Source organism: Orbicella franksi, chromosome 10 (assembly GCF_964199315.1).
Source record: "Orbicella franksi chromosome 10, jaOrbFran1.1, whole genome shotgun sequence".
NCBI classification, from domain to species: domain Eukaryota; kingdom Metazoa; phylum Cnidaria; class Anthozoa; order Scleractinia; family Merulinidae; genus Orbicella; species Orbicella franksi.
Window position 1 is genome coordinate 2003552 of NC_138154.1, and position 144179 is coordinate 2147730.

Sequence of the window (144179 nt, forward strand, 5' to 3'; positions counted from 1 at the left end):
ACAAAAATGTTGCTTTCATCGTCACTTTCAGCAATTTCCCTTGTTTTTTTATTTCTGAATCACTTGCGTCTGAAGACTCTGCCATTATGAAGATGCAGATGGCACTCTTTGGATTTTGGTGCAATAACAACGGAGTGCTGTGTGGCATGCTTATGCGGTTAAGGGTAAATCAGGTTTTTTGAAAGACCTCAAAGTGTCGTCTTTATGTAAAAAATGAACTGTACTTTCGGGTATAACATCTTTGCAAGCCACCAGTAGTGTTCTGAGGTGGTAAATAGCTATTGATTATCCTTTTACTGCATTAGATGCAGGAAATGTTCATAAATTGGTCTATGAGCTGCAGTTGTTGTGTTTGTTTTTTTTCTATTACCTCTAGCACTCCTTTAAGTTTGTCCTTGGCCCAGAAAGGTTTCCATGCTGTCATGGAAAAGGGCCAAGTTCCTTCTGTGGCACGTTGACACTTTAGGCGCACTTTCCTGCATCCATTCATTGACTTGTCCGTTCTCTGTTTCTGTTCAAATATATCCAAATGCTCAAACTGTTTATTTAGATTACCTTCATCTTTGTCCTTTTCTTTGTTGCTTTTTGATGAGTCTGATGAATGCCAGGAACTGCTTGGCCTGGGTTCTTCAATATGACTGAATGTTACAAAATCTCAGCAGCCCAAAACAGAATATATTTCTTTGAAGAATGAGGAATTCACCAATAGCATGGTGAGATAAACAGATTCAGATTATCCATGTTTATACTGTTTTGCTTGTTGATGCGAAACTACCTTATTTACACATGTATAATGCACACGTTTTTCTGTAAAATAAACCTTCAAATTTTCAGTACATTTTATACATGGATCCCATTGTTTAGTCACATCGTTACTAGCATGAGATAAAAGGGAAACAAAAACAAAAGCTTTGAAGTAATTGGTTTTTATTTAATATAGTAAAATAAACTACCAATTAAAAGTTTTAATCAGTGAATATTTTAAACTGAGTATTAAATTTTAAGAAAAAGATGATAAATTAAACAACCTATGAGTTTGTCAATCTGAAGTAATCAGAACTTTGATATGGCAATGAAACTTTCCTTTACAAAATGTCTAAGCTACACTGTGTCTGATGAGTTAAGAATTATCCAGTTCACATAGCAGAATGAGAATCGTGCTGCTGAATGTGAGTTCAGTGTTAATGAAATGTCAGGCTCTGGTGAAAAAGTAAAGAAAACCTCAAGAAGATGACACGACTGAGGCGTGTAAACCTCAGAAAGAAACCTGAATGGCCAGAGTTGGAAATCAATCTGCTGGTATTGATCACCAAGATGAGAAACAATGGTTTTGCCATTCTGCCATCGTTAGCATGGCTGAAAGCCCTTGAACTTGTGAAGGATGAGAAGTACAACATTCCCAACAGACAGTAGTGGCTTCCTCATGATTTCATTTTTCCCATCAATCCCTGGAGACTTACTGAAGAGGGAAATTCTCTTGGCATGATGTACTCAAGCTCCACAAGATAAAATTTGCCTGAGATAATTTACCTGGAGCAGAATCCAATTTCCCCTCAGAAGCTGTCAAGAAGTCAAGTTTCCCAATGGCAAAAGTATTTGTTGTAACCACAGCTAATGTAAGTTTTGTCAAGAGCCAACTTGCATAAACATTTTTGAGACTTTATTTAAATAGTACTTAGAATAATCACAATGACATAGTATTTTACATAACTTAATATGAAACCCGTTAGGAAACAGGTTTTAGTGTGGAAAACAAATATCACTTGCCCTCTTTCTCCATATCAATTTTGCATCCCTTGTAGATGGGATGATGGGAAGTACACATTGTGATGGAGGAAGATGGTAGAAAGAGGCAATAGTGGAAGTCATGTCAACTGGTATGTCTAGAATTGCAGCCACTAACAGGTAAACTTTAAGACCATTTGGAAGATTCACTTAAATAAAAAAAACTTTATTGGGCAAAAACTATAAATATATATAGAGACTAAATAAGAATATAAATAAATAGATAAATAAATAAATAAATAAATAGATAGATAGATAGATAGATAGATAGATAGATAGATAGCTAGATAGATAGATAGCTAGATAGCTAGATAGATAAAGCCTAGAAGGAGAGGGTGTGAATCGGGCACTCAGACCCATGCGCCCACCCATCAAAAAAAAATTTATAATGATAAAATAAAGTTATTTTGTAAAATTATTTTTTCTGGATTGTTGGACGTAACTTAACATACATTTCTTGACTGGAAGATAGTTCTTATATGTCAGAGTTGTGAGAACTCCTCTGACTGACCATGGTGATTCATGCAGAAAATGTTTTTACTTATCCAGTCTAGTGATCAGCATCAACATCAACATGGAGGGGAAGTTTTTGGTCCACAATGCCAAGTTGAACCTGCTAATGCAATGATATAAAAACACTATGCAGAATTTCATGCTGGTAGAGATTGCTTTCATATATTGTATTTCTTGGAAAACAAAGGCCCTCTAACATTTCTGCTGCAATGGGATGTTAGTGTTCCAGAGGCTTCATTCCATGCAATTTGCAAGAATTTGAAGCAACTGACCAAACTTACTGTAATAGTGGCAGTGGCATTCTACACATTCTGGGACTCAGATATGATCAATGTCGATTTCAATCAGCAGTTAGCCATGATGATCCCGGTCATTCCAAGTGCTTTATCTATGAATCAAGAAATTCAAGTCTGATTGAAAGAAATCTTTCATTAATGATGCTTGGAAAGGAAGCAACAGCTAGATCCTTTATCCTGAGCAGCTCAGTGGTTTGGTCAATGTCATTATTTCGTTGGTTGCTTTCTTTCTCTGAATACTCATCCACCTGTAGGAGCTATCATGGACTGAAGAATTGCTTAGTGAAAATTATGTTTCTGAGGGAGCATAGCTATTGCCTAGTTGCTCCTGTGATTGTGAATATCCAGTGAGAATGGTGTTGATATGCTGAACTTTGAGGACAGCAATTGGTGATGTTTTGTACTAAGAAATTAGTTCTTAGCCCACTTTTTTTTTTTGGGGGGGGGGGCATTCTAGGTTGTGCTTTATTTCAAACAGAGTGTCCTCATCTGTTTGTGAGTAATTATTTGATTTACATCTTATTGGTTGGCTGTAGCTCCTTGAAAATGAAGTATGAATTGGTAATCTGATTGTGTGACCTGCATGGGAGGTGGAAAATTAAAAACTCAATTCTTCATGTGAAAAATTATGGAAAGAAGGCAGTGCTTTGCAGTTACTAAATTGATGCTCTGGAAGAGTAAACATCAATTCTACTAATCTAAATTGTTCATATTGATTACAAATACCTTCAGAAAAGGAATGGAAAATTATCGTGTTCAAAAAGGTTCATTAATTGCATTAGGAGAACGCAAGCCTAATTTCCAGAGTTTGTTTTCCTGTACATGGTTATGTGTAGAAAAACTCAACATTCCTGTAAGGACACCAAAACAGCCACCCTGCTTGACTTTTGCAGGGGCCCGTAAACTGGTACTGTTTAAGTCTATGCTGTAGGCTTTGCTATTTGTGTTCTCAGCATCGGATTTAAGTGAGTTTAAATGCTTTGACGATACTAGCATTTATCAAAATCTGAGGGAATTGTCCTTGTTTATTTTACTGGTATATGTTAATAAACACAACTTTGAATCACCTTGGCTACGGGATGTTAACCATGGGAACAGCTATATTTTTTATTGCACTTGCTGATTAGTGCCAGTCACGACAGATACATGTAGCTCAGTCTCAATCCAGTCCAATGTTGTTTGGTATCAGTGGAAAAGTACTCTGAAGGCAAGATCGATAAGAGTGAGCCTGAACCAAGGAATTGCAAATTATGTAAATACTGTCTAGTTGCATTCGACGAAGTGGAACGCAAACCTAATTGTGACCTGTGGCTTTTCAGAGTTGGTCTCCCTGTGCATGGTTATAGGCCAAAAAACCCACATTCCTGTAAGGACACCAAAATGGCCACCCTGCTTGATTTTTGTAGGGGCTTGTCACGGCCAGTAAACTGGTACCGTTTAATGCTAAGATGTGATAAGACATGTGGCGAACATGTGAGTATGTGAGCAGGCCATGTGAGCTCGTCTTTCTGATGGATCTTTCTTTGACTTCTTTCCATTCAGTCGCCGTATGCTTCGCTATCATGTGCTCTAAGCGTTAGATTTTAAATGCTTCGACGGTAGCATTTATCGAAATCTGAGGGAATTGTCCTTGTTTATTAACACGACTTGGCTTTGGGATGATAACCGTGGGAACAGCTACATTTTGATTCCATTTGTTGATTAGTGCCAGTCGTGACAGATAGCTCAGTTGTTATCCGGTCGAAATTTTGTTTGGAATCGGTGGAAAAGTACTCTTAAGGCAAGATCCATAAGACTACTTTATTCATCAGGGGAAATACTCGAATTAGTCGCAAGGAGTTTTTTAACAATAAATGACCACGCGAAACGACCACGTGATTGCAAATGCTAGCTTAGAATAATGTACATAATTTAAATATTCTATTAGCCGGCGAACAGGCTCCTGGTGAACCTGAACGAAGCGAGGGAGCCTGTAGACATTCTATTGATGCCGCCATTCTATTATACCAGCTCCTGGTATCATGATATGATTGGTTAAATCGCTGATTGTTGACATCTTTGAGATGAACATTTGACATATCTTTGTAAAATTGTACGACTCCAATGGTTCGTTACAATAGTGCATTTGCTGTTCTCTTTTAAGTCTTGGTCTCTTGACCTCTCGTTATTTCACAAGTGATTCTGAAGGGTACTTTATGCTCTGTTATGAGCAGGAATGCTAAATAGAAGCTAGTGGAGTGGAGCTGTTTGCTGGTGCTACAGCAATTTTTTGTAGAGGTCAGAGGCATGGTTTCTGGACTTTCCGCTGTTATCTGCTTGTTGCCTTTGCAGAGTTTGACACCTTATAATTTCTTTTGGCTCATTTCAGTATTGCAAAATATGTTTTAAGCTCTCTGAGTATTGGCTCTGGTGGGACAAAGTTAGGTTTGAAATATTCCATGAACATGTTGCCTACTTGCACTCTATATTATGACGCCCGGCCCAGCTATTTGATTAGCTCGATTAGAACTGTTTGCAAGTACCGAAAATGTAGCTTCTTGACAGGTCTAATTACCTCATTGACTGATTTGTTACTGGCTTATCACCAAGGGTGGATAGGCACATCAAAAACAAAGTCTACAGGCTCCCCTGTCCCCACCCCGATCACTTTGCTCTCATAATTCTTCTGTTTCGCACTTGCCGAAATTTTTTTTCTGTCCTCGTCAGGAGCCTGTTCGCAGGCCAAAATTCTATGAAACTTGAGAGTCTATAGAAACTGGCAGCATCACGCAACGTATCAACAAATTGTGACCTCTTCATTAACGTGGACTTTGACACTATGCATATCTGACTGTAAAACCTCGGTTGAAAAAATGTTGATTTTAGCAATAGACAAAGGTTGAAAGTCAGCTAGTGAAATCATTTATTTATGGTATATACATATATTAAAGTGAGAGCGTTGAACGCACTCACATAATCTCTGATTACTACTAGTTTATTCATCAGGGGAAATACTCAAATCAGTCCCACAGAGTTTGTTTTAATGTGTACCTTATTCATCACAGGAAATTCTTGTATCAGTCGCACAAAGTTTGTTTTCGCGCATTAAACGAGCACGTGATAGCAAAATAATCTTCAGCTTAGAATAATGTATGTACAATGTACTTTTACAAATTAGCTTTTTCGCTTGAACATTACCAGTTAATGTGGGAATATTTAGCATGAAATTTGAAGGCTGTAAAGGTGAATATTTTAGTTCTGTTAAACTTGTGAATCTATGGAAACTGATGCTGATACGTAACGTATGAACAAATCATAGTTTGTAGATCTTTGTACAGGAGACCTCTTAACCCTTTCATGTGCAGAAATATTGGTAAAATTCACAGATTTTGACACTTACACATTTTTCATCATATCTCACCAACTATAATGCCCAGAGACTTCATATTTTCAGACATAGTTGACAAGTCAATGCATTTTATTTTGATTGACAGATGTCATAATTTATGCGTAAATTACTGACTAATGACAAATTATGACAAAAATTACAAAATATTAGATAATCATGCTGATAAAATGTCCATAATATCATTTTGAACCATCTTTAAACATGAACAGTTGGTAAATACAGCATAAAGTATTTGTATTGAAATGTTCTAAAGAACAACATTTAAAAAGTTCATTGAAATTCCATGCAATAATCAAAGTTCTTTTCACTCTTTCTTTGTCACTGTCGCTCGCTTATGCAATCAAAGGAGCAGTTTCCTTACGGCAAGATAGACTAGTGACATGTCTAACAAAGTTTAATAGCTACAATTACTACAATTACAGCTACAATTGTTGATAACATAATTACATTGCATTAAATCATGAGATAAAACATTGAAACTTTGGTTTCTTAGGTTTCTGAGGTTGTCTTCATACAAAAAAAAAACAATGATACTCATCATGACATTGAGAATTACACAGGTGCTTGTTACATTGTCTACAGTCAAAGCAAGTTTCCTTTCTTTTAGCTCCATAAACCCCAATACAGCATTGTTCACACCTCCCCCTTTTCTTGATACCTAAGCTCACAATATTTACAGACTCATGACCAGGCACTCTTACAACTGGTAAAGCATACTGGGGGTTTGGAGGACCTGGTCTCATCTTGCATGAAAAAGTCCCCACTAACCCTTTGACAACCTGGGAACGAAACTGAACCTGGCTTAGAGGCTTCTGGTTTACATTTGGTGGATTTTGCAGCAATTTGAATGTTTGACAATAAATAATGTAAGCATTGACCATTGTCAAGTCAAGTAGAAAGTGAAAAAGGCACCTTCACCTTCTTGACTTTCTGTCAATAGCATAACTCTGCCGCAGCTGGTTAGACTTATCGACTGCACCCATGTTGGCATTGTAATCCTGAACACGTGGTGGAGAATTGGTTTGAACCACAGTGTAGCGGCGTCAGCTCCGATAGCGGAGAGATCTGTGAAACTAAAAGACTAAAGACTCACAGGTTCCACAAGGGTCAGGTTTATTGTGCCAACTGTTACAGCGATCCTGTATGGTAGGACGTGTTGGGGCGAACGCCCTAGTAGGTTCTGAGTTGTACAGCAATAACTGGTGGTTCCTGTCGAATTTCTGTGAGCCTATCGTATCTTTTTACATGTGCTCGCGATATTAAGCTATAGTCACGTGGTAGCTAGCAGAAAATCATTGTGACATAAATGGGGTAAAAAGGGAAATACATAAAATTCTACGAAATAAAAACGAGGCACGCAGGTGCTGTTGCACACAGTACCATCCTTTTTCTTTCTTTCAACAGGTACCATGTGAATCGTGAACATTAGACACACAAGATACCACTTTTGTGTCATGCCAAACAGTAGCCACCATTGACCCAGATGAAGCAGTATGATATTCACCCCTCTTCATTGACTTTAGCATTGTTTTGTCTTTTAGACAGGCAGAGTGGAGAAACCTGTTATTTCAAATTGTCCCAACACTGTAAATACCAGCATTGTCTCATTAGAGGAATACCAGTGAAAAAATTATCCATGTGGATAACATGGTTGTTGGGTCCAAGTTTGAGTAAACAAAGGTCTGTGACAACTCCGTGAGCTAAGCCATGCTCAGTGTTTCCTTCAAGTCAAAGACATATGCACAGTCAGAACATGCTAATGCCAATATCTTGCTGCTTCGTTTGATAGGCTTCATGGGCAAATATTGCTCTAAGGGATTTTTCCCCCTTTCCCTTGATCATAATTTCGTCCACAGAAACATTTTGTCCAATGTGAAAATGATCTTGAAAGGATGGCACAAGCTCAACAAACATTGGCTGTATTTTCCAAATTTTTTCATAACCTTGCTCACCTTTTTTGGGCCTGGCAAGATCATCATTGTCTGCAAGATGCAAGTAGTTCCATAGTTGATGCCATCTTTTTGAAGTAAATACTTGAGCAAAGGCTGGAACACCAAAAACCCAATCAGCACAGAAATAATGTTTCATTTCTGGCACTTTGTGGAGTCCCATACCAAACAAGAGGCCAACAAATGCTCGAATTTCCTCAATGTTTGTGTCATTATCCCACTGAAACTCCTTGGTGAAATCAATATTTGTTTGTTTCCTGGGCGATCAAAGACCAGAGTTCCTCTGGGAAGAGAAGATCAAAGAAGTCCACGGGTTCAGCATCAATACCAAGGAGCTGTGTTGGTCCATGGCAGCCAGTAAATTCAGGCTACTCACGAACAGTTTCCTCATCTCTTCGACCCCAAAAACCATTTCCATGTCTAACTGATGGGTTGTCTTCCGTGACATTGTTGGCTTCCTCCTCTCTCATCGGAGAATTCATCCATTTCATCCTGATTGTTTAATAAAGGTTTTTGTTGTTGTTGTTATGTACGATCACCTTCGTCCCCTTCCGAACCTGCGAAGTCACTGAGCTCACTTTCATCACCATCAAAAGGTAAATTGATAACGATTTCAGTGACTTCCTCGACCGTATATTGTCGTGCTACCATTTTTAAAGCCCCAGTATTTTCTCATGTAACACACGTGTGAAGAAACTCGTGAAAACACCACAAAATTTGCTCTAAAACTCACCAAGATGGCCGAAAACATCAAAAGACATGTGAGTTTACTTTTGAGAGGGGTCTGGTACTTGATACATCATGTTCAACCAAATATTGTGTCCAAATATTGTCCACTTTTGGAAGCACGCGTATATATGCGCTTGCACATGAAAGGGTTAATAAAGAGGTACAATGATCAAATTTTTACCCCTTGAGCTTTTAGCTGTATCACAAAGAAGTCTATGAAAGATTGAAAATGCTGTTTACGGTTTGCAAATATCTGCGTTAGTTCCAGAGATGTTCAAGTCTGAAATGTGTGTAAAATATGCAAATGAGATGACCGATGATGTCATACACTCAATCCAATAAATATTAAATCAAGTATGTAAATAGATCTATCTACCTAGAGTAAAGTTACAATTTATGAAGTTCACGTGATCTTCCCTATTTGGTTCAATTAACGCGTGCAAAGTACATCAGCTGATAAACTGCGGACTGAGTTCAATTTACTGTGAAATGTTGCACACTATAACGTAATCATTTGACTAATTCCTTGTACATTTAATATTCAACTTATTATTAATAGATAACTAACTTATTTTCCCCGACAGTGTATGAAGTCATCACTTGGCCAATTTGCATATTGTAACAACTTGAATATTTCTAGAACGAAAAGAGATATTTGAAAATCACAAACAACATTTTTCTTCTCATACAGACTACTTGTTTATGTTTTAAAATGGCTTGGATAGGACAAATGCAATTTTTGTCATAGCACCACTTTAAACTGGCATGGACTTTGACACTGATATCTCTGTAAAACCTTGGTTGTAGATGAAAAACATTGATTTTAGCAATAGACAGAGGTTGAAAGTCAGCTAGTGAAATCATTTATTTAAGGTATATATTAAAGTGACTGCGTCAAACACACTCATAATCTTTGATTACAACTAGTCACTAAATAACTACCTCAACAAACTAACCTCAACATAACTACCTCAACATTATCAGTAACAAAAGAAACATGAACATCAAATTCAATTATATCTGTACATAAAATGACTGTGTCATGAAACGTCCCTGTCAATAGAAATATGGGCATTGTTTGATGGGGCAAATCACCACATAATGTAAAAGTAGTTAACATACCATTTATCTGAAGAAATTTTAAAACTGTAGGCTCAATTATTACTGTAGAAAACCTTTGCTGCATGGCTTCACTGATTTTAATCGCTCAACACTTGCAAATTTTGTTTGGATGTTGTGTAGTAGCAACAGTCTGTAGTGGTATTTTCTGGTGATGTACATATTTTAAATGGGGTTGAAAGATTTTATGGACACACTTGGGAGGCAATACAACAAAGGACAAAATTAAGGGCTGAGAAACCAACATAGCCACTGTAATCTGTTACAATGGTTTCTACAGTACCTTCTCAGGGCTCAAAATAATTTTCGGACTGTGGCCGGTCATGTTGACTGGCCAAAGTAATTTTAGCTCGGTCATGTCTCGTCTCTGACCGGTCAAGATATTTAAAAGAAAATTTAAGTAAAGTTCACCTAATTAAACGTACAAAAATACTCAAGGTATTCCTGGAGGCTAACTTGCATATTTTTTGTCCTTATCATATATGCATCATCATGCTCTTGATGTAATAGTGTGCTGACTTGTCACTTGGGTTTGGACCCCATAAACATATATGATTGATTCAGTAGAAATAGTGGTAACAAGAAATGAAGGTTCTTCAGACACATGGCCAAACTTGTCTTCATTCCACTAAAACTGACATTGCACAGGAAATTGTAGGTTGCAAGTGGTGTGATGTCCAGATAACTGGTGTTTGTGACAACCATGTCAAATGTTGTGGAAAGGAAATATCTTCCAGATAACTGGTGACAACCGTGCCAAATGTTGTGAAAAGGAAATATCTTCCACCAAGGTGAACAAAGGACTGGGTATGATCTCAATTCGGGATTCCAGGCAAAACCCAACCATTGCAAGTTCGTCACAGTATTTAATCCACTTTTAGGGCAAAAGAAACCTACTTAATTACTAAAACGTTTATCTAATACTTCAAGTGAGATATTCTGTTTGGAAGATGGGATTAGGGCAAAGTTTTTTCCTGGTGTGCAGGACCAATAAAACAGTTTTCAGATAAATTATACCTAATATCAGCAGAGATTTTACAAAGTTTTTATTCAAATACTTGTCCAAATTGTTTTCTTCTGGTTCCCATGTGGGCTAGCCTCTCAGGTAACTGAGCCATTTGACTAAAGATTGATTCTTTCCTTTTTGTTTTTGACATTTGAGAATTTTTTGGCCTTAAAAATTGTTGGGTTATCAACTGTGGCTTGTTTTGGGATGCAACGGTGACAGTACAACTGCGGTTCATAAGATGACCCTTGATTGCATTCACTACTGATTTTGGGCTGTTCCTCTTCAAGAGTTAGTTCAGAATACCTGTTTTGTAAAGGTATGGGTCACTTTGGTGGTGAAATAATGGTGGATCAGCCTTATTTCTTCATTTCTGCTTTTCTATTAAATTTAAAACTTGAATGAACAAGGAGGAGAAACAGAAATTGTAAAAGCTCTTATTCTTTGGATTTCAACTTCAATGGTGATAATGAACAGACCTATCTTCAAGTTGACTGGAAAATAGTTTGAAATATGTGACCCTATTTGGGAAAACCAGGCTTAAAGAAAATTACCTGGAATTGCATTTGAATGAATTGTGAATACACTGTCAATGCATTTTAATGCTTGGCGAATGATCCTCAATGCATTTTCAATGTTTCTTGACAAATTCTCTAAACGCAAGCAACATTCGATAATGTCCCAGAATGCTTTAATAATGTTTTCAATGCTTTGGCAACTTTTCACAACACTTGGCAGAACGGTAATGAAAAATGCTTTTATAATTATTAGCTCAACACAATGATGCGTAATTTGGATTACAAATCATTGATCAACTGTTGTGTTTACTTTGTTGTGGCATGTACAAAATAATGTAACATTATGCATGGCCATCTACACGATTTTTACTTTGAAAATAATTATTACATTTTTCTTTTCTGTAGTGTTGCAGGTGATTATGTGATGTTTAGTAGAATTGTGGGGCCTAAGAAGCCTGGAAGAAGTTAAAGTTTTAGAGTATTTTTTTACAGAATGTTTCACTTGAATGCGCATGATGTCTACTGTGCATTTACGTCCAGCTATTGATGACCAGTGTTTTCATGAATTGAGCAAGTTATTTTTTGAACAGCAGAAGCATAGAAAGCACTATTCAGTAGCTGGTGTTGGCCATGAATTATCATTGGTTTTTTAACATTTGATTTATGAGTAACGATCCTCTAGCCAGACACAGCTTGCCATGGCAGTTTAATACAAATGTAAACAGATGTTATACAGTATTCAATTCCAAAACAATGTAGGACAAACCCTAAACATAATACATCACGATCTTTTAGTTCTGTTAATAGTCTCCTTTCCCTTTGGCTTATAACTTATCACTACGTTTTTATGCATTTCTAACTGACATATTTATTGCAGTGGCTGCAGCTTAGACTATGACAAAAGAGGACTACAAAGTATAAAAAAATGATTGATTGACCTTTGTGATGAAAGGTATTTTGTTGACCATTTGATTTCATGGACATGTACGCGACTATTTTATTCGTAGCATCTTTGCGTGTATCTCTAGACAAACATTACATTTGCCGGATTTGCATACAAGCAAAAGTTTGTCAAATATGGGCATAATTTCTGCATTATGAAATGTAAACATAATGTCCGTTTCAAACTAAAACAACTACTGGTTGGTGGTCACTGAGACCCTGGTTCTCGTTATGTTTGTATTTATTTATCAAGAGCATACATGAGCCACAACGACTGACACCACTATCGTGAATAAAACATCGCAAATTTCGTTTTGAATTTATTCTTACTCTGAAATGTCTATCGAAAAAAATGAATCATATACACAAAATCATGAGATAAATGTCAATCAAATGGTGAAATGTACACTGTCCCAGATGTGCGATCCAACAGAAACAAATTAAAAACAAAACAGAAAATTTTCACGACACACTCCCCCGGTTTGGTCACTTCTGTGAGCAAACTTCTTAACAACGTTCTACAAAATCTATGAGTTCAGTTTCCGGTGCAGTTCTCCTGATGGCTGTGATTCGTCGTGGTCTTAAATGAGATTCATTGTCATTTACTGCTGAGGGAATGCACACTTCCTGTTCACTCTCTACTGGTACCTTGGTTTGACTATTTGCATTTAATTCTAGTGGAACTAAGTGTTTAACACTTCTTGTGAAAATCCTGGGATTTCGTTCTGCATTCGCTACTTTCACTCAAGCGGCTCTTACAATTCCATCTCTGCCTGGCAATAGTTCTTCGTCTAACACTAGTTTCCAAAACATTCTTGGAGTGGAATCGTTCCTAAGGATGACAACATCACCCACTGCAATTTCTGCTCCCTTGTGATTTCTGGTAATTTGGGTGTGCCTTTCTTGTAGGCTCAGCAGGTAGGTCTTCTTCCGTCGATTAGTAAACTGTTGAAGGTGTCGATGATGTTTGGCTCGTTTAGTCAAAGATGAATTGGTGCTGATTACTTCAAAGTGGCCACCATTTGGTGAATCGATGATTCTTTGGCCATTGATCAGGTGGGAAGGAGAAAGTGTGTAGCTCACTCCATCTTGGTCATCCTCTTCGTGCGTCAAAGGTCTTGAGTTGATGACAGACTCTACTTCGGTCAGTGAGGTGGCCAGTTCATCATAGTTCAGCATTGTCCTCCCGATGGTTTTTCTGATACACCGCTTGACACTTTGGATCAACCGTTCCTAAAAACCACCCCACCATGCTGTTGTTTGCTAAATATCGGAGGACTTCTTTCGATCGCACTATCTTCTTGATTTCTCTTGATGCTCCTCTAAAGGTTTTCGCATTATCTGAGATTAGGGTTGCTGCTAGACCTCTGCGGCTAGTGAATCTTCGAAAGGCTAGTAGAAAACATTCTACAGTTAGATTCCTTGTTAATTCCAAATGTACCGCACGTGTTGTCACACAGGTAAACAAACAGATATAGCATTTTTCGCTGTCGCTTCCGGAGGCTGAATTCTCTCGAATGTTAACAGGGCCTGCAAAATCCACTCCTACATGGGTAAACGGCAGGCCATCTGAGACTTGGATGCTTGGTAAATCTGGAGAATAGCTTGTTGGATATGACAGTCCTTCAAGTTTCTTGCAGATCACACAACGCCTTAGTACACACTTAACAGCTTGTCTCCCTCTGAGTATCAAAAATCCTTTTCGGATAGTGGTGAGTGTGTTATTGACAGCACTGTGTTTAACCTTCTCATGGTTTTGACGGATCAGCAACTCAACAAAGGGATGATTTGAAGGTAATAAAATTGGATGTTTACTTTCAGGTTGCAGGCTAGAGTTGTTAATTATTCCACGACACCTCATTATGTGGTTTTCATCAAAGTACCAGGCAAATTGATCAACTCGGTGGGGTTTCACTTCAAGTCCTTTCTGTACATTGCTGATCTCACTGGAAAAGGCTTTTGCTTGTACTGTACGTATCCAAAGGGATTCGGCTTGTTCTAAAGTACTTGCTTTCAGTTCATCGTTTTCTTCGTTATCTTCTACATGCCTCAGCAGACGTCTCTTAATCTTGTTGACAAATCTTAACATGTAGGCAGTCACGCGTAACATGCTGTTCAGGTTACTGAAACGATCACAGTTGATAATGTTCAGTAGATTGATTTCGACTGTGTATTCAGAAGATGTTAACGTGTGTGTCTCTTCAGGTGGATTCTTGATGAGTTCTGCAAGTGCGGTTTCATTTGCTTCAATGGTAGGTTGATCTTGTGGCCAATCTTCTGAAGTACAAAGGAAAGGTGGTCCATTCCACCACATGGAACTTTCCACCATCTCGTTTCCGGTCATACCGCGTGAAGGTAAATCAGCGGGATTTACGTTTCCAGGGCAATGTTGCCAATCTCGTTTGCTTGTCAGTTGTCGAATCTCGTCTACTCTGTTTCGGACGTACTGTTTCCACAGCTTCTCGTTTCTAATCCAGCAAAGTATGGTTCTTGAATCTACCCAATAAACCACTTAGTCAATTTTCTTTGTAAGCGAGTTAGTGACTGCGGACCCAAGTTGTGCCAAAATTGTCGCTCCAAGTAGTTCCAGGCGAGGAATCATCTGTTTCTTGATTGGTGCTACTCTTGTCTTGCTTGTGACCAGACTTGTTTGAACTCAACCATTGCTGTAAGTCGTTCGCATGTACAGTACAGCTATGTAAGCTTTCTCGGAAGCATCACTAAACGCATGAAGTTGTACTTCAACTATCAAAGAATCATGGGAAAAATAGCATCTTGGTATCTGAATTGTTTTCATTGATTTCAACTCTTCAAGTAGAAAATTCCATGTTTTGTTCAGCTCTCCTTGAAGTGGTTCGTCCCACTCTAACTTTTCTGTGCAGAGAACTTGAAAAAACATCTTCAGTCTGATCACGAAAAGGCTCGTAACTCCTAGAGGGTCGAATATCTTTGCAGTAATCTTGAGCACTGATCTCTTGTTGACAGGTAGTGAATTTCTGTAATTGTACAGATCTTCGAAGTGAAAGAGAAACTCGTCAGTTAAAGTGTTCCATTTCCAAGAATCTTCACGATGCGATCATCATTTGTTGTACAATCAGTGATTCCAGTGCTTGACTTTGCATAGGGTTCATCATCTTCAGCAGTGATCTCTGCAGGCGTTTTGTCAACACTCTTGGTATTCTCGTAATTCTTTGTCAATTCTGAGCTTCCAATTTTCTGAAACAATGTTCTCGAGTTCAAATTCCACTTTCACAGATTGAAACCTCCCTTCGACATCGTTTCCTTTGATTTCTGATAGATGACAAATGCTCTTTGATCATCGTCTGCTCCTGTAATTAGGTCGTCAACATAGAACAAATTTTCCAGCAACTGTGCAATTTCCAGTTCGTCTTGTGTGAGAAGTTGTAAATGATGCTTGATTGTAGCACCCAAACCCGACGGTGAAGGACGTAATCCAAAGACAAGACGGTTGAATCTGAATGGAACGATCTTCAATTCATCAGCGAATGGATCTTGGAACCACAGAAATCTAAGCATGTCTCGATGTTGTTCTTTGATTCCCATGTTTAGGAAAGCCTTTTCTATGTCAGCTGACAGGCCTATTGTGCTACTTTGGAATTTTGTCAATAGGTCAAAGATGTGTGGGATGTAGTTCGGACCAACTTCCAAAGAGTCATTGAGTGAAAGTTCATTCTTCAATGTCTTCCCTGAGCCATCATAGACAACACAAACTTTCGTTTTCTCATGATCCTTTTGAACTACGGCATGATGTGGCGAGTAATGGATGCCTTTGTTATTGCTGTCATTGCTAGGGGCTTTATCGACCTTTTTGATTATTCCGTTTCTTTCTTGTTCTGTAATGATGTTAGGATATTTGTTCAATAAGGCAGACTCCACTTTTAACTTGCGGTGTAGGAACTTAAGACGTGTGTCACACATTCGCCAATTGTCTGAGGATGGCTGACAGTCATCCTTCCAAGGAAGCCCAACCTCATAAAGGTTACCATTGAATGAAATGTCTGAAAATTGGTCTTCGAGTTTGATTGCTTGTTGACATTTGGGGGTGTCTTTGATTCCAATGCTTTCGGTTTCCCAAAAGCCTTGCATGATTTGTGTAACTTCATCTGTCTCGCTTACAGGCAATTCTCCAGAAATAATCAGATTTGAAACAATGTAATTGTCACATTTTGCTCCTTTAATGGGACCTGAGAGCAACCATCCTAACTTGCTGCTAAGTGCTGTTGGCCCATCTCTAGACACGATATCTCCAATCACAATGTCCCAGTAAAAGTCAGAGCCCACTAGAACATCAATTGTATCGTGCGATCCGTTGAATTGATCAGCTAATTCCAGGCCTTCCAAATGAACAAAGTTAGTTTGTACTCTTGATGGCATCGGGGAACAGATTATGGGAAGGGTTAATGCTGAAATATCGATTACTTCATCATTAGATGAACCAGGTCGTTTGAGTCATAAGTGAACTAAGTCGCAATTCTGAGATTTGTAACGGGCTTCTCCAAAGGTGTTGAGATTTAGCCTTTTGTGTTGAACGGATTTCAATTTTAGCTTCGATCGAAGATTTTCGGTGACATAAGATCTTTGACTTCCTCTATCAAACAGAATCCTGACTGGAGGCGAAAGTTTGCCTGTTTCATCGAGTGCCACAGCTCGTGCTGTTTGTAAAAGCACAGTTTTTGGTTGTTGTACGTTCGCATTGATCATAGTTGTCGTTGCACTCATTGTCGTACTGCTTGTTTCGCTGCTCGCAGATTCATCAGCCATTGATAGGTTTACCTTTGTGTGAACTTGATCACATATGGATTGATGATGGCATTTCTTGCAGTGCCTACAATTCTTCTCGCTCATACACTGAGTGTTGTTGTGGTCCTTTAGTAGACAATTGAAGCATCGGTTGCTGTTTGCAAGAATCTTCTTTCGGCTTTCACAATCGAGCACCTTGTCACAAGAAGCAGAATAGTGTAGGCTTCCACAGTAAGCGCAACGAATTTTAAACTCTTTGGGGCTCTTTGCGACCAACGCATTTGGATTAATAGGAGGCTTGCGATTCTCAACAGCGCTCGATTTCGCTCCTTCGCTTGCTTCCCGGGCATCAATTTCAGACTTTATGGTGTCAAGAAGCTCATCAATTTTCCAAACTTCATTTGTGGACATGCGTGAAATTTGTATTCGAACATCGCTGGGAAGTTGGGACATAATTGTCAGGAATCTTCCGATTGCTTCTAACACAAGAGATTTTCCTGATAATCTTCACGTTTGAACAACCAACAGACTTGAATCACTTCACTGTTTTTAGTGTCCCAACTCATAGGAAATTAGGAAGATTACAATCGCTAGATCTCACACGACTCGCACACGGCTTTTTGAAATCCTAAACTTACATCACGTGACTACAGCTTATCACTAAGCAACGAAAACAATGAGGACCAAAGTTCACTTCCACCGCGTGACAGTCACGCAGTCCCTTTTCTAACACTCTCCCCCCCATTTGTCTCGAGAGAGCAAATGTCTTAGAGGCTATCTTAATCTGATCACTAAACAATGCTAAAATGAAAAATCACAATAAACAAAATTAAAGCAGTCTCTCTAGTTTTCATCATCCATTTGTGCAAGTCCTGGATATGAGCTCTGGCAGCAACTGAGCGTTTCTTCGTGGTCTAAAGGCCGGCACAGTAGGGTTCAGAGCTGCTGGTGCTGCTGTCATGTCACAGGTAAGTTCAAGTGGATATAAATGCTGCACTGGGCACTCAATGACTGACTTGGGAGTGCGTAGTTTTGCTCCTCAGACCGCACCATCTCAGCCAGTTATCAAGTCAATCACCACTCCCAACTTCCACTGAGCACGGTTTTTCTCTTCGGACTTGATAATTACCATATCTCCTTCCGCTGGATGGGTACTGTCACCCTTGTGCTTTAAACGGTGTCTCTCCCGGAGCCCCCTCAGGTATTCTTTGGTCCAATGGGACCACACTGCATCTTTACAGTTGCCCAAGTACTTTGCACGCTTTTGTAAGTCATAGTCTTGGATGTGGTTTGGCTCCAACTCTGGCAGTGCGTTCGGTTGCATGTGCAATAGAGAACTTGGGGTAAAGGATAAGCAGCTCGATGTCATCCTCCACATAATCTAGTGGCCTGTTGTTAAGGGCAACTTCCACATCTAGCAGCACTTCTTGGAGTTCTTTCCATGACAGCAGACCATTTCCTATAGACTTGTACAGGGATCCTTTAACCAGCCCGATCAATCTTTCAAACTGGCCGCCCCACCAGGGCGCACGACTGAGATTGAATTTCCACTTGAACCCTTGCGGAGCGAGGAACCCATAGATCCTCTCATCTTTCATTACTTGCTGAATCCATTTGGATGCACTGACAAGTGTTTTGCCATTGTCAGAGTAGATCCCCTGCGGCCTCCTGTGTCGGGCAATGAAACACTTCAAGCTTCTGATGAACTCAGTGGTCTCAAGGTTTGGCACAAGGTCTACATACATGGCATGTGTAAGGCTGCAAGCATACAGTAGGATGTATGCCTTTCCTTCAGTTTTTGGTTTCTTTCGGTACCTCAATGGTCCCACAAAGTCCACACCAATGACTTGGAAGGGTGTTCGGCCCTCTGTGCGATCCCTTGGAAGGTTCCCTGGTGGAGGAGAGGTATAAGCCTGTGGCCTGAACCGCTGATATCCATGGCAAGACTTCACAATCTTTTTAGTTACCGTAAACACCCGCAGATAAGCCACACCCGTAGATAAGCCACACCCTGAGTTTAACAACTCAAATTTTGGAAAAAAAGTTTTTTGAGAGAAATCCAAAGTCGAGCCTTTAAGAGTCTTGTTCATCGAACGTAAACTCACTTTTAACATTGAAACGAAAAATACTTCAAAGTCTTACCCACAATTTTAGCGCTTTAATATAATGAACATCGTTTCCACCATCTTTGACATGTTTGATCTTTTTCTGGAATTTGTTGACAGGTAATTCTTCATTCAACACTGTTTTTCCATAGACTTTTTGCTGGAGTGTTTGTTGAACGTGTGTAGCTTAGTAACCAGGCATTCGATCGGATTGGAAGGTGGAAAACTGGACACTGGAAGCAGCCCGATGTTTTTAAGAGTTTTGCAGGTATTACACAAAGCACCATTTCTGTAACTTGTCTCGCAATGGCTAAACAAAATTGAGAGATAAGCTGCACGAAACATTGCCCAGTGTAACGGTGTCTTTATTTGTTAATACGTAGTTGACACAAATAAGGCATTTCATCGCATAGCAACAAGATGCATTTTGGCACAATTGGTTTATACCAAGCCGCGTGGGACTTGGGTGAGAACGATAAGTTTGCCTTGTTTGTGTATTCTCAAGCAAAACAAGATGGAGTCGTTCGAGTTTGCATTTGCTGTTCGTGGCTATCACATCTACAAAGAGATTTGGGAGCCAAATGTCAGACAAATTTGTTGCTCTAAGAGAGTTACATAATCAGTTCGACAAATATGCCATCAAAGTGCTAAACGGTGAGGAAAAAGTGGGCCATCTACCACGTGAATACTCGAGAATAGCGTGGTATTTTCTCGCTCGTGGGGGATTGATATCTTGAAGTTACTGGCCGTCGTCGACGCTGCAAACAGCTTTGCGGGAGAATGGAAATTCCCTGCTGCGTGACGTTTTCATGTTGGAGAAAAGCAAACATATACCGCTTGAAGGATCTCCTAATGAAGAAGGTTTAACGCTATAAGCGGCGACAAATGTAAGCTCTACAATAAGCTTACACTTACATCAACAACAGCTCTTTTAGGAGCCACCAAACTTGCAAAAGCAATGACCAGTACTCCCTTGTAGTTTTATGTAATGTTTATTGACATACTTATCCATAAAGTGTCAATTCAGAGATTTACGGCACCTTTTCCAAATATTCCCACAGATAAGCCGCACCCCCAATTTTGAGCGACGATTTTTGGAAAAAAGACGCGGCTTATCTGTGGGTCTTTAAAGTACTCTTCTCAGCCATGGCACCCAGTACAGCTCTCAAACCTTTGCCATGGTACTGACGACTCCCCGTGGAGTGTTCCGAGATGAAATTGTGTCACAAGCTTCTCTGTGAACTGCTGACTATCGGGCAAATACACCGGAAAATGCCCTTGGATTCTGCCTCGACATTCCAATACGCCGTCTTGGTTTGGTTGTAGATTCAGCTGCAACCGATCTTCTTAATAATGTTTATCTGCTGCGGCTCTGGTCTGGACTCTTTTCACCCAAAAGAGTCTCACTTTGTCAGTTTCTTCAGTTGTCAGCGGCCCCTTGAGTCTTCCTATCTTCCTTGAACGAATGTTGTGGATGAACCGCATTATCCATGCACAGATTCTCATCGTCTTCCAGTTGGTAGACTTTCCAAGAAGGGCGTCTAGCTCATCTGTAGTTGCTATCGCCACAGCAAAGACATCTCGCATTGCTTTCTCTTCTGCCATTGATTCATCTGATGCCTTGGTCGCAATAACTGGAGGCCAGCATGCTTTGTTCTGCAACTACTTCGGTCCGTTGCACCAAGAGGGATGATTTGTCACCTCTCCACCACGGCTTCCAAGGTCAGCAGGGTTCTCCGAGGTCCCTACGTGCCGCCAGGTCACTTCCGAATGTGCTTGTATTTTCTCAATTCTGTTACTCACAAACTGCTTATATGTACCTGGGGATCTGATCCAGTGCAGGGCAACGGTACTATCTAGCGAGAAGTACCTTTCTATTAGGGGAAATCCACCCAGGGCTGAGACCATGTTTGCTAAGAGATTCACCGCCATATGCCCAGACACCAACTCTCACTCTCTCACTCTCGCTGCCACAAGCCCCTGATTGACGCCCGACTCTTGAACAACTACAGCATAGACAGCCGTGGCCACGCCCTTGCTACTGGCATAACCAAACGCATGCAATTCAATTGACTGAATGTCCTCTTGATAGGCTGCTAAAGACCTTGGGACTGTAAGCTGCTTGGGAAGTTGCTCCTCCCATCATATCCAACTCTGCATCAACTTGCTTGGTAGCCTTACATCCCAGTTTAGCTTGGCGTCACACCCATTGCAGTAGAGGAGTTTACCACCCAATGAGATAGGAGAGGCCAATCCCAGTGGGTCGTAGATCCTTGCCACTTTGCTTAAAATTCCCCGCTTGCTGGGGTCAGCCTTCTCTTGTGGAAAACTCACGCTGATAATATTGTTTTCCTTGTCCCGTGGCAAACCAAGCAGGGTGGTTCCTTCTCTTCTGGGGACGTTTAACTGCTCCTTTGTGTACGTTTCTTCCTCGATCGAGACTGTTTCGGAAGTAGCTGATTCCAACTCTTTCACATTTGAATGCCATTTATGCAACTCAAAGGTGCCCTTGGCGAATACGATCTGAGAAGCTGATTTGATTTCTTTTGCCTTTTCAGTTGTAGGACCACCACTGATCAGGTTGTCTACGTATAAGCTTTGTTTGATCTTGCTGACAATACGCAGGTAGTTTTGTCTGCAACTTTCCAACAGGTGATGAATTACGCTTCCCAGGAGGAATGGCGATGACGTGAGGCCGAAAAGGGCTCTAGTAAACTGCAGCGTCTCCACTGTTTGACTGCTTGGGTCCTTCAACCAATCAAATCTTAACGCATTGCGGTCTAGCTCTTTGATTCGGACTTGGAGGAAAGCTTGCTTGATGTCTCCTGTGACTGCCACTGGATGAAACGGAGAACGAACTAGGACACTCCAGAGCTTGTTCTGAAGAGGTGGGCCAGGATACAAACACTCATTTAGCGAGGGTGCATCAGAGTAGGCCCGTGCTGACGTGTCATAGACTACTCAAAGCTTGGTGGTTTCTGCTGTGTCGCGTACCACTGCCTTGTGAGGAATGTAGAACTCGTGCTCCCCAGGGGCAGGTCTGCTAACTCTCTTGACTATTCCGGCCTTGATTTGGTCTTGGATCACTTGATTGTAACGGACTATAATTCCTTGGCTGCGCAGTTTCTTTACGAGGCCGGTTAACCTGCAAAGACTTCCTGCTTCGTTGCTTGGTAGAGGTGGGTGGTTCCCTTTCCATGGAAGGCTAGTTTCGTACCAACCCTCTTCGTCTCGTCTAAGTTGCTCTTTGAACTCTGAATGCACCTTGTCTTGGTCACCAGTTGCACAATCCACGAGTCTAAGTACGTCCAGTCTGCACAAGTTTTCGTAATCTACCGTCGATTTTTGTGTCAGGAACATTGGAGACAGATCCACTTCCTTGCCTGGTGAAATAATGGTCCATCCAAACCTGGTTTTCTCGGCAATAGGCTCGTTAGCGGCTCCAATAAGAGGTGCGGTTTCAGTCTTGATCTTGGTATAGTCAGACACTCCCAAGATAAGGTGCACTGGAAGGAAATCCCGTGTGTCCATATTGTCCATCTTCACTCCCTTTAAGTGGCCATACCTTTCCAGGACCTGCTGGTAGCAAGGGTTTTCCAGGGATAACAGCTGTTTTTTGTTTACCATGGTCACGTCCTTTTCAAGGAGGAAATTGCCCTTCACTGAACTTATCTGTACCTTGAAGATCTCCACAGGCTTAGTAACCACTCACATCATTTTGATCTGTCATACCTCTCGTTCATGAGGACGGATCTTTAAGCAATCAAGTAACGCTGCTGAAGCATACGAACTTCCAGCACCGGTTTCTAACAACCCACGACACGACTCCCAGCACTTCCACTACGACGACCAGATAGATCACTGTTGGTCTTCCCATTGCAGTCACTGTCATTAACTGGTTACCAAGGCTGCTGCATATGGAGGTGTGATATCTCTGACAAATCTGGCACGAGGAACGGCTCTTGCAATTGTCAGCTCTGTGTTTGTTTCCGGTGCAATTGAAACAGGCATTTGCTGCTAAGCACTCTCTTGCGATTGTCCACAGTGGCAACCGTTTTGCAGTCAACCGATTTGTGATCTTGTTTTTCACAATAAACACATCCCCGATTTCTGCCATCTCTCTGCTGTAGGGCTTGAAAATTCTTGTCACGCCAGGGCTTGTCACTTTGCTTAGGTTGGATTGGGTTTCTTTCCGTCCATTTCCGGAGCTCATCCACCAACTTTGGGAAATTCCATTCTCGCGAAGAATTGTCTTCGCACAAGATCCCCTCTTATCCCTGGCAGCTTGTCAATAGTCATCTGCACTTATCGATTCACCTCTCGCAGTTTCCCCATTGTTTCTAACGATTGTACATTGAAAAGAAGCTTCTTGTAGAAATCGTGGTTTCTGGCTGGCTGTGTTCCACCAATTGTAGGCAAAGACATAATGTTCTCCATGAACACGTTCACGACCTCGCTTGTTTGGCCATACTTCCTTGTCAGGATGTTCTTCACGTGCTTGTATCCATCTGATGAAAAGGGCAAACTGTCGATTTCCCTTCGTATCTTCAGGTCTACGAGTTCCTTTAAGTAAGAGTACTTCGTCACGCCAGCTATTTCTGCCTTGTCAATCTCGGTTTCAAACTGACTCCAGAACCGGGGCCAATCTGTTAGTTCACCGCTAAACTTTGTAATGACAAGCTTAGGAAGTTTGGTGGTCTTCACGGCTTGAGTCGAGGTCGGTTCCGTGGTCTTCACGTGGTTTCCTTTTGTCTCCTCTATTTTCTTCTCATAGGTTAACCTCATCTCCAGTTGTGTACGTTCAAACTCAAGCTGATCTTTCCTTGATTGTGCTAGAAAGGCTTGTTGTTCCTCCTTTTCCGAAAGGCTTTCCCTTCGCTTGTATTCTGTAAACCACTTTCGCAAGTACATGATGTTCTTGTTCTCAGATGTTTGCCCGGCTTCAACTGTGAGGCTTCATTGTGACACGTTGTCAAGTTTCTCTCCCTTCACGATTTTTGCTTTTTCGATTTGAAGCTTAAATTCCTCCACTCGTTACGATAGACCTCAAGGACTGAAGTTGGCATTCCACACCTTCCACGTTTTCCTTTGCGATGATTCCTTCACTCTTATCCTTGGTAAAGTTAAGCAATGGTAGTTGTATGTTTAAATCCGCGGGCAGCTTCTCCATTGTGAAATCCTGGCGTCAGATCTGATTGTTGTCCTTTTTGTTCACAGTCTTCTAACACAAGAGATTTTCCCGATAATCTTCACATTTGAATGACCAACAGACTTGAATCACTTCACTATTTTTAATGTCCCAACTCATAGGAAATTAGGAAGATTACAATTGCTACATCTCACACGACTCGCACACGGCTTTTTGAAATCCTAAACTTACATCACGCGATTACAGCTTATCACTAAGCAACGAGAACAGTAAGGAACAAAGTTCACTTCCACCGCGTGACAGTCACACAGTCCCTTTTCTAACACAATGATCAGAATTCAGAATGAGAAGACTTCCATACTCCTTTGAGTAAACACCCATCGAAGCCAAACCTCTAACGTGCTGACTTTATCGTAAACATATTGTAATGGACCAAGATGTCCTCCTTCAATACATGGCTGAATCTTTAAAATCTCATCCATGTGCGCTGATATGATAATCTGTAGCATTTCCAGGGCAGCATTGTAATTTGAACTTGTGAGTGTAAGACCTTGCACGGTCCTTGTGGCATTTCCTTCTAGTAGAGAATTTAGATAATTGAACTTGTCGATAGTTGAGATATCGCTGTTTTCGTAAATGGCGGATTTGAAGGAATCCCAGAAAGAGTGCCATTTTGTAACGTTGCCTCTGAATTTCGGAAGTGATAACTTTGGAAGTCGTGGTTTCACAGAATTGATTGCTGTTGTATTGTGTTGATTGGGTTGAACGTAGACCGCGGATGACGTCATGAATACAGGCGGTACTTGTTGTGGGTCAACGCTTTTCCTTGATTCTTCAATTTGCTTTTGACAGTCGATAATCTGTGCTACTATCTCTTCTGATTCTTCGATCTCTTTAGTAATGTCCTCCAGAGGACATAATGAATTTATTTCGTCATCAAGTCCATCCAGTGTTTTCAACTTGTTTTCCAGCAAGCTACTGATCATATCGAGATGATTTTGCTTTGAGGCGTTCTCGTCTCATTCTCGTCGCATTGAATTTCCAAAGCAAAAGGCCGTGCTTTTGTCTGTCTATATTATTAAAATGGAGAACAATTGCCGAATGGTCGGAATTGATCCATGAAATAATGTCGGGCTTTTCGATATCCTCTTGACAGACATCGCTTATTAACCAGTAATCTAATCTTCTCTGAATTAATGGATTTTTTGCCTCCAAGTGAAATGTTTAGTTTCAGGATTCCTTATTCTCCATAAGTCTACCAAATCATAGTCTAGGCGTAAATCTTGGATATTTTTAACTGAAATCTTTTTGAGAAGGGTTACCACCAGAGCAGTTGAGATCAGAATCAAATGCAGTGTTAAAATCTCCTCCCATAACTATCTTTTGTTCTTTGTCAACAATGAAATTCTCAATGATATTATTTAGATTATCAAAAAAGTGGCATTGTTCTTGCACCTTATTGGCCGTGGAAATATTTACGAGTAAAAAATTTCAACCCTGCACATCAGCTTCCATTACAACATAGCAACCTTGAACATCTACTTCAACAGATTTTAAATTAAAATCTAAGTCACTTCTCCTCCACAGCTATGATTAGTACTATGTGAAGAAAAAAAAGCTTACCTTGCCATTGTGTCCTCCAGGTATCTTCAACTTCCATGGTGTAATATGTTTCTTGAAGAAAAATGATGTCATATTTCTGCTCATTTAGCAGAACGAATCCCTCGAACATTTAGTGGCAAGTGGAGTTGATATAGAGTTCAGTCCTGTTAGATCTGGACGGGCAAAATGGTCATGCTGTTTGAAGATGCCATCGTCTAGGTTTACGTGAAGCTTAACAATTGAAATAGTGAGCAAACCAAGCAAAAACAGCGAAAAACGGACAAGAAAACCCGGTGAACGACAGCCATGCATACAGAACCAATTGCGGAGATGAACATACCAAGCGAAATGCCCCCAACGGAGCTTATGGCGAACATGAGGTTGAAATCAGCCAAGGCCTGGGCCTAGCTTCACTAAACATTAACTTCTGCCAACAAACTTGACATCAATTTTCTTGCCAGCAATGTGCATGAACATTCTGACTTCTGTTCAAGATTTCTTTTTTCAAACAGCCAATCAAAAAAATTTGAATTAATTCAAAAGTCCTATGTCCCCAGAGCCCTTTGATTCTCGTGCCAAGGCCCCACCGGCCTACAGAAGCGAAGAGGGCTATGGGGACGAGAATGGGCTTACCATTGCCAAAGATATCCTTCAAAGAAATTCTATTCCAGAGGCTGATTTCACAGAAGCCGTCAGAAATCTCGTCAAAAGTCATGGAAAATATTGCAACATCTTGCTTAAAGGGCCTGCAAATTGTGGGAAGACATTCATCCTTAATCCACTAAATTCAATTTTGCACACCTTCAGCAACCCTGCAACAACAAGTTTTGCTTGGTAGAAGCTCAAGATTGTGAAGTAATCTTTCTCAATGACTTTCGCTGGTCGGAGAAAATAATCCCTTGGCATGACCTCTTATTGCCTCTGCAGGGACAAACTTCACTTGCCCACCCCTAAATCTCACTGTGCAGAGGACATTGTGTACGGAAGGGATGTTCCTATTTTTTGCACTAGTGAGGATGAGCTTGTCAATTTTCGTGGAGGGGTAGCTGATTTTTGTGAAACTGAGATGATGCAAGTTCAATTGAAGGTTGTCAGTTTCAATGCACAAATTCCATCTACCGAGCAGGTAGATATTTTGCTATGCCCTTGCTGCTTTGCAGAGTTTATCTGTGGATGTGAAGGAAGTGTTGCTGCTAACTAAGCAGGACCATATTGGAATGTTTTTCTTCCTTTTCCTTCTAGTGTCAGAACGTATATAAAACGAGATGCATTCTCCACTTAATCAGACTTACTGGTTATCTGCAACCATTAACCGCCACGATTAACCACCGTGATGAACCATTTTTGTAAATTTGCTCCAAATCGCCTTGGGACATTTCATTTATAACTGTTTCTTCTTTTTAAGAATTATTAACTATTAATGTAACTGTTCCTTTCAAAATAATCTAATCGTGACTTGTTGTTTGGTTATCACGCAAATTACTAATTAAAACAAACAATGCCCCAAGTTGGCGTTAATGGGGGAGCACTGCCTTGCGTTAGGTAAGCCTGTGCGACTTCCGGAGATTGCGTGAAACAAGAACCTCACTTATCTCCCCAGCACTACGAGCTGACTGCAAGACAGCACGTGCTGGATCGGACAAGAGTATTGGTAGCGGGCGATATTCATAGGCAACGTAGCCAAGACGCTTGGGGGAAGTCACTGCGCAGACTTAACCGCACCACACAGGAGTGACCCAAGTTTATTAGAATAAGAAATAGCAAACCAACCTCTTCTCCAAAGGGAGGGAGGGAGGGAAAATTTTTAACAATAGTATAGCAAGTGCTAACTGCGCTGTACAACAGAACACCAAAGTGAACTCTGAACAGTTTGTTTGAGCTTTTATAGCTAGACGCTTGTCTGCTGGGAAGGCCAGTAGAAAGAGCTGTACTACCGGACAGCTTAGCATTACACGTGTCTACTCTTAGCCATGAATAGTGCTTTAATATTTTTGGCCAATGCTATCGATCGTTATAATATGCTAGAGGTAACAAAGCCATAATGTTTGAGCTAGAATACAATGTATCTCAGAGTCTGCTTGGCCTTGGGAGCTTGCCTACACAATAGCTTAATTGAAAACAACGCCGCCATGAAAGGCTTACTGATTATGAGCGTCACGTTCCATTAACTATATTTTACTGACGTGACAGTAAAATTGCATTTTAACATTGATTTGGGTCAAGAAAAAGTAAAAAAGAACTTTACAAGAAGGTTTATTCGCTTAACCGTTCAATTGAAATAGAAGGGTAGTCAATAGTTAATCTATTGTCTCCGATAGGTGGTTAACCATATTGTAAGGGCTAAACTCTGATATTTTACCACCAAATTGCTCCTATACCGCATTTAAAATGGTATCTGAAGTAAGAAACTTTGTAACTTTTGACAATTGGGAAGAAGACCGAATTTTAAGATGCAAAACAGGACTTCAAACGGTTAACTGCTGTGGTAAGTTGTGTGTGTTCTAAACTACATGTGAACTGGAAGTTGCTGTGTCCTGTATAATTGCAATAAACTGATTACTGTAAACAATTTAAAGGGTTTCAGTTAATTAATTTATGTTGAATTTTAACCGAAGTACATGTTTTCTTTATAGTGCCAATAGCATTTAACAGTCAGTTTTTTGCAGCGGGTATGTTACCCTTTATTATCTTAAGTACATTGACAAAATAGAGTATTCACCGCTGGTAACAAATGAAATCAATTTATGTTAATTACACATACATGGCTGGTAGTCTTGCTACGAAAACATACAGTACAAGTCAATATCTAGTACGATTTCCTTTAATTCTTATTGTGTCATTTAACAGTGCATGCATTGATCCAGTTAAATTGTTGATAGTTTCAATCTGTATTGAGTACATTTACATTGTATTCACCGCTCTTTGTTTGGATTGTGCAAAAGAATCTTTTGTTATGTTCTGTGATACAGCCTGCTCTTTCAGTTTATTGGAGGCCAAAGGGAGCAGAGTTCCCATAGGATGTAAGTCTGGGCTTTGTGGCGATAATTTCGACTGAGTCCAATCAGCCTGCGACATTGCACTTTTTGCAAGCGCTGAGTTTTGCGATGGGTCACCGTCTTGTACCCATATGCGACTATCTCCTTTGTCTGCTGTCTGAAACATGGTATTGAAGTTTCTCATGGCCACCATGAGTTTTAACACTTTGCTGCCAGTTCCCTCTTTTCTTCCCCCTGATGTGCAAGGTAAGTCCCTCTGATATCTTTCTCCATGTCCTTCCCTTTGTTGCCTTTGTCACAGGGATTTGATTTGGGGGCAAACCCAGTTCCGTCCAAAAAGAATGATAAATGCTCAGTCCAAAAATTTTCAGGGAAATCTTTCTTGCACCATTTAGCAAAAGATAACCTTGTTTTCAGATCATCTCTTTTTAGAAGCCCATTCTTTTGTGCTTGAAAATAGTAATAGCCTTTTTCATTTAAGAGTCTGGTGACTGTCCTTACCAAGACTTCAGAACTGTCAATTCCTGCTTGTTCCATGATGCGCACAGCAGAAAAGTTCCCTACCTTGGTTCTTAGCATTACAATGCTCCTGGTAATTGAATGCTTCTGTCTCTGTAAGCTTTCTTGGATGCCCTTTTCTTGATGCTGGCCTTAGGGAAAGCTTGTTCACACCACCTTCGTAGGTAATTTTGAAAACACTACTATGTGAAACGCCACAAAGGTCTGCCACTTTACACACTGAAGGTGCTCAAACATTACTTAAATAATAGATAGGAGCTCTAGCATCACAATCGATTCTTCTGTTAAAGAACATATTGTTTAAAGCAAATGTTGTTTTACTATAGCCACAAGTTACGATGTATTTATAATCCTGTACCCTATCACCAGGTATTGTTCTAGATTAACGTAGAGGAGTTGTTTTCAATTTCCAGACAGAAAGAGTGCGTAATTAACCCGAAATCTAATCTTAAAATACGGTGACGTTCACCCTTATCTCTATCACTGGCGTCACATCTTCTGTTGAAAATTCCTCAAATAACTCTTTCAGACAATCCTGGCCTAAAGTAGTCGGGACACTTGAGCTAGATCACGTATCCCCCATTTCCCCTAAATAATATTGGAAAATGTTGCGTTTTTTCCAACAAAAAGGGAAAAAATCACCCAATTATTAACGTTGTGACTGGGGGAGGGGAGAACTTGCTTGCTGTACCAACTTTTTTGTCCAGGATTGCAGATGCTGCTCCAACAATTTTTGACCATTGACCAAGAAGGAAGCCTCAATTATCAACTGAACAGTGTCTTAGAGAAAAAGAAAAAAAAATAAGGAAGAATAAAAATTTTAGCTACATGGAACTCCATACTTTTACTGAGGAAGGAAAACTTATGCAAGTGCTGAACACTAACTGGTCATGGAAATGTTTGGTTTGGTTTGCAGTATATTGCGTCTGTCACTACAACCTACCATGTTTCTCTTGTGGATGTTGTGGGACCCAGCACCGAATGTAACTCAGCAGTTGCTTCTACACTTGTAGAACCTACTACTTCTAGTGAACATGACCCTGCAAATGGCTGCCTAAATTCCCAGGGCATAGATCACAATGAAGTTACATTTGATCTGCCTTTGGAGGAACTTCAAATGCAAGAAAAAGAAGCGAGCATATCTTAACATACCAGTGATTTTTGGCTGTCAAGTAAACACTTGAGAAGTACATCTTATATGGTGAAATCAACCAAGACCCAAACATATAAGTTGATTTGAAATGATTCTCTGTGAGCAGAGCACTCAAACCAATGAAAACTTTCATGAAGAGGTTGTGATTTCTAGATCTCCCAAAGAAGACCCTTCGCAGGAAGAAATCAGGAAAGAAATTGCTTTGCTCAGTAAAGATCCCTCTTACGTACCATCAAAACATGATGAACAGTCAGATGACTCGAACAACCAAGAGTCTGAAGAAGATTCAAAACCTGTAAACCCACAAAATGATGTAAAGTTCCTTGTGTTCAAAGAGCAATTGGATAAGCTTTTGAAGAGATGCTATAAGAAAAAAACATACATCCACCCAGGGATAAATTGCTTGTTACAGGGAAGTGTATCAATGGCCATGCCTACACATGGAATAGACAGCCCATGATAAAAGGGATGGTGCTGGAAATCTTTTGCTGCAATTCTACTGAGTGGGACTACCTACACTAAAATAGCTACATTTGACTGAAATCTTAGGATTATGTTTTTTCAGTGAGAAAGCATTTTGTATCATACAAGACTCATGTTATTTTCAGCAATTAATGACATTTGGGAACAAGAACAAAACACTATTCAATGATCTGAAGGGCATGGATTTGTGGCTTTCTGGGGATGGTTGTTGTGATAGCCTAGGGCGCAGTGCAAAATATGGCACCTACACCATGATTGATCAAATCATTGACAAGAAAGTTGATTTTCAAGTTGTTTAGGTTAGTGAGGTGACCAGCAGCAATGCTATGGAAAGAGAAGGATTTGCAAGGTGCATGGAAAATATTAAGGGTAAGGGGCAAATGCAAAGGTTGTCACAACTGATCGCCATGTAACCATGAAGTCTGAGATGAGACGACAAACTACCCTGATGTAGATCACTAATTTGAAGTCTGAAAAGGCAAGGAAGATGAACTGTGGTGATCTTTCCTCTGGATCAAGTCAGTGTCCAACCATCTCTGGTGGTGTGCAGACACATGTAATGGGAACAAAGAACTCTTACAGGAGAAGTAGGTATCAACTGTCCACCACAGTGCCAATATCCATCAATGGGACAGTGCAGATCTTTACCATGAATGTCCTCACTGACCCATCCCAAGAGATGTGGCTTGACCCAAGAGATGACTGAGGCCTCACTCGCCTGCACATGAGGCACTCGAGGAAGTGGTGTTCAACAAGAACCTACTGAAAGACATTCAGCAGTTGACACTCGACTGACCACACTGGATCCTTGGAGGTTTATCATGGTGTCCAAATATCTTCCTAAATATCAGCACTTTCTGTATAAGGGTATGGTCACTTGATCTCAGCTAGCAGCGCTTGACCATAATGCAAACACCAGCCGAAACCATGTCACTGTCTCAACCAGAGAAAACAAAGGAGAGCTTTACTACAAGGTGGTCTTCACCAAACAAAGTAAAGAATGGGTAGCAAAACCAGTTATGGAGAAGACAACAAGGGGTCATCTGCAACCAGTATTGGATGCAATAGTAGAAAGAAAGAATCGAGATGCTGCTGACAGAAACACTACTCTCACAGCACCTCATATCACACAACATTGCCAGGGCCCCTCGACCGGATAAAGCAGAAGTCATCGCGATGCATACACCTAGATTTTCTGCTTCTTGACACAGTAATAATTAGTTGCAGGGTTTTGAGCAATGTTTTTCTGTGGGAGTATTTTCTGTACAAAGATAAATCAAACTTTCATTGGCAGTTTTCTCTGTGCAATTATTTAGCAAAATTCTTGAAAACGTCAAATGTATTAGTTGCGGTTGATTAATAATGGCAAAGAATTCAGGTTAGAGAAACTTGTTTATAAGTAAATATTTCCTTGCATCTTGCTCAGTAAACTCTTCACCAATTGTTACTGTGCCTGCTTTGGTGGAAATGTTTTGTTTTATTTAGAAGGTGCAATATCAGAGTGGAAAATGCACTTTTCATATGGAAATTGAGAACGCTTTTTACCTCTTAGAATTGATGTCCCGCTCAACCAATAAAATGGCTCCCGTCCACATCATGTTTTTAACTAGAAACAGTACTCAGTTTCCACCAATTAGAATGATTAGATTATTGAGTCAAAACAACTTCTCTGGTAAGGATCAATCAGCAATTGCAAATTTGCATATACATTGGAATTCTTGGCTGTAATCACCTGTTAACTACACTTAACGCGTTTTGTAAATTTTCCTTTGTAGTTATAAGATTTTCTAATTTTCATTGAGATGGGTTGCGAGCTAGTTTTGACAATTACATGAACTGTTCACAGGCTTTCCACACTACAGCGAATTGGCCTAAGTGATGAATAAAATGCCTAAATCTATTTAAGTCACGATACAGTGATCACAGAAATAATCCTGATTTTTCGTGAGCCTATTGATCAGGAGTATTTACACTCATAATTTTATAACCATAATAGATTTTGTGCATATAATGAGCACAGAAAACTTACCAGTATGGTTAACTCATCCAACATCATTTTGGTGTCTGCTCACAATTACCAAAAGTTTGGCACCAAATGATGGACAAATATCGGGTATCGAGTCCGTTTAGTCCCTGTTTCAACCATTCAAGAACTCTTGGGACATCGTTTAAGATTGTCGTGGCTCAGTCGTTTTCCATTTACTTGAATGTGTTGATTTTATCCCATTAGTCTGGATCTCCCCAGTGAAATTGTGATGCAGTGATCTAGAACTCGGCCAACATGTATGTGCAACACACCAGCCAAAACATTCACTATCACTCCTGTGCAATCTAGCCCTATCAATATCTATATGTCATGATGAAGCACGAAATGTGATCTTTTAGATGCTTGTCCTTGAGAATTGTTCCTGTTTTAAACCAATCAATCATTTTCAGTTGTACCCACGATGGTGGCCTTCTAGTATTGTTGACATATCAGTGAGTCTTGTGCTGCCTTTGAATGACTTCTGTTTCTCATGCTGCTAGCTTGTTCTTTCTTCTGACTTAGTAAGTTGGAAAGGTTTCTGTTTTAATTTTATTATGAAAAATAAAATTTCCTGCAATTTGTTGAGTCTGTAGCTTTCCAAATTCAGCGAATCAATGAAATGTGTTAGTACATACATCTAAATGTAAAACCTCAGAACCTGTGAGTCGATGTAGGCGAAGTTTGTTGGCTTCTTCATTTAGAATTGTTTCTACCAATATATTTTACAGTTTCCATGGTTGCCTACTGGTGAACTGCACTGCATTACATCCCATCTGCTATAAATTCTATATATCTCTTATAGAACTGTTCTCGTATTCAGTTGGTTAGCGCTATGTACTACAGAAGACATAGATTAGTTGGACAGCATTACGTCACATGACCTCCGACCACTTAAGTCTTGTTGACAGAAAGCCAAACTGTTTTTCATTTACGTTGAAGTTATGCATAGTGACTAGGAGCATCCTACAATATTGTGCAAAAGTAATGCAAACAAATTGCGACAAAATTCCTGGCTTTTGTTGCCTTTTTGATGAAATATCGCTTGAAACAATATTTCCAGGAAATTTGTCTGCGTTTTTGTGACGCCTATTATTCTGGTCCGAACGAATTTTCGAGTGATAATTTGCAGTACGTGATAATTCGTTAAGGAATAATTCACTCCTTCTGAAAATTCTTCGCGATTTTTCAAACAATAACTCGTTCCCGAAAATGCGCTGCAAGTTTTCTTAGATCTTCCATTCATCAATAGGCTAAAAGCTATGAGTGAAATACGTGAATGATCTCTCTGAAGATCGAGCATGGAAGAAGCCATTAGTCTTCTGAAATAACATCACAACTCCACAAACTGTTAGCTATGAAACTCACCTGTGTTATTTTTTACACTCAATTGCTGACTTAATCCAAAACCCCAAAACACCACAGTTCTGATAAATACAAGACTTGAAATGAATCACTGAATACACTTGCCAAAATGCCATTTTTAGTGTGTAGAACCACACAATTTTTTGTCCCAACCCCAGTCTCTGCACGGCCTTGCATTGTTTGCTGCCATAGTGACCATTTGTGACCAGGAATCATCTGCTACGAATGAAAGACTAATGAGGAATTTAAGCTACGAATGAGTGGTTCTGTGGCAGATATGGTGGCAGATATACCAAGCTGGAGAAGACCAGTAAAGCTGTTAACAGATGCAAAAGCATTGATAGATCAGATGTGCAAAGCCGGCGAGATAAAAAGCAAATTTTATAAACAAATCATAATTGCACTACTGTGAAGGAGGTCTTCCAGAATTTTTTTTGAGTTATTTTTTTGGAAAAAAATACCTCTTAGTCGGCGCGTTGGGTATGTTATGGACGGGTCAATAGATGAGTGAGTGAGTGAGTGAGTGAGTGAGTGGGAGAGAGATGTATGTATGTCACACCAATCAGATTGGATCTACTATAAACAGCCAATCAAATTTCTTGTTGTGAAGGTAAATGGTATGCGAGAAGATTTGATCCCGGTAGAGTTCAGAACGGCCATATTTATTCCTCTATAAAAGAGGAGGAAGTATTCTTATATTGGGTTTGCTTCGACATTTTCTGTGGGTTAGGCTGAGGATTTTAGTTAAATGAACAAGATGAGCCTTGAGGTTTGAAACAGTTCGTGAGTTAGTAGTATGCAAATGCAACGAGATATTTTTATTTTTAGTTACAAAGGTAACTTGAAACTTTCATTTTTCACAAGGAGTAAATTCAATTAGAGGTCACGAATCGTTGCTTCTAGTTCTTAGGACATGTTTTAGAGGGGACAAGACTTTAGATTTGAAACAGTTACAATAGTAAGTGCGGGTAACGATTGTTTTGTTCTTGTTACATGCAAATATGATGAGATATTTTTGTTTTTCAGTTACAAAGTGTAATTTGACACTCTTGTTTTTCACAAGGGAGTAAATTCAATTAGAGCGGACGAATCGCCACCACTCTTTCCCACGAGATGTTTGCTATCTTTAGTAACAAATGGTAACTTAACACTTTCGTTTTTTTTATATGGGAGTAAATTCAATTAGATCTGAGAAGTTATCGGCTATTGTTTCCAGGATATTAAACAAAAAAGAAGCTTTCATTTCTGGACGGTTTGTACATCTCTGCAGTAGCAGTTAAATCGTTTTATTTGATGACATTCATTTCAGTCTGATATTTTTAAAGGTGAAAAGTATGAAAACTGGTCAAATGTTCTTTGAAGACTGCGTGGCACCAAGTTAAAGTGCAATTTAATTAGATCAGACTTTCAACATGTCAGAGGCTTTTTTCTCTTTCTATTTTCGGTGAAGTTGTGTTGTGTTGGGTAAAACTTAGGTAAACCTTACGACTTGTATAAAATGCGAAAAAGTCTCCAAATTAACTTGAGTATTTTTGAGCAAAAACTCCTCATGGGGGTTGGAAGGGTTATGTGATCGGTGAGTGAGGGAGTTATGCATGTGCCCATGTCACACCAATCACAGTGCGGGTTGTATCAAAGAACGAATCAAATTGACTGTTAGAAATCAAGAAGGTATCTACATTAATCTGGAGACGTGTCAGATTACTTTAGTTTGTTCAGTCAAACATTTTATGGCTTACTATTTAGCTATCTTATCATGACCGATGTAACATCACAACTAAAAAAAATTGTCAAATTAACCAATCATTACTGTACTATGAATGCTCCTATCTCCGACACTTCACACAAAAAAATAACTCTTTCACACCTTACGCGCCTTTGTTTTAGGATGTCATCCCAAATGAAAGGCTGCGAAGGCTAACTTTAGAAGTGTAGAGTCAAATTTCACTTTTCTCAAAAGACGCGGTTTCTAAAATCTTTGTTTTAACTATAAGAACGTTGCATGTTTTTAATGACTGTTTAAAATGTAACAATTGCAATGTTGGAAAACACAATGGGGTTGGTGTCACTTGCTGGCTTTGGTTCTTCCTAATTTTCACGAACAGACTTCTAGCAGTACACGTGGGTATAAGTCACCTTCTTAGATGTGTGTTTTGAGGTGGTGGTGTCCCTTCAAACGCAACATTTATTTTACTGTGCTGCAACAGAGAGTTATTAGATAAATTAAAAAACAGTCATCACTATGTGCATCTACTGCACAGTTGTGAAATGTTTATAAAACATATCATAACAACACTAACACTAATACTAATACTATTAATGATGCCGATACTGATACTGATATTAATACTCATAAGAATACTAATACTATACTTACAATGAAACAAACGTATATTTACAACTTTTGAGCACGGAGAGGACACTCAGTCCTCTCTGTGCTCAGTGGGGGCCCTGGCTTGTTGATGTGGAGGGGCCCTATGAAAAAATGAACTAAAATTAAATCATATCAACTCGACCATAAATTTAAGTTCAAGTCAACAGAAATAAGTAACCGTAATAATAATAAATACGCATTTTTATGTAATGAACGGAAAAGAAGTCTTTAAAGAAAGAAATAATTAGTACTAAATACCAATTCTACTTACCCTACTTCTTCCACTGAAAATGGTACTAAATCCTCTTCTGCGAGCCCTAAGGCCCGCAGAAGAGCGGCCACCACCACAGTAACTATAAAGAATGGCATCTGCAAGTTAGAGAGTAGACAAATGAATTATATTTGGTTTGAATATTTTGCTTATCAATTAGACAACAACTTCATTTGGATTTACTTAAACTTCACGATTTCAATTCCGTTATGTGGGTGTTTCACCTGCATACTAGTCTCCTCATGCTCAGCTGCCGTTTTTGAGTTATTTTTTTGTTTAAAAAAATACCTCTTAGTTGGCACGTCAGGTATGTTATGGACGTGTCATTGGATGAGTGAGTCAGTGAGTCAGTGAGTGAGTGAGAGATGTATGTATGTCACACCAATCAGATTGGATCTACTATGAACAGCCAATCAAATTTCTTGTTGTAAAGGTAAATGGTATGTAAGAAGATTTGATCCCGATAAAGTTCGGAACGGCCATATTTATTCTTCTATAGAAGAGGAGGAAGTATTCATCTATTGGGTTTACTTCGACATTTTCTATGGGTTAGGCTGAGGATTTTAGTTAAATGAACGAGATGACTTTTGAGGTTTGAAACAGTTCGTGAGTTAGTAGTATGCAAATGCAACAAGATATTTTTTATTTTCAGTTACAAAGGTAACTTGATACTTTTGTTTTTTACAAGGAGTAAATTCAGTTAGGGGTCATGAATCGTTTCTAGTTAGGACATGTTTTAGAGGGGACGAGACTTAAGATTAGAAACAGTTCTAATATTTACCATAGAAAGTGCAGGTAACGATTTGTTTTGTTCTTGTTGCATGCAAATATAACAAGATATTTTTGTTTTTTAGTTACAAAGTGTAATTTGACTCTCTTGTTTTTCACAAGGAAGTAAATTCAATTAGAGCGGACGAATTGCCACCACTCTTTCCCATGAGATGTTTGCTATCTTTAGTAACAAATGGTAACTTAACACTTTCGTTTTTTTTGTATGGGAGTAAATTCAATTAGATCTGACAAGTTATCGGCTATTGTTTCCAGGATATTAAACAAAAAAGAAGCTTTCATTTCTGGACGGTTTTTACGTCTCTGCAGTAGCAGTTTAATAGTTTTATTTGATGGCATTCATTTCAGTCTGATATTTTTAAAGGTGAAAAGTATGAAAACTGTTTGAATGTTCTTTGAAGACTGCGCAATTTAATTAAATCAGATTCAATGTGTCAGAGGTTTTTTTCTCTTTCTTTCTATTTTCGGTGAAGTTGTGTTGTGTTGTGTAAAAAGGTAAACTTACGACTCGTATAAAATGCGAAAAAGTCTCTAAATTAACTTGAGTATTTTTGAGCAAAAATTCCTCTTGGGGGTTGGAAGCAGGGCTCGAAATTAACTTTTTCGTTTGGGAGCCAGCTGGCGACTAACGGAAAAATTTTGGTCGCCAACTTATTTTATATAATTATAACTTACACAAGAACACAATATACGTTACTTTGCATGCAAGAAAAGTCACAATTGAAGAGCAAAAGCAATTAAAAACAACATGAGTAAAAAAGTTATAAAGCTACTGTTGTTCTCAGGTGATATGTCTCTGGTCCGAAGGTGATGGTTGTCTCCATAGTCATTTTAAATGAAGTGAAGCATAAAACGTTTTAAGTCCGTGGTTTTCATTGTGAGACAAACACGGGTCCTTGCGTATTTTCCCTTTGCTACTTCTTCGAAATGCCGTTCTTTATTTTCGACTTGCTTTCCTCGCTGCCTTTCGCTGCCGACAAACAATGCCATGCTTGAATCTTCTTTCCCCGCATGTAAAAACTCACGTATATTCCTTCAACTGATTGGTATCTGGTATCTGCCATCTGCCGCCATTTTCACGGCAAATGAAAAGCATGTGGCATTGAAGTGCGCCTGTGATCCCAATTTCGGAAGAAGCCGCTGAAACAATATGGCGTGCCGTGAACGCAGTATCAATGAAATACATTTTTTCGATTATCTTGTAATATTCAGACATTATTTTACTGGGGATGGAAAGGTGAGTTGTATACTAGCTACCATATCAGATTGATTTCCTAAGTTGTGTCGTGGTTTCCTTTAGTTATCGGACAAAACGCGAGTCGCCAGCTGGTGACCAGTTCTGAAAATTTAGTTGCCAGTGCTCAATTTTTGGTCGCATTGGCAACCAGTGAGTCGCAATTTCGAGCCCTGGGAAGGGTTATGTGAACGGTGAGTGAGGGAGTTATACATGTGCACGTGTCACACCAATCACAGTGCGGGTTGTATCAAAGAATGAATCAAATTTCCTGCTAGAAAATAAGATGGTATCTACATTAATCTGGAGACATGTCAGATTACTGTAGTTTGTTCAGTCAAGCATTTTATGGCTTACTATTTAGTTATCTTACCATGAGTGTAACATCGCAACCATAAAAACTTGTCAAATTAACCAAATCATCACTATACCATGAATGGTTCTATCTCCGACACTTCACACAAAAAAATAACTCTTGCACGCCTTGCGTGCCTACGTTTCCTGTAAGTTTTAGAGTCCCAAAGAATACTACATAAGCAACGAAAATGGAGCAAAGTACTCCCAGTAAACACCCAGTATTTTCAGAACAAATAACCACGAGGGGGCTGGGATTGAATAAACAGCAGCTGAATGGTTTCACAAGCGTTCAATTTGACATTCTAGTTTTCGATAAAAGTAAGGAACCTAAAAACTTTTATGTTCAAAGGAGGCTTTGATAACCCTTGGTTATGAAGTTTAGGCTGTATTGGTGAATGGTATGTATTGCTACCACTTTGCAAAACACGGGAATCGTCGATTGAAATGCGTCTATCCAGCTAAAGAAAGGTGTGTCTTGATTGAAAGTTCCTCACAAGTTGTTTGTTGCTGTTTGCCTTGGTAGCTTAATACCCAGAACTGGAGATGTTTTTGTTTATGCCCCTGCTCCATCACTACGGATTGCATTTCACAATGTGTATTGCTAAGGCTAAGCTTGGTTTGCTGGGAAGAGAACTAAACTGACACAAATCTTTGCTGTAATTTGGCCACTCAGTTAATTGGCCATTTATTGTAAGTTCATCTCAAATTACAACAGAACTGGAAATGAGCACCTTTTCCCAGCAAACGTGAGGGCAATCACGCCAAGGCCCTGAACGTGTTAACGTTACAGGGCCACCCCACCCAAAGCCAAAGCAATGCACAGTGCCCAAAGTGCCGTAACAATAACTAACCAATAACAACTGAAACATGATTATTGCATCTAACCAGGTGGCCCCTGCACACATGGTTTGATCTGCAACTGCTAACTTGTTAACCATGGCAAAAATATATGTTACGCTCAAAGTTTGTTGCAACTTTTAGGAAAACAATTGGCCTCTGCATAAATATTTCCAATGTGGCAACTATATAACAGGGCAAGAGCTCTGCAGGAGCTATCTCCTAGTAACTGAAACTGTCTTAAGGTATTAAATCAAGTGGACTCTGCATACATGGTCTGATGCACAAATTGGTAACCTGCTTTCCAACATTCAACATAACTATGTTGGTCTCAAGGTTTGTTGTACCTTTCAGAAACGATTGGCCCCTGCACAAAAGTTCCCAATCAGGCAGCAAGATAACTGAACACCAAATAAATGCATTGTTGGCCCGTGTGTAACAGCTCTGAATGAACTAAGTGGCCCCTGCACACATGATTTGATCAAGACATTGTAAAATAAGATCATTTTAAGATAAGTTGCACCTTTCAGGAAGTAGTTGGCCCCTGTGCAAATGTTCCCAATCAGTCAACTCTATACGAAACAGAACAAATATATCTAGTACTGTTGGCTACCAGTAAGATACACACAATGCAGATACACTTGGCCCCTGTGCAAAAGATCTGCACTCTGCTTGAGGAATAATACTATTTAGATAAATGCTTTGAGCTGCAAGCAGAGCATGTGGTACTGGGTTAAGTTGGGACTGCTGAGATAATCCCAGTTGTAAAAGTGCGTATATGCTGTAGAAAGGCATTAGGTTTCCAGCATCCAAGGGCCCTAATCTGTGTGTCGGACATGCCCTTAGCTGCGGCCCAAGAAGTGGCTCCAATTCTAAAACTGTGCGTCTTATACTGAGCAACATTCAAATTGCAAAACTGAGGGTCTTCTGTTAAAGCATCCACAAAGCAAGATCAAGATATTGGAGAGGCATTCGGCCAGCAGAAAAGAGGTCCTGGAGACTGTCCCCGCAAACTAAGTTACTTTTCCTTTCTCTGATAAGTCCGACTCCAGGCTTGTAATACACAATGAATCCTCTTCCTCGTTAGATTCCTCACCACTCTCTGATCTGGTGTCCCGGTCCCAAGGTGAGTCATAAGCCTCTTCATCATCGGCATTATCTTGTGCTTCAAAGTACAACTCGCCAACAGATTTTGATAGCCATTACCGAAGCCTTAATCAGACCCACTAGCAAAAGTATAGCTCAGTGTTTTTCCTTTCCCCGTCATCTTATTTTGAAACAGTGTGAAAACACGACTCACTGAATCTTCCAGTAATGGGTTTGATGTCCAGCTTGAGTTTTGTAGCCCTTTGCGTCTAATCCAGACTTCACTCTGAACAAAAAACATAAACAAAAACTATATATCACCATTCATCATCAAAACCAGAATTCTCTGACACTAGTGAAAATACGTCACTCAATCAATTCTTTGGCAAAGTTTCAAAAAATAATCTAATAAACAGTGCAATTTCTATGTTCAAGACCTTGCACTTGGCCTCCATGTTTTCCGAAAACAATATGCCGCAAATGTTGTCTCAGCTAAGTAAAGTTAATGTCCTTACTCCATGTAATCAGTGATGTCCTGATTTTTCTACCGAATGCAAATTCCAAATCTGAAATGGACTGTTTTAAATGAGAATGGAGCAGTTGTTTTCACTCAACTCACTGGATTTTCGAGCTGCGTTCTTGTTGAACTACTGGAGGTTTGTTTTCGTCCAATCCCCGCTTTTCTTTGATCTTTTACTCTCAGAAAATCCTATTTGAACCTTATTTTATTGACTGAAGATTTCAGTTTCCTAGATTGACAAAAAAATCTCACTCAGTGACTCTTTTAAACAAATTGTGCAATAATCGCACGAGAAGTAATTAACTTTCAGTTAGTTACTGGAGCTGCCATTACTAATCGATTACAACTCGAACATTTAAGGTTTCTTCAAACCTTCGCGGGTGTCCTTCAGAAAAAAATTCGTACGTGTGCTGTTTTGAAGTAACCCCCACAAACTATATATCAATAGAAACGTTATAAGATGTAGAAATCAATCAAATTATATTATTTGTTGCTGACTGCTTTCCTAAGGCGGCAGATGTTGTTAATGTCGAAACGAATTAATCAGGTATCAAATGTGATCGTTGATGCAAAATAACTGTGCAGTGTTAATCACAAAGCATCAATCTCAAAGCATGTCGTCATTTTCTTTCATTTCTATTGGTTGTCTTTTTATAGATCTGTCAAGTTCCACTATCAAAAAATTCGCATAACACGTTGCGTTAGAGACTGCCACGAGAAAAGTATTTGAAATAAAAGAAATCGCCAACACTTTCTTGTTCCGTATCTATCAGTGAATGTTCTGGCCAAATTTCAAGGAAAACCGTCGAGGCTACATGCCCTATTAATTCATTTAAAGTGGTACTATGATCAAATTTTTCTTCCTTGATTTTTAGTTGTATCACATAGAATTCCATGAAAGAATAAAAATGCCGTTTACCATTTGCAAATATGTGCATTAGTTCCGGAGATATTTAAGTTTGAAAAATGTGTAAAATAAGCAAATGAGATGACTGATGACGTCATACACTCAACCCAATTTTATATCAGGTATATAAATAGAGCCATCTTGGTCAATTTGCAGTGCAGACCATTGAAACTTGGTAGGCTAATAGTTCTACAGTAAACACACCTACCGCTATAAAAAATTCTGTTCCCATGGCAACTCACTCTCTTCCAGTCCTCACCCACTTGATTTCAATATGTTAGTGTTTTTAAGCTCGCAAAACATTACACGAGGCCACAAACTTGAGCTAACATATTTATATGCTTGCTGGATCAAGCTATGAGGTACCATTTGCAAATATCAAAATGGAACACCAAAGGTGGCCAGAAATGCCTTTAATATTGGGGAGGTCTGGAACCCAGTATGTTGCCATGGTAACCAAACTGTTAAGCTCATATTGTGGAGCACATTTAGTAGAATCTTACTGCAAAGAATCAAACATTTTTAATACAAATTGGCTGAGATATCTTTTTTCATCATGTGATGAAAATTTGGTTGAGTGTATGACATCATCACTGGCCTAATTTGCATATTTTAAAAACTTGAATATCTCTGGAATGAAAAGAGATATTTGAATATAGTAAACAGCATTTTTCTTCTCACACAGGCTACTTATGTTTTAAAATAGCTGCAATAGGAAAGATGTGATTTTCGTCATAATACCACTTTAAAGAGAAGGGATTCTCTTGAAAAACGACTGCAAGTTTTCGCCTTCTAAATATTTGAAATCTGACTTTCTTGGACTATTTCCAAGCCAAAATGTTAGCCAGGCAACGACTGCATTCCTGTGCATTTACTAAATGACCAGTTAAGTATTTAACCAGTTAAGTGTTTAACTAGCGCTTTCGTAATCGATTCGCACCTGCTCATCAATGAAATTTAGTAAAAGTTATCATGCGTACTTAATTAACTGTGACGGATTTTTGAGATGAACGAGTAACACCTGGTTTAAACTGAAATGAGTCATGTAATTTGAATCTTACCGGCTCCCTTCCATCCCTTGTAGTCGATGCAGGAATTTGTAATCTGATTGCACGGAATGCTCCAGAGGTCTAAAACAACAGAATCGCAATTAAGATTTTCAGATAGTACAATTAAATGAGTCAACATTGTTAGCTACTTTGCAACACAAGGAAGCGTCCAAGTTTAGTCTGTAAGCTTACTAATCTTATCTCTACATTTACCCACCGAGTGCAAAGAATTCATTTCTCCAGTTGTTTTTGCTACGCTGTTTCCATCTGAAAAATGGGCCTAGCAGGAACAAAGGTAAAAAAAAATTATTATTTACCGGGGTTCGACCAAAATGACCGCTCAATCATCTGATTATGGTACTCAATTTTAATGGCTTATTTCAGTAGTCTATTTTCCCATATTTTTTAGCACAGAACAATTTCGGTACCAGAGCTCTTAAGCGACTAGTGTTTGATTAATAAAGAAGCTGTAGAATTTTGCCTGTGTTAAAATGATTTCATCCAAATTAGCAATGATAGCAGACAGAACTTTGCATTTTCTTCGATGAGTATTCAAGTATTTAACCACTGAAATGTTGTTATAACTGGTGCTTTTGTAATCCGTGTGCAATTGTTTAAAGTGCTAAGAACTGAAATGAAACAAATATGATATGTGATTTTAATCTTACCTGCCTCAGGCAAAGTACCAGACTTTGTAATCTGATTGCGTGAAGTGCACGAGGTCTAAAAAACAAACAGAGAAATCGAAATTTAGAGTTTCAAATAATACAATTAAAACAGCCAACATTTAAGGCTCAAGTCTGGCTTTGTGAGACAACAAAGCGTCCTAGATTATTAGTCTGTAGCGTATTTTAACACTACATTTACCTAGCAAGTGCCGCCGCAATTCTTTTCTCCAAATGTTGTATCTACTTTACGCTGTTTGCATCCTGAAAATAGGTGTAGCAGAAAAAAAAGATAACAAAAACACTAATTACTAACTGGAATTTGATAAAAGTTATGCACAGCTCAACTAAGTGTTAAACTACTCTACTAAACTCCTCCTTAATTATGGAAATACATTTCAATAGTTCATTGTCAGGCAGATTTCCCATTTTAAATTTGAAATCTTAGCAGTAAAAAAATAGATTTCGAATGCTTGTATTATGGCCTTACTCTAGTTTATTGTATATTATTTCTATCTTGTTAATCCCTCTTTGTGCTGTTTAATGTTTGATGGCCTTGTTAGTAAGCACTCCAGGAGTCGAGAAATACCATTTGTAACAGTCTTCCATCATCACTGAATCGCGACAGCTCTTTTACAGTTTGTGTTAGCTGCTGAAGGAGGTTCTAAGGAAACCAAATTGCGTATCAGGAAGTGTTCCAACTAAATTTTAGTTTATACACAATTTCACATTGCAAAAAATTGCCAAATAAACGAAGTTAAAGGAAATAGCTCACAGGGAGGGGCCAGGTTTGAGTTTTCGGATAGTGAGTGCTTTTTGTGGAGGAAAAATATGGTTTTTCTTTGTCAGCAAGGAAGCAACACAAGCAACTGGTGACGAATTGAACCGTTGTTTTAGTTGGTAAAATATGTTGTTTACCTATTCTATCATTCAAAATCAACTCACCTTTTCTCGACCACGATGGTAAAACCAAGCTCCTTGTCCATTTGAGGCTCGGAAGGTGAGTACAAAAGTGCTTTTCGCCGAAACAAATCAGCCATGTGTTATCTATGGCATCCATCACTGAAGCGGCCACAATGTGCTCTGTGTCTTAAAACCTGAAGCTAGGAAATAGAAGAAATGAAACCATGAAACTTCAGTATTCAAACTGCACCATCCATTTGTCTTGTGGATACAAATTAGGAACAGATCAGAGCATACATCAAACAGCCATTGTTACTTTTTGAAAACAATGGGGTGTTTACTGAAGGACACATCCAACTCCCTTCAACAAGGCCATTTAAAGATGGGACGGATTGAACAGAAGAACCTTGGAGCACCTTGGGTAGAAGTGATAAACCGTAGTTTAAAAACTTTCCCAAAGTCTATTGTATGGTGTTACTTTATTGAATCTTTCTGAAAGGTATAGCATTCACTACCAGACAACAAATTATCAGTGCATGCTCTTAAAGAGATCTGAGAGCCATGCTTTTAAAGAGTCACGTTGATTCTCAAAGGACTCACTCATAAGGATCAACATTGACAGCTGTATTTACCGTGTACTGATAAGGTCGGTAACAGCGTGAAACTCAATATATTGCATTAAATTAATTGAAGATACCAAGGGATTTTATCACGTCACTGGTAACTAATCTCCATGATCTCGAAAAGTCATTAAAAACAGATTGTTTTCTTAATAGATCCAGTTCACAGTCAGTCAGTCAATACATCATCAAATTATGCATCAAGCAAGCAATAAACAGCAAACGAGTACTTACTTTTACTCGAACAAAGAAAGTTGTGGGTGTCTTGTCTTGCAATCATTCACGTGCAAACTTGGACATGAACATAGAGGGAAAATGCCACAGGAAGGTTATACGCTGGCTGTCAGACCGTTGTAAGAGAAAATATGGAGCGTCCTAGCACCCAGAGAGAGAACAAGAAATAAATGATTAAATATCCTAGCTAATAAAAAATAGACAGTCACTCCAGCCTGCCTTAAAAATGTCTCAAACCGGCTGACTATATGTACCTGTCGAGATAAGGGTCCGTTTCATGATAAATGCACCCCTTAAATTCTCTTCACCCCCAAGCTCAAGCAAAAAAAGATTTATTTCTCAAAGCCCACTGGCAGCTTTCTATTAACAGTCAAATCTAGGTATTATATTATAAGAATAATTTTCTGGTTGATCAGCTCTGTCTGCATTATGGATAAAATGAAGTCTGATTAACTAAGAAATTCTCAGGATATCTGGCATGGTCGTTCTCATTCTTAGAATTTATTGAGGTAATCAATTTTTGAGTGAGTTGAAAATTAATCGTTCAGCCTCTGACACTAGGTACAATCGAAGGCCAGTCTTGGCATGGTAAGATTCACACCAGTTACGTACGCCGATCAAAGATTCATTTCTTAACTTTCTGTTAACCGTCAAATCTAGGAATTATATTGTGGGAATAAATTCATTGGTTAATCAGCTCTGTGACTGCATTATGCATGAAATCAAGTCTGATTAACTAAGAAATTCTCATGAGATGTTGCATGGTCATTCTTATGCTCAGTTTGGAAATGTGAGAAAAACTGTTTTTTGTGTGTTACAGAATGGTTTTTCAACTTTGATTTTAATTTTTGGCATTTTGCGTTTGAACAACCAGGTCTGTTATATTTATCTGGTACCTTGTAATCTTGTTGTAAATTCCAAACTGGGGTTCTTTCTTGGGTAAATGCTGAGCTAGGTGGTCGTGATCTTGTGCTCGGGTAGTTTGGTTAGAACAAGTCTGGTTTGTAGTTTTTCTCTCATGCCAAAGTAGGCATGCACTGGACTTGTTATAAGGATATCCTTTCTGCTCCAAATTCATAGTTGTCTCAAGGTTGAAATGCTGCAAGATGTAGTCAGCACTGTTATCTAAATTGCACCCATAAATGAAATTTCTAGAGGCACCACACCAGATTGGACCCATTTTTTCTCTTTTGCCACTTCCTGTAGACCAAGTAGTAGCTTGTCTTGAAAGTATCTTGTGAAAACATGACGAAAACCAGTTACAACAAGGAGTGCATTGAGTGATAACAAGAAAGGACTCGTTGCAGTTGCATTGTATACTGGAAATGGTGACATTAGCCTCTTGCATAGCTCTGATTGAGTACTGACTAGCTGTTCAACAAACTCAAGGAATCTTGTCTCCATCTCATCAGAAGGTGGTGTCGTATACTTGAACCAAAATTCCTTTAACGGGCGGCCATAGTAATTGTGGGGGGATCCATTCCCTCCACTGGAATTTCTTCATACAGATCAGTTCTTCCACGTGGAACAAACATGCGCAGGAAAAGATGAACTGCACAGAGCCTTATGTGACCCATTCTTTTTGAATAAGCATGTTTTAAATCGTCTCTTTTCACAAAATGGATTGCTGCTAACTCCAGTGCATCTCTTCAAAAAAGACGGGTGAAAACTGCATTCTCTAGGGGTTTGTCAGAATCAATATTAATGTTCGTAACCTAACCATCACCATCACAGGGAATAACAGTGGGATACCGTATTTTGTCGGAAAGTTCTGGACTTGCATTATCACACACCACATTTCTGTATGGACTTGTGTTGCTGTAAGCTTCATAGATGTTGCTGGGCACATCACACGTATGGTGTATTCTTGCTGGTAAATTAACTATGGCTGAGCATACTGCAGCGCTAACAAAATGGCTCATTGGTTCAGTTACATAATTTAGCAATGGGAACTTGGGAACTGAATTAAAAACTGCAATCTGGTCAGGGAGACTAGATGATGATGCTCCAAGTTCATCTATTCCATCAAGGATATCTAAAGTAAAATTGTAGTTTGGCCTTCCACGAGAACACTGCTGAGCAACATCTGGCATGCTTTCACTATGGTGTTGGGCAATGCATTCTGTAAGAAATCTGCCTATGGCATAAGCCTGCTGTGTGGCAAGTTGATACCTCTGCTGCAAGGCTTGATGTAATTTTCCAATAACCTTACAGGTAACAGTCATAATATTTAATTCACTGCTTGTGTTTTGTGTAGTTTGAGGTTATTCAAAGTCAAAACAGGAGGCCAAACTATATAAATAGAAAACCTCACTGGAAAGTTACAAAAATCAAATCAAATCTCTGACTTATCCTGGGTTAGCTTAATCAGGTTTTGAACAACACAGCCCAGGAGCACCCCTTTTAGGCTTGGCTAAATCTATATATTATTTAATAAGGAACAATCAATATGTAGCAGACAAACTTTGCTATTATCTGCATGTGAGCCGAGTGGCTCATCAGGTTGGTGCTTATCTATGGTTTCAGTGACAGTTTCAGTTCTGAATTTGTAAAATTATTGTAAGGCACATTGGGTGTGAGCTAATGAGCCCTGCAATAATTTTAATTGTATGTTAAATATACTATTGTTTTTAATTATCATACATAAATTAAGTCCTCAGATCCAGCCATTTCAAGAAGGTAGTTCAAAGCGTATGGAACAATGGCAAAAGGTATTCTAGGTTATAACATGTAAATATTCATAAATCCCTAGAATCTGTGAAGAGGGCTGATGACCGGCAATTTCAATGTAAATGTTTTGGGATGTAATACTGATGAGCTGCTGTAGACTTTGATCAATCTGTGGTGAAGTGGAACTGCCCATAATACTTTTGTCATTGTTGTATATGCCTTTATGGGAAAATTACCAATTAGGGTTCCGTGAGAATAAGTAGCTATTTACAAAAGAGCCAGCCAATGTCTTAACAGGATGATGCAAATGTTATTTTAACACACTGTGATTGTGAAAAGTTTTTTACCTGCATTGCCATGTCAGGATTGTCCTCAGTAGAGAGAAGTTCTGCCACATCATTGTCAAACTGAATAATTGAATTGGGTGCCATGGTGGTATTAAAATCACAATTTGCCAGATATGTCATGTAAATGGCTGCTTTAACTGATGGATCTTTATTAGGTGCCAAATGCTCCTTCAGATATTTGAATTCTTTGTTTTCTGCAAAGTTCACCTGAGGGACTGATTCACTTTCCAAGGTAGCTGGTGGTGTATGTGTAGATTCCTTTGAGATTGAAAGTTTATAAACATCTCAGAGGTTTCATTTTATCTCGCTAGCCAACATGTAATAATTAATAAATCATGACCGCTTACATACCCAGACTCCGGTATTCTGTACATGGCTTGAGTTTGAATTGTAATAACCTATTAGTAGTTGTTTTACTCCATTATGTCAAAGAATTAAGAACACCAGAAGTTTGAGTAACATGTGGAGAAAAACTTTGTACCAAGATTATTTGCATCATACTACAAACTTGTGTGTGACTTTTTTGAATATGTTCTCAAAAGAAATCATTTCTTACAACACCAAATGTCAAAAACAAAGTTTGACGTTCATAAGAAACACTTGAAAGTACTGGTAATATAAAACTAACAATGAAATTTTACCTGTGGTTGCACTATTTCTCTGAACTTTAAAATTCATTTTCTCGAGTTCCCTTGGAAAATTGTTTTGGTGTTATTTCAGGCAATTATTTATGTATTTAGCTTTTAGGATTTTGTTGTAAACGTTTTAAAAAATTTAACATTGTACATCAAGTCAGTCGATTAATATGCAAGGTTACCTTACAACATTTGATCTTTTTCTGAACCCTCCGTTTCCTCCTTTTCACTCTGCTAGTGCTTGCTCTGTCTGCAGTCCAAGCAAGTTGGCAAGACCATAATCAATATTTAAGGCCTTTGAAGTTATTATGTGTTAAGAAAATATCAGTTCCATAGCCTTCCCAGAGTATTTTTTGCTTGAGCCCTTTAACCCCTTCCCAGAGTATTTTTTGCTTAAGCCCTGTAAATTACAGTTTCCCCTCACGCTTACTATGACAAATTTTTAGGTTTGAAACCCCCCTCCAGTGCATAGATATTTTCTGAAGCTGCAGGATGTGAGTGATCTGTACAAGTGCCACTTATTATTTTGTAACGGCTCATAGGCTCATTGTGTTCACCGGGATATAACTCATTAAATTCATTGAAAAGTCATTAGAAAATGTATTGTTTTCTTAACATACCTGGTGTCGTATCCATTGCGATTGGAGACATTTCTTGAGGTGTAGTCATACTTTGTAAAAGAGAAATCATTTGGAAACAGTTGGACTCAACTGGTAATTAGCATACCTGCTTTTTACCTCATGGTATGTACTTCATACCATGAGGTATAGTGATGGTTGGATTTGTCACTCCATTCCCGTTAGACAATTAATTTATGCATTAAATCCGCATTAAACATGAATTAAACACGTTTCCCCCTGTCCCCCATACTAGGTTTGGTTTTGTCACAAAGTCGTGTCATTGTTTTATGTTCATATACGTGGGGGGAGCGGGTGGGACAGGTGGCAGTACATGTTTACAAAATGACGTCTGTTGTGTTGAGCCCGGCGCAAAAATTGTCAAGGCCAGTTTTCTTTCCTTTCGCTCCATCTTTGATCAAAGTACACTTTTGAAGACCTCACAAACGAACAGGAAATGTGCTCAAGAAAGCTCAAGTGGAAAGAAATGGGTTTTAAAGTCTTAAAAGTTACGATGTCTCCAAGATACATTTGGATGACGAGGAGTAGAATGCACAAACGAAATATTTGAAATGAATGCTTTATGGTCTGGGGAAAAAGGTAAGCTGCCCTCCTTCTACTGTATTGCATTTTGAATTTTCTAAAAATACTTGGCGGACGTATGATTTAAAATTAAATGCGCTTTTAATATTTTGCAATTCGCTGGGAAGCTGTTCGGAAAATGTCACATGACAAAGGAGATCGATGAAGCTTTCGTCAAGTTCCCCTCTCGCTGGGACTTAAATGCCGCAACTGTGACAAGCTGTAGAGATTGAACACAACTGCCAAACAAATGCTAAATACAATATACGCCAAATAACAAATACCATAACAAATACAAAATATCAAACAACAAATAAATGCCAAACAGATGATCTGTTACCTGCTGAATACCACCTGAAATACACCAAGGTCAGGAGCAATTGATTATCAAAGGCAATCCTACAATACCCGAGCAGTTTGAAAATCACAATAAAATACCAGTTCAGTTGTCAAGTAATTGTCTCTACAGAAATGCAGATAAAAATGTGAATGTATGGAATTCTGAGCTACCATTGTCTCCCATCCTCAGTTTAGAATGACACGTGAAAGAGAACCCTCCATAATTTCTTACAAAATGGTTACCAGACTTTCTAATGGCAAGGGAAAAAAAAAATTGTCGGTGAAATTATACATTAGAAATTAATGTCACGAAATCCTCCAAGCTGAAGGCTATGTTGTGTGGATACCATGGTTGTCATTTCTTAGAGTGATATAGAGGTTTAAAATTCATGATTTTCTCAAAAAAGTATTTAGTCAAAGTTTAATTTTGTGTATTTTTTGAACAACGACTCCAAAGCACAAAGACTTGCCTCTGTTTTGTATGATAGCTGAAGGTAATATTTTCAGAAAATTAAGGCAGCTCCAAATGAAAGCGTATCATTTTTTGAGCAGAATCATATCATTGAGTGGAGATATGGAGTCAAATCGTGGTCCTGCAAATGAGTACCGGTGTTGCATATCAGTACCTTTTATATCACCCACAAATTCTGTCTGTTTATTAGAATTCAGATTGTCTCAGTTAGGCAGAACTGCACTTGATGTTGAAGGAGGTGGTGATTGCTTTTTTAGGGCTGTATCACATCAACTCTATGGAAATCCTAATAGTCATTTCTATGTGCACAGTGTGGGCATTCAGTATTTAGTGAATCACCCTGAACAATTTTATAGAGAGTAAAACTGAGCATTCTTGGCAAGGTTATTTGGAAAGAAAGTCATGCCAAGGAACATGGGCTGATGCTATCATAATTCAAGCTGTTGCCAATTGTCTTAATTTATCAATTCATATTGCTGAATCAAATCCAACTTTTTCTCCAGTTACTGTTGTTAAACCAGTGAATGTTACAAATGCCCTAAACATTTACATTGGACACCTAGATGAATTTCATTATGTTTCCATAGTAGAAAACAGAACAATGGAGATAAGTGACAACAGCAAACAAACAAAGAATTGCAAATGAAAACAAACCAGTTAATAACAGTGAAAAACGTAAAGCTTACAGAAGAAAATACATGAGAGAATACATGAAAGACAGAAGAGCTGATGACAACTTTAGAATAAATGAGAATCAAAGACGAGTACAAGGCTGCAACATTAATAGCAAAACATCTGGGAACAAGAAACACCAGGCTGCTAAAAGAACAAAATTGAACCCAGAGAAATTGAGCAGTGCTCCTTCAGAAAACGAAAATCAGATAATCCATAGCACATAAGGCAAATAACCAAACAGTTGGTAAGAAAAAGACAAGAGGCTGAGGTTCTGGAAGGTGTATCACTACTAACATGTAGCAGTCATGAGTTGCAGCCACAAGAAAACAAGTACGATGCAATTTCTATGATAAATTTGTTTTACAAAAAAACAGTGCATGTGGCCTAGAATATGTATGCACTTGTTGTGACCAATTGTGGTTCAAGTGCTCTGTAGTGAAATGTGATCCAAACAAATATAGGGCATGTTCACTAGACATTGTTGAGTCCTGTCTTACTGGTTTTAAAAGTGTCAATGACACTGAATGGATCTGCAGAACTTGCAATAAAAAAGAGTCTAAAAAAAGTCTGAAAAAGCAATTGTCTAACTTGCAATACAAAAGGTCTAAAACAAGGCAGGTTACCCATCTGTTCTAAAGCCAATAAGATGGGTTTTCCTTGTAAGCCTAATGTATTGAATTTCACATCACTAGAAGAGTGACTAATATCACCTCTTATACCTTTTATGCAACTCCGTGAACTATCTAGGGTTGGTCAATTGTCTATTCATGGAAACATTGTCAATGTGCCAAGTGATGTAAATTCGACTGTTCATTGTCTCCCAAGGTCAAGAAGCAAATCACAGACCATTCCAATGAAACTCAAAAGGCGACTTGGTTACAAGCATCACTATCAGTTTCAGATTGTCAGACCTGAGAAAGTATTAGATGCAGCCAAATATTTTGTAGACACTAGTGAATTATTTAAAACTGAAGGCATAAAAGTGCAAAATGCATGGCTAGATGGCATAACTTCACAACCCATGAAGAGTGGGGTGAGTTTGTTCAAAACTCTAACACATCCAGTGCTGATGTGCAAACTAATGAAATTTTTACAAATTGTCAAAACAATATTTGCACTGCTGATGTTCATAATCCAGACAGAGAAAAAGACACTAAAAGGATTACCAGTGTTTCCTGTCAAAATGTTATATATATTAGATGAAGACCTTATTTCTATGAACATGCTCAACTAATGGCTGCTTATTAACATGATGCACTTTTCAACTTAACACCTTACAAATGCAACACTTCTTAGTTTCAAAAGAGGCAAAGGACAGTACTTCATAGATTAATTACCACATACCATGAGGTAGCTCGAAGGAGCCTTTGATTGAATTAAGTAAGCAGTGTGCATAGCTTAATGAAACATTCCTCGGAAAGCAGAATTGAGTTACATGGTATTCTAAGAGCTCAGAGTATCTGAATTAACTGAAGTGAATGAAGAAAAAATGTTTTACCCCCAGGCCCCCTTTTGCTTGTTCTCACACAGAGCTGTCTTGGGAACTATGTGTCAAAAAGTGACATGAATTTAACTTATCACAATGGGCAAGCATTAGCATACATTTGTTTTTGAGAAAACTCAGAGCTGCATCTAAACTTACCTGTTGGGTTGTTGGGCTGGTCATTGGTTTGGGTTCCTGGGAAGAGGAATGGAAAATTTTTAAATTGAGGATAAATTCAGGGGCAGATCCCGGATTTTTCGTAGGAGGGGTGCACCACTAAGGAATGGCATAACTGACTGGTGAGGTAATCAAATTTTAAAAGCAAATACAGAGAAGGCTTCATCACAGGGGATGCACACTCCCTGCACCCTTTCCCTAGATCTGCCCCTGACATTATTCAACTGTGACAGTATGAGCTAAATTCCCTTTTCATACCAACCTGTTGTGTCGGTCTCTTGTGTCTTGTTAATTACAGATGACACTGGTACCTCCCTAGAGGGTACTTGCCTAGCTGGTAGCATATCTGTATCTAAATATGACATGAATAAAAAAATTTTTAATCTGTATGGACAATCATTAGTATACATAACCTAGAGACTGCATTAATGAAACTTACCTGGTGGGCTGGATGGTTGGTCAGTGATTGGAGAATCTGGAAAAAGGAATTAGTAAAACTTTTCAACTGGGGATAAATTAGACATCTGGTCCCTAATTAAAAAGGTACTCTGGAGGGAAGTCAAGCAGAACATTCAATGGCTATTTAAACATACCTGGAATCTCACATTCTGATGAGCACACTTGAGTTTTAATTTTGCAAATTGTGCCACAAACTTTTCCAGTAAGCTCCTGGGAATCGTCCAAAAACATAGGCGCTGTGGACTCAACCTGTCTCAAAAGAACAATAAATTCTGGGAACAAAGTCTTCGGCAATCAAACGTACTCGTCCATTGTTAAAGGAAGCTTTTTAAAGTCAGTCTTTTCAGTGCAACCGTTGGCTTTCTACCCACGTCTCAGCCAATTGGATCACAACAAATTGCAGGGCTTCAAGCGTCCCTATATTTCCTATATTTGCTATATTTTCTCAGTCCTCCTATATTTCCCTATATAGTTTACAAATGCCCTATAATCCCTATAATTCTATTATTTTTAAAATTTAAAATTATTTAGAATAAACCCCCCAAAAATGTTGCTAAGGTTGTGATCAACTTTGTGCTGGTGGATGTAACAGGGACAGTAATTTCCTGGGTCAAGTAAATAACAAACTGGTAAGTACAATTAGTGTAACTGGTGAATAATGGCTCGTCATTTGTCATTTGTTCATTTAGTTGTTTCAAAATTACAGACATGAATTTTTAACAACCTCTATTGGCACTATAAGCACTTTTGGATTGTCATCACTATTCAGAGTTCAAAGTCTTGTCCCAATGAAGAATAACTGAGGGACCAGTTCATGTTGGTGCTCTTTTGTACTTTTGTGTGCACAATAGTAGGGCTTTTAAATAGGAAAAATCTACAATTAAGTTTATTTCATACATGTCACCAACCTTGAAAAATGTTATCTTACCAATGCATAATTTTAATTGAACCAGTCTACCTCTTATTATTAGTGCTTTACAGCATTGCATAAAAAAGTGTGACAAAATATTATGTGTTTTCCTGTCTGCAGGTAAAATATTTATGCAGTATAGAAGTGTGACATCAGAGCATAATGCCACATGGTTCAACTAAGTTTCAAGCTAGCTGGCTGGATCAGACAGATGTAGATGGTCACAATAGATGACTGGTGTACTTCGTGCAAGACTTCGAAACACAAGGCCTTCTGTACCTTATGCATTAAAGATTTTGCGATTGATAATTCTGGATTGACCCAAATACAGCAACATGCCAAAAGTGAAAAGCACAGGAAATAGTCTGCTGCCAAGTTTTCTCAAGCTCAAAGACATTTTGTTCTTTCCACAACCAGTAGTGAGAATAAAGGAAAAGACCAGGGACCTCTCAGTATACCCATTCAAGATTTGTCACAGCAAAAGAAGGTAGCTAGAGCTGAAGTTCTGTGGGCTATGAAAACTGCTGCAAGTGACTATGCATTTGCATCATCAGATGGTATACCACAGTTGTTCCAAAAGATGTTCCCAGGAGATGTGTCTAATAACTTTACAATGAGTGGAACAAAAGTGTCTTACATGATATCAGATTGATTAGGCCCATACTTAAGAAAAACTGTGCCAAGATATTTCACAATCAGGTTTTAGATACACCATTCAGTATGATGAAACAGGGAATGCCCAAGGCCACAAGCAGTGTGACATACTAGTGCGCTACTGGTCAGAAGAAAAAAACGAGGTCAGTGTTAGGTTCTTGCAGACACTTCTTTGGGCATGCCAAAGGACATGATGTTGCAACAAAAATTGTGGAGATCCTTCAGGAAACAGGCTGCCAGTTGCCTCTCTGAGGCTCAATAAGTTTGTCATCAAATGGACCAAATGTCAACAAAACAATTTGGAGTACAGTTAATAAGGCACTGTTAGATGAAGGACTCCCTGGTCTTTTGCCATTTATCCCTTGCAACATTCATGTTGTGAACAATGCTTCCGTGCAGGTGTTAATGCTTATGGAGATGCCTCTGAGGAACTGGCAATAGATCTTTTCTATTGGTTAAAGAGCTCACCCTCTCGAAGAGAAGATTACATCCATGTATTGAGTGATCTTGGCCTTGATGAAGCGTTATTTATCCAGCATGTACAATGTTGGTGGCTCACACTTATTCCTGCATTAGACAGAATTGTCAAGAAATGGTAAGCAATCAAGAAATACTTCCTGGAAGAATTGCCCAAGCCACGGAAGCCTTCAAAGACCTTGGCGAAGAATGACCGGTACAATCGCATAAGTAGAAAACTAAAGGACAAGTCCTTCCTAGTGCAGTAAGCTTTTCTTGTGTCTGTGGAGCCAATCTTTAAGAAGTTTCTATGCTTCTTCCAGAGTGAACGGCCACTGATTCACCTACTGCGTCATACAATGTGTGAACTACTGAAGTCCCTAATGGGTCGCTTTCTCAAGACCTAAGTCCTGGCAGACAAAGAGGGGAAGCACCTGCTGGCAATAGACTATTCCAAGCCAGATAACCAACTTTCCATGTCACAGATGGAAGTAGGAGAGAAAACTCGATCAGCTCTGTCCAAGCTGTCTGATGACCAACAGAAGAAAGCTCTTCTAGGAATAAAACAGTTCTATGTGGACACCACAAAGTATCTGATTGGCCATCTAACATTAGACAACAAGCTTTTGAGAGATGTCTCTTTCCTACATCCAGTTCTTAGGGATAGCAAGCATGGAGCACAAGCTATACCAACACTATCAGAAGAAGAAGTTGCTTTGGTTACAGATGAGTGGAAAGTGTACCAGGCTGGGCAAGTCGACGAGGAGAGTGCCACAAGAAGAGTTGACCATTACTGGGCAGATGTGTTCCAGGAGAAATCTCTGCAGGGAGAATGCAAGTATTCCGTTCTTCAGAAGCTTGTGAAAGGCCTTCTCTGTTTAGCTCATGGCAATGCGGATGTAGAACGAAGTTGTTCTGCAAACAAGAAGACAGTTACTCCTGACAGAACTTCTCTTGGTGAGTTGACAATAAATGGTTTACGTACTGTCAAAGATCATGTCAAGGTGTCTGAAGAGCCACAAAATGTTAAGATCACAAAAGGGTTGCTTGAAACATCAAAGATGCACACAAGGCACATGCAAAGAGGCTTGCTGATGAGAGGGAAGGGCTGGCAAAAAATGGAGAATGGAAGAATCAGAGCAAGAGATGCAGAGGGAAATTGAGAAACAGAAAGAAAAAGAAGTAGAGAAGTTGGAAAAAGGAAGACTAAATTTGTCTGACAGAGAGAAAGAATTGATGAAGGCTGAAAAACAGAAAGACAGTGAGCTACACATTGCTAAAACACTCTATAAAGAAGCAAATGAACGACTTTCACAGGCAATTAAGGACAAAAACTTCAACAAGGCTGCAATAGCTCAAGGGCTACTTAAAGTTGCCAAGCAAAAGTTGGAATATGCAGTGGAGCAAACCAAAGAGTGTTCAAACAAGAGAGTTGAGCTTGACAAAAACAAAGAGACTCCTTGAAGACTACTCCAAGCATCTATCTACCAAAAAGAGGAAAGACTAAGTGTGGAGGACATTTATATGATGTACATTTAAAGTGTAGTAATGTTGTACCCATGAATACTTTGAGAGCATGGTGGTAATGCATGAGTTCAGTAGCATTGTTGAGATTACAAGAAATGATTGATGTGATCAAGAACGTTTGCTTGGATGAATTTAAGACTGAATGTGTTAAGAATGTAAAGTTTGAGATTATTTCCAACAGCATGCTCTCTGGTGTTGGAACAGAGGAGGCCATTGCATTCTGAATAACACTATCCTTTAGTGTATCAGCTGTTTAATATTCTGTTTTGTTGAGTGTAGAAAATGCAGACAGATAGGGCAAGTGTTGAAAATACTTTTTAAAAATCTCTATATTCCCCCTATATTTTCTAAAATTCCCCTATATTATCCCTGTATTTTTGTAAAAAAGCCCCTATATTAAGCCCTATATTTTCGAAGGAGGCAACTTGAAGCCCTGAAATTGTTCTTCCAAATTTTTCAGCCAATCACAGAATTTGGAAACGGAAGTCTGCGTGAAGTCCTAATTGTGATTAAAAGAATTAAATAGGACAAATCTAGATCACAAATAAATATCGACACTCATTTCCTATATAGAAATATGGATAAAAAGCCTGTTTCATATTTCAGACAGCCGTGAAGGCGTGAACACTTTGATTTGATTCTGACAAGTCAATTATGTACTGATCAATCACAATAAAATTCATGACATGCGAGGAAACCTCAGAAACCACAAACTTAGTTACCATTTCTGCTTGCAGTGTTCTCGCACCTAATTGGCTTTTTCCAACATTTCTGGTGTTGACAGTTTTCTGAATTTCACAGTAATATTTAGTTATGTTACTTTCACAAAGAAATGTTAGCATAATTATGATATTATAAGTAAGTGAGATATAGCAAGAAAGTGAGTAATTTCATTGGCCACGAAAACGGAGCTTTTCACAAACATTCTTCCAACCAGAGGAATTTGAAAATGCCAGCTTTTTTCTCTAGTCTGGACAGAAAAAATTTTGAAAACGAAGCTTTTCAAAAACTATGACATCACCATAATGCGAGTTTCTTGCCGGAGTCTTACTCTAACACAAATCCAGACTTTTTGGTTGTTGCATTTTCAAAATTCTCTGGGATAGTCTGGACAAAAGCCAAATTTGAGATCTACCTATGCGTGCAGTTTATTGCAGCAGGAGCGCTACATATGAGGAACTATTTGTAAATGACCAAACTATCTACCCAACACAACCGTTGACTTAAGGAAATCGCCATAATTATGCATAAAGTCAAAAACATTGTCTCTCCTTCCTACATAGCTAAACAAAAATATAAGCCGCTATGCTCTGAGAAACACTGACTTTACCTTTTTCAACACGGTAACTCATGGCAAACACAGCCTAAACTATCTAGGGCCTAAACCGTGGGCAAAGCTGAGTGAAGACCTTAGAAAGTTGGAAGCCTTAACAAATTTAAAATTTGGCTATTAAAGAACACTGAACCTGACCTAGCCTGCGAACGCAGACGTATTTCCGGCTGTCACTTGGTTCTGCCGAATAATAACGTCTGCGAACCTGAGCCAGGAAACGATATTCTGTGATGTAATGCCTTTTGTTTCTCCTTGGCCAATCAGATTCCATGATAGAATGAAACTCGAGTGCTCCTCGCAGCGAATACCTTGCACAGTAGTTCTGGGGTTATTTGAGCTAAACTGTGATTAGCTTAGAATTCCTACGTCACAGAAATTGTTTTCTTGCTTGGGTTCACAGACGTTATTTTTTGGCGGAACCAAGTACGTTTGCAGGCTAAACTTGACCGAGCTGAAGCAGTTGTTTTTTCATGTTCTAAATAACCTTGCCTTGTAGGTTAGAAACAATTTTAAATGATTGGAATTTTAATCATTTTTATTAGTACAGGTTAACTTATAAGCGAAAATTGCAAATAGTTGTCTTTTATGTTGTAATTAACTTGTCTTTTGGCGACTGGAATTCTGTAATTCTTACTAATATGTGTCCCCAATTAGTTTACTGTTTTAAAGTGAGCTAGAATTTTGACATGCTAATTAAGTTATTTATTTATTTAGAACTTAAATGCATTTTCAGAGTGAAAGCTCAGTTTTGTGCCAATGACAGCATTTTTTTTCTCTTGCTAAGAATTAAGTCTTTAGGTAACCCTTTACATAAGCCTTATTGGCTTCTCTGGGCTTCCTTGCCTATAATTACAGTGATGGGAAATTTTTATATTTATAAATGGTAAAAACTAAACAATAAATAAAATTTTGAAATTCCTTTAGCGTGGTGTGGACAGGGCCTAATTCCCTTACCACACTGATACAGTTTAGTATGAAAACGCATAAGTTTTTGATGCAGTTTCGCCTATCATCCTTAGTAAAATGCCCCAAAATGCCGATGAAAACAGAGGCTTTCAGAAATGGTTTCGAAAGTGGAGCATTTTGAAAATGTTTCGTTTGTAGTGTGGACATCTGAAAACAAAGGCTTTTGAAAACGGCGACGAAAAGAAGCATCATATTCTAAAGAATTGGTTCATGCTTAGCTCGCGTATATTGAGTTTTAAATGCACATGGGAAGCTTCGAGAACATAAAAGAAGCTTAAGAGTCTACAAACTTGCCAAGTGCATCCATAACTCGATATACGCACAGCTAAAAGCATAAACCAATTCTTTTATAACATGGTGACAAAAACTTGGGCGCTAAAACATGCTTTATCTGTGATTAACTACAAGGTTCTTACAATACACGGTGAAGGAAAACAAAGGCCATTAGGATGCTAACACACCACAATCAGTTGAGCAACAGTTGAACAAAAAGGCTTATGTTCAATGAAAATTTCGATTTTTTGAATTGATTGTAATAAAATACAGCCAAACAAAGTTAAAAATACTCAATAAGTTGTAGACAAAGAAAGTCAAAATACTCAAGTTTAAGTAAACATTTTAGCTTGGCAAAAGTCAAAGGCTCGAAGTAGGGATGGAATGTTCAGAATAATCGTGACATTTCTGAAACTTAAATAAAAGGAACTTGCACCAAACTCAACGGAAATTTTGCAGTTAATTTGAACTGCACACGTCATGTTTTATACACATGGCTGTACGTATATAGAGATTTCGTTCATGATGGCTCAATAGGAATTAAGTAGGACAAGCGCATGCTATGTTGCAATGTAACATTTTAGAAAACGGCCCTGAGAAAATATGCGTGCTGATTGGTTAATAATCGTGTTTTTATTATGCAATTAGATTACGAGCTCGAGATTTCTATCGCATGATAGTCGATGAGGGCACAGCCTGAGTCGGCTATCATGCATAGAAATCGAGAGCTAATCTAATTGTTTTAGAATAGATCTACCAGTCATTCACAGAAACCTCCAAAACGCCAAGAAGCGAACCTCATTTTGTTAACAAGGGCACACTGCTACGCTACTCACTATCTATCGCAATAGATAGTGAGTAGTGTAGCCAATCGAGAACAAGATTCATGGTAGAACGCTAGTAGATTTCTACTAAAATTCGATAGAAACACGGTACATGTTTTCTATTTCTTAAATATTGGTATCATAAGTAATAATGGTATTGTAAGTAATTTTGGTATTGTTATTGTATTGCATTTGTGTTCTTTACTTTTCAGTACCTTGACAATGGCGTCATGATCATGGAGACACTGAAACGTTGGTTTTTACGGTAGTTTCTGCTTGTCTGTGTAAGTGATGTTAGTCTGTGTTGTAAATTGAGAGAGATCCATGCCCACAGGGTTTCTTGTTTAAGGTTATTGTATACCTTTAGAGGTGTCTCACATCCAAGCGATGTTGCGCGTCCAGTTTAAACTGAATATACAAATTAAAGCTTATAAAGCTGGTGGCTATCACCCTGTACCGAGTTTTCAAATACAGTCCAACCTCCGCCAATGACCTCCTCCCTACAACGGCCACCTTTCTACAGTGGCCATTTTTTTCATCTCGGCAGACGACCCATAAATTTACTCCTCACCTCTCTACAATGGCCACCTCTTCATAACAGCAATGGCCACTAATTGCCAAAATAACCTCTCCACAAGGGCCAGTTAATCAACGACTGACGAATGGTGTATACAAAAACCCATTTTATATTGTAAACTATCAGGAACCTTGATTTGCACTGTGCATCGTTGGTCTCTGTTTCTGTTTGGCTTCTGTTTTATTGATATATTTTGACTGTTTTAGGTATTTTGATGCTAATATAAGCATTGTGTTAAATATACAAATGTTGTATCCCCTGTAAAAACAGGTGCCATCACACCCCTACCTCCCCATAACGGCCCCTTTTTTTCCCTAAGGTAGCCGTTGTAGAGAGGTTTGACTGTTAAATGGATTGTCTAATTTTTCACGACCTCTTTCAAACATTTTTATCTGAGAACGATTTTTGTACCATCACTCCTTATTTGAAAATGTTCTGTAAATTTTCGCTAGAATTAACTGTGGCAAAACACAAACATGTTTTTATAGCGCTTTGTGTCCTGAAACCGAGGGAAAAAAGTAAATTGGTAGAAAACAAATTCGCTAGGGTGTTTTTAGAGGTCGTGAAAAATTTGGCGTTTTGAAATGGCATGAAGTTCACAAGTTTCCTTGAGCTTTGGAGGTTCATAATTTTGCTTTAAAATATGTAAATATATATAAGTGTGTTCTCTCTGATTGGCTTAAAAGCTTTGCTTCACCTGAACATAGAACATAAACTGAAAGGCATGTTTTATGTCTAAGTCAAACAGTGTGATCATGTATGGACTAAGTAGTCATGTTTGAACCCACGCAGAGATAAACAAGATGATACTACAAAAGTATCGAGCAAAACATAAGCACGAAAGAGTCTTCACGTCAAATTGGTAATATGCGAGAAAAAAGAACCAAGGAATTTCGTTGTTAGATCAAGGGGGAAAAAACTGGTCACGGAAAGTTGAATGCTCAAATCTCGAATGGGATGTCACAATGATGTCCACTTGATGACATAGATAAACCAGTGAAATCTTAGCATGGCAATATGCTGTACAAGGCAAGTTGTGTTTTTAGGAGTTGAATCATAAGAGAAACCCGAGTACACGCAGTTATGCGTCTAGTTTAATTTACAGAAAACAGGGAAAAGCCATTTTGGAACTTTGTTACTGTCTACTTAACCAGAAAAAGGGATAGGAATCTTTAAAGGTGTTGTGACTGAAATCCACGCTAATCCTGGTGATTGAACTGTCAAAAAAAAACGTGCGCTGGGATCAACCACACAAAAAACTTCAATCAAGACTAGCGCAACTGAATGCAACCAAAACTATTTAGTTGCAATCGACAATCTAACAATCTAATCAGTCTTCACTGGTCATGTTTTGTCTTATAAATGTCACACATTTGACTTGCTAAATTCGCAATAAAACTCTTGACAAAAGACAGAAATGTATCTTCTGGTAATTGATAAATCTTTTATTTATCTGCTCTGTTCTGTCTTATATGACCAAAAAAAAGAACATTAACCTGACTGGCTTCATAGAACTTCAAAGACACTGAAATCACAAAAATTTTAAATCTCTGCACTTAACAAACACTCTGTAGTATTTGCCAATCTAAATGCAACATTGACCATATAAAACTATATATACAAGGCTGAATTGTATATGTAAATGTATATGTAATTGGCCACTCCCCATTGGGGCTTTTCAGGACCAATGTTAACAAACAATGATAAATAAATATTCAAATAAACATAACTAGGTTAAGAATCCCAACTGGCAGGAGGCAGACCAGTTGGCTATTTACAAGTGTAGTCGAGAAGTTGAACTCGTGGCTACCAAGAACAAGATCAGCTAGCGGTCAGAACGGGATTTGAGCCCGTGACCTATGGATTGCAAATTAGTTGCTCTAACCACTCAGCCACGCTGCCTCCTGACAATTGGACAACTCTTACTCTTACTGGGAGATTGAAATCGCGAAAATTTTAACTTACTGCACTTAACAAACACTCTGTTATATTTGCCAATCCAAACGCAACAGGAACCAAATAAAACTATATACAAGGACAACTTGGACAACGCCTACTCTTACTGGGAGATTGGTACCCATTTCTTAGTCTTAAAAGTTAGTCCTTGACCAACACAATCAAAACAATATAGTGATTCCAAATTCCTGAAGCAATTCCCCATTAAATCGAACATTAAGCAAAGTACACCTTTGACCCAAACACCACTATGGATGCGATCGGTTTTCAGAAAGCAAGCACCATCTAAAGGAGTTTATGTTGGTCAAGGGTTCACTAGCTATGTTATTTGCTGCACAAATTGCCCTTAAACTCCTAAACATGACAATGAGCCTTACCGCTGGGGAAAAACATACTGTTTTGGAAATACTTTGCCCGAATCAAAGGCAACGTTTTCTCCCATTGTCCAAATCGTTGTTGAGTGTAAAACGTATAATATATTGTATCTCGGTCAAATGCAACAGAGTTGTCCCTTTTTTTGTTTGCCTAACACAACTGTCCTTGGGCCTTGAAAGACAGCTGATGATATTTTGACGTGGACGCATGTATACCGGAAAATATTAGACTTCCAATAACTGCAGTGAGGTTTTCCTTATACCTGTCGTCTTTGTGTTTTATGCTGAACAGAACAACCACTGAGCATCCTAGCAATACTTCAATCTTTCTATGATCTGGGGACATTTTCAAAATCTGAAAGGCTGACAATTCTGTTGTACTTGAGCTTGAAAGATTGCGAGGCCATCTATTGTTATTAAAGAGATGTTACCAAAGAGCTGGATCTAAGTGAGGCATTTCAGTATCGTGAGGCGTTTCAGTATTGATGTTTGAGCTATTTACTTTTTATCATAGAGCACAGTCGTTTCTTTGGTTTTCAAAGCTCGTAAGTTCCGTCAAGTTGATGGAAAACGACATGTATGGGGTAGATCAGAGAACTGGTCTTTTCCTCCCACACGTCTGTCCCTGCTTGGAATTCGTAGTAGGTTGGGCATGTTTCGACTTCTGTCAACCAAGCTAGTCAAGCGGACCTCCTGTCCACTGAGTATTTAAGAACCTTGGCTAAGAACAGGGTGGGATTTTCCTGAGTTGCATCGAAAGGCACAAGCGCACATTTCCCCCAGGGAGGGCAAATCCTCTGTTTCCCGATCACTGTCATCTGTCGGGGAACATGGAGCTAGAGCTTCGTCTAGGATAAAATTGACAGCAGATCTATTAAGGTAGCTTAATGCTTGTGATCTGCATTCAGACTCCATCCGTCGATCGTAAATGCTTATCTGCATTCTCAAACTGTGCTTGCAAACACTTCCTAGGGACTCGGCTAGCCTTACATCAGAACTTTCTGGAGAAGAACAGAAGTGTTCCATCAGGGCGTGTCTTCGTTGATGGCACAAGGAAAACCTAGGTGTTCTTGAAAAACTAGTGACAGGTAGTGTGAAAAGAAACCAGCTGTCTTGAATTGAGTGCCGCGCTTGTTGAAAAAGAAGTAGTCATGTTTTCTTCAGATAGGAGGCGCGGTCTTGAGATGCCCTTGTACTCTTTGAGGTGGAAGGTGACAAATTGATACTCGGCAGTGTCAAATGGAACAACATTAGGACCGTATTTTGATGTGGTTTTTATAGCCATGCTCTATTAGCCAGACAGGTCCCTCGCTCGAAAAGATTATTGCATTGTCTCCCTCTGGAAAACTCTTGGCCAATTTGTGAATTTCTTGCTCTGCTAGTTCTTTTGTTGACAGACGTAGGGTCCTCAGCTCTTTGGCTTGGCCAGGGTTCACAGCGAAAAGAAGGAGCATCGTGAAATTCGCGTGTAACCTTGCTCTGACCACTCTAGGTCTCCTCGTACCTACAGTGGAGGCTTTGAATGACTTCCTGAAATTGTGGCCATAGCAGTGTCACAGATGGCACGCTCTTCGTAAGACGCTGTGCCTTTTCCGGTTGATTCTACAGTGAGCGAAGATCAGAGATGCTTTCCACTTGCTCGTAGTCTCTTCGACCTTGGTCTGCATGAATAAACTTTGCCGTGATTATCAGACTGTGAAGATACCTAGAGGCCGTAGAGTTCTTAACACGTTGGTCTTCCTTGAGGTAATTCACGAATCTCTCCACTAAGGTGAATTCATCAATGAGAGACAAGGCGGGATTCAGTTCTAAGTTGGTCTCACAGTGAGCCAGGAATTTTACTAGCCTCTCCACGTGTCTGCCATATACTTTCTGCCATTCTCGGTGACTGCCTTCTGTGATTGAACTCGGCAAGATAGAGCACTTGCATCTCGTGAACTGAAGAAGCTATGACATCTTAGAATGCAGAAATATTGAGTTTTTGTTTCTTTAACATCAGAGTGATTACACTATCATCTTGCTGAAGGCAGTCTTTGCAATTCGATTTGTTGGAACTGTCCAAGGTTAATGAGTCTTCCTCCATTGATTGGAAGTCAGTGCTGTTGCATTCATCTTCACGTGAGCTTTCCTCCCTGGGTGTGGCCTCGTGAATCAAGGAGCTCTTGGTGGCGGTCCCACCAGTTTGTAAGATATGGTCAATGGAAAAATTGGAAGTTGTTGCTACTGGACTTCTTCAATTAATGCCACTGTCATAGGATAGAGCTGATGATTTGAAACTGGTCTCTCGACTGAAACACCTCTCGACTTTGGAGAAAGCACTATCGCTGACGCCAGTGCGCTTTCTACTTAGCTGCCTTTCATTTTGCATGGGCGATTTGTGATAAGCTTGGAGAATGTTCACGTCTCTTTTAGATATAAGGGAAATTACCCTAAAACTAGCTAACTGGGGCCTTGCTCTTTTAACAATGTCCTGAATGTCCCCACGGCACTGGACAAGAGTCAATCCCAAGCTTCGCATGCGGGATTTAATCATTTTTCTTGGAACGCAGTAAACATTTTGTCGCATACTTCAATGAAAGCGTGATATGTCCATCCTTGGTCATCGGAAACTGGGAAAAGGGAGTCATCATCTTGTTTATCACCACCAGTAAGAGGGGAACTTTTGTCTATCTAATAATAACCAAGAAAAACAAATTCACAATAGCACTTAATAGTAAGAGCTGCCCTAATGCTTAGGCTAAAGAGTGAAGAACATCGTATTTCTCTTCACATCATTTTATCAAGCAAGTGAAAAATAATCTACAACTAGTAACACGGATGTAGACAGATTTATATATTGAACACTGAAGCCTTTCAAATCAGACCCACTAGCGAAAGTTCAGATCAGTTGTCCTTTTGATATCATCTAATTCCGAAACAGTAAATGATCTTTCATATGCCATCTTTCATTTCCTGAAACATATATGATCTTTCATATTTTCACTTGAATTCAGAATTAGTGTGAACACACAACTCACCGAGTCTTCCAGCAAAGAGTTCAATGTCCGTCTTGAGGTTTAAGTATCTTCCTGCCCAATCTGCGCTTTAGGCCTGGGTCGCACTAGAGTCAATCTGAGCCAATTTTGTTTGCATAAGTAATAAATCTGTCTTCAAGTAGCAGAAAATAAGTGTGACCCCCAGTTTCAAAAACTCGCCAATTTTTTGCGGATTGCCTAAATTTTGCCAATCTTCAAAGAAGCCAAAGTGCTGCCTCGGAGGCTTCCAAATTTTGGCAAAGCAAACAATCTTGTTTTTTTAGCCGTTAAGCTGTCATATTTCTTCAAATGTGTCTGGTAAAACTGTTATTTTTCTTAAAACATGCCTGGATAAAGTTACAGTGGGAAAAATAACTTTGTTCGGTCAGCACGTACGATGGTGGGACAAAATTATTTTTTACCCGGTCCATCTGGCCCTTTCTTTCTACAGTTTCTATAATGGCAACAATGAATATGAGCAGCATTTTTTTTCCAAATGCCTATGACTCCTACCCTGGATCCAGCTACCAGCACCAATTCAATGGTGAAGAGATGGCGGCAAGGCAATCTCCGTCCCTTGCAAGCATGGAAGCAAGACAATCTCCGTCCCTTGCAAGCATGGAAGCAAGACAGTCTCCTTCGCTCGGTTCGATTCCAAGTGTGGAAAGCAGTCAAAGTAGTGGAAGCAACAACACAAATGACAACAAAGGAAAAAAGAAAGTAAAGTACAAGACGTGATCACAAGCAGAGCAAAAACTGCTGGTCCAATTATGGGCCAAAAACCACGAATTGGTAGAAAGCAGAGAGGCAAGAACCGCATGGAGGAAAATCGCGGAAGAGTTAAACTCTTGTCTAGAGTCCAACAAGAGCATAGAAAAGTGTATGAAGAAAATTAAATACCTAATTGAGAAATATAAAGAGCCGAAGGAGTGGAACCGGAAACAGACTGGGGGCACAAGAAGGCAAAGCATATTTTACAACGAGATTGACGCTATCTTGGGGTGTCGAGATATCGTTACATTACAAAACATGTCCGAAGCAGGCACCAGTGGAAGTTCAAGTCTACTGAAGACATCACACAGCAGCAGTGTTGACTCCCCAGCTGGTTTGGACGATTTAGATGCCCAGTCCGACAAGAATAAGCAAAGTCAAGGGGACTCAAAGAAACAAGATGCGTGTGATGCAAGGACCGATAGGAAGAAGCAATCTAAACAGTCGAGGAAAAGGAATCGTGCAGCCGTCGAAGAAGGAGAAGAGGAGGAAAGAAGAGAATTGTGTGAAAGTATGGATGCCATCAAAAAATGCGGAGAAAATTTAAGTAACTTTATGGAAACCTCAGAAACCCAAAAACAACAGATGGCCATGATGGGTCAATTTATTGGGGCTATGACCCAGTTTATGAGCAAGAACACTGAATCGTCTTCTCCCAAATGAACGGTTAAATGCATTTGACATTAACACATTTTTCTAGTCAGAAATTGACTGCGTTTGAAATGTTCCTGTTCGATATTATAACATCATATTTTAAGCAATTTAGATCATGAATTTTACGATGTATGTGCAATATTGCGTGACCTAATACATGTAACGCAATTTCGAAGTTATGTGTATATTGTACTGAGCACAATATGATAAAAGTTCAATTGACTGTGTTTGAAGTGTTCCTGTTCGATAACATAACACTTATTCTATGCAATTTTAGAGAATTTTGCGATGTATATACAATATTGCGTGACCCAGTGCATGTAACGCAATTCCAAGTTATGTTGTACACATTACAATAAAAGTTCAGCAAGCAAATTTAAATCATGATTACGATTTAACATTTGAAATCAAGAGATGTTAATGGTAAATGAAAAACTGAAACGATATAAGCACGGTAACGCGAAAGATATAATGTACTCAAAATAAAGTTAGAGAAATTCCTTAAGGATGTCTCTTATCTCTTGTCCATCCCTAACAACATCTCCATTGTTGTCATCACGGCAGTGGTGATCTGGATTGCCGTCGTCATCACAATCGTCCTCTATTTTTATACAGACATTGTGTAGGACAGCACATGCAACAGCGATAGGAACAGAGAATTTAATGTCACTATCAAGGCGCTTTTGTAAAATTCTCCACCGTGACTTAAGGCCTCGAAAAGTGCACTCTATTTTGACCCTTGCACTTGATAGTTCAGGGTTAAATTGTATTTCGCTCTTGTCTCTCGTAGCCTTTGGGAATGGCCTTTGAAGCCATGGTGATATCGGGTAAGCACTGTCACCTACTAAATATGGGCCAATCTCGTGGTGGTTAACATTTACGATGGGGCCAGTGAGAATGTCTCCTTGCTCAGCTTTGTGATATAAACTACTGTTCCTTAATATGCGAGCGTCATGCATACTTCCTGGATATCCAGCGGAAAAATCTAAAAAGAGCAAGTCCCCATCAGCTACTGCCTGAATGCCAAAGTTGTGATGTCGATAGTGACTAAAGTAATCGACTGCTTTCTCGTGTGGTGCATTTATCGGTATATGGGTGCCATCAATCGCTCCAACAATGTTTGGCAGTCGAGATAAGTCTTTAAATGTTCCTATAGAGGCTGGTTTCTGCCACTGTTTCTGGGAAATGTATATATTCATCTTTCAGTTTAAACAAAGCTGCCACAACATCTTGGACGGCCTCGATTACAGTGGATTTGCCAACATTAAATACAGGTCAGATGCTCATGTATGAATTGTCGTGTGCAAGCCTATATATTCCTAGGGCTAAAACTTTTTCCGGTGGAATGCAGTCCCTCAATCGCTTATTCTCTCTGGTTAACCACGGCGTCAGGATGCCAACCAGGGCTTGAAAGGTCCCTCCCTTCATTCTCAGCTGGCGTCGAAAGTAATCTTCTGGAATGTTTCTATTGTAGAAATGTATTTCAAACCATGACTCTGCCGGATGCGGTAAAATCCACGACCAAGGACGGTTTCGTAAACGACGTCTTTTCAAGCGAACCCTACGTCTTCTAATAGCAGACACTAACCGTTGAAAAGCCTCCTAATAGTGCACCAACAATACTAAAAATGCTACGTTTTGTTGAGACTAAAACAAAATTCAACAAAGGTCTGAAAGCTGCAAAAATAATCATATGTTTGTGACGATCCATTCTTGCACAATTAACGTGCGAGATGTTTTGTTGTCTGTAGATCTTGTGACGTATATGTGAATCAGCAAAGTTTTGGTTAAAACATGTTGGTCCAATGCGACCACCGCAAAAATTTGGAACATGCAAAATTTTTGCCAATTTTTGTCCTCCCCAAAAATTGGAAATATTTTAAACAAACAAAATTGGCTTTAGTGCTACCCGGCCCTTACTCTGACAAAAGATAGACAATGGAAATAAAAATCCTCATTCACCATCGAAACAAGAATTCTCAGATGCTGGTTAAATTGCTTCACTCGATCAATTCTTTTACAACATTTAAAAAATAACAGCTTGCCGCCAAACAGTGAGATTTCCACGTTCAAGAACCAACCCCCTTTCTGTAGCAGACCCATATTGAAAAAACATATTTTTTGGAAACAATTTCTTGGGATAAGTAAACAATGCACTAAATGTTGCAACCAGAAAATAACTTGTTAGACTGCCTATATAATTGGCCGTTGAAACTTCCATAACAAAAATTCTGGATTCATCTTCAAAGTATGCCAGAAAATAGTACTGCTTGACAATCTCTATGACTCTAATGAGATGGCTGATGAAAACCAGACAGGTCTGATGCAAAAAATTGTTCAACTTTGCATCAAGAACAACTTGAGCTCTATCGCAATAAGTGAAAATAGCGAAAAACTCTTCTCTTCGATCTTTCTCAACTTCTTACTAAGCATGTTCAATTCAGTGGGAAAGCTGTTAACTGACCTTTCTAAATCAGAAAAACGCTCAAATATACGTTCAAGTCTGTAGTCTGTTCTCAGTGCTTGCAACTATTTGGCAGATCATTTTGAGTTGTGAGGCAATCCTTTCTGTCATGTTCAGCACTTTCAGCAATTGATCGTTGTTGCCTCCGTCACTTACTGAGTTTATATTTGGGTCTGAATGTGGGATCTCGCAGATCTTTTTCCCTTCTGGAGAGGAAATATCGCTATCAAAACTCAATCTCGTTTTGTGTGTATAGCATTGGGCCATAGATTAAGCACATGGACATGGAATTTTAAAATTTGGACCAAAACAGTACGGGAGTGAAACGCGTACGTCTTCACTCACACATGGTCGCTCCAGTCTCATTTTACAGCTCAGCTTACAGCTATCATCTCGAGCCCTCGAGCCGAAAAAAAAAAAACCAGTTTGGACAGGAAGATCTTTTTTAATACCCATGCTCAGCATGGTGCCGAGAAACATTCATTGTGTTTTTGTCACTTGTGTCCAACCATTGCCATCGCTATCTCATGGATCACTTTCACAAAGCTTACATCCCCAAGCAAAACAACCTTGAGGCCTCCACTCTCCATGGCAGAAATGATCATTATGGAGCCATCAATCCGTTCACACTACACTCGAGCTCTATCGCAATAAGTGAAAATAGCGAAAAACACTTAACTTTCTCTACTTTCCACATTAAACAAAACACTAGAAAAGCGTAAGCAGTCCGTCAGTTAAAATGAATTGATATAAACTGAAAATTAAACTTTTACCCTTCTTGTAGAAAAGATACAAAAAAATCTGGTTCCCTCAATGTGATAAACAATCCCCATCACAGAATTGCTATTAAGATACTCATTAGGAAGTCATAAATTACCTATTGAAACAGGTAGACACAACACCGAAGATTCCTATAAATTTGAGTCTGCTCTTCGTGCCATTTAAGAGTGAATGCCTATAAAAATCGACTTAAATCGCTTATCAGTGGCACAAGTCGAAAAATTGATTTCGCGTGTATTTTGACCATAGATAGGTCCTAGTAAGAATAGAAACGGACCATAGTTAGTTTCTGCTAATACAGCTTTCTTTGGTAGAAATATGCCAAAAACGATTTCGCCCCGATTGGGCTCAAAATCTACTTCCGGTTTTGCTGAATTTTCCGAATATTTGATTGCTTCGCGCTCCGCAGAACAGCTACTTGAGAATCTTTCAATGGATTTTGTATTCAGTTCAGGTCTTCGTGGTATGACTGAGAGAAAAATAAAATAAATCAAAGTTAGTTTTGAGCCCGAAAAGAGATCAAACTGACACGCAAAATTTTACAATGTGTTGCAATAGAATTATTGCATAAAAAATTTGTCATATTTTTCTATGGGCTATACCTTTTAATACCATAAAAACACTTTCTATGGGTTAAATATACACCCACCTGTTAGGATATCAAAAAATATCTCTGGGCAAATGGTTTTAAGTCGCCCGCCTTGGCCTGTGTTTCTCATAGATTTTGCCCAAAATCCGCCGTTGGAATGTAAACAATTGCGTGACACGGATAGCCACTCTCGAGTAAATATTCATTTGCAACAATCCGATGAAAGCAATTTTTGAAACGCTGTGTGGATAAAATAATGGAAAATGTTTTTTTTTTGTTCAAGTTAGTATAAATATATATTTTTTCATTTGCATTGCAACACCCACGACATCCCCGATAAAGAACGTGACTACAGTGCTCCGGGAAATGATTTTAACACTTGTTTATTTTATTAATTTCACTGATAATTTACAATACAGTGGCAGTTTTAGAGATACACTTAACCAATCCTCTATGGCTTATGACAATTGAATCATTTACTGACCAATAAAGTCAAGTAGAAATATCATAAATTCTATAAACTACTAACTGCGTGATGGCGTCTCAGCTCTTCTAGCTGCGTAGAAAATTTGTACCTACCCAATATGTTCAAACTCAGCTAGAAAACTCGGAATTTCTTGAATTGAATTAGCCGAGGAAGAAATTGCGTTTAAGTTTCAATCATACTGGGAAAAAAATCCATCTTTTCTACTTTGGTTGTCTGATCAATTAACTGAAATTTGCAGATCATAACACTGGTAGACAAATACACATTACAGTGGTCGATCTAGGACTAGGTTTACACAAAAGGAGTTTTTCCAGATTCGTAAAAGTTTTCGGATTCATCAATTTTAAAGAATTCGGATTAGTAGGGGTTTACAGTGAAAGGATATTCGGATTCTTAACCGTTTACACATGACGATAACTCCGGGAACATTCATGATGGAATGGTTAACAAGCAGTTTGTTGCCTCGACAACGAGAAACAAAATGCCTCCGAAAATAAGGCTAGGGGTAGGTTGAGACAGTCTGAAGTTTTCTTTGAACTCGCTGACCACGGTACTGGTGTCCATCATGTCAGGTTCCTCCAGGCATTTATTCTGGTCTCTACTTAATATCTAGAACCGTCGAGGTTTTCGGTCGTGCCATCGTCGTCATCTGCGCAGTAATGTATGGAGGACGTCAATATTGTTTGCGTCGATAAATTGGGTTTCTGAGGAATATGGCATCACCCATTATAAAAGTGATTACCTACACCTGAAACGGCGCGAAGTAATCAGCCCGCGACTGCCATCAAATGGCCATCAATGTGTCTATGACTCGACTATGACTGGATCATGTAATCCGCCATTTTCGTTCCACCGCAAACTCAAAAGATCACAGGCGAAAAAATATCTGGGTCGAGAGAAAATCGTTTACACGACAAAACTCTCCGGATTCAAAAGTTTTCGGATTCAAAGTTCACACTTTAAATTCCGGATTCAACATCTCCGGAGACACGACCAAACTGGGGAGTTTTTATTTCGGATTCGTCCACTTTTGTGTAAACGGCAAAATCAATCCAGCACTAAAACGTTCCGGATTCATCACGAATCCGGAACAATTTCCTCTAGTGTAAACCTACAATCCATGCCATAAGTTGTTGGGACACCTCCCCGTTTTGGGCGCTAGAATCCACGAGTATAATTGCAAGTATAATTGACCTCCTCCCCCTAGCAAAGTTGCAAGAAAATGAAGCTATTCTGGAGACTAGATCGGACGTGGGAAAAAAGGAAAAAGGGACAATAGAAAGTGGTTAGACAGTTGTGTTGGAACCGAGCGTGATTGCTAAAAAATCGTTATTATGGGAATAAGACGTGAATATCTATCTTATCGTCTCTTTATTTGGAGAATACTGTTCTAGGAGGCGAACAATTCTTGAAACATGGCTATTCAGAAGCTATCGTCAAGGTTTTTTTTTTCTTCAAGATTTTTATCAACATTGACAGGGGGGGGGAGAGGGGTAGGCGGGCTTGCGTGATTTTGGTCTTAAGAGAGGCCGCCTGTGAAGTCATCTGCCGTGAACTGTCCCAACACTTTTGACCAGGACTCTAGTCTTAAATGAACAGCGAACATTCATCTCCTTTGTTCGCGGAAGTCGGCCACGGAAGAGCGAATTTCAATGAAATATATAATTTCATTAAGCAATTAGCCAAAAATAGGTTGGCCGCCAAAACAGTTTAGGGTTTAGCCCAACTCTAACCTTAAGTTTTAAGACTGAAGAAAAAAATAATCTGTCAAGATAATATTATGGAGCATTTCAGTTGTTTGAAAAGAAACATTCGCGCACAATGAGCTATATGTACGTGGGTAACCTGTAAAGCAATCCGTCCAGCACAGTAATTGTTCAAATTAACAGCTTACCGAGACACTCGCACTGTTGATGCCTCTTATTTATGATTTAAACTTTTAGGATTTGTTTAGTTTGCTTTTTCCGACTTTTTAGAAGGAGAAAAGGCACTACATGTACTGGTACAAATAAAAAGGTTTAACCGAAAATCGATCCGTCGAAATCAACAAATGCAAATTTAATCACTGTAGCGTTCCTTTAGATCACGTAAGGCTACAAACCAACAATATCAACTTGTCATTATGCTTAACAAATGAACTTAGAACGATTTTCGCTCTAGAACTCATTCTTGTAATTAAAATGATCAAAGAAAGAACGACAGCTTAAAACGACATAGCAGTAACACCCGAACTCCAAGTAAATTGCTTTTAATTGGCGTTTTTAATTAACGGAATTTCAAAGTGATGCCTTTCAAATATTTAAGTTAAAAGGGGTCCATTATGTTTTTCTTTCTTCACCCAAATGTTCTGAGATAGCCATCTGCGGTTTCTTGGAAACGAATTATGTATTCAGGGTGACCGCCTGCATCACGCAATTCTTTACATTCCCACGGCGGTTCAGGGAAAAATTTATGAGAAGCACAGCCAAGGCGGGCGACTTAAAACCATTTGCCCAGAGATGTTTTTTGATTTTCAAACAGGTGGGTGTATAGTTAACCCCTAGAAAGTGTTTTTACGGCATTTAAAGGTATAGCCCATAGAAAAATATGGCGATATTTTAGTGCTATAATTCGTTTGCAACACATTGTAATATTTTGCGTTTCTGTTCGATCTCATTTTGGGCTCAAACGAAACCTCGATTTATTTTATTTTTCGCTCAGTCATACCATGAAGACCTGAGCTGAATATAAAGATCATTGAAAGATTCTCAAGTAGCTGTTGTGCGACGCGCAAAGCAATCAAATTTTCAGAAAATTTAACATAACAGGAAGTAGATTTTAAGCTCAATTGGGGAGAAATCGTTTTTTGCAAATTTCTCCCAAAAAAGGTTGCATTAGCACAAACTAACTATGGTCCGTTTGTTTACTAGCTAGGGCCAATCTATGGGCAAAAAATGAGCAAAATCGATTTTTCGACTTGTGCCGTTGTTTGGTCCATAGTTATGGGCACTGGCTCTTAAATGAGGTTGAAAATAAATATGCTTTCTTTTCTGTTATGCTGGTTATATGATAGGTTATGTTTAAAGTCTTTGATGAAATAACAGACAAATATAGTCTTTTTAATGAGTTAGATATTAATGCAGAAGTATTGTTCCTCTTAAAACGGCACATTGATTGTACTGTATATCAATCAACTTCTGCTTGTATTTTCCAAGCAATGTCCCTTTGACAAGAAATTTCGTTTGTAAAATTAGTTTCGTTTTTATATTTTCGTTAGTTTAAATAGGTAATGCCATGTGTTGTTATGGGAATACTTCAATAAATTGTTGTTGTTTTTGTCCAATCCAAGGTGCTTTTCTTAGATATTAGGGTAGATTCATGCATACTTTATTGAACCACCTCATTGGCACTTTTCAGGAACAATAACTTTGAAATTTACAATAAAAAAGTTTAAAAATATCAACCTACAGTAAACTGGTAAAAAATAGGTGCAATCAAGTCTGATAAATCTCTTAGACAGCCCTGTTCTATACGTCAACTCGAATGTATAGTAGGGGAGAAATTTGCCTATATTTTCTGAAAATGATCTGCTATTGATTTCTCGGCCAAGTAAAGTTAACGTTCTTACTCCATGTAATCAGGTACAAGAAAACGATTTTTGAGGGAGATCAACGCTTTTTTGCCATCGTTTTCATCGCGAATGGATTTGGGAAATTTTGATATGTGGAATGTGTAAGTTTTTGTTTGAATAACTGTGAAATATGTGACAAAATCTACTGATGAACTCCGTTGCTTGCGAGAGGTTTATTGTGAAATTTACATCGCGTAATGGTCTGAAAATACTACAAAATTAATTAGGTATAAATCGAGAGGAAATAACCCAGTAAAGCTTTTTAAGTTGTGTACAGGCTACTTATTTGAAAGCTCAGTCATAAAAATAATACTGGAAATAAGCCTGGTGGTGATCATTGTACTGTCTGGGATTGATTTAATGGCAAATGAGTCCACGCGACTCGTGCTGTGTGGCTATTGTGTTGCTCAAAACCTTTGTTTTGCTTTTACAAGCGTGTATTTCAGTGATTTTCCTTTTCTATAACAGATCAAGGATGGCTGCTTGAATATATCTCTGAGTATTTGTATTTAAAAGTGCCATTTATGCGTGATTATGCTTTCCAAAGTTTGGTATTGATGGTTGAGTGAAATTACCCAATAAAGGGTAGTAGTTCCTTCTGCAATTTTCGATTTCTGTTTTAGAGCTTCTTTTCTGTCTTTATATTTAACTTCTCAGAGTTTCTTTTCTACCATTGCTCTGGGAAGCCTCTCGAGATCAGGTGTGTATCGAAATTTTCAATATTCTCTTCAATGTATTTCACAGTAGACCTCATGCAGGCAAAAGGGAGTTTATTGGTAAATTTTATCACTTATTTCACGGTTATTCAAACAAAAAGTTACATTTTCCATGTATCAACATTGCCAAAATCCATTCGCGATAAAACAATGGCGAAAAGGCATTGATATCTCCCCAAAACCATGTTTTTGGGCATTGAAAGAACTTTTCGCCATACATTTCCTTCCAGCGATTTATCTAAGTGCTCAAACGTTCAAACGTCTAAGCATTTAGATCGACTGACTGGAAAGAGATTTGCCTCTATTTTCCGAAAATAATTAACTGCAATTGATTCCTCGGCTTAGTAAAGTTAACAGCCTTGCTCCCTGTAATCAGCGATACTTGCATTTTTCTGCTCAACGGAATTTGAAATCTCTTTTTTGGACTGTTTTGAAGGAAAAAACTTCTAGCGACTTGCAATGTTTGCCCCCTGGTGATCCCAGAGTTCTTTGCACAAACACGGGTATCCGATTACTGGCAACTCATTCACTGATTTCTCAGCTAAGTAAAGTTAACTTCCTTACTCCATGTAATTGGTGATGTCCTGATTTTGTCACTCTACTCACCTGATCTTCAAGCTGTGTTCTCGTCAAACTGCTGAAGGTTTGTTTTCGTCCAATCCCCGCTTTTCTCTGAACAAAAAGAAAGAAAAAAATTGATATTAAAGGATGTGAACCACAAGCTTTAAATACGCATCTTGCAAATCTGTTCTTTCTGGTTATTGATCTTTTACTTTCAGAAAATCTCTACGGCACCTGTCTGTGAAGAGGTCTCAACAGCTTTTACAGTTACATCTTAGGGGTCTCAATATTTTTCCAAGGAAGTTTCAGAGAAAAACAGTCCTGAAAGTCTTTTTGGCAACTGGAACTTTTTTAAAACTAGTTTAAGTACAGTATAATTACCAACATGTATTAAAGAGAGTGGCTTGCATTGTGCTTTCAAGTCTTGCTTGTAATTCTGCTGTTATTGGACTTACCTGAAATTTTTGCGACACGTTAATTTTGCGAATTGCGTGATTTAAAAAAAAATCGCGAAATTAAAGTGACGCAAATAAGTACATGTCGGGAATATAACACATTATGTCACTGTTGACATACAATCCCGCCATTGCATTTTTGTTACTTTGACGTTATTGTACCTTTGATAAAGTCAGTTACTAAATTCAGACATGTTTAAGTAACATTGCGAAGGAAACAGATTTTGTGTTACTCAAAAATGCAAAGTTAAAGTGATTCAAAATACAAATTTTTGCAAAATCACGGACTTAATTGTTGCGAAATAAACATGTCGCAAAAATTTCCTGTAATAAGGTAACCAACCTTAATGCTTGGCTAGTAAAAAAAATGTTTTTGGCTAGTAACACCAAAGTAGTCATTAGCCACTTGGCTAGTAAGTTGAAAAGTTAGCGTTGAGCCCTGATCATTATGGAGCCACCTATCTGTGCACACTGCACTTACAGACCTGAATAAGATCACAATTATCATAATAACCGTCCTCATTATAGTGCATATTATGACACTTGCTTACATTTTACTACACTTAAAACAACTTATCTTTAAAATCACAAATACTGTGTACTGATCAATTGGTAAATAATGGGACATTCTAATGAAATGCGCTATGCTTAACTCCGGTTTTTAAATATGTTTCTATCCACCAAAATAAGAAGGTGGTCTTTGCTTACAATTTCTTCGGGAAAATATAGCATTTGGGACCACCTGGTCCTAAGATCTGAATACAACTTAAAATATATAAGTTCAAATATTTCCACCAAGCGGGCCACTTTATTTTTTTTTACTGAAACAGTTGCCATAAAACAAAGCCATCGGCAGCTTGAAGTGAATTGCATGATGCAAATTTTTTAATTTTTAATTTTTTAAATTTTTTGATGATAAAAAAGGACGACAGGCCAAACATGACTCCTATTGGTCAAGCTAGGAAAATTTTAACTTTCAAAGCTTTGCTCTAACGAGTACATTTTTCAAAGATCTCCCTTTTCTGAATGAAAGCAGGGGAGGGTCTTTATAGATCTCTCTTAGCAGAGGCTGATTTTGTATTAAATGGCATTTACTCATAAGAATGTTTGTAAGATTAGGCACAGATGGGTGATATTCTGTAACAAATGGCAAAATTCTTTTGTGCGTTTTTTGTTTATTTTGTAGAGCCGACATTCTTTCGCTAAATTTAATTTCTTAGAGTGTTTTCTAAAAAATTATCTGGATAACTTCTGTTGCGTAATCTGCGTTTGAATCTTGCAATGTTTTCTTCAAATGTAGCTTTTGAAGAGTGTGTATTGGAAAGTTTCTGTCGGTTTGAAGTGCGTGTGCACATCGCGAATGGACTCCTTAAATCTTTCGCCCTTATATAGGCATGTATCCAGGAAAGTTATTTCTGTATCTGAAATTTCAGCCATGAATTTTCTGGATGTTTTCAATTTTTTCTTCATGTTTGTTTACATTGACTCTTGGTTCAGGGACTGTGTAATGTGCCTTATTCTTAGTTAGTTTTTCATCACTGCTTTTACACTGTTCTAGCTGTTTAATCCTGTGGTGAAATTTAATGAGAACGCCTAAATATTTCTGCTGAGCATTCTTTCTGATTTTATCTTCATTCTCCTAGTCTTTCCTCTTTAGCCCCTCAATTTCTGCATTTTCCAACTCCATTGCCTTTTTAAATTCTTTCGTCTTCTCTTCGATCTTTCTCAACTTCTTACTAAGCGTGTTCAATTCAGTGGGAAAGCTGTTAACTGACCTTTCTAAATCAGAAAAACGCTCAAATATACGTTCGAGTCTGTAGTCTGTTCTCAGTGCTTGCAACTATTTGGCAGATCATTTTGAGTTGTGAGGCAATCCTTTCTGTCATGTTCAGCACTTTCAGCAATTGATCGTTGTTGCCTCCGTCACTTACTGAGTTTATATTTGGGTCTGAATGTGGGCTCTCGCAGATCTTTTTCCCTTCTGGAGAGGAAATATCACTATCAAAACTCAATCTCGTTTTGTGTGTATAGCATTGGGCCATAGATTAAGCACATGGACATGGAATTTTAAAATTTGGACCAAAACAGTACGGGAGTGAAACGCGTACGTCTTCACTCACACATGGTCGCTCCAGTCTCATTTTACAGCTCAGCTTACAGCTATCATCTCGAGCCCTCGAGCCGAAAAAAAAAAAAAACCAGTTTGGACAGGAAGATCTTTTTTAATACCCATGCTCAGCATGGTGCCGAGAAACATTCATTGTGTTTTTGTCACTTGTGTCCAACCATTGCCATCGCTATCTCATGGATCACTTTCACAAAGCTTACATCCCCAAGCAAAACAACCTTGAGGCCTCCACTCTCCATGGCAGAAATGATCATTATGGAGCCATCAATCCGTTCACACTACACTTAGCTATATAATGTGTAAAGTGCAGACCTGAATAAGATCACAAATATCATAATAACCGTCCTCATTAAAGTGCATATTATGTCACTTGCTTCCCATTTTACTACACTTAAAACAACTTATCTTTAAAATCGCAAATACTGTGCATTGATCAATTGGTAAATAATGGCACATTCTATTGAAATGCATTATGCTTAACTCCGGTTTATATATATGTTTTCAATCCATTAAAATAAGAAGGTGGTCTTTGCTTACAATTTCTTCAGGAAAATATAGCATTTGGGACCACCTGGTCCTAAGATCTGAATACAGCTTAAAATATATAAGTTCAGATATTTCCCCAACCAGGCCACTTTATTTCTTTTTCTACTGAAACAGTTGCCATCAAACAAAGCCGTCAGGAACTTGAAGTGAACTGTGTGATGTAAACAGTCGGGGAGGTTTTGGTGACTTTCATGTACATTTTGATATTCAAAGGTAACAAGTTGTTTCCCTTTTTTTGTCGCAGTGTTTTCTAAAAGAAATAGAAAACATGTTCTCCTTGTTTCTATCAAGTTATAGAAACACTTACAAAAGCATTCCATGATAGAATGTCAATATCGTAAAAATGAAAAATGAAAATCGTATCTTCATCAAGGTAAACTTTATGAAAAAAGTAGCAATGCGATGAAGATCTAAAGTGACTAGCATATTGAGAATTCCAAAGCTAGGAATGAATCTGTTAATTAACATTTTCAAGGATTTCTGTTTGATTTAATAATGTCTATTGAGTTTATTCCGAAGCTCGAGTCAAATATTTAATCATAAAGTAAGAAACATAAATAACGTCTTACTAATATACACCAATTCTGGAATAAACCATATCTCAAACTTTTTGGTGAATGGAAATTTTGAAGATATCCCTTTCACATTTCACAAATTTTGTATTTCCATTGCTTGAGTGGCTATCTGTACTTATTATAACAAAAGTATTAGAATGCATAAGATCCATGTCAAAAAGGATCCATCAAAGCCATAGTCAAGTTCGCTACCATGTGAAATAGTTTGTGTGACTTGTGATAAAGTACTAGTGCTACTGAAAAAACAAACAGATTGGTCTATTGATAAGCTGAGTTGTAAAAACTTGTTTGAACTTCTTATCTTGGATTTATTTCAATTGTTTACATTTAGTGGGAATGTATAAAATAAAAAAATAGTCAGAAATAATAACAATTTTCACAATAATTAACAATTCAATAATCCAGTGAGATATGCGTCAAAGTGACCTCACAGAAAATTCTCTCAATGGAACAGTTTTTACGGGCCACCTGTAATTTTTTCCAGGCGAGTAGAATAAAGAATCTGCTTTGGTTTGGCTGTATTTATTTACTTGACTGTAATATAACAGACAGCATTTGACAAGTTCAAAGATTGCTAATATTAGCCTTATCACTTTAGGTCTGTAAATGGTCCAGCTTCCGAGGGTTAACTATTTTCTAAAAAACATTTTTAAACGACATTTAGTCCTGAGTAAAGCTTAAGAGACACCCCACAAACTGTGTAAAGGACATGTTAAGACAACATTTGGTATGTCCATACAAATATGTTAAACATGTGCGAAATTTTAAGTCTTGTGGCCACTGCTTAAGGCCCTGCAGCTGAATTTTCAAGTTTTGCAAATTTTGAAGAAATGAAAAGGAAATCCAACCTTTTGATGTCATTTCTGAAAATAGTTAGCCAAATGGGTTCTTTTAGTCAAATAAGAAAAAAATTCGTTATTTTGCTTTTGTCGGCCGATTCTCAATATTTTTGCATTTACGCTCTTAAATTCTAAACTTGATGGAAAAATCGTTTTCTAACAATATTTGATTTTTCAGTCACGTGCTTTCTGTCACACAAGGTGTCAGCTGAGGAGCTGCCACCTTAAAATACGCTTTTATTTTGTGAGAGGAACAATTTCCTTGTAGCAACAATTTCAACAACTTTCTTTTGCAGCTACAGTTATTGATTGGAACGATCGTCTCTCATCCGAAGAGCTTCAAATTCTTCAAATTATTCTTTACCAAAGAAACAGAAACATCTAAAATAAAAAGTTAACAGGAACATGATTATCATAAGATGTCATGATCTTACAGATTACAGTTACACTAGACCATAAGAGCAAGCCTAAAATTATTTGCTTGTGTTCAGTCGCTTGCTTCATGCAAGGTGTCACATGAGAATCTTTAACCTTTCGATACGCCTTATACATTCTGAGAAAGGAACAATAGCAGTGAAGCAATAATTTCAACAGCTTTCTTTTCTAGCATTGAAGCAAAATTGTTCGAATTGGAGCAGAAAGTGTGAAGATTTTTCAAAGCCGACTGGAAAATAGGACCAATGGACTATCCTTCTTTGCATTGGAGGGAAAAATCGAGCAGCGGATTCAAATTTCAGCGAGAAAATGGCCTTGCGGTTCAGGTCTTTCAAAACAGCAGTGTCCAACCTTGACTTCGTCTATGGAAAGCTGCAACAAACACCTGAGAACCCACCAACAACGATGAAATAGGCCAAATGGATAAGAGAAACCAGGCAAGGTGAGTATATTTTCTTAATTTTATCAAAAAAAGGTAACATTTTATTTCATCGCAAAATTTTATTCTTCGTTATTTTAAATTCCATACAATGCCTTGTAGAGCACTCAAATTCTCAATGGCCCAATGCGTAACACAACACCACGCAGTTAAGGCAGTCACGTCTCACTCAGTACGCGTACATAAATCATTAATATTTCATCGATTCCTCGAATCGTGAGTTTGGGACACCTGTGGATAAACATTTCTCAGTGGCGAGTCCTTGATATTCCGTCACTCTAAAGAGGATCAGACATCATTGCGGAAACAAATTTCTCCTTCAGGGGTTCTTCTGTTGTTTGCTCATTGTGAAGAAGTTCTTCTCTTTGACACAGGAATGAGAAGTCATTGGCCAGCCTGTATTTTCCTCGACCAATTACTGCTAGAAACTGTTTGTCACTCTGTCTCTTTACCTCGGCTCTGATTCGTTCTATAAAAGGGAGAAGTCCAGTGCCTTCTTTGCAAACTTAACATCTTCTGCTTTAACCAATCCATTCCTATGTTCACTTGCATTTTGTGTGTAGACCTTGGGCAGAAAACTAAGCACACACATTCAACGGATGTCCGCTGTTGCGCTTTCATGGATAACCTCTGCTTTCTCTTTGAGAATAAAGGCAGTAAATTGTCACCATTTTGGTGCAAACCAAGCCATCTGCTTGTAATATTGTTGAGTGCAATGTCAAAAGCTTTGCTTGAAGTGCAGTCAACAAGTCCACCCTTTGTCACTTCATCCATCACATTGTCCCTGAGGTGAATATTGCAACACAAGTGCTTTGTATCTTCAAAACCTGTGACCATGCACTGTACAGGTTCTCCTCCCTATCTGTCCCGTATGCCAGAGCACCACTTGTTTCTGTGTTGTATTTTGTCATCAAGGGAGGCAAAGTCTTATATGATGTAAGCAGCTTCTGTTTATACAGAATGCCTGGTCCTGTACAGACTGGGTGGACTCCCTTATTGGTGGTTAACATCAGATTCCGGTAGGTGGTGAACATGTAGTAAAAGTCTGAAATCTGAAAAGTACAGTCTACTGCCAGGATGCAAAATGCTTCAGGATTGGTGCAAAAATGTAGTATATCAGCTAACTACTGTTCTGTGACTAGAAATACTATGGACTCTGGGAACAACTGAATTTCCCTGATAAAGATGTCTTCCGTCGATCCTTTCTGTTCTTCCTTGACCCTTGCTAATACCTTCAGAGGGGATCGCCAGTGGAAACAGTGACATGAACTTTCTGCCGTTTCACGTGTTTGTTGATATTGTATATTTGCACCCTGTTTCTTGGAAATCTGCCTGCAGACTCCCCTTTAATAATGCCACCCTCGTTCTTGAACAGTCGAGTGAATATCTTGACGAGGAGGTAGTTCCTTTAACTTTTCTCTCACAAATTCTCAGGTGCTTTGCATAGTTCTCTTAAAAGCATGTGGACCTGTTCCTTTAGAGCTCCCATGGCTGTTTAGGGTGACTTCTTGTTCGACAAATACATTGGAAAACTGCCTGGTCTTGAGGCAATGTTGACATTGTCTGACGCATGCTGATAATGGACCTCTGCAATGAGGGTAAGCTTTTATTAGTGGAAAACTGGCATTGTACGATGTATAACACGTGGTTAGGTGGGCAATCATCTTGCTCCTCCAGTTTGTGAAAAATACCAGAGGCGTCTGTGGAGTAAAGATACTTCTTCAATCCCATACACAACCAAGCTCCTAAGTCATCTCACTTTACATCATCTACACTGATAGATTTGAACTGTCGACTACAAAGACAGTATTTTTAGAGATATTTGTTGGCACATGTGTCGCCATTAACATGCGATCCACAAACAGTTTTAAAAGAATGTCAGCTACATCATCAGTATTCATTCCTTTGGTTAGAGTGGTAGATGTTGGTCTCTGTCACAGAATCTTAACTCAGCAATAGGGTAAGGGGCAACTCCTCGTCAGTATTTATGTGTTATGCACGCCAAGATGGCTGCCGTTGTCGTTCGCATTCTCTTGATTTATTTTATATTTCTAGCCTATTCTGATGATTTTTCGCCCTGTGGATGGACTCACTCTGGTTTTAACCACTTCTGCTTCGAAGATATCCATGGATGTTTCTCCGATGGTTTTCTTCCTGGCAATTTTAGACGTGAATTTAGCCTGGTTGGATCTCACGTGGTTATAAGACGGCAAGAGCTCAGTAGTCTTGAAGTGTTCCAACCACGCTCAAAACAGGCTAAGCATGGGTCTACCTGTTTAGTTCTTCCCTCGAAACCTTTTGTCATGGATTTGACAGTGCATGTTGATATATCTTCAAATCCAGGACCTGAATCTAACCAAGAAATTACCTCAAGGTCGGTTGGATTATATCATCATTCATTTCGGTCGCCACAACTTATTACACATTCAAGAAGTGAGTTGTTATCAGTGCGGCATTTTTCGCCGGCTCGTTTGCCTTTTCATCTGGTTTTGGTCTTAAAGGACTTCAGTTTGCTTCGGACAAGAGGATGTAGAGCAGGTGTATGGGCGAAGTCACGAACGAGGCAGAGGAGCATAAGGACGGTTGTTTCAAATCGAAATGATCGTTTTTCGAAATTTGCATCTTTGCTTAATTGCGACAATCTCGTGAAGGTGCACATCTCACAAGTCGCTAACACCCAGGATACTTCTCACGCGATCAACTTTTGTTTGCTCAATTCCAGGTCAATAAGGAATAAATCTAGCATACTGAAAGACTTTGTTGTTGACAAGGATATTGATCTTCTTGCTTTGACGGAGACCTGGCTCAGAGCTGGAAATATTGATTGTGTTGAGATTGGTGATTTATGTCCAACTGGTTATGATTTTATCCACATTCCACGGGAATCGAGAGGTGGTGGTGTCAGCTTGCTTTTCAAAGAAAGTATGGATATTAAATGCAAAAATAGTGAGTGGAACACTTCCTTCCAGTCGTTCGAATTCTTGGATGTTCATTTCAAGAGCTCAAAGATGATCGGGATGATAATTATTTACCGCCCACCGTCATCTGTGCCTTTGTCAACATTTTATCATGAATTTTCTCTCCTACTTGAGGAATTGGCCACAGCATCAGGCGAGCTTTTAATTGTCGGTGATTTTAATCTACATGTGGATTCTTCGCGTGATGTCAACGCATTGCATTTTTGTGACCTAATAGCATCTTTCAATCTGAAACAATGGGTGACTACGCCGACTCACAGGTGGTCATGTCTTGGATTTAATCATTACTAGAAATCAGTGTAAACTTATAGACAATGTTATGGTTCATGACCCTTTGATTTCTGATCATTACGCTATTTTTATGCATTTATTATTGCACAAACCACAATTTCCAACAAGAACTATTCGCCACCGGAAGCTGCGTTCGATTGATTATGCTGAATTCAATGACACTATCATGAATTCGTCCTTGTTTGACGAATCACGGCGTGATTTGGATTCGTTAGTTGATTGCTATCATCGGGTCTTGAAGTCCACCCTTGATGTTTATGCCCCTGAAAGGACCCGTGAGGTAGTTCTTCGTCCTTGTGCGCCTTGGTATTCAACTGACATTAGTGTTCAAAAGAACATAAGGAGGAAGCTCGAACATAACTGGCGACGTACAAGATTACCTGCAGATAGAGAACGGTATGTGTTTCAGAACAGTGTTGTTAATGACATGATTGCCTCTGCGAAGCACACATTTTATTCATCAGTGATCCAGGAAAACTCAGGGAACTCTGGACTTCTTTTTAAGACAGTAGAGAAGCTTCTGCACTCCAATCCAGTCCAGCGTTATCCATCTGGGCCTAATAACTGTTCTCTGTCCGAATCATTCGTTGAATATTTTAGTGACAAAATTGTTAAAATCCACAATGATCTTGACAAAGTTGATGGAAATCTGAATGACGGTCAAGTTACTTCATGCAATGCTGAGTCTGAAAGCTGTCTAGCTGGTCAGCTGCTAAGTGAATTTAAACTGGTCACTGAGGAGGTCGTATCTGGTTTTGTGAATCACCTGTTTTCAAAGTCCTGTACACTTGATCCAATTCCATCTTCAGTGTTCAAAGGGTGCCGTCATTATCTGCTTCCAATGATCACTCGTATAGTTAACTTGTCTCTTACAAGTGGCCAAGTACCTGATAGATTCAAGGTTGCCATGTTGAAGCCGTTGTTGAAAAAGAGTGGAGCTGATCATGAACTATTTTCGAACTTTCGTCCTGTCTCGAATTTATATTTTCTATCCAAAGTTACGGAGAAAGCAGTTGCAGCACAATTAATGGACCACCTTAATGATAATGAAGGCTTATTAGAAGAATTTCAGTCGGCATATAAATCTCATCACAGTACAGAGACTGCGCTTGTGAGAGTTCAAAATGATATTTTGAAGGCTATTGACAATAACAGATCGGTTATATTGCTATTGCTCGATTTATCGGCTGCGTTTGATACTGTCGATCATTTGATTTTGTTATCTAGACTACAGAATCGCTTTGGTATTAGGAACACTGCTCTTAATTGGTTTCATTCGTATCTTCACTCATGCGAACAGTTTGTTTCTGTCAATGGAATTGAATCGTCAAAGAAGAATTTACCCTACAGGGTACCACAGGGTTCTGTACTGGGACCCTTGTTGTATTCCCTTTATACAAGTCCGCTGGGTGACATAGCCAGAAAGCATAGCATACTGTTTCATCTCTATGCAGATGACACAAGTTGTACTTGTCGTTTACGTCCAACTGCCCTAATCATCTATCAAGCTCAAAGATGGCAGTAGAATTATGTGTTAAGGACATTGGGGACTGGATGCTGCGCAACAAACTTAAGTTAAATCGGGATAAGACTGAACTTTTGGTTATTAGTTCTAAATATTGTCCACGACCACCCCTCGACTATATACAAGTTGGTGATGAAGTAATCAAGTCTATTAAACAGGCCAAGAATTTAGGAGTTGCGTTCAATCAATGTTTGGATTTCAAAGAACACGTTAAAATAACCTGCAAGAGCGCATTTTTCCGCATTCGTAGTATAGCTAAAATTAGGCGATACCTATCCCAGAGTACTACTGAGACCATTGTTCACGCTTACATAACATCGCGTTTGGACTATTGTAACGCCCTACTGTACGGTCTCCCAAAGTATCTGATTAATAGACTTCAGCTTGTACAGAACTCAGCAGCTCGCCTTGTTACCTTGACTAGAAGGCAGGAACACATCACACCAATACTAAGGAGCTTACATTGGTTGCCAGTTCATTTTAGGATTATTTTCAAAATATTGTTGTTAACTTACAAAGCTCTCAATGGACTGGCCCCTGATTACATTAGAGACCTACTGCGATTTAACATTTCTGGTCGGACACTAAGATCTTCAAACAACAGGTTGCTTGATGAGCCTAGAGCAAATCTTAAAACGTATGGTGAAAGGGCTTTTTCCGTGGCGGCACCAAGGCTCTGGAATAAACTACCCCTCCAGATCAGACTTTCATCATCAGAGGCAGTTTTTAAGGCTAATCTTAAGACTTATCTTTTTAAGCGCACATTTGATTTGTAGTTTTTACTTTTTATTTGTAGCCTAATTGTATTATATAGCGTATTTAATTCTTAAGATTTTAACTTTTAGGATTTAGGATTTTAGGTTTTTAAAGAATTAGGATTTTAATTTTAAAGTATTGTAAAGCGCCATGGACAATTAGTGGAAAATGGCGCTATATAAATGTATATTTATTTATTTATTTATTTTTATTTATTATTTGTTCCACGTTCCCCAGTGATTTCTCCATTCCCTGAAAATAAAAATAGTTGACACGAACCTCAACAGATCATGAGGAGAATGTTCTCACTGGGATATATTGGAATGTTTTGCAACTGAAAAGATCATTAAAACTCATGAGCGAACAGAGTTGTATATACATATATTGGGTTATTCATCAAAATGTTAGAAAAAGCAAAAGTTTTGAGGCAGCATTCGTAACATTTCACATTAATTTGAACTACTTTGGGGTCTACTTTTGTGTTTCTTTCCTACACCAGCTGCAATGTCTCATTTTGAATTGGTATTTTCCACTGAAATAAACCACAGCTGGTAGATTATCAAGAGATGAAATCTTTTTGTGTATATGTTTTTAATGAGGAGATAACTAACAATCATTGGTTCAGGTTCAGCAAAATTTCCTGATTTGTCAGTGGCGAGCAGATCAATTATTTGCCAAAGCTGAAGGCTGCGGCAAACAATTGATCAGCGATACACAGACAAATAACGATATTTTAGAATTATTCCATGAGCGCGCATTGGATATGAGTTGGCTATAATCAATCTCATATGAAACAAGCACAAATGAAATTATTGTTTTATTAAATTCGGTACCCTTGTATATATTATAGCTTAATTTCAATACGTTTTAATTTTAAAAACGACCAGAAGTTGAGGTGGCAAAAACAAAACCATCTTATTATTTGGATCCACAACACCATTTTCTACATCTTCAGTAAGCAATAACGTTTCTGTGTCCTGACCAAATGTTTCGTTAACATGGCAAATGACTCTCTTTAGGAATAATCGCTGCTTTGAGGCAACTTCAAAAAGTAGTACATGACGGCTTTTCTGATATCCACCGTGATTAATTTAAGATTGAAATATCTCTGGAACAAGGCAGTAATGTAATTGCCATAAGAAGCCTGCGAAAACGAATTGCCTCTCTGATTGCCAGGAGAGTAGTCATGCTCTTTCCCACATGGAAAGAGAAAAGTAAGCACTGGTAAATCGGGGTGATTTGGTCCATTTTGATTCTTTGATTGATCTGCATTCTGATCCTTGTAAATTCGGAGTGTGATGTATTCTTTTGTGCGGCCAGGGTTTGCGGCACAATATAACTATAGCAAGCATAAATTCATGCAACTCCTTCCCTGACCAGATTTGCTCTTTTCCTCTACCTCCCATTTTAATTCACGACAAAGTGCAAGTAATTCTGAACAGACATCCTTCTCCAACTGAGGTTTTTGGGCCAGAGCATCCACCTGCTCTTTTCTCACTAAATGCTCCAGTTGTCTTTGAACAGCTCTAATTTTCTCCGAGAGTTTGCTTGATTCCTCTTTATCTGAGCTGCCGTAAGAATCGAGTGGTACTTTGCTGACATTGATTAAGGCTGAAATATATTGGCTGCAGGTAATTGGTTTTACACCTCGCTTATCCATCATGAACTGAACAAACTCTTGCACCAACTGCAGGTTTGCATAGTGAATTAAGGGCGGGTGAGATTTTTTATATTTCTCAAAAACCACAGAAATCCCAAGTTTTTTCCAACATTTTGTCAATGGTGTTATTTTGTAAGGTAGTTCCTTTGCAGTTGCAGGTTCATCAGAGTGAACTTTTCTTATTTCACACAATTCAGAACGCAAGCCAGGTGACATTTCGGCTTCACTTAAGGTAACACCGGGTTTCTCATCTTTTTTCTCTTCGGAAACATATATCGAAGGAGAATACTCTTCCTGAGAAATTTCGCTGGACTGGCCAGTCTCATTGGATTCTTCTTCGATGCTCGAAAAAGCCCTCACAAGGTGTCGGCCATCTGCTTCATCAAACTCTATGTTAGAAACAGATTCTAGTCTCGGCACGTTATGATGGGCACTGTTATTATGGTGATTTCACTGGTCCTCAGAAGTTTCATTTCTCTGCTTCTCTTCAACAGCACTTTGAACGTGCCAAGGCTTTAACAGCATGCCTGGTGAAAATTTGGTTTGCTGATTGGTCGCAAATGGAAACTGAATGTTAGACTGACTAGGCGTTTTGCTCTCTACCTGACTGAAATCTAGTAGCAGCAGTCTATGAAGGCATACCAAATTTTGTTCGCTCAGCAATCTGAAGGGTGCAAATTGAGAGGGAAGTGTTCTTTCTAGAAGCAAAAGTTCTGATTCTGTGCATGCAAGCGTGTTCATCCCAAGAAAACTCATAGCGTAACGATGATGATGCTCGTTGACGTTAGAGAAGAACTTTACCCTCACTTCTAAGAAACAGTATAATATTTCCTTTCCCCGCCTGACTGGTACTAAATTGCCAAATAGACAAGACATTCTAACAAACTTACTATAATCAAAGTTAAAAACTTACTTTTTTAAATTAGCATATGGTATGCCATAGTCTTATAATACGTCTTTTAAATTGCATTTTTTTAAACACATTTCTTGTATGTTTACTGTAACCTTACTCTCACATTGTAAAGCGCTTTATTATTATTGTTATTATTGTTGTTGTTGTTATTATTAATATTATTATTACTGGACAATATGCCTTCAGTAATGTTATTGTATATTGTTCAAATAGTGTACGTTACTCTCATCTGAGGAAAATCGTGTACATACTTCTAACAATTAATTACAATTTTAAGGTCAATTTTGCTTAATCGTTCTCTTATCCATGAGATTTGGCAAAGTCTCCGGTGATAATCAGAGGACGTTCAGCTTACCAAGCAGTGAGTTAAAATATCTGCATCAATGGACAGTAGTCATATCATGTTAGCTGAGTGTTGTTTGAAACGAAACAGACAAAAATAGGTTAATAATAGCGTCAATATAACAATTAAGAGACACTCAACCACTCTTGAGTATCGTGGCACGGAGTAACGAAGTAGTGAATTTTAGAAAAAGGGTCCTAACCCTAAGTCTAAGCCTAACCCTAAACCCTAAGCCTAAACCTAACCCTAAAACCCTAACTCTAAACCTTATCCTAAACCTTAATCCTTCACCTTAAGCCTATCTTTAACCCCTAACCATAATCCTTGAACCTAAACCCTAACTCTAACCCATTTTAAGGCTTGATAAATTCTCTTAACAAGTCCTCAATTAAGCATGGGGTACTGGGGCTGCTAAGGGTTGATTTCTGGTGACTTGTACCCATCCTCCTTCTCAGCGTTAAGGCATCATAATAGGTGAATTTTTATGAAACATGCGAAAATAGTTTTTTTGCTGTTCAAATTGAGAAGACTGAGATGATTATTTTGCAAAAAGAATGGGAAAAAACTTTTTACCTTTTAAGAAAAACGAGAAAAACAATGTTTGAATCTCATTCACCCGTTACGCAGCTGTGCGTCGATTGCTAATGAACGTGCGCGAAGTTATGTATTAATCATCTAAGATTTTTGTTCTAAACAAAAGAAAGGTGAGACACCACCAAGAATCGTCAGCAAGGGAAATATGGTATTGATTCTACTATACAATTAACATTACCTCAAAGGCAGTAGTGCAATCAATCCTTCCAGTGAATAGCAGAGCAAAAAGTTTCACAGAATTCGTGAAACAATCTGCAGAGGAAAGAAGAGAGATTGTGTTTAGATTATTTTTGTAAATATTGCAAAATAATAAAAATCTGAAAATTTCAAATCGTATGCCACTTGGTCTGGTCTTGGTCAATTGGCATGTATAGAATGGATGTCAAAGATTTTTGTTTAAGAATGAGAACATTTGGCTGACAAAGAAACATGGAACGCCACCTCTCTTCTCGCAACTCCCCCAGTAATGGCAGTCATTAAGGGAAAGATGGTATCTGTTACAATTGTAAACTGACCTCAAAGGCAATAAACTCAAACACTCCAGTGGATAGCACAGCAAAAGCTTTCAAAAGAATCGTGGAACACTCTGCAGACACAAAAAGAGAGAGCGTGTTTAGATAATGCCACCTGACCAGAACAATTGGCATGCACAAAATAAATGTCGGAGATGTCTAAAACGTCAGAAACGTATGGAAAATGTTGAACGTCCCTCTCTCTTCCCTCCCTTCTCCCCTTTGCCTCCCCTGATAATGGTCATCACCAAACTGAGAAAAACATGGTATCACGTTTATTTCAGTACAATTAAACTGACCTTAAAGACACTTGTCGCAGTCAGTCACTTTGGTGAAAAGCACAGCAAAAGGTTTGAAGAAACTGAAACAATCTGGAGAAACAGGAATAGAGAGTTTCTTTTTAATAATACCACTTGACCAGAACAAAATAGTATCTATAGCATTGATGCATTTCACCTGAGAAGAAAGAGCAGTGTCATATGTATGTTTGCCAGAAAATGGTGCAAACACCTGGAGCTAAGTTTTGTCATCCAGGCCAGCGAATATCTGTACTGTACAAACCTGCATTTAGATAAACACTTGCGACTACGTGTTGCTAAAAATCAGGAGATAGGTGTATATTTTTCAACAAAAGTGATGGTAACTCATGTCACACCCACCATTCATCTGACACTCAAACTGGGCTGGTTTCCAAACGAAGGGTGCTATTGAGCTTAAAAGTTGTCAACATATATACATTTTGCACCTCCTATGCCTGAAGAGAGTTGAAACTCTGGCAGCTCTCCAAGTTTTGGATTTAAGAACATGAAAATCATCACGTGAAAACCATCTATAGGAATCCTTTGCTTACAAAAATTCACTTTAGATGGCCTCGATTTACAAAAACACGATTCCCCTTCTATGGGAATTGCACTCATACATTCTACTGGCCGTCCAAGGGTAACTAAGACGCCTAAAAATAAGTTGTCACTTGAAGAGAAACATGGGATGCGAAATAATCTAGGCTTCTAGAACTTACCATGAAAGGTCTGAGTACCACAATCGGCCAGTCAACAAACAATTCTGGAGAGAGAAAATACGCCAAGTGAGCAGACGGTACTCTGGAAGTACCCTTTAAGCGTAACACTAAGCTAGTGAAACGCTTTTTAAAGACCTACAGTCGTTTTCAAACTTGTGGATACGCAAAGCATAGAAACGTGTTTCTTGCGGGGACTCCGATATGCAAATGTATCACTTACTCACTCACTCACTCACTCAGGTGTAGACACTGTTCGTAATTAGTTGGCCCAAACGAGAGCGCCCGAGCCCAACGCCATATTGGAATAATAACCGCGCAGTCAGCATGAGCCTTGCTATCGTGTTTGTGTGGTTACTACTCAAAGGATGCATCGTGCCAGCCCGAATTGATAATTTTGTAGCTTTTACACGCCATTAACGTTAGGTGTTTTGCTAAATTGAAGAGGAGTTGACTTCGAATGTTTGAATTAGTACTATGGCCAACTTGAGCGCTGAATTTCATGAGCATTTGACTCGTCCAGGCGTTCAAAATGACCAGGAGATGAGCATTTTTTTTGCTTGAAAGTGACCTACTAATGTGGTAAGCTTTGATGAAAATGTGTCTTATTCGAGGACCTTAATGAACTTATATGAGCGAAACGAACACATCTCAATGAACGAAACCAGGACAAACATTGGCACCATTATATAATATTGTAATTTCATTTCTATAATTAGTAACATGTAGACCTGAGGCCAGCCGAAATATTGTATTGAATAGACCTTGTGTCAGCCTTGCAGTAGCCTTTGTATTATTATTGTTTTACTTTTCGAGTTTGGCTGATTAGATCTCCTGTGAGATCCAACTTTCAATCAAGCTGGATCTTTGTTCAGAGCTTTGCAGTTTATAGTACTTAAGTTTTTTTCATGTGGAGTAGTCCACGTTCAACCGACATCGAGTTAAGTTTAGATTAAAGTTGTGTTCTCTATACTTGTGTTGTTTATTTTAGTATATTGATCTGAACTCTGAGTGGAATGTGAAATGCACATAAACTTGGAAAAAAATTCCCAAATGATTTTGATAAGCTTAAATGATGTTTACCCAGTCTTGTGTTTACACTTTTGCTTCCTGATTGAAAACATAACAAAGGGAAAGAAACACCATGTGAGCTCGTAGGAGCACATGTTTATGGGTGGACAGATGTTTTGGATCAACACTGAAAATGCTTGCAAAAGAGGCTACTTGATGCATTTTACGTGCAATATATATAGAGACAAGCAGTTCCACATTGGAAAAGAAGTGCTGTCTCGAGAAACCTTACCTATAGCCCTGAGTGAAATGCAATGAAAAAGGTCTGTTAGCTCGTACAACTTGAATACATGCAAATTTTCCCAGCAGGCAGACAAACATCAACATCAAGATCTGGGTGTATGTGTGTTGGGGGGGTGGAGGGGGAGTAGTCTATTAATTTTGTTGGCATGAGTGTCTTGTGTGACCCAAGAGTCCTTAGCCTTTACCACTCCATGTTCAGCTGCAATTTTGCTACCCTAGCTATTCTGTAATACGTGTGCAACAAAAGCCAACGAAAAAAACCTACGTTTTCTGAGATAAGTGCAACCTTGCGTGGTAGAAACCCCGCTTGTTTTAACAGCATGTTTCATGTTTCATCTGTAGGTTACTTAATCCACGAGTTTGACCATAGGTCTCCATTGATTTCATGTTCCATTGAGATCCCTCCTTTTGATTAGTAAGTTCCCTTTCTATCTTTTACACTTACCTAATGACCAACTTCAGAAGCACAACCACACAACACTGGCCTTCTTGAATTGTGGACCACACACTTAAAGACAAGTGGATGCGATTTTTGTTCAAGGTGACAAGGGTGTCAATGGCCAATAAGAGAATTTGCTGATCACTATTGGTCCAGATCACCAACAAGCTGGTCAAAACAGCGCCGCTAATTGATTGCTAAAATAGATAAGCATTTCCCCAGGGCTCCTAAAACGTGGGTGTCAGCCTCATGGAATGCCCCAGTACAAAGCTGACAAGATGCAGGCTTGAGATAAGGAATGGCTGGATTCATTCCAGATTTGAAGTGAAACCAGTCCAATAGACTTTAGCTAAGAGCTTGTTAGCACAAGACTGCCAAAATTTCTTTGGTTTTACCAAGTATGACAACCAATTTGTTATAGTTTGTTGGTGATGGCGAGATCAAAGAAAAATCAAAGCGACACTATTCAAACAATTCAATTAAACCTGCGGAAACATGCTATCAAGCGAGCAGCGGGATAATCGAATCATCATCGTGGGTAATCGTGGGAAAACTCAAAAACAGTGGAATGTGTCAACCACATGGCAAGATCAAAGAAAAATCAAAGCGAGATAAAATTTACTTGATTGACAAGAAAAAACCACAACCACAGCCTTAAAACGCGAGCAGTGGGATATGTTATAATGATAATGGCCTTTTGCACGAGACAACAACCAAATCGCGTTCAAAAGTAAATGTCATAATATCAGACTTGATATCATTATCAATATATGTACTTGATATCATGATATTATGAAATTATGATATCACTATGTGTAAGCCCTTTCGTAACCTGTCTCCTTATCCTGGTTATTGTAAACAACTGAACCGAAAAATAGTTTGTCGTGGAATTTATCAACGCCTAGTTCTGATCAGATTTAGACAATAAAGGAACTCTGTGATAGCACCGGAAATTTACTGTGGTGGTATAAACTTCGTTGACCATAAACTTTGTTTACAATGCTGTGATATCTTTCCATTTAAAAATAATTGATAGTGGCCCTCAACCTTCTGAGCATTTAATGATCATTGAGGAGAATGGCAAATCTGTATACTGTGAAATGTCACTTCTCTCTTACTGGACGACTTACTTTAAAATTAAATATCTTGTTAAGAATAATTAAATTTTGGATACACGACGAAATCATTCATAAATATATAGACATTCAAAACCAAGCACATGATGAAACAATCCAAAGCAATCATATACCAGCAATTAAAAATAAGTTACAAAAAATAAAATATCACATCTCAAACCACTGAAAAAGACACCAACTGGAGTTAATCCACACCAATAAAAAGTTGAGTTTTAGATGTAAGCAAATCTGATTATTTGGAACAAATAAAGAACCTAAAACATACACAAGCTGTAGCTAAACTACGATCAGGCAACCACAGACTTAGAATCGAAACTGGAGATACTGTATCCCTAAATTACCTGAATCTCTTAGGATTTGTCAATACTGCCGCTCTCATTGTGATCGTTATAAAACTATTAGGCGACAAATAACAAGTGACACTGTACTAAAATGTATACCCATCATTCGATCCCTTGAACAATACTGATAAAACCCTATTCCTATTTAATAATATTGATTTGTTTATTTGTAAGAAAGTAGGTTATTTTGTATATGGAACTTTGCATAAAAGAGAAACTTGTAATCCTATTTAATGTAATGTGATTAGTGGTATTGTTATTACCCAGGCAGTGAGGCCTGGGTTTAAATTTTGGCTCCGTTTTTTTTTTCCACGTTCAGTCACAAATTGCTGTCTGGTCTCTAAAGCACATGCGCCACCTGTGCATGCGTACAGCACATGGAATTGACAGAGGTTGTCATCGAGAAAAGTTAGCACGGATTCCATGATTTCTAGGGCGATGAAATCACATACAAACGAACACACCATTCAAGGTAGACCAACACTAAAGGACATTAAGCATTTTCGGAACAGGCCACTGCAAGCATTAAGAGAGATCAATTTATGAGCAAACATTTTGAGTGAATCATGAATCATGTTATACCAAAGGAGCTATCAACCGGGGCTATCAACTCTTCAACTTGAAAAAAAGCATCTTCAGAAACATTTTTGTATTTTTAGACGTGATCGTGAACCAAGCAGAATCCCAGCACGAGCCCAAGGACGTCTGAGCAACAAGAGCAGAAAGGTTAGAGAATTTGTTTACGAATTCATCTGTTCGAGTACACCTAAGTAAAATGCTCCGAGAAACTTCGTAAAGTATGATAAAGATAAAATCTTGAACTAAACGATATTTTCTCGTTATTTGCTTGTAACAGAGTTATGTGTCTTAACAAGAGTGAAACTCATGTAGCAAATTTTGTACATTTAAGCTGAAAGAAACTAATGTATGTTGACCCCAGCAAAAACAATTCTTGGCTTGCACTGTCACGCAATCCTGACGCAATAAAAAATTTATTTGAAAACCATTTAGTGGATAAAATTAAGAAATTGTGATGTTATAGGAGATTAATAAAGGTGACACTCCTCTGCATTTTCCCAAGCTCAGGTATTCGTCTAAATATTTTGCACAAATTTATAGAGACCAGTATGGAACCGCCGTGTTGGTGTACCTCCTCGGTACGCCTACATTGCGGGCGGAAAATATTGTAAACATCTGGAACTTACTTTGGCTATCTAGGTGGCTGATTATCTGTACTGAACAAATAAGCATTTACATAAGCACTTTTCCTAATACTTTAACTTCTACATGGGCTAAAAATCACGAGATAAGTATATGATTTCGACAACCGTGTTCTTAATTCTATGTCACGCATCGCCATAACTATGAAATTCAAAATGTCTCGCTTGCTTGAGAAACGCAAATAACAGCAACAAAGGCTAAGGAAAATAGACTGGAACGTTTATAGGTTGATATACAGACCTTGACTCATTTCAGACCCTAGAGACTTGCAAGCAAGTAATAAGCTATTAATCAATTCCAAGAAATGCAATCAAAAGCAGAAAAGCTTAAGCAAATCAATTCGATTGAATTTTGTACAACTTCAAATGCAGAACATTTAGCTCAATTGCAATATAGCTATTGCTTCTCAGTATAATGAGTGCCTGGGTACACGCAACAAAGCGTCTAGTCTGTAATTTCTTTCTTTTTATATATTTTATATATTGTTAGTTAAGGTAATACCATCCAGATATATGAATACCTATAAAGTTTTGTTGTTGTCTTACCTTCGAGGAGAGAGAGCCTTCCGCTAACCCCAGAAATGTCATCCCCAGTTCTTCTCGGCTGTCCTTAAGACCACTTCGGTCTGGCTTGTATGAAGTCGTGATCAAACCGCTGACTGGAATGTCATGCAGTGAACAGTGAAAACCAAGATGGCGGACGCGGAAAACCCAGCTGAAGCATCCAACAGGAAAAAACAGTCAGCGCCAACTTCAGACACGTCAGAGCCTGTAAGGTTTGGCTTGTTACCAGTTAATCACAAATGACCTATGCTATGTTGAAATCTGAAAGTAATCTGTTCAATATCTATGCGTCCAACTGGTGGAAGATATTAAATCAGGACCCCAGAAATATATTATATTCTTATGCCGAGCCCAAAGACAACGAATTCAAGTCAACCAGCTTGTAAATAACAATTTTACCGTATTTCAGTGATTTGATCCTGTTTATCCAAATAATTTTGCATTAGTATTGAATATACTTCTATAAACTACTCCTGAGAATATGGTTGATTAATTTTCGCTTAAAAGTTTATTCAAACTGGATTTCTTTTTACATCACTAGACATTTTTTTGATATCGCTGGATCTTTTTTTACATGAACTTTCTCTGCTGGACAGGCCCTAAAGTCCCTCATGAAGTTTGAGCCACACTTCATGGGATGAGTTAATTGTAACATTTATTTCATACAGTAAGATATGCATTAACATTTATTTTAAGCTTGCCAAGGAAAATTCAGACCAAACTGAAGGAAAAAGGCAGCTGAATTTTTGCATGGCAATTATGCTTTCAGCTTAGTCTGATGAAAAATGCCCAAGCCAGCTAATGTGTTATCTATTGAAAATCTTTTGTGAGGTCAGGAATTTTCTATGACATATTCTAGCAGTTTCTATTGACACTGGGCCATCATAACTGGAAAAACATAATTTTCTCTCTTTATTTATCGATCCTTCTCCAAATGCAGGGAGCTAGATTTTCCTGGGCACAGCAAGAAGTAAACACATTTGCAATGACCAGGAATTTTTCTTTGCTGTACGGGTTCTGAAGTCGCTGGAGTCAAGTGCTTGAAGTCTGGCTCCATAGGGTGAGAGAATCCTATCATTTATTTCATATCTGATCCTAAAATCTATCAGGTTTGCTAAGGCTTCCGGCAGCATTTCCGACAAATCTTTCGACTTGAAATATTTTTAACATTTTGAATATTTGAAATGTTGACTTTTGAATATTTATCTATTTCAGCTATCATTTTTTCATCCATTATCATTTGATATTTAAGTGTATATTATTTAATCATTTTGGAGAATGCAGCTTCAGATCAGCACTTAATGTCTTGCCAGTTAACCAACTGCAACCTGCTTTACCGAATAAATTATGTAGTATGTATGTAGGTATGTAACATACTTAATAAGTCTTTTATTCGATAACTTCTCAAGAGTTGTCAAAAGACACATAAGTAAACGGTTGCTTGGTTAATGAAAAGTGTCTGTCAGGGCTCTTTCTGGCTTGTTACCAGTTAGTAGCCATGCAATGATCTGTGTTCGGTTTAGAGAGAATAGAAAATCACAGAAGAACTTTGCAGGTAAACATCCATGCATCTTATGGAAATAAGTTGACTCCTGGTTAGAGAGACTTGGGGTGTATTCCAGAATGCAGAGGCCAGACAACTTACATACATATGTTCTCCATCTTGGCTGTGAGGTGATGGTGGGGAGGGGGGGGGGTTTGAGGTTAGCTCAGCCAGTAGCCCTTAGCAAGGCTACACTATTTTGCTTTACTTCAGTTTGGATTTAGAGATAAATTGGGCTAGAAAACAAAATGTACACAGCAAATAAACAAATTGGTAGACACTTTTATTAAGTAAATGAGTATGTAAGTAAATGAGTTAATCTTTGTGCATGTTTTGTTTTTGTTGTGCTATAAACAGGAATTTGAGAGTTTACCCGTTTGAAAAAGCCCCTCAATTTTCTTTTTGGCTCTCTAAAAAAATGAAACGCAGAAACTAAAAATATCCAATTTTGCTGTGGCTATAGCCAGAAAGAATTAGACAAATGTGTAAAGGTGTTACCATTGGTGTTATCTGAGTCCATTTTGATCACTCAGTGCAGGTCTTGATTGTCTAAACGGGGAAACGTATAACACAAATGCATCGCGTCACATTAAGCGTCACATCTCAAATTAACCTGAACAGTTTATTCCATGACTGTAACTGTATCGTTATACATGTGTTATTGACAATCTTTTTCGGTCAAGATGCTGGACTGGATATTGGCCTTGTTCTTTTGCGTTGTTATCGACCTAGAAAAAGTCCAGACGAGCTCTCTTGACCGAAAAAGCTTGTTAGGAAAAGGATTTATTACACAGTCATGGCCTTGAGAGCTTTTTTTTCCGTGGGGAAAAATGCAAGGAATCTCGAGCGAGCAAGAGATACGCCCATCTTGCCCGTTCTGGTGGTCAACTGGAACACAGGATCCGCTTCTTTCCTGCTCACAAAGCCAGCCAAATAGCATGACCTTTCACATAAACCTTGAATACTGAATATTTATTCTTCAATATCTTCAGATTGGTGCACTTTCAAGTGAGTTTTGAATACAGATCACAGACTTAATGCAGCTTCCTGGACTTACAACAGAAATTTATTTCCCATATATGTGGATGGTATTACCTTAAATAACAAAATATGAAATATATAAAAAGAAATAAATTTGAGATAACAATACCACTAATCACATTACAATAAATAGGATTACAAGTTTCTCTCATATGCAATGCTCCATATACAAAATAACCTAGTTTCTTACAAATAAACTGGTCAACATTATTAAATAGGAATAGAGTTTTATCAGTATTATTCAAGGGATAGAATGATGGGTATATATTTAGTACAATGTCACTTGTTATTTGTTGCCTAATAGTTTCATAACAATCACAATGAGAGCGGCAGTATTGACAAATCCTAAGAGATTTGGGTAATTTAGGGATACAGTGTCTCCAGTTTCGATTCTAAGTCTGTGGTTGCTTGATCGTAGTTTAGCTACAGCTTGTCTATGCTTTAGGTTCTTTATTTGTTCTAAATAATCAGATTTGCTTACATCTGTTTTAAACATAGAGTAGAAACTCAACTTTTTATTGGTGTGGATAAACTCCAGTTGGTGTCTTTTTAAATTGTTTGAGATGTGATATTTTAATTTTTGTCAATTATTTTTAATTGTTGGTATATAATTGTTTTCGATTGTTTTGTCATGTGGTTGGTTTTGAATGTCCATATATTTATGAATGAGTTCATCAACTGTGGACATAAAATAGGGTTTTGTTTCATTTGCCGGTTGATTGGAAATGATTAAGCATTGTTTGGCAATACTGTTATCTGGGAGAGATTCAAGATGTATCCAAACTTTAATTATTGTTATCAAGATATTCAAGTTGTCCAGTTTCATTTTGAACTACCACATTAAGTGCTCTTCTGTTGAGGCCAAGAAAGCATTTGTAGAATTGTGTGTGTAGTCTTTCTACTGGGTCTTTTCCCCCATTTTTTGAAGTTCATATTATTGTAAGCTCCCCAAATTTCGGACCTGTATAACACAACCAGAAGAAACAAAGTATCAAATAGTTTATTACACGTGTTGATAGATAGTCTATTAAAGTCAAGATAACGTTTAGAAGCAAAAATAGATCTTTTGGCTTAAGAAGACAAAAATGGTAATGTACATTATTGCTTCAAAGTTGAATTCAACTTTTGGAACGATTAGTAACACCATGGCCAATAGAATGACTGCAAAAGTGGTCGGGAGAAACTCGAAGCTTTCGTTTTAGCGTGAGAATTAGTTTGAACATGCGGTCATGTAGCAAAGCACATCTGCGAAATTTTGAAATTTTTTACTTTTAAGTAAGTTTTTCCGCCTCAGCTTGAATGAAAATTTATTGTTATTGAACTTCCTTTCACATTTTTTTCATTTGGTGCCCTGTTTTGGGGAATTTTAGGTTTAAAAAGTGAACAGTATTTTTGCACGCTAGATTTCTGCACATTTTATCTACGGCGACCTCTCGGGTTTGTTTGATTAGTTTATTCGCTTCGCTCAAGGATATTTTTGGGAGTCTTATTCAGCTACTACAGAACTGCTGAGAAAAGACTTAAGTGGCCACTAATTTGGTAGATTTCAAATACGATTGATCTCAAAATAATAAGCTCAATTGTTTTTGTCCTCTTTTTGACTTACAACTTTAATCTTTCTTTCCTGCGCTGTAATATTTTGTCGTGCGATAAAGAAATTATTTGATTTCTTGATTTTAAACTTGTTTTAACATGTGCCTTTTGCGTTTATTTTCCTTTGTTTTCTTAAATGTTAGCCGTTATAGTACAAGATTGGAAATTCTGTTGTATTTGGTTTCACTTTGTCCTCCGAAGTCAATAATAACCCATTGTTGTGTATTCAATTTTCTCGGCTTCTGTTGGGCATTTTGTCGCGCGGCAAAGAAATAATATAATTTCTTGTTTTCTTATGACTTTTAAACATCAAGTTAAGTTCTTTTTGTTGAAATTTTTAATATTTTGGCCCTTCATTTATTCAGCTTAAACTAAACCATGTTTTGAAACCTAATCTTGTGTGTGTGGTTACTGCGCACATGGTTTATTTTTAGTGCTTGTGCTCATTCAGAAAAGTAAAAAAATCGCCGGGAATTTAGGGATGGGTTTCATTCGGGCGTCAATGGGTTAAAGATTTAAATTATCAGCGAATTTCCTTGGTTTGTTATTTTACCTAAGTCCGCTTTGTTTGCTTTAAATTTTACTGAAGTAACGACGGGATTCAGATAAGTCTTAAAGGTAACTCACCTTAGTTCAACGTAACAAGACAAAAGAGACTGGTTACAAATTTCACGCCAGTTTTTTATGGTGCCATTCTCATTCCCAGAGGCCGCACGACTTTTGGTCAGCACCGGGAATCGCGACCTCTCGCCCCGTCTAACATCGAAAGTCTGTGAATCGCAGACTTCCCGTCACTCTATGCATGCTCACAGTCAAGGGAAAAGTTTTCATTTTGTTAGGAGGGAAATGTATGTATCGACTACGACTATCGATTGTGTGGATTCTTCGTCCTTTTTCCAACAGATCAAAAAGTGAACTCAAGGTTGCGTTCATGTCTGTAAAGTAACTGTCAATGTGGTACACATTTGCAAAATATTGGCAGAGCAAAAACTTTGGCAAGGTTAGCTGCTTAGCACCAGCAATTTAACCTCTTACTGCAAAATATGTTTAATGTTTTACCTAGATTAATAGATAACACAGCGATTTTTTGGAAGAAATTACTGTTTCCTCTTTGCTTTTATATGCAATGCAGAAATTTTCTCCACTCGCAACACTCCTCTTTTATCCGGGCTTGGGACCGGCCTAGATGACAGTTTTCGCACATCTAAGGCAGAGTTAAAAAGCTATGGGTCGAGTAGGCTTAATCTAGAATAACAAAACTGTATCAAGTCTTCAGGAATATGCCATTAAATGGTATTCATTTTTTTCCATTTTGATCGAAACTTTTGGTTATACACCCATTTACAGCTAACTGGGGCCATTCACAGTTTGTTAAGTAAAAAATGAAGTGTTTGTGATCCCCACTAACACTTTTGAATGTAATAATGTGTAAACTTTCATTTTCTGAGTTTCCACAAAAAAACGACAAAGTAGTTTGCAAGTTAAATTAAAAAATTTTCAATCCTTCAACCTTTAACTTTTAAACTATCACGCGGTAGAAATCGAGAGCGAACAATCTGATTGTTTTAGTATAAATTTAGTAGTCATTCAAAACTATCTAAATCCTCTTTCAAAATGCCAAGAAGCGGCCATCATTTTGATTACAAGGTACAAGGGCATACTGCTACGCTACTCGCTATCTATCACAAAGTAGATAGTGAGTAGTTTAACCAATCAGGGAGCAGCATTCGTGGTAGAACGCTAGTAGATTTATACTGATAATGGTTAGAGGTCACTGGAAGTAACGTTTTGTCACTTTTAATTAGCAACGTATATGGGAGAAATTAACTTGCTTTATTATTTGTTATAACTTGAAACTTGACAGAAATAACATTTTAGCAGTTTTACAAGTTTTAAGTTTAATCATATTTGTGACCTGATTTGGGAAAACGTACCCTAACGGATATCCGTTTAACGGTTTGAAAGCGTTTTCTACCCGTTTAGTATCCGTTAAAACGGTTTCCAAAAGCGTTTAAACGGTTTCTAGAAGCGTTTAATCCGTTTTTTGATCCGTTTGATAAAATTGGCAAAACGTTTTTAAAAGACCATTATCCGTTTAAACGGAAGGACAATCCGTTTAAACGGGAGGGCAATCCATTTAAATGGAAGAACTATCCGTTTAACAGCAAACTTCTTCCGTTTTATAGAAAGTCTTAGTCCGTTTTATAGAACGGCTCGGTCCGTTTTATAGTAAGCCGTCCCAGTTTACATTGTCAGAACCAATCCCTCTGTCTTTCCTTTTGCCGTAACCATTGAGCCATAGTTTAGGAAACAACGTACAGCAGTTGCAAATGCCACGAAACAATGTCAACAAACAGCGGCAGAAGTTATAATATTTATTATGCTGGATCGTTCGAACACTTCGTTTCACTTCGAACATTTCGTTTGTTGTTTACTTAATATTATTACTTTGCTGTCTTTTATGTACCTTTCAGATAATTGTAAGACTAAAACAAAGAGTGAATCTTTTTCAAAGTTGAAGGTTTCGCTTTCTATGCCCATCTTATCGCAGTCACTTTATTCCTGGTTTATTTATTTTATCAATCAATTCGGCAAGCAAAACACACTTCAAATTTGCATACTGTAATTTCACTTTTTCCTAGAAAATCGCTTCTAGGAAAAAAGCTTCCAGTTTTGTTTATCATTGTTCTGAGCATCAACAGAAACACATGGTTATTGCTCGCAGACAATACTATCAGCTCTCATTTGAATATTCTATCCAGTGTGACTTGTAGCACAAGAATTTGTAATCACTGTGATTCGCTTCACTGAATTGAATACCTCACAGCTATTTTAGCTTACCTTGATGTATTGAGTAAAGATCTCATTTCTAAAAGCTTCCCGCAATCTCTTGTTTGGTGTTGAAACTCTTTAAAAAGCAGAATAAACTCTCAAGAGGACCTAACTGTGGTCCTTGCTCTGGCTATTTTTCTGAAGAAAGTGTTATGTCAAACTTGAACAACTGCCTTGAATTATCAAGCGCAGAATTAGACTTGGTTATTCTGGCCAACATTCAAGCGTTCACCAGAATCGATCACATTGGCGATAAACGAAATCGAAGTCCTCGCTGTAATTTCCTGTTTCAATCATTAACCATCTGCAAGGAAATGTTTCTTAATCTGTATGGATTAAGTTACTCAAGATTTCACCGACTAAAGGAACATTATGAAAACTATGGCATTTCACCAAGAACGCATGGAAACTGCAAAAGATTACCAAGCAACACACTCCCTACAACTGTGGTTGAAGATGTTAAATTATTCCTTACGAACTATGTTGAGGAGAACGCGATCTCGCTTCCTGGGAGGATTCCTGGTTATAAGAGCGACGACATAAAACTGTTGTCTGCAAGCAAAACGAAGATGAGCGTGTGGCGCGATTTTGTTGCGGCGTGTACAGCCTCAGAGAAGCAGGCGGTAAGCTATTCTAAGTTTAAAGATCTATGGGAACAATTTCACCCTAATGTGGTTGTAGCAAAACCAATGACTGACTTGTGCGTGACTTGCCAGCAAAACACTTCGAAACTTGTAAGATCGGCGAATCTTCCGGACGGAGAGAAATCAGAATGTGTCCGCGCTCAACAAGAACATCTCGACACTTAAAAGTGAGAGAGAGTTATACAACGAGGTTTGCGAGGAAGCAAAAAACACTTTTGAAACTGGAGCCGCCTATCCGATTAAGCGAATGTCATGAACCGTGCTCAATGAACGGTACAGTTCACTATTCGTTCGACTACGCGCAACAGATCCACTTTCCTAGCAACCCGATGCAACCAGGGCCCATCTACTTTAAGACCCCACGAAAATGTGGCATTTTCGGTGTCATGTGTGAAGGAGCAGGGCGCCAAGTAAATTATCTCATTGATGAAGCTAGTACTGTCGGAAAAGGAGCGAATTCCACAATTAGCTACGTCCACCACTACTTGGAGACCCACGGACTTGGAGAAACTCATGCTTACTTACATGCTGACAATTGTACGGGGCAGAATAAAAACAATTACTTTTTGTGGTATTTCGCATGGAGAGTAATAAACGAACTGCATCAATCAATTAACTATTCCTTCTTAATCGCCGGACACACGAAATTTGTCCCAGACCGCTGCTTTGGCCTGATCAAGCGAGCATACAAAGTGAACTTTATATCGTCGCTCTACGAATTTGCACGAATGGTTGACTGTTGTAGTACTACAGGAGTAAACAAAGCGCAGTTGGTGGGAACACATGACGGCCAGGAAATTGTTCCCGTGTACGACTGGGCGGCATTTCTTTCGGAGTACTTCACAAAGCTCCCAAACATTAAGAAGTACCATCACTTTCATTTTTCCATGGACGAACCGGGAAAAGTTTACTTTAAGGAACACCGATTTTCACAAGAACGTTCTCTTATGTTATTAAAGGATCCTACAGTTATGCCCCCATTAGTTCTGCCATGCAAACTTTGCCCAGAAGGCCTTAGCCAGGAAAGAAAACAGTATTTGTATCGGGAGATACGACCATTCTGCAAATATGGAACCGAGGACCTAGTTGCACCAGCTCCCTGATGTGAATTAGTGTTACACTAAAATTGTAACTAATTTCTGCGCACAAAATTCAAAGATTTTGTATTCCTGATGTAAATATACCTTTAATGATTGTAAATATCTGCTTTTTGATTTGTAAAATAAAAATAATTTAAATGTTACTTCAATTTTAGTTTAAATTCACTGTCATTGGGGTCACGATACGGGGTTTTTCGGATTTTGTTTGAAGCTATGGTAAACTTAGTGGACAGTTTCGATGTTCACAAAAATTTTTTGACTCCGCGCACGTCAGTATGCAGTGCCGCAATGTGTGATTTTTTTTTCAAAATTATAACCCACGCGCAATTTTTCATTTTTTTAATCAACAAAGGAATCTTCAATTCGCAATATTTAAAACTCAATGCCGTCTGAAAAGGTTTTAGTCACGCGTAAACCCGCGCGCTCTGTGTTAACTTTTTTTATACCCACGCGCAATGTGCAAAAATATGTTAATTCGAAGTGAGAATTTATGCTCATTAACAATGGTTCCCATAACCATTGTTGATCTCATTAACAATTCCTCCAATACCAACGCGTGTTTCTTTAGAGTGAAAATTTGGATCCTATTGACCCCGTATAAAAGGGCCACCTTATTGCGGTTGTTCATAACAGCTTTATCAGCCGTAAGTGAAAGTTGAATCCGGCCATTTGCAAACAATATTTTGAACATGTCTGTTAACGATAAAGTTAAAGTTCTTTGGAAAACTAACTGCCATTGGAGAGATCGTCCACATTGGCCGAAGAGAAAAGAGATCAAATTCGCACGGGGCGATTTGGAAGAAACTTCTGCTACGCCGTTAAAAGTAGGAGACCTTGTGAAAGTCAAATTCGGCTCACGTTGGTACGATGCTGAGGTGGCAGAGAATTGGGAACCAAAGACAAAGAAAGGTAAGTAACTGATCAAATTCAGATTTACCGATTGTAACATTGAAGACAGGCCTAAGTTACAAGTTTCATTTGATTGAGCGAGAGCAAAGCCTTTTTCTTTTGGCTACACAGATTTACCGATTTTTATAACATTGAAGACCTAAGTTAGGACAAGTTTCATTTTTAGCTAATAAATTTTTTCATTTCCGCAGGAAAGAAATCAACCGTGCCGGTGAACGATGAAGTGTCTTCTGCCCAAGAAAAAGTTCCACCCCCAGTTTCAGACCATCCGTACCAGAAGTTCTTAGCCGAACAGAACGCGCGGGAACTACAGTTGGACGCCGCTCGCACAGCAAAACGAGCGAACGTACACTTGGCTGAGCAAGCAGATGTCGCCGAAAAGAAAACGAGTGAGGCTGACACTGATCACACAGCTAAACGGGCAAAGCTACACACAGATGTCGTCGAAAAGAATGGGAGTGAGCTTGAAACGGATTGGACAGCAAAAAGGGCTAGGCTGCAGGCTGAACAACCGGACGTTACCCTTGTACGCCGACAACTGGAGGCAAAGACAGAGGAATGTCAGCGCCTAAACAGCAAACTAAATAAAATTGAAAGTGAAATGAGAGTCCAGGAACAGTTGAGCAAGGTATGTACCCTTGTCTTCAATCCACTAATTTCGCTGACTAAATCTCAGAATTGCGTTCGTTTCGCCAACGAGTAGAGTAGTTGCGCCAACGTTTAGTACGCTAGCGTAGTCACTCTTTTCTCGCAGCATTTTTACAAAGCTTCCGAACATTTTTGTCTGAACCAATTTGTTAGAAATTATTAGAAGAGAGTTTCGGTTAGAAAGAGCTTTGTCACCGCTCAATACAAAGGTTCTGAAGCAAAAATTCTCAATGATCTACAGCCAGAACAAAGCCGACATAACTTATTTATACTGGATTCTGTTGGCAATTAATCCGAAAAGAAGATGGAAAAAACTTAAACCGGATACGGTAACGTTAAAAACTTCAATCACAAGCTTAGCAATATATATTCACTCGAAGTTGTATCATTTTGTAAGCTGTTCGGATTTATTTTTAACTGTGTGCGTATGTAAGAGGCATGGGATAAATTACTTATGCAATGTTTTCTAGTGGCATACTGTGAAATATCCCACTCGTGACTTGATTTTTCCTTGAAAGGCTCGTGTGTATACAAAGAAAAATCAAGTCACGAGTGGGATATTTCACAGTATGCCACTCGAAATCATTGCATAACTGGTATTTACATCCACTATATCGCAACAATCTTACGTAGTCTCTAAATGATTTCAACTTTGGTATTACTGGGAACCATTACATGTATTGATCTTACTATACTCGCTAATCAAACACGCGACCTATCCTTAAGTTTTTTTTTAACAAGTATTTGTATATGATGTTAATACCACCTTGTATTTGTTTCCTTTTTATTGTCTTACAGATGATAGTGGGAATTCAAGACTCGTTGCGAGCTATTGAGCAGAAAATGACGGCTTGTTTTGACAAAATGGAAGAGCGTCTGGTGTCCTTAGAGGAGAAAATGGTCAGACAGAGTGACTTGGTGAGTAAGAATTATTTGCTACAAACATTTAATGCGCTCAAGTTGAGTGGGATGTATATTTGATTTACTGTAAAAAAGATACAGGTGTTTTGATGATCATACATACTTAGCCTTTGTTGCACATTACCCTTACCTCAGCTCAGGCGCATACTTTGTACTTCATGTCATATGATTAATACACAACCTGGTAAATAATTACTAGTTAAAGTATAGACATAGAATAGATTAAAATTTAAAGAAATTGGCATTTTCCTTGAAATCCTAAACCTCAATTGGCTGATTATAACAAAACAACTGATAATTCCATATTGGTTTCTTTATTAGATTCCTGAACCTGATGATTTTGCTCCAATCCTGCATGATATACCGCTCACTCCGCTCGACACCAGTGACCTTTCCACCATCGACACCAGCGCGTTGAGGGAGACCCTGTATGTAGATGAGTCTTGTTCCCATTCTCCAGCAGTGAAGCTGCCTCCCAGCAATCCAGCAGTACAGTTACCTTCGAGCAGTCCAGCAGTACAGCTTCCCCCGCCCAGCAGTCCAGCCATACAGCTTCCCCCGCTCAGCAGTCCAGCAGTGCAGCTTCCTCTCCCCAGCAGTCCAGGCAGAGTTGGCGAGGAACTCATCCGGAACTGTGTAACACCTAGGAAGGTACGTGGAGTCCAGGAGGCACTGCGCCGAGAAAAGAATCTCTACAGGTGCGCACTGAAGCTGGTTCCAATCTTGTTTACAAAAGCAGAGCTTGCAAACAGCAACACAGATGGGTCACATAAGAAAGGGTCCCTGGATAGCGGCAGACTGAACTCCTTGAAAACTTTAATATTTACACAGTTTCCTGTTACCTCAAATGAGGAAAAAGAAAAAATCTGGCGGGGTATAAAAGGCAAGATTAACAACAAGTGTCGATCTGTTACATATGCATCAGCTCGACTTTTTTAACTGTAATTAGGCTAACTAGGATAAGGGTTCAAATTTCAGATGTGAATTTTTTTTGTAAATTTAAGATAGGACAAAACATGTAACATTGATTTAGTTGTAAAATAAATTCAATTGTTTATTTGAACAAGTCTCCGCTTGAAGTCAATGAATGAACGAATGAATGAATTCAACAAAGCGGTGAAATCGGTACGAACGAAAGTTTACAAAAAAATTAATATTGTGCTCTCTTGTAAACTTTCAGCTACTTTTGTTCGCACCGATTTCACCGCTTTGTTGACTTCATAATGTAGCGAAGCGCGCACGCTTAGTCTTAAAATGGAATGCATGTCGAAGCCCGCACATAAGCGTGCTCTTAGTAGAAGTGTTCGTTTCTAAAAAGTTTCTTTAGAAAAGGTTTCGGACAGACAAACGATCAATTCAATCAGGTCAAATTACGCTTGTATTGTTAACAACGTACGAAAATTGGGTTTATTTTCAGTCTGGTCGGTATTAGGCTCGATTTAAGTGTCCATGTAAAACTAAAGGGAACCTATACTAACATAATAAGGATGTGTATGGAAGTTAAAAGTTTTAAAAGAGATGAGTATAAAATATTGCCGGGAAAAAGCGTATCACCTCTAGCTCTCTCTGGTGGAATATTTTGTTTTATTTCCGTGGCAACCAACAACCAATCATCGCACACACTATTAACGGAAACCACTGATCATGGACACAGCAGCTAATATGGCGTGTTACATGGCGACGTGAAAATTATTGCCGTCTTTGCCTTCTTCGCGGTCTCCGCAAGCTTATTCTCTTAGTTTCTGGTTTAAAAGGACACAGACCAAACGGAAACATTGAGGGAATCTAAACCACTTTTTTATAAGCGATGTATCCTTTATTGAAGCGAAGTTTTGCCTTCGAACCAGCCATTTGTTCGATCACTGTACTGGCTCAGCTGGACTGGCGATGTGATTACATAATTTCTCAGGCGATCAAAAATAAAGAAGGAAGGTTTATTTTAATGGCATTTGTTCTGTTGACTCAAAATCAATTTCTTCTAATCTTGACTTGGACTCGCTAACTGTAAGGATAAAGCAGACGGCGCGGTAAGACAATTTTCATGTGGCGATTTGCAATGAACGGAGCAAAATAATCTTGTCATGTCCACGACATTAATATGCACTTAGTGTAGAAATTATTTTACGTTTGAATGTTGTTCATTTCTACCGTTTCAAGAAAACATTTGATTGAAGTGACCAACCGTTTAATTATGTCTCTATCCGTTTAAACGTTTTGTTGACGTTTTTACGCATCCGTTCGAACGGTTTAGGAAACCGTTTTATGATTTGAGGAAATCGTTTAATTATTTTGCTCATCCGTTTGAGCAACCGTTTAAACGCTTTTGATGGCCGTTTTCTATCCGTTTGTTTACCGTTTTTTCAGGCCGTTAAACGGATATCCGTTAGTGTATGTTTTCCCAAATCAGGTCACATTTTTATCAATATGAAATTTCCATTTTTTATGTTTTCTGTAACGTTTTTACTTTGGGGATCTAAAAGTCCGCACTAATTAAACCATAAATACTACAAACGAAACTATTTTTCTCTAAATTTTTTAAACGATATGTTGGGCCGAAAGATAAGCAGAAACAGCCTGAAACATGATAATGTAATTACAAATGACAGTAACGGTAGGAAATCACAGGTTTAGCTAAACTTCTGCTTTGTGAGCTTTCATTCTCATGAGAGAAAATGTGAACTACACACTTGGTTGACTACTCCTGGTAAACTTGAACAACACAATTAAAATGAAAAATAGCCTGTGACTTTGAAAGGAGTATTAATAGCAATGTGTTCGAGTTTCTGCAGTTCTTTGCAACATATACTTAATTTCGTTAAGTAATGTAATTTACAACCACTCATAAAGCGAAAAATAAAATAGAAATTTAACATGAAAAGCAGTTATCAATCAAAATACCCCGCTTTTCAGTTCCTTCTAACAAAAGTACCACAGTTAGTGTTTTCAGTCAAGTTTAAATACATTGTTTTCATTTTCAAAGATTTTAAGTTGCTTGATCTGTAACACTAAAAGGCGTGCCCAGTTTTGCCAATAGGCTCCATTACGCAGATAATGCTGTACCTTTCAAGCCACAAGCCATCCTTTTGAGCACGCCACTTGAAACTTATTACTTTTCGTCTTACTACAAAGAAGACCTCCAACTTACCGTCATCTTGGTCAATTTGTAATACTGCTTTTCACTCACAAGTTGAATCTGCTTGGAATTCTTCATAATACAATAGTAATAATCTTGTAAGAGTTCCCGGCCAAATAAGCATCAGTGAACTACAAAAGATAACCTTGCTAGGCACAGCACACATTTTGAGGAGGGTGCTATCAAGCTAAAAACTGGCTATCCCCTAGTGCCTCAGGACCATGGTCTGGTCTCGGCCCTAAGGACTCTAAGCAAACATTACGTGAGGATGATAATAATAATAATAATAATAATAATAAAGACATTATTTAACGAGGGTTGACCACTTAATAGCCAAAGGCTAATAAATTTGTGGCCCTTGGAAAATAAAATTATGAATACAAATATATAGTATAATAAAAGTTCAAATCCTAAAATTATGAGATGCGAGTATATTAATTACAGTAAGATTAAAAACTTCAATTTAAAATGTCAAATCCTAAAATGGTCCAAATGTTGCTGCGCTGCAAAGATCGTTTTCCTACAAAATTGATGCGAACTTGTTGAATAAAAAGAAAAAGAAAGCCCAATAGTTATATCTGAACTATACTTGTCTTCTATGAAGACTAACAAAAATGCTTAAATTAAAATGAGAGTTGTACGCTGGGGGAAGCTTACTGAATCAGGCATCACTGAATCACTGATCTTTCATTTTTACATTACAGCATGCAACGATTTCTATCTCTGACAGCAAAAACGTTGAGACTTCTTGCTTCGCACCAGTCGTGTAAAAAACTAAAAATTTTGCGTATTTTCAAACAATGGTTTGTCCATATTTGGTAACTACTCAGAGCATTCCTTACCGGGCCCAGTACTTTAAGCAAAATGTCTGCCTTTTTGACTTGTTTGTCTGCATTTTCATCTGATTAGTACGTTAATTCACCTCGCTAGGTGGGTTAAATTTAACTTTTAGTTTAATCCTTGGATAGTGCTAATCCAGCTTGGAGAAACAACATTTAATCACAGGATAAATTTATTCTTTTGATTAGGACAATTTAACTGTGAATTAAAGTAAACTTAATATAAGCAAAAAAGGAGTTTTTTACGGCTAAAAAAAAGCCATTATTATTCAGTATAGTCTCACCTCGACCAAAAATGGACTGTGATCGAAACTGTTCACAAAATCTTTTGCCATGTTAGTAACTTCACAAACAATTCAAGTCAGCTCTGAAATAACAAGTGTCCCTGTAAATTTCAGTGATTTGATCATGATTATCCAAATAAGCCCTGGGGACTAGGTTGATCCAAATATTTACAGTGGTTAACCGTATAATTATGTGAAAGACATATTAAAACATACATGACCAATTAATGACTAACATTCTAACTATATCAATAAATAAACAATACACAGACCTAAATCATAAAATCATTACAGTAAATCATAGAAAACTTTACATTAGAAATTTAGCTTGCTTACAGCATTCATAAATTCCTTAAGGATTGCCACTTGTATTAAAGTGTTCATTTTGTTGTTTTTGTGGTTGTTTTTTCTTTGACAGAAAACCATTTGACAGTTAGACTGCAGTGTCTACTGGTATACTGCATTAGTATACCAGTAGAATTCTACTAATCAAGAACATAGAGTCAAAAGCACTGTTAAATGTTTTTTTAGCAATGTAGAACTTTCTTATATGGAGGTTTCACTGTGTAGCTTTCTATCTCAGTAACAATCTAGTGGCCCAAAAACCTCTCCACTTTAAGTCTTAGTTTTTATTTGCTTACCTCATCCTCTTCATCTTCTTGTTCTACTGGGTTATCTCCTACTTTTGTAGCCGCAGGTGATTGTTCGGAGGTCGCTGCCTCGTCAGAAACTCCTGAATGTGGAAATTGGTCTTCCTGGGTTTCTTGAGGACTCGCCATCTGGATTTCGGGTGATTGTTGGGAGATAACTTCCTCGTCAGAAACTCCTGAATGCGAAAATTGGTCTTCCTGGGTTTGGTGATGACTTGCCATCTGGATTTCGAGCTTGCTACTCCTGGATGTACCCTGCAACTTGCTTTCTGCCGTTGCTTTTCCCATAGCTACAGAGGACTGTTGCGAGAATAAGTTCACTCCAGAAACCTCTGTACTTTGGCTGTCTTGGCTTTCCCCGGTGCTGCTGGGTGCGAAAATGTCATTGGGCGCCATCCATGTTATTGCTGGCTGTATAGCGGCAGCATTCTTAAGGACAGGTAGAAGAAAAGTGCTTTCCAATTTGCCCTTCACCTGCTTTAAAGCCCTACGTGTGCTTTCGTCACCAACATTACGTACTGCCATTAAGACCTCGTTTTCTACTTTGTTAAAACCAATGATCTCAAACCCATGAGCCAGATAGAGGCACAGAGCAGGTACATTGGAGAATCCTTCTAAAACAAACCAGATGTGGGTACTAGTTCCGTGGGGATCATGCTTCGCTCTATTTCTAACCTCTTCTGTTGCACAGGAAAGAGGAATGTCTCCTAAACACAAGAAACGGTCGTCAGCTCTTCTAACACAATAGCTGACCTCCCACATCAGTTTCCGGGTCATGACCCTCATTTCGCTGGCAACTGCATGCCCTGATAGAGATGTTAATTTACTGGCTTCGTAACTCCATTTTTTGAACAAAATCAAGCCAGCGGGATTGCTGGACTCCTTCTCAAAGGCAACAATCATGATCTTGTCGTCACTTTTGCCTTCATTACAAAACTGCTGGACGGCGTTCTTGTAACTGTTGAGGATCAGCTGGTTGTTCTTGGCTTCATCTGGGCTCAGGATGGATTGCAGTCTTTCTACTGAACACTTCGTCAGAACAGTAGCACCGTCATCGAAAGTCTGAAAAAATATAGAATTGGATAAGCACATGTAACTAAAGCTGTAACTGTTTGAGAGAGTTCTATTTGAACAGAATGACTCTGTAGATGCGTACAACTCCATAGCATCTGCTCTCCACTGTATTTTTACGTAAAATGCAGACTCTGCCAAATGAAGGCGAGGCCCCAGTTGTTCAAAACCCGAATAACATAACCCGAGGTTAGCGGGATAATTAATCGAGGAATAAAATGGTGTCTATTCATCGTTTAACTATCCTTCGATTAAGCCCCGGTTAAGCCAGTAAAACCGGTCTGTAGCTGGTGTCCTAGGGAAGGGAAGGAATAATTATGATGGTTATAATAATCATAATAATCATAATAATAATAATAATAATAATAATAATCTTGGAAGAATTCCCAGCCAAATAAGCATCAGTGAACTACAAAAGATAACCTTGCTAGGTACAGGACACATCTTGAGGAGGGTGCTATCAAGCTAAAAACTGGCTATCCCCTAGTGCCCCAGGACCATGGTCTGGTCTCGGCCCTAAGGACTCTAAGCAAACATTAGGTGAGGACGATAATAATAATAATAATAACAAAGACATTATTTAACGAGGGTTAACCACTTAATAGCCAAAGGCTAATAAATTTGTGGCCCTTGGAAAATAAAATTATGAATACAAATATATAGTATAATGAAAGTTCAAATCCTAAAATTATGAGATGCGAGTAGATTAATTGCAATAAGATTAAAAACTTCAATTTAAAATGTCAAATCCTAAAATGGTCCAAATGTTGCTGCGCTGCAAAGATCGTTTTCCTACAAAATTGATGCGAACTTGTTGAATAAAAAGAAAAAGAAAGCCTGATAGTTATATCTGAACTATACTTGTCTTCTATGAAGACTAACAAAAATGCTTAAATTAAAATGAGAGTTGTACACTGGACGAAGCTTTCTGCATCAGGCATCACTGAATCACTGATCTTTCATTTTTACATTACAGCATGCAACGATTTCTATCTCTGGCAGCAAAAATGTTGAGACTTCTTGCTTCGCACTAGTCATGTAAAAAACTAAAAATTTTGCGTATTTTCAAACAATGGTTTGTCCATATTTGGTAACTACTCAGAGCATTCCTTACCGGGCCCAGTACTTTAAGCAAAATGTCTGCCATTTTGACTTGTTTGTCCTCTTTTTCATCCGATTAGCACGTTAATTCACCTCGCTAGGTGGGTTAAATTTAACTTTTAGTTTAATCCTTGGATAGTGCTAATCCAGCTTGGAGAAACAACATTTAATCACAGGATAAATTTATTCTTTTGATTAGGACAATTTAACTGTGAATTAAAGTAAACTTAATATAAGCAAAAAAGGAGTTCTTTACAGCTAAAAAAAGCCATTATTATTCAGTATAGTCTCACCTCGACCAAAAATGGACTGTGATCGAAACTGTTCACAAAATCTTTTGCCATGTTAGTAACTTCACAAACAATTCAAAGTCAGCTCTGAAATAACAAGTGTCCCTGTAAATTTCAGCGATTTGATCGTGATTATCCAAATAAGCCCTGGGGACTAGGTTGATCCAAATATTTACAGTGGTTAACCGTATAATTATGTGAAAGACACGTATTAAAACATACATGACCAATTAATGACTAACATTCTAACTATATCAATAAATAAACAATAAACAGTCCTAAATCATAAAATCATTACAGTAAATCATAGAAAACTTTACATTAGAAATTTAGCTTGCTTACAGCATTCGTAAATTCCTTAAGGATTGCCACTTGTATTAAAGTGTTCATTTTGTTGTTTTTGTGGGTTTTTTTGACAGAAAACCATTTGACAGTTAGACTGGAAAGACACCATATGTTCCCATCTGACACTGCTCGAAGATTTGATATTTGATTTTATTTGATCTTTGACAAGGAACATGAATAAACTTTTGTTGGGTTGCTGTTTTTGTTGTTTGAATAGGGATGGAGGATCACTTCAAGGAGTCGTTCTATGGAAAGAATGATATGATGCGGATATGATATGAATTCGTATCTACGTGCGGGTATGTAGTATCCTTTAATTAACACTTGGATTATGAGCTTGAGATTTCTATGAGGTGATAGTTGATGAGGCCGAAGGCTGAATCAACTATCGCGTCATAGAAATAAAGAGCAAATAATCTAATTGTTTTAGTACAATTTGAACTGACGTTTTCTTCAAATAACAAGTCGAATTATTTCTGGTCTTATTTTTAAACTTTACGCTTTAGAAAATGTGTGCGGACTGAATTGCCAATTTGAAATTTGCAGCTGTGTACATGCGCTTATCAGTTTCTCCCAAAAATTACGAGGTTTATCATTTAAAGAAACCATAAATGTCCTCCTTTAGTCTTGGAAATTTAATTATCCAGTAGTTTGTAAATGTTCATTCAAAACTTTGGAGAAACGAGGAAACGTTGTGGTTGATAATGTGCAATGGCTCAACCAATTAGATTGCAGTATTTGCATTAGTATACTAGTGGAATTCTACAAAATATTTCTCAGTATCAGGTTGGGAACGTTGTCAGCTTATCAACCTTAACATCCTTGTACAAGAGGTTCTTATTAGAAAAGCGTACTTTATTCGCCATTTCTTGTCCTTTGATTAATCAAAAAGGAAGAAAGAAAGCAAATTTACTTGGGTTTTTTTGTGTAGTTATGGAAGCCTGAGACAGTCATATCTACTTCTTGAAAACTTCTACGCTTATTTTGCATGCTCCACAGCAAAAAGACTTATACATGCTTGCAGTTGGGGGTATACTTCGTAATGAAGTCCAACATACTTCGTAATTTTGCAACTTTTTTTTTCGTTTTCTGATGGCTAAGTCAATGAAAATTCGTGAATTGCATTATAAAACTTTAAGAGAACTTTATTTTTTTCACGTGTAAAAGGGGGCATAGATGGAAATTTCAGCCCAAGAGGTTCTTGAATTTTAGGACCTCTCCTAGCAACATATCCTTCACTAGCCTTGAAAGTTGTTTCTGGCAAGTTCAATTCTGAGCAAATCGATTTTCTTGTATGCACTTTTAAGGCCCTCCGGATATAATGTCCTTCACCCATAACCAGATCCCTAAACCCCTCTGGAACTTTGTATGTACTATCATGAGCCCGTAAGATTGAACTTGATTCTCCCATATTAACCCTGCAAGTCAACCCTTTTCTGTTTAGCGTTATTTTTAGAAGCGCTTTTTGCGAAAGAAATTTGATCACGTAATCAGAGTTATTGAACTGACCAATCAGATAAAAACAACTGTCATGCATGAATTATGTTCATTTTCAACAACGGCGGAAGGCGTGGAAGATTTTGAACTGCAAGATTTTTTTCCTGGAAAACTCTGTTCTAAAAATAGTTCTAAAAGAGAAAGGATTGACTCAACACTATAATGCAAACGAAGGTTCCTATTCATGGCCTTCCAGCACTATGCCTTAGAATGCCATTGGCAACGCTTTGAAGCAGTTTGAAAAATTTTCAATTTTTGCACTGGGAGTCTCACCACTAGCACAGGGGAATAGACGATTTCTGGTACTAATAAGAGGACAGGCTTCGGGAAAGACTAAAGAAGCAATTGAGCTGTATTTGCTCCATATTAGGAAGAACTAAAAACAATTTCTTTCTGCTCTTGACGTAACACATGCGACTTTATCATCAAACAAACATTTTTATCTGAAAACAACAACTTTATTGTAACAACTACAATATCCTACAAATACATAATATCTTAAAAACTCTCGCACGCTATCTATTTTTTTTAATTTGCATCCATCTCTATCTCAACTATTTTAAACAACAGACAATTACAAGCGCTGCTCGCTCCCTCACCAAATTGATTGAGTTAACATTTCAGGCGACTAACTTATCCTAAACGATTGCCAAATCTATTGTTCTTTCAAACTTAAACTAAGCCGAACAACAAGTCTTTACAATAAAACTCATTGAACAACTTGTATTTTTGCACCTTCAGGGACCAAAACAAACTTAACAGCAACAAATTCTTGCAGTCCCATAGGACTGCTTGTTGAGTTACTGTACTGTAAACTGTAAAGTGAACTTCATCACAATCGCTTTTTTAAACTTAAACTATGTTTAACTACAAGTCATTATCTTTCTTTTTTTTCTTTTTTTGTCAAGAAATAACTTTCCGGCAAATAAAAGATAAAAGACATCGCTGACGGATGAACAACGTGAAACCTTTGGGAAAGTAAATCACGTTTTCAATTTTGAGTTACTGTACTGCGAGCTAAACAACTTTTTAAACGGCAACTGTGTGGTAAGCCGTATACTGTTTGTCTAATCTAGGATGGTTGACAGACATCACTATGTTAGACAATAAGAATCCGACCTGTCAAATAGTTGCATTTTCCTAATTACCAGCCATATTCAGGATAATCGCCGGGTTCCATTGGCAGAGGACTGTAGTAGTCCCAGAAAAATGTTGCCCGAACTTTTGAAAACTTTACTCTGCCTGAAGAATAGGTGAAAGTTTGCACAAATTCTCTGTAGCGATGATAACTGCGAAGCTGCGTTTTCACTTTGTGGTAACTGTCGTTTCATTTCAAGAGGCTGTAGAAGTCTGGATGATCGACAGCTTGCGCGTAATAAACTGCGCTTTCCAGAAATCCGTTCCTATAAAGCTCATAAACAAATGCAGTTCCACTTTCCGATGTGCGAACTTCATCGAGTGAAAGCAAGTTTAGGAGAAACACGTGTAGGATGTCAGACTTGATGAGCAAATAGCCACAAAATTTTGTTAGTCAAACTAGATCGTCTTTTGCACACCAATGAAATCGTGTGCGTTTTAGTATATTAAAAAGTAAGTCAAGAGCTTCTTTCTCGAACTAATCTGGCAGACACAGCTGACTGCATGAGTGCTGGTTTAGGCAAAGAGTGCAATTGCGCTTGCTTGGGCTGTGGCAAAGAAATGCATCGTAATAGTCACTCATGTAGCTAAAAAGTGGGTTCAATATTGCATGACAATAGGTTTTACATGGCAACGAAACAACCGTTTTATCATCGCTGGCAAGGAATTGTTTGTACAACTGTGGAAGTAGGCCGATTTCTCTAAGCACCTTGCCAATCACTTGCTGATTCATTCTTTCGGCAAAAAGCCACATCAATCCACTAGCCATGATTTTCTGCGTAAATGTATGCCGGCATGGTAAAAGGACTGAAAAACAAAACAAAAGATAGATAGTTTTCACGTTGGCTTTGAATAAATTACCATCATCACAGTCAATTTGAAAAACAGCTAGTTAACCGAATTGTTATTTCTTATAGACCTGTTGGTGATTTCGCTTGTGGATAGTTCGTATAGTGTGATCGTCCGGGTGAGTGTAGTTCTGAAAAGAACTGTTGTTGGTGACTGACGTTTCGCCAACCTGAGCGGAAGTCATCTTCAGAGTCAAGTGAATAGTGTTTGTCAGTCGATGATCTTATAAGTCTTGTCCGTTGAACATGATTGGTCAGTATAGCCATGATGGTATTGGCTGAAAGACTCGTGTAAAGTTTGTCATCAGTCATTGGTGGGTTTCGATCCGTCTATTGTTAGTCAAGTAGGTCGGTTTTGGTCTGTGTATTGTTAAGTCGGTCTGTTAGAAGTCCGTTTGTCGGTTTCGTTTCTGTCGTGGATAAGTCGTTTGTAAGGCGCCAGTAGTTGTTGACATCTGTTAAGAGGCGTTTGTTCTAGGTTAGTGAACCAGCTTTCCAGGGTCAGTCGTTGAAAATAGTTTGTACTGTAGGTTAAGCACTGAGCAGAGTCCCAGTCAATGTTGTGGTTTGTCAGTTGATGATGTACAGCAATGTGATTGTTGGCATCACCATTTCTCGTGGCTCGTTTGTGTTCAGTCAGTCTCGTGTTCAGGTTTCTGCCAGTCTCACCAATGTAGGAAGCCTGGCAGTCAGAGCATTTGATCTTGTAAACTGCTCCCTGTCTGTCGTTAGGTTCGTCTCTGTCTTTCACGTTGGTCAGTAAGTGTCGTAACGTAGTTGTAGGTTTGTGGGCTATACGAATGTTGTAGGGCTGTAGGATCCACGAGATGGTCTCAGAAGTGCCCTTAATGTAAGGTATAGTCACTGTAGTAACAGGCGTAGGGTTCCTGTTCGTAGCGTCAGCTTCAGTAGGTTGGTAAATGTTTCGTCTAATTAAGTCAGCGTTGTAGTTGTTTTTGTGAAAAACACGTTCAAGGTATCTGTTTTCGTCACGTAAGCTGTCCGGTGTGTCACAAACTAGTTGCGCTCGTCTCGTCAAAGTCTTTATAGTCGTGGCTTTGTGTGAAGTCGGGTTGTAGGATGATTCGTCAAGTAGTCTGTCGGTGTGCGTCAGTTTTCTGTAGACTGTCGTTCGTAGTTCGTTGTTGTCGCGGCTTACCAAACAGTCTAGAAAAGGAAGTTTTCCATTTTCTTCGATCTCTTTAGTAAACTGGATGTCGGCGTTCTGTTCGTTTAGGTGGTCGTGAAAATCGTCAATATCGTCTTTGTGAACGGCGTTAAAGGTGTCGTCAACGTAGTGTAACCAAAGTGGTATCGTTTGTCGGCAAGTTGCAAGGGCGCGTTCCTCCACGTGTTGCATCACAATTTCTGCGACAACAACAGAAACAGGCGACCCCATTGCTGTTCCATGCAACTGTTTGTAGTGTTTACCGTTGTACTGAAAGTAAGTCGATGTAAGGCAAAGGTTCAGTAAGTCCATGATGTCTTCTGTAGGTAACGGCAGTTCAACAGTAGATTGTTGTATAGCGGTCTCGGTACACTGTAATGCCAATTGAAGTGGAATACTAGTGAACAGTGATTTCACATCAAAAGACACAAGTTTGTAGTCGTCAGGTATCTGTACTGTCTTAATAGCATCAATAAAGTTCTCCGTAGATTGTAGTTTGCATCTTGATTTGTCAGTAAGCGGTTGCAGTATGGTCGTCAAGTACTTAGATAGTTGATACGTAGGGGATCCACAGAATGACACTATAGGTCGCATCGGTATACCAGGTTTGTGCAGTTTCGATAGTTGAGGTACTGAGCACCTCAGTCGATAGTAGCGTTGAGTGTCAATAGCGTTAGTCTTTTTAAGCGTAAGTATTTTGCTGTTAAGTTTATGTTGAAGTTCTGGCGTCGGGTCACGTTTAAGTTCTTCGTAAGTTTGTTTGTCGTTAACAAGTGCGTCCATTTTGTCAAAGTAGTCAGTCTTGTCCATAACAACAGTGACACGTCCTTTGTCGGCTGGTAGTATGACAATGTTGTCGTCGTTTTTCAGTCGTTTCAGTGCTTGCTGTTCGTCTTTTGTCAAGTTATTGTCAGGTATAGAGGCTGATTGTACTGTGGAAGCAATTCTGCTTCTGATGTTATCCTTGGCAGATTCTGATAAGTCTCGCTGACGAGAGAGAACCGCCTCAACACTAGATACAATAGACTCGGTCGGTATCCGTTTAGGCGTCACTGAGTGTTTTAGTCCGTAGGACAGTATGTGATTCTCAGTTTTGTCTAAGGGACGGGAAGAAATATTCCTGACCCAGTTGTCGTCAGTTTTCGGTCGTTTTCTGTCTTTATTGCGTTGAAGTGTTGTCAGTTTTCGTTCTTGTTCAGTACGAATGCGGTCTGTGGTTTTGTCGGCTCGCCTGTCGGCGATTGTCATAACAGTGTCAAGTAAGTTAGTTGGTAACAGTTGTTTAAGTTTGTCAAGTTGTTGTTGTAGTCTATTGTTGCAGTAGTTGAGTCTTCTGTGACAGTCGTTTATCCGTGCTTTGACCAGACGTCTGCAGGTGGATTTGATGATCTGGATGGCCTCTTGTGTGTTCAATGGGGACTTAAGTTTAAGTCCGGCCGGAACAAGACCCTGGTCTTTGCAGCGGTGGTTGAACCAAAGTTGTTGGCGTATTCGTCTGACAGTATTTACCAAACTGATGTAGTCGTTTGCATGTCGTTCGCTCTGTCGTCCAAGTGGATGTTCTTAACTCGTAGATGCCGTTGGAGTGGGAGTAGACGATATCCATTAGATAAATCGAGGCGTTTACGGCTTCTTTGTAACTTTTCCCTGCATTCAGCTTGAATTTTCCCGGTTCTAACTCTGAAAACTTTGCCAGATAGGTAGTTTTTCAATCAACAGAAAGCCTCAACACTTTAGCCACAAAAACCTCAGGAACGCTTTTGGTAGAATTGGCTGCTATGAACACTACAGATTCTCCCTGTGTTGGTAGATATTCGATGTTAAATTCTTCGTCTTTGTCGCTAAGAATTTCCACTGAGCCTTCCCCTAAGCTTCGAGAGGCCACAGAACCTAACAAATCCAATGCCTTGCTTTTCTTCTGAGCCAAAGGCCTTTCATCATAATAACGTTTCTGTGTCCTGACTGAATGTTTCATTAACATGGCAAATGACTCTCTTAAGGAATAATTGCCACTTTGAGGCAACATCAAAAAGTACTTCGCAACAGCTTTTCTGATATCCACCGTGGTTAATTTTAGATTGAAATATCTCTTGAACAAGACGGTAATGTAATTGCCGTAAGAAGCCTGCAAAAATGGATCGCCTCCCTAATTGACAAAAACGTAGTCACGCTCTTTCCCACACAGTAAGAGAGGCCTTAATTTGGTGCAATAAAGTTTTAAGTAGTAATTTAGAAAAGTAAGTGATGTTAATTCGGTGCGATTTGGACCATAAGTAGGCCGAGTCTTGTAGTCATCCTCAAACAAAACGACAGTGCCATCTTCGTTAAAACATATAAAATTTTGATTCTTTGATTGATCTGCATTCTGATCGTTGTAAATTCAGTGTGACATATTCTTTTACGTGGCCAGGGTTTTGCGGCACAATATAATAATAGCAAGCATAAATTCCTGCAATTCCTTGCCTGACCAGATCCGCTCTTTTCCTCGACCTCCCATTTTAATTCGTGACAAAGTTCGAGTAATTCTGAATAGACAACCTTCTCCAACTGAGGTTTTTGGACTTCTGGGCGTCTACCCACTCTTTTCTCGCTAAGCACTCCAGTTGTCTTTGAACGGCTCTAATTTTCTCCAGGACTTCGCTCGATTCCCTTTATCCGAGCTGCCGTAAGAATCAAGCGGTACTTTGCTGACATTGATTAAGGCCAAAATATATCAGTGCCAGGTAATCGGTTTTACACCTCACTTATCCATCATGAACTGCACAAACTCTTGTACCAACTCCGGGTTTGCACAGTGAGTGAAGGCCGGATCAAGATGTTTTATATTTTTCAAAAACCACAGAAATCCGCAAGTTCTTTCCAACATTTTGTCGAGGGTATTATTTTGTAAGGCGGTTCCTTCGTGATTGCAGTTTAGTTTGTTGGAGTAAAATTTTCTTATTTCGCACAATTCAGAACACAAACCAGGTGACATTTTCAGCCTCACTAAAAGTAACACCAGTTTTCTTTTCTTTTTGGTCTTCAGAAACCTCTATCGAAGTAGAAGACTCCTGGAGAAATTTCGCTGGACTAGCCAGTGTCATTGGATTCTTTTTCAACGCTCAACAAAGCCCTCGGAGGTGTTGCCCTCCTGCTTCACCTGACTCTATCTCAGAAACAGATTCTAGTCTGGGCACGCTATGAGCATGGGTGCTGTTATTGTCATAATTGCACTGATCATCAAAAGTTTCATTTTTCTGCTTCTCAAAAACACCACTTTTGAATGTGCCAAGGCTTTAACGGCATGCCTGGCAAAGAAAATTCGGCTCGCAGATTGATCGCAAATGGAAACTGAATTTTGTTAAACTGACTAGGCGTTTTACTTTCCGCCTGACTGAAATTTAGTAACAGCAGTCTATGAAAGCGCACCAAATTTTGTTCGCTCAGCAAATTGAAGGGCGCAAATTGAGAGAGTGTTCTTCCTAGGAGCAATATGGCAAATGAACTAAGTTCGTTTTTTTCATTGGCCAATGGACCTTAATTGAGTTAAGCTCGTGCAAGACTCCAAAGCCGCCCAAGGTAACAAATAAATCATAATTCAGTGAATATCGAACCGTTTTTGATCTTCAAGCACTCTTTGGAAACTTAGAATAAAGAAAGCTGTCATACTGAAGTTGACCATGCGTAGCGCAAAACTAATGCTGTGTTTAAGACCAAAATTTCTTTTGTTTGGTGTGCATATGTTATCCATTTCTGGACGAAGTGTTGTCTGTGCTCGGGTTGAAAACTTTTGGGCGCTTAGACTTAGCAAAAAAATCGAATATATTAATTGATTAATTTTAAATTATCGTCAGAGCTGTTTCTGCATTATTGAATAAAAAGTAAGTTCACTTACCAAAGATAGACAGTGAAATTCCTTGAGGATGAGGGAAATAAAACCTGAAATAAATTCAATAGTACTTTAGAGGTCTGAAGATCATGAAATTAAATTCTAAAATAAATGCTCAATTGTATACAGCACAAATAACTGCAAAATCTTTTTTTTAAATAAGGGCTAGAACATCATTTTAATACATACCTTAGAGACTTCTGGAAGTACTAAGGCCAATCAGCAGTTAAACCAGCACGGAATGCGCTTTGTCAAAATGAAATCAGCTTAGATTAATCGATTTGTTACATGGAATTTCATAGATAAAGAGCAAATTGCAGAATTTTTACCTGAATAGATCTATTTGAGTTTGGTTACTCAATATCAGTCAATAACTCAGCACTGTTTAGGCACTGTGGAAAAAGATTTCTGTATTTTAGAACTTTTTGCAACATCAGTATGGTAAAATAATAGACAGAAGAGAAATCGCAACTGTTTACCTGAATATTCCATGCAAAGAGCATAGCAGACTATCTGGTTCATAATTCTGTGAATGAAGCACATACAGCAAATGAACATCGTGGACACTAAGTCATGAATCTGATAGTAATGATATTTCAATTTACCCTCTAGAGCTGGCTTTAGAAGAAGAACAATGTATCCAATAAGGGAACACAAGTAAACTTGGATGAATTTCGAATGGAAAGGATAAACTAAACTAAAATTGTCGATAAGAAATCTCAGTAAGACAATTTCATAGTAGTAGCAGACAAAAGAGGCCAAAATATGGCCAAGTTTCGTTTTTACACACAAATTTGATACCTCCAAATTCATCCAATAAGAAGCTCAGACATAACTGCAGTATCTGTAACGTAAACCTGAGTTATGTAACAACAGCGCGTATTGTGCGCAACTTATGTTACAAAAACAGTTGATCTCACGAAATGATCCTAGCTGCCAAACTACCAAGTCTGTGGTTATGAGATTCTGTTTCTTTTATTAAGTTGCTAAACTGTTAGTTTTCTGCCAAATAAAATCGAAAAGAAATCTAGGAAAGGAAATAATTCGCAGTTAAAATTCCCACGCATTTGCATGTCTGATTGCGTGGATTGCATGCGAAATGTGCTACAGGAATGACAACCAGAAAATCAACTCTTTCACACAAGCTGCAATGAAAATGCAATATTTAGGTGATTAAGATTGTGTTGAAATGTGGAACTTTGTACCTTAAAGAGTCCCAGCATCTTTGGTGTAAAGTAACATAGCGTGAATAACAAAATTGATACATGCAAAATATGGTATAGCACATCGCTGAGATGCACATAAAAACAGCCTAGAAGTAGTTGGAAATTTCCTTACTGATTGTTCCTTTTCCAAATTTGAACGCAGAATTTCATTTACTACAATTTATTCATGTGTTAAAATGATAGCACTACCTGCTGCATAGAAAGCTTTAAAATTCTTCACCTTGGAATGCTTGAATCAGGCAAAAAACTGCACACTTAATAGAAACACCAAAGTTGAAAATTGACAAAACTTGCTGAATCATTGGCCACTGGATTGTGTCAAAGACTTTGCAAAAGTCAAGCTGGGGGAGAATGCCTGGTATATTTTCCAGTTCCGTCTGTTCTAAGAGGTCACGTAGTAGATGTATACTCTGACCAATAAATCTGTCTTTCATAAAGCCTGTTTGGCCAGTATGTATTGGCTGCAGAAGTACCTCTTTAATTTGTGTAGCTATTGCTTTGGATGCAATCTGGTAGTCAACATTTAACAGGGTTATTGGCCGCCAATGTGTGAGCTTCAGAGTGTCAGAATCTGCCTTTAGAATAAGGGTGACAACCCCCCTTCTCTGTGAAATTGACAGCTCCCCATTCGAATATGCTGTGTTAAGACTTTCAACTAGCTTGCTAGGTAGAAGCTCAAAGAACTTTGTATAGAACTCTATTGTAAAGCCATCTTCACCTGGTCACTTACTGAAATTGAAGTCTTTTAAAATCGACGGCATTCTGTGAAGGTTAATTCTCCTTCTAAATTTCTTTAGGGTTACAACAAATTGAAAGAAGAAATGTAATTCATTGTCAGTTTGTGAAGTTTATGCACTTTATCATCAAAGAAGAATGTCCAGTAGCAGCTATACTTACCACAATACTCCACGGAAAGGGCTAGCTGGCCACGCCCCTCTCCAAGACAAGAGTCAATTGGAAAATATTCCATTGAAGGAAACAGACCAACTTCACCATTTTTCTCTGAAAAAGAAATAGAATCACAAAATTTTATTGCGCAGCTCGGATACTAGCTGTTATAACATTATTGAGAGTTGATAACAAAGGCTACAAAATGGTTCACAAACACAGAATGCTTTGTATTTGGAAAAATGTAAGGCGTAGATGCATATATGAAAATAATTACCATACCATAAATCACATACAATAACATAGCAACCAAAGTAAGGTCTGTTGGGCGGTTCCTTTTTTTCTGGGTACGAGTCCCCTACCCCCCCTTTACATACCCATTTGACTGTACTGTTGTTGTCAGAAATGATGTCATTACATTGTGTTAAGAGTAGTCCACATAGCACACATATTATCTCTTTCCCCCCTCAAACTGGCCCTCCCTTGCTGATTTCAATGTTTCTTCCTTTTATTTCTCACGTGTGTCTTGTACTTAAGCTAGGAAGTGATTTGCACTCCCTGCTAGTTACCTGCACAATACTGCGCCTCAGACACAGAAAACATGTCACTTTTGAACGCGACAACGTAACAAGACGCAATATCCCCGAAGTGCGAACAAAACCTAAGCTACCATGCCATTTCAAACAAATTCTGAAACACCCAAAGTGACCTAATTACGCCAATTGGGGTTCTTTCTTGCACTGCGTTGATCAATTACCACTGGCCGATTGCTGTTTTGTTGACCACACAAATTGTGGCTTCTTCGAAGCTCTCAAATGAATAACGATAATTTTCTGGCAAATTCAATAAGCTCTCAGGTACAATCATGTCACAAAAACGGACAACAATTTGAAAAAAAGTTAGTGTAACGTTTAAGTTTGGTCCATTAAACCAGATCATGTCTCATGTAAGACGATGCATATTGCAGCTCTTTCGCACACCTTCAAGATGTCTCTTAAGGGGCCAATTTCTGCAGAACGTTTTGCGAGTAATTTCAGTTATAAGTAGGTTATTTACGCTATGTAATTAACTTGGCACTCATGCCTTTAACTCGGTTACATTTTTAATGTTGAAGAGGATATAAATTCACACTTACCTCAATATTGCTACGGGTGAATTAATCTAACACGGCCTTTGCATATCTCATTAATAGGCTCAGTTAAATGACAGGTGACAATAAAAGTTGAAATTTTTAGAAGCTTGCACTTTGCCATTGCTGTCCGTCCCTTGTTGCATTCTCATTTGGTAGTTAACACGTTGTGGCCGCAAATTTACCGATAATTCCTTGTTCGACGCATATCGTTTTTTGTTAAATATAAGAAAATTTTCAGTTCGTATGTTCCATGCTATCCTATTATTGCAAGAGTTCTGATAAATTAGAAAGGCAACATCAAAGAGAGTAAAAATAAACTTTACGACATCTTGTCAAACGGTGTTAAAATAACAGCTTCTCTAATCTTGGTGCAATAGTTCGAGTAACGAGTTTTTGATTGAGTCAAATTGTATCTCACGCTCCACATTCCATATACGATTTTGTTGCGATTGGAGAGATATGGAGTACCTTTTTGGGGCAAATGGAAGCCTTCGCTCTTAACCCTTTTTTTACATTTGTCTATTAATTTTCTTGAGAGGACAGCATGCAGTAAGAATCGAATATTGAAGACACATTTTTTATGCATAATATCCAGAACAGACAACACTAAAAGGTTTGACACCATCCGCATTTGTTTACAGGAAGTGTTGTTTGAAACCGGCGGTCTAAATTGAATGAGTCAAAAGATAACTCGTCATTGAGCCTTTGTATAATTCTTAAAAGCATTTTTTGGCTATTGTTTCTTGTCCTTTTTTGTTCTTTTTTGTTTTTTTCGTCAGAGTATTCAATGTTTATTTCAAGGCGATGACACTCAAATAAGCACTCAAATAGCCAGGTGGGGTCCGTGAGAAAAATATATCATGCAATTGATCTTGATGCTGAAAAGCACTTCCAACCAAATAACTGGACTGGCCACTGGTTTTGTCTAATGTTTCAAGAAAAATACAGAAAACTGAAAATAATTTGCGTTTTTCTTATCTAACCACTCGGCATAAATAGCTCTCCATGTCTACTCACTTGGTCTTTCTCGCCTCGTTTTCATGCACTCAAATCCAGGCCGCTCCGCGTGGCGGCCATTTATGAATACGGTGTATTACTTTCAAACGGAAGATGAATTGATCTCACTACATGGATACTTAACAAGTTTTGAAGAAATCTAAATTCAACAACTTTTAACAATAAATCTTAAATATAAATTTGTTTTAAATGAAGTCTGTGATGACAATGAATACTGTTGATTTGATTCAGATCAATTCACTCAGCTTGAGACCATTACAATGCTCACTAACTGAAACTCAAAATAATGTAATGCAACTTGCCATTTAAAGACTTACTTTTGAAACAAGACCATGCCAAGAAAAACTACCTTTAGCTTGTGGTAAAAATATGATTAAATTTAAGAGCCCTTATAAACACCAGTGCCAATTCACAAATAATAACCTTCACATACCTTTTAGGACTCATACTCTATATTTATACAAAGTTCTTCTTGAAAGTCTTGTTGCAAGTATCAATTCACCAAAGATCGTCTTGAGAGTCTTGTTTGAACTTAATATTCAGTTGGGAATATCTTACTTCTCTCTTGATTTCTTAAGCTAAATATTTTCATTAAACATTTCAGAAGCCTAAAAATGACAGAATCATCTGCCATCCTTTACTTAAATCCACCAGATTAGTAAACAGATACAATTAGCGCTGTAAAATTGATAATTGAAAAAATAATACTTTCACCCAAAAGCAAAATTCTTTTCAACATTATGATAACACAAATTTCAATACATTTTTATTATTTAACTATTTTTGCTCTGACACCACAACTTTTCTACATCAAAATCATAATTAAGAGACTACTTAAAGGAAATATTTTTTAATTCACTAATTCATTTTAATTTTTCCTTGACTTCTAAAACCAAAACAATCACTGCTGATGGTAACAAAGAAGATAGCAAACAAGAAATGCTAATAAATATAATAATTTGATTTTTGAATTCAATGGACTTTACAAAAAAATGGTATCTTTAAGATCTCATCTGCAACTACAATTTATACCATTTCGTTCATTCAGTATAAGACACTGTACTACTATTTGAGTTTGAACAAACCATAATGTAACTTCTTTTCACTTCTTAGGCAGCTGCTACATATACAAGTGAAAGCGATACCATCTAACAGTCAAGAAAAGTGATGGCTGAAAAAAAATGGCACTTTACTTCTAATACTTTAATTTTTAACTAACTTCCTAAACTACAGTTGAAATTAAATGTACAGTTTTTTTTTGTGATTAATGCAATAACTTACATTACATTACATACAAAAATTACCTAGTACTTACAATGTTAACATAACTTACAATTTAACTATACTAACAAAACTTACAATACTAACATTATTTACAATTTAGTTGTTCCTAACATTATTTACAATAATTATTTACAATAATTTACAGTATTTCTTCATTGGGGCAATTCATCCCTACACATTGGACGAGTGGCGTGCTACAAAGAAAAGAAAGCATCTTTAATCTTAAATACAACTCTCCCCCTTATAGATATTGAATTTGCAGCCATCAGAAATTTTACCCTGTCTAGTCCTTCAACTTTTTTTCCACTACATTCCACACAAAAGGCCTCTATCAGGAGTTTTAAGAAAACATGCTCCTGCTATATCAGCGAGACAACACATACTGTATTGACAACAAAAGTCCAAAGAGTTTAATCAACTTTTATTTGCCACAAAGTTCAGCCTCCCCCCTTCAGTGTGCCTTATCAACACTACTTTCTTCGCATGAATCCTCGCACAGTGCAAAGGAACCTCAAACTACGTTCAAATAGTCTGTTGATTATCTGCCAAAGGGTTGTATTTCGCCTCACTTGTTTACACGAGAATGCTCAAAATAGACTATTTTTCTATCAAGAAAAAAGTTTAAGGCTACAAATAAGACTAACTTAATGGCTCACGGTCAGTCAGTCACAATTAAAAACTTCACTGTAACGACTCTTCGGATTAATAATTATCTTTATAATTTAATTCTTTGCAATTGAAGACATACTGTGTTGAAATAAATTGCCTGTCTGTTTGTCAATCTGCCTGTCTGTCTTTTAATTACGCAAATATTATTGCATTTACGATTTTCCATTTACCATTTACCATGTACTGATGCATTTCTTGTGAAAAATATGACTGCAAGGTAGTTCGTTTGCCTCCTCACCCTCCTCAAAATCATTCAAGCAAATGGTACAGGATAACATAAGAGCTGTAGGTAATTTAACCGAAAAAAAAAAAGGTGAAATAGTCAAATAAAACATCCTTCTACAACCTTATTTCTAAAGTACGCAAATTTACCATCAAACGACACAAAAAAATTGCTAATTTCACTAACTCCTAGAAGTGACCACAGAAATATTGTAAACACAAACATACAGATAAATCAAGGTTGATCGTACACTTGTTTAATAAACACAAAATGACAGGACTGTATCCAGAACTCTTAAACTTTGAGGCAAATTATTTATTGAAAGAGGTGAAAAGAGAGAAAAGAATTGCTTCTTCATCTCAGCAGACAAAGCCAAGACTCACCCACTTTTTCCTGAGTAATTTTAATTACTTTCAGAGAGGCAATAACCTCTGGCAGAGCTGGATGCAAACCCTCATTGGCGTCCTGGGGATAAACGGTAAAAAACTTAAAATACAAGTACATCAGTACAAAAATTAGTCTTTAAGATCTTTCTTGTTTACTCGCCTCATGTTCGGCCAAACCCATCGAACTCATTGCAATTGGTGGAGCCTGGGAATTCAGTTGCTAAGAACAAGATAAAGAGCATAAAGGTGGTTCTACACTTGCATTAAGTTCTTAATGTGTAGGTTTTTATTTGCTCCATTGCAGAATGGGTTTACCGCATTGTCCTCACTGAGTCCCCCATCTTTGAATAGGACTATGAACGAAGATTGTGTGACGAAGAGGGGGAGGAGCTATGCCTTTTATAGCACAGGTCCTTGTTTAAGGGGGCCCTCTGGTTGAAAACCATCAATAAAATAGGTCATTATTAAAATAGTCATAGCATCAAAACCATTGATAGTAAACTGCTGAAATTTGACATGAAGCAAGTGTTTGACTCAGTGTACCAACCAATGACTGAACTTGACAACATTTGTTTATTCTTAGTTAATTATTAACAATAACAAAGACTATCATTTTTCAAGCTATCTTTTGCCCCCTTAAATAAAAAACACAAAATACCTCTAATTGAGCTGGTTTTAAGCCTCATGGATCTAATTAAGAAACACTACAAACCTATGGAACGAAATCGGGTTTCGACTATTTGTGTCACCATGGTAAGCAAAGCATTTAAAATAAAACTGAACTCCTCAAAACTCCAGTTATTTTTAGTGAAATGGAATTTGGCTCCATAGGTTCATGGTATGTCATGTCAAAAATATTTGTGCCAAATTGGATGATGTTTGCACAAATACAACTTGAAAAAATTTAAAGGGGTAGCCAAAAACGCACGAAAACTGCATATTTTCAGAAATTGCAATTTAGAGTAAGCAATGCCTGCAAACATGACTTCAAGTTATTTTTCCACACAAAACACAATATGTTGGTAAAAATATGTTCAAATGGATATGTCCAAAGTCTTTTCTTGGTCTACTTTGCCTTTTTCTTCCTTTTGGGTTCATTGCAGGGTTCTAGTCCACCGAAAGCCCCAGCTTCATAAGTAACACCCTTGCAATGGATCCTTAGGTCTTCGTCATGCTGTTTGAGATCTTTCTTGTTTACTCGCCTCACGTTTGGCCAAACCCATCGAACTCATTGCAATTGGTGGAACCCAGGAATTCAGTTGCTAAAAACAAGATAAAGAGCTAAGGAAAGGATTGGATGATTTGTTCTGTTCAAGAGTTCGTTAACGCAGACTGAAACATGTATCACCGTTGCACCCCCCCTCTTACCCCTCCTCCCTGCCAAGTCTACTCCCTATCCAGCCTTGAGATTGTCACAATTTTTAAGTTATTTATAATTTTCATAACGGAAATGGAGACCATACGCTGTATATTCCCCAGTTTACATATCTTTCCCTAGCCCCTTAAAACCCACAATTTACACCCATACAAATTGGTCAATCTCTTGTGTACAGTTGATGTGATGTCTTCCAACATTTTATCAACTTAATGAATGTAGATGTAGATGTAGATCTCCATAAACTTATACACTCCTGACAAGGTTATCAACTGTCCCTAACACAACGACTACAATTTCATACAGCGCCTCTTTAATCGCTAACACATCCCCGTAGGCAGACCTAGGTGGAATCAGGGACAAAGTGTAGATAAAAAGTAAAGATTCAAAAATAACTACTACCAACTCTCCCCCTCCCTTGCTTCCAAAAGAAGTAAAGCCTGAAGTTGGAGGAAAATTTCACTATTTGTTTAAGACAATATGTTGCCTAAAGATCTTAAAGAAAGCGCTCATTCCAAGCTCCTCTTTCTAACAGCTCACAACATCTCCTCATGGCACATAATGGGGACAACTGCCTCTTGTAGGGAAATATGGTGCAATTCAATTTTTACTAACCTCTTGCACATCAGTTGTCTCCCACTCCATCCTGAAAAGAAATCTTTGTTTTAGTTCTTCAGTGCACTTAGTTAATTATTTAGCTACTCATCCCCTAATTGTAGATAACTAGCATGTACTGTTCTTGCCCTTTGCTGGTTGTAATATCGTGCTACACTTAGTACTTCTACAAAACATTAATCCCTTGCTTTTACTGGAGTGTTTTTTATTTCATTGAAACAGTATTAAGAAAACGTTTCTCAATAAATTGAAATGAATACAAGCACTTTTTATTTTCTGTTCTGTGTTTCTGTTCTATTTCGCCCTGTACAGAATCACATCTTTTTGGCCTTTTCTTAGGGTTGGTTTGCCAGGGCACGTTCATCATTGTTAACAAGAATTACCACTTACTCCTCCTCCTGCTCCTCTCGTAGAGTCAAACTCTCCATTCTGAAAAGAAATGTTTGCTTCAGTTCCTCATTGCACTTAGTTATTAATTTAGTTACTCATTGCCTAGTATCCCTTTCCCTTTGTTCTGCTAACTGGAGTCCTTTTTGTAAATGCATACTCGGAGGGTGTCTTGAAAACCCAAATAGCAAATAGCGAATCGTTGCGAATAGCGAATAGTCTCAAATAGTACGAATAGTCTCAAATAGTGTGAATAGTGGCGAACAGTCGCAAAAAGTAGCAAACACTGACGAATAGTCCTCAACAGTTACCGCTTTAAATCTAATATCCAGATAAGCAACAGAATTTCAGTGAGTTTATTACCTTTTCTTCTCCGGACACAGGCTAGTAGGCTGTCCATCACAGACATAAACAAAACAGAAAACACAAAGACAACCTAATAAAAACGTATTTACACTTTTGCAGTGGTGCAAACAGAAGAAATTACGTTTAGGAACACCTTTCGTCCTGATAAGCATCTGCGCTTTTTAGCTGAAAAAAACCCATCCTAAGTCGCTACGAGGTTAGCTGCGAGATACTGGGTACCCTATTTGTTACTATTTGCCAATATTTGCCGCAATTCACTACTATTTGAGACTGCTCGCCACTATTTGCACTATTCATACTATTCTCTATTCGCTATTCAAGACTATTCGCTGTTCGGTATTCGAAACTATTCGCTATTCGGCTTTTCCAGACACCTGCTACTAGGACTTTACTTAAACAGCACACTATCAGGTTAAATATTTCTTTGCAACACTTTTAGCATAGTCAGAAGTATCTCACAGACCAAAGATTTTTGTCTGAAGATCTTTTTTCTTTCTCTGCTGTATACACCAAAACTTCTCATAAACAAAATTCTTTCTTTGTACGGCCAGTGCAGAAATTCAAACATTAGACATATCAAGGGTTGTTCGGATAGTTATGTACAACCCCTAAACTCAATTGACAATTGTTTAAACATTAGCTTCTAAGTTAACAAAAACAATGACAAAGAGAGTTACCAGTCACCAGGTTACTTCCAAGACAAAGCTAAATGGGCAGGTGAACCTGGCTTAAGCCAACAGATCTGCTTAGCTTCTGCTGATGGGATGTGCCTGTGGTCACACTTGTGGAAATGTGTGTTGCCTGACCATTTGTGCATGTTGACAATGTGGTTAAGCACAGATTTCCATTTCTCTCTAAGAAGTTGGACATTGCCACCACAGGTTGCAGTGCACCACCACGGGTGGTTCGAAATTGACTGGATCCATGGCAACAATTCCTCGCATCCCTTTTGTTGTGCCTTACTCGTTAATTTTTTTACAACCCACTTGACAGGTGCCAGACATCATACTGATGATTTATTTCAGGGTGATCTTTGTTCATGTAACTGTTTATTGACACAAGTCTGTCAGTAGCTATTCAGTCTATTTCAACCCCATCCCCATCTAGGCTTTCAAGGCACCGTTTGAAGCCCTCCTTTTCCATTGCATTTGAGGAAGTGGCTTCTGTTACTTGCACAACACTGAAAGCTACCACTTTACCAGTATCATCATCCATCAATGTATAAGTACCATATTTAGCATTATGTCCAGGGCTGTCACAATGACCATCACCATTTAAATTTACAGCATCCTTGACTGCTAGCTCTTGTCTCACCAGTTGCTGTTCATTTTCCCATGCCTCATTTAAACTTGGGAACAGAAATTGCTGCTGTGTATCATAAAACACACTTTCGCTGATGAACTGTAAGTTTAGACATGAGGCTAGGCGACTCACCCTTGCAAAAGTGTTTCCTGTGAACAAAATAGAAGCTGCCAATAACAGGTTTCCCACTGGTTTTCTTTTAATGGTTGGCTGGGAGTCCCAATGGGTTACATGTCCATCATGACAAGTCAGTTCAACTGATAGCATGCTCCCAATTGTCTTTCTTTTTTGGTCAATCACCACCTGACCACACTTAGGGCAATTTTTAAGCAGCTGATCCAAACAAGACTTGAAAACCAAATATTTTTTTTCAGTGTCAGGATATTCTGTTTCCTCTTCTGACCCTATCTCACCCTCTGACTCGTGCCCATCAGGGGATAGGATTTTTTTCATCTTTGGGTAGTTGCCAGTGGGGGTCCTTATCCTCGTCATCATTACCCTCATCATTGACTTCCCAGTCATCACTATCAATCTCAGCGATCACTTCCACAGGGGGAACATCGGCGACTTTAACCTCAGTCAAGGGGTCCATGGAAGCAACATTGCTGCTGTCATCAAAACTATAGGTAGGATAAACTTCAGGATAGGGCATTGAATAATTATGATCATGGAACATTTTCCATTGTTCTGCAGCAATGGGGTAACTTTCTTGTGAATCAACAGCAGAACTGACATTAATACCCGTGCTTGGAGTAATTGTAGTGGGAACATCATCTGTTTGTGTCGCTACACTTACTAGAATTACAGGATCAAAACAGCACTGGATTGCACTGGCAGACATTGAAAGGCAAACATCATTCACAGGCAATGAAGGTCGAGAATTGTTGGGGTCATTGTTTTCATTTTCCAGCATTACCTCCACATTGTCGGATTCAGAAACTTGTGTCGGAGGCAGCGTATTTTGCGTAGAAGCACTCTGACCACAATCAGTTGTAAACAGTGCAGCTGCCTGATGTAGAACAAAATATTGCTCTAATAAGTCAATGATGTAATGAGGAGTTCACATTGCACGCTTTTAGTTGCAAAAGGTGAGACCCACTAAGATTTTAAGGCCCTGAACTGAACAGAAATATGAGTGCAATACAGTAATGTTATCGCCACATGCTGCCTTTATAAATTTTTTACTGCCCTTAGTAACAACACAATTAGTAAAGGCTCTTCGTGATACTATTTGTATGGTAGGATAGTGGGATAATTTCATGTGAGACAGTCTTTTAAAACAGCACGTCCGCAAGATGAGTGAATAAGTCATAATTTACATCATCTTTATTTGCGTAAACTTAGATATATTGAACAAATAGCGTGGACTTCTCGAGTTTCTGAATTATATACTGAATAGTTAGTTAACTGGGTTTAAAATTTCAGTTCAAGCAAGTGAACAACACTAACTTCTTGATGGCTTCGACGTCTGCACTGATTTTCGCTTGACAGCTGCTGCTGCTTTGCAGCTGGATGAAAGCTAAACTCTGATGGCACAGCATCCTCTTTCAGTCACTGTTTGTACTTTTGTCCAGTGATCTCAGCATGTAGGTTTACCTCAAAACTGTCCTTTGTGAAGTGCTCACTGCATACATAACTGTTTTCCAGCAGAGGCATATTGGCCCGCCTGATTCTTTGCAGCCATGCTTTACGGCACTGATTATCCTGTGGCATCTTATGGTAACTGATGCCATTACTTTTGGCTGAATAATTGACACACCCAGGAGCACAACAGTTAACCATATTAACTAGAGCTACCTGTCTAGCACTTTGTAAAATAACAGTACCAAGAGAATTCGAAAATATGAAAATACGAAGATGTCCCGCCAAAGCAAAGTTGTTTACAAAACTCCTGCTAAAGCGTTTGACGATCTGATGTCACAGGCAACTGCTGGCCAATGTAATGCGGCTCCAAAATCTTCCAAGATGTCAGATATCTAATTGCAATTTTTTGAGTCTTTTAGGTTAAATATCTTCGGGGCAAAAGATCAATGAACGAAACAGCTACATTAAAATGAACCTTCGTCGGTAACCCATTTATCTCAAATAAGTTGATTTTTATGCCGGAGTTCCCCTTTAAGTGAATTAGAATTAGTATTATTTTGTTGCAAAAATTCCCATCTGGCCTTAAATTAACCTGTTTTCCTTTAGTAAAAATTCACCTAGAGTATTTTAACTTTTACATCCCTTCCCCACCCCACTCACCCCCCCCTCCCCGCCCCGCGCTGGCTGCGATGCCTGTCAATAGTAGGGTTGCTTCCAAGCCTTAAGAATAATCAACCTGTCTCCCACAGTAGCAAATATTTTCTTTTTAACTTCTCTGTCCTATTAAATTACCTCTAAAGGGTATATTTTTCTAGTTAACCTCGTATAGCATTTTTGGTGTTCACTGGGGATAGGGGTTTAGCTAATCTTTTTTCCCAATTTATTATCCGCATTGAATTTAAATGTTTATCTTGAAATGTCTAATTGGCTGGTCTGTGTGAACGATTGCTGCCTACTTCTTACTTGGATTACTGAAATTAACTTTACTTTCATATTAGAATACTTATCCGTACCTTCACAACTTTAAGGCATGCTGGCGTTCATGTGACAGTGGAAAGAATAAAAAAAGGGGGAGGCTTTTAACGGGTCAGTCGAATAACATATTTATGCTAGTTCAATGCGCTTCCATATTAATTTCTTGAGCTAAGAAAAAGGGCTTCTGAGTGAGGAGGGCAACAATTATGATTATAGTTTGTAGGTAAGATGAAAAGAAACATTTCAATATATAGTGATTCTTGGATAAATGTAACTTCTTAATTTTACGGTTACCCCGCGTACCCCGGTTAACTCTCTCAATGTTTCCCGAACCTTCAACTGGAACCACATATTTAGTTTTCTCTGGTTGTAGGCTTACCATACCTGTCAAATTTTATTTGCAAACCCGGACGATGTTTATTTATCTCCGGCTAGGGTGAAACTCGCTTCAGGCTACAGCCTCCAACCTTGTAAACAGGCCGTTAGTCGTCTACTGTAGATTCAAAAATTAGGTAGTGTAAAGCTCTTAAATAAAACATGGCCTTTACAATTAAATATCACACTATTGAAAGGCATATTTTCTGCTCTTCTGTGCAACTAAAAGCAACTAGGCGGACCTCTGCCTATGCCCCTGACGTGGCTGTGAGAAAGTATTGATATGTTTACCTTTGGTCTGTGATTAAATTTACTCTCATCGCACTTCACAACCGTTCCAGGGCCACCGAATGGGATAAATGGTCTGTTTTCTAAGTCCACTGAACACACATCTTGGAGTCTTCTAAAAATCTTTGACATTAAAGAAGGTTTCATGTCAAGAGCTCTTGCAACCCTATGCTGAGGATCATCTTGCAAGAAGTAGTAAATGGCCAGGAGGAGGGTTGTCAAAGCCAGCTTCGGGAATTCAGCAAAGAATGTGTTAGTCCTCAGGCTTCTTTTTTTGGAGCATCCGGTGCATCGCCTGTATGACAATAAAGAATGAGTAACCTAACAGTTAGGATTTTGCACCTGTATTGTGAGATGAATCACACATCAGAGAGAAGGATATTATCATGAACAGGTGTTCAATTTAATTGGGACTCATTCAAAATAATTGAGACTAATTGGTGTTAGCTGTTATTGCCTGTTATCAGGCATTAGAGCCCATCGGCATCAAGCTTATCTTTGCTTGAAAGGTGGTCTAATGTTATGGGCTAACAAATCCATTATATCCAATGGCTAGCTTGTCATTGAATAACAGGATAACAGGGAATAACTCAAGTTTCACCAGCTAATGTTAGTCATTTCAACCAATCAAGAAAAACTGAGCAAAAATAACTATTCCTACCACAAAGACAAAACTGACTTCATGACATATCTGTGGCAAACATTTAATACTGAAAACAAATTACACTTACTTATTTCAGTTAATTTACTCTCATGACTTGTTATTCTCTTTTTACTATGAGATCAGATGAAAAAGTAAAATTTCTATCGTGTTGCACCTGAAATGCTCAGATAAACTACCGACCTGAATTATACTCTAAGGCTACACACATGAAAAATCATGCCAAATGTAAATGCCTTCAATGCACTTGTGATAAACTGCTATGATCTTTACGATGAAAATTAGATTGAGTTCAACACAAATTCTAGCACAGTTTCAGTTTGGGAACATGCAGGGAGTTCCATTGATAGTTGATTTATGCTCCGTAGAAGGGATCATCGTAATCGGTGTGGATCATATATGTTACAACCTTCAAATTGTCCTTCTTACGATGCAATATAGTATAGGTATTTGTATAAATCCGAGTGCAATAATAAGTATTAAGGATTTACACTACCAGTTTAAATCAAGAGTAGTGTAAATCCTTGATCCCACCCACATTCATACAGTTATTAATTTATTATGTCACTTTGAAAATCACGAAACCATCTGCATCAATTTGCAATGCATTGCAAATAACGAATTAACAACAAATTGGCCTCCTCTCAGCAAAACTCAGTAAAGTAGGATTTTCTTAGTTATATGACAAGTCCAAGAATGAATGAACAAAATAACAAACGAACGGACGACAGAAGACGAAATGCTGTGGGGATTTCAGGGGTGATAACTTGCCTTATTTTTGTCAGCTGCAAAAAGACATCAACTACTTGTGAAGTCAGTCACCACACAATTTATTTATGATGTTTACAACAAATGAACATTGGATCTGTTTACACTTATGTCCAGCAGCAAGTATTGTTTATCAAGTACAGACATATACATTATATTTCTAAAACAATAAAGAAGTTTGGGCGTTCGCAGCAATGGATCACATGCTAGCAGTATTTCAATTTTTACGCCATTGAATTTGGTATTATGTACCTTTTATGATGTTGTTATTAAGATCAATGAAAATTATCTTATCACTTCTAAAAGTCCTTTGAAAATATTACCTACTGTGCTCGAAAAAGATGATCAGCCACTATTTTTCTCGTTACTGTGATTTGATTACAAATATTGTCTGCTAAAACCCCCAGTTATTTCAGTAATTGTTAATTCAGTTTTACTTGTCTCTACATAAATTATATGGTTTCTTTAAATAATTTCTTTAATTACTTTGAATCCAACACGAAATTGTCATTTCTAACTGCCTAACTAAGTTAATAAAATATTACATAATAGTTATGGTAAAGATTACAAAGCAACTTTCATTCTAACTTGCAAAGTGTAAACTACAAACAATTGACAGGAAAATCACGAAAATGGCCACTTTTTTTGTTTAGATATAAGAGTTTGGAAGAATTTGACAAAATGCTTTGTATCGTTATGATTGTGATTATTATCTTATCGTTTCAAGTTTACCATCTGGACATTAAATGCTATGTTAATTCCAGGTTGTGGCTGTGGTTGTGGCTTTATCTCCAACTTTTTTTGCCGAGTTCTGTTGGCTCGGCACTGGTAAAAGTGGTGCCCCTTTCGGCCACAATTCCAGCATTTGCCTTTTTTTTGTTTCTGGAAAATTGAAAAGATTTATTTGATATTTAGTACCATTTCAGAGGCAGCACAAACTGTGAAGCCCTCACTGGGGTTACTTTATGGTCTTCCCAACATTTTCGCTATAGGCCTCTATAAGCAAAAATCCTTCCCACTTTGTGCTTCACAACGGAATGTGTGATGATTAATTTGGCTATTCCTATCTTGCACATCAGTTTGTGATCTCAACGAAGGTTCGTGGTTTTCAAGTCCTTATCCTAGACTTGCTACTATTTATAAGTTGGTTTTGCCACGACTATGGTGCTTGTTTCCTGCCAAATTGTCCGTTAATTTCTAAGGTAGTCAGTTCCCTGTTCTAACAAAAATCCAACTCTATGGTTGTATTTCTGCATGGTCCATGCTAAGGAATAAAGTTAAACCTATATGTCATTTGACAGGAGATCTAAGGAGGCATTCAGGTGTATGTTCTGGAAAAAGTCTCTTATATGGGTAACAGTAACATCGCTGTAAAAACGATGCATTTGCAATATGAGCTAAAGTGGTTTACCTCTATCTCTTTTCCGCCTTTCTTCAATTAACTTTTCCTTATCCTCCTTTCTTCTTCGCTCAAATTTTTCCTGCTGACATTTTCATCTAATGATCTTAGGGAAACTGATTAATGTAGTCAACTAAGTATATATAGTCACCAAATAAACACTAAAGGAAAACACGAAATTGTCATACAAATGACCTGGCAATGCACATTTCATGTGGCAACGTAAAATTAAGAGTAGGTCTTGTGTGGTATTCTCAAGTGCATTACATTAAAAGTCTGACTCACAGACTGCTGCAAGAATATGACCTGGTGTCATTAAGACTGTTTCAAACTATGGCCCTGCTCAAACCACTATGACGCCTACAGTACAACAATGCTTCTATTTGATTATGGTATGCCATATAGCCGGTCTGGGGTTACAAATTTGAATGTCGCACTGGTAGCCTGGACCTTCCCTTTTTTTCATTTCAGTGCCTTGAAGCTCTTGCCTGGCTTACCCTTTATGAAGCACAGACTGCTGAGTAGCTATGTACTGCCCTTGTCGATTTTCATTTTGAGTTTTCACAAAATTTTAGCGTCC

At 38.4% G+C, this 144179-nt stretch overlaps 8 protein-coding genes, 2 long non-coding RNA genes and 5 pseudogenes across 11 annotated transcripts; 5 read left to right on the forward strand and 10 right to left on the reverse strand.

Moving 5' to 3' along the window:
• Nucleotides 1–12989: 12989 nt before the first annotated feature.
• On the reverse strand, nt 12990–15144 carry LOC145501388 (uncharacterized). The gene is made up of 3 exons (XM_081480876.1): nt 14933–15144; nt 13687–14713; nt 12990–13478 (listed from the first exon to the last, which is right to left on the reverse strand). Exons 1-3 carry the CDS (start codon nt 15142–15144, stop codon nt 12990–12992), a joined length of 1728 nt encoding a protein of 575 aa, XP_081337002.1.
• A 350-nt stretch (nt 15145–15494) lies between these two features.
• LOC145501389 (uncharacterized) lies at nt 15495–16640 on the reverse strand. The gene has a single exon (XM_081480877.1). It carries the CDS (start codon nt 16638–16640, stop codon nt 15495–15497), a length of 1146 nt encoding a protein of 381 aa, XP_081337003.1.
• Nucleotides 16641–16715: 75 nt separating this feature from the next.
• On the reverse strand, nt 16716–17459 carry LOC145501390 (uncharacterized). Its single transcript, XM_081480879.1, has one exon. It carries the CDS (start codon nt 17457–17459, stop codon nt 16716–16718), a length of 744 nt encoding a protein of 247 aa, XP_081337005.1.
• Nucleotides 17460–17797: 338 nt separating this feature from the next.
• Nucleotides 17798–19120, reverse strand: LOC145501346 (uncharacterized; annotated as a pseudogene).
• A 1941-nt stretch (nt 19121–21061) lies between these two features.
• Nucleotides 21062–24022, reverse strand: LOC145501330 (uncharacterized; annotated as a pseudogene).
• Nucleotides 24023–30618: 6596 nt separating this feature from the next.
• LOC145501391 (uncharacterized) lies at nt 30619–32219 on the forward strand (annotated as a pseudogene).
• A 4568-nt stretch (nt 32220–36787) lies between these two features.
• On the reverse strand, nt 36788–44712 carry LOC145501371 (uncharacterized). Its single transcript, XM_081480864.1, has 7 exons — nt 44693–44712; nt 44494–44548; nt 44043–44105; nt 43838–43906; nt 41564–41635; nt 37047–37144; nt 36788–36876 (listed from the first exon to the last, which is right to left on the reverse strand). Exons 3-7 carry the CDS (start codon nt 44058–44060, stop codon nt 36825–36827), a joined length of 309 nt encoding a protein of 102 aa, XP_081336990.1. The 5' UTR covers nt 44061–44105; nt 44494–44548; nt 44693–44712; the 3' UTR covers nt 36788–36824.
• LOC145501374 (uncharacterized) lies at nt 44503–45550 on the reverse strand. Its single transcript, XR_014051239.1, has 2 exons — nt 45436–45550; nt 44503–44754 (listed from the first exon to the last, which is right to left on the reverse strand). It is a non-coding gene; the product is annotated as an uncharacterized LOC145501374 (long non-coding RNA).
• A 472-nt stretch (nt 45551–46022) lies between these two features.
• LOC145501357 (uncharacterized) lies at nt 46023–51868 on the reverse strand. The gene is made up of 4 exons (XM_081480845.1): nt 50520–51868; nt 50082–50149; nt 49265–49522; nt 46023–48454 (listed from the first exon to the last, which is right to left on the reverse strand). The coding sequence occupies exons 1-4, from the start codon at nt 50587–50589 to the stop codon at nt 47963–47965; spliced, it is 888 nt and encodes a 295-aa protein (XP_081336971.1). The 5' UTR covers nt 50590–51868; the 3' UTR covers nt 46023–47962.
• Nucleotides 51869–51874: 6 nt separating this feature from the next.
• LOC145501370 (uncharacterized) lies at nt 51875–56804 on the reverse strand. Its single transcript, XM_081480863.1, has 5 exons — nt 56736–56804; nt 54838–54952; nt 54684–54719; nt 54507–54596; nt 51875–54262 (listed from the first exon to the last, which is right to left on the reverse strand). The coding sequence occupies exons 2-5, from the start codon at nt 54932–54934 to the stop codon at nt 54162–54164; spliced, it is 324 nt and encodes a 107-aa protein (XP_081336989.1). The 5' UTR covers nt 54935–54952; nt 56736–56804; the 3' UTR covers nt 51875–54161.
• On the forward strand, nt 55776–57909 carry LOC145501335 (uncharacterized; annotated as a pseudogene).
• Nucleotides 57910–100186: 42277 nt separating this feature from the next.
• Nucleotides 100187–128831, forward strand: LOC145501373 (uncharacterized). The gene is made up of 3 exons (XR_014051238.1): nt 100187–100277; nt 118379–118460; nt 125837–128831. It is a non-coding gene; the product is annotated as an uncharacterized LOC145501373 (long non-coding RNA).
• LOC145501342 (uncharacterized) lies at nt 106352–108890 on the forward strand (annotated as a pseudogene).
• On the forward strand, nt 109033–112575 carry LOC145501361 (uncharacterized). Its single transcript, XM_081480851.1, has 3 exons — nt 109033–109507; nt 110326–110445; nt 110770–112575. Exons 1-3 carry the CDS (start codon nt 109481–109483, stop codon nt 111385–111387), a joined length of 765 nt encoding a protein of 254 aa, XP_081336977.1. The 5' UTR covers nt 109033–109480; the 3' UTR covers nt 111388–112575.
• Nucleotides 113691–118393, reverse strand: LOC145501350 (uncharacterized). 2 transcript variants are annotated; one of them, XR_014051223.1, is made up of 2 exons: nt 114705–118393; nt 113691–113712 (listed from the first exon to the last, which is right to left on the reverse strand). XR_014051223.1 is itself a non-coding variant. In XM_081480836.1 (2 exons), the coding sequence occupies exons 1-2, from the start codon at nt 116516–116518 to the stop codon at nt 114782–114784; spliced, it is 1179 nt and encodes a 392-aa protein (XP_081336962.1). In that variant the 5' UTR covers nt 116519–118393; the 3' UTR covers nt 113890–114781. The 2 variants fall into 2 exon arrangements, 1 of the variants encoding a protein (XP_081336962.1); XM_081480836.1 differs by lacking the exon at nt 113691–113712 and having other exon boundaries at nt 113890–114787; nt 115346–118393.
• Nucleotides 128832–144179: the final 15348 nt, after the last annotated feature.

Excerpts from the sequence above, each read along its gene's own strand:
- LOC145501361 (XM_081480851.1), top strand. The coding sequence starts at position 109,481 with ATGAGAGTCCAGGAACAGTTGAGCAAG. Across the intron at positions 109,508-110,325 it reads TCCAGGAACAGTTGAGCAAG|ATGATAGTGGGAATTCAAGA; the intron begins GTATGTACCCTT and ends ATTGTCTTACAG. Across the intron at positions 110,446-110,769 it reads TGGTCAGACAGAGTGACTTG|ATTCCTGAACCTGATGATTT; the intron begins GTGAGTAAGAAT and ends TTTCTTTATTAG.
- LOC145501371 (XM_081480864.1), bottom strand. Across the intron at positions 41,636-43,837 it reads CAAGGGATGGAAGGGAGCCG|AGTGAAGTCTGGATTAGACG; the intron begins GTAAGATTCAAA and ends TTTTTTGTTCAG. Across the intron at positions 37,145-41,563 it reads ACCCATTACTGGAAGATTCA|ATGCCATTCTTTATAGTTAC; the intron begins GTGAGTCGTGTT and ends TCTAACTTGCAG.
- LOC145501389 (XM_081480877.1), bottom strand. The coding sequence starts at position 16,640 with ATGCCATCAAGAGTACAAACTAACTTTGTTCATTTGGAAGGCCTGGAA.
- LOC145501370 (XM_081480863.1), bottom strand. The coding sequence starts at position 54,934 with ATGTTTTTGGACGATTCCCAGGAGCTTACTGGAAAAGTTTGTGGCACA. Across the intron at positions 54,720-54,837 it reads ATCAGAATGTGAGATTCCAG|ATTCTCCAATCACTGACCAA; the intron begins GTATGTTTAAAT and ends TCCTTTTTCCAG. Across the intron at positions 54,597-54,683 it reads CCAACCATCCAGCCCACCAG|ATACAGATATGCTACCAGCT; the intron begins GTAAGTTTCATT and ends TGTCATATTTAG.
- LOC145501350 (XM_081480836.1), bottom strand. The coding sequence starts at position 116,518 with ATGGAGTTGTACGCATCTACAGAGTCATTCTGTTCAAATAGAACTCTC.
- LOC145501357 (XM_081480845.1), bottom strand. The coding sequence starts at position 50,589 with ATGATTTCTCTTTTACAAAGTATGACTACACCTCAAGAAATGTCTCCA. Across the intron at positions 50,150-50,519 it reads CGCAATGGATACGACACCAG|ACAGAGCAAGCACTAGCAGA; the intron begins GTATGTTAAGAA and ends CTTGGACTGCAG. Across the intron at positions 48,455-49,264 it reads ATCCTGACATGGCAATGCAG|GTTATTGGAAAATTACATCA; the intron begins GTAAAAAACTTT and ends GTTACCTGTAAG.
- LOC145501388 (XM_081480876.1), bottom strand. The coding sequence starts at position 15,144 with ATGTTTTTTCAAGTTCTCTGCACAGAAAAGTTAGAGTGGGACGAACCA. Across the intron at positions 14,714-14,932 it reads AAAGCTTACATAGCTGTACT|AAACGAGAAGCTGTGGAAAC; the intron begins GTACATGCGAAC and ends TTGCTGGATTAG. Across the intron at positions 13,479-13,686 it reads CCTGTGTGACAACACGTGCG|GAACGGTTGATCCAAAGTGT; the intron begins GTACATTTGGAA and ends GGTGGTTTTTAG.
- LOC145501390 (XM_081480879.1), bottom strand. The coding sequence starts at position 17,459 with ATGTCCCAACTTCCCAGCGATGTTCGAATACAAATTTCACGCATGTCC.